Raw genomic sequence first — 144,179 nt, forward strand, 5'->3', positions numbered from 1 at the left:
AATTAAATCCATAATCTTTAGTGGAGTATCTTAATGATCCTTTTCCAAATGATCACTCCCACTGATTAAGATATTCTTCAGCGAAATTAATGATATACGTACTCATAATTGATTTGACCAACTAAATAATGAAGATATAATTTCTCATCATTAGTTGGGCATACTAAATAATCAATATTTGGTTCCAATTATAGTTCAACTAAAGGATAACTAATGAGGACATAACTCCCCACCATAGTTGGACATACTAAAAGAACAAAATACACCTTCCAAAATCAAGTTAGAATTTGCCTCAAAAGAAATATTTTATTATTGGAATCCAAAAGAAATATATCATATCACAAGCGAAATTAATGAAAGTGGTTAAATTTGGAAAGTAACTAAATACATGTTTTGTCAATGCAAACCATGAAACTTGGAATTATAATTGAACTAAATTTATAAATTCTAAGAATTTGTGATAAAATTATTATATAATAGGTTGAAGGATTTATTGACATAAAACTTGCTTGTGACTAAAGTTTTAATTCTATTGAATCTAATTAAACACATATGATAATATTTTATCTCCATTATCAAATAGCCAGAAGAATCTAGTGACATAAAACTTGTCTGTGGACTAAAGTTTTACTCGATTAGATCCAACTGAAATTTTATGATGAAACAATTATCAAATGAGTTAGAGAATCAAGTGACATAAAACTTGCATGCACGCTAAAGAGTTATTTAGTAAGATTTATTACAATCATTTAGATAAAAACTTAAGAAATCATATTCCTTTTCTTAATCCATGTGGGTAAATTAAGAAATATGATATAAAGTTTACATCATAAAATTAAACTTTATGATAGAGATGGAAATTATTTACAAATAACCATAAAGTAAAGTAAATAAAAATTGACCAGGACTATGTGGTCTAATGGTATCCGGGTTGGACTTCCAATTGGAAGATTATGAGTTCGAGCTTCAGTGGAGGCGTTATTGGTTCTTTGTGTTTCAGTAGGTTGAGAAAGTATATGAACAGATACTACAATGTAATAGAGCCAGTTGATTTATTTCTATTATCACTGATAAAACTATATTAATTATGATCGTAGTTCAGTATTTCATCCTAATTAATCATACAAATATAACGAAATTTCATATGGGCTAACATTTATGTGATTGAAACTTAACAATCTCAGCTAGTTGAATATGTTATGGCTATTCCTTAATTAACCAAAGAATATAATCACATTGGCAAGTAATAATCAATTTTAACAAACAGATTATACCAAATGATGGAAATTTCAAATATACCCCCAGAAAAATTGGTAAAAGACAAAGTCTCACTAAAGAACAATTCTTTAGATAGAGTATCAATTTAAAGGGAACTAGTGGCACGAGATGTTCTTAAGTCATGGCCATAAAACTAGTATACCCCCCAATTCATATACACTTAATGTATAACTATTTGGGATATAAACCTAAAACTATAGGGTATACACCAGAAAACTGTATGGTTCACTTATGATTAAAACTTAAATTGGTGAACTAAAGTAATAAACTAAATGTGCTTAAATAATTCAGACACTACCGCAACTAAAGTTTATGCATAAGTCCAACTTAATTAGGAACTAATATAATTCCATCTTAAATTTATGCATTGTTAAAGGCGTAATAAAAATATTGCATAATTTAAAACAAAATATTATATTTAGGACAAATATGCATAAAATTAAACATTAAACTCATATATATTCCAAACAAATTGCATAACTTAAAACAATTTACAATACCAACTTTCAAAGTATAAACTTAATATTCAAATACTAATGAGTCCAAGCCAAAATGGACCTAGCATTTTGAATAATGATGTAATGAATATGTACTTTGAAATTTTCAAACTGTAAGCCCACGACAAAATGTTTTGATGCATAAAATCAAATTTATGAGAAATAACTGAAGTTACAAATTCTAACAACATTAGGCCAAAATGATATATTGTGTCATTTGTAAATCAAAATCTCACAAACCCTAATTGCATAATTAAACTTAATATTATGCACTTAATGTGATCGAATACATAAAACAATCTAAAGAGTATGAAATTACACCAAATATTCATTTATTCATATTTAATCAAATATGGGCAATAACATTAATCATAATTCAAAGACTAAATGAATTATGGATGAATGTACAATAATGACAATAATCAGTTGCCAAAAAAAAAATATTTTATTATCTGAAGCATTGCCACATAAACATAATTGGAAGCAATTCATGATTCATAAATAAAACCATAATAATAATGTTAACATTAAAATATTAATGGTAATAAGTAACCTTATAATCACCATTAACATTTAATAACTAAAGTATGATAATGCACATTCTTAATGTTTCCATTTTTCTTAAATAATTAAAATGTGACAATTTTAAAATATAGCGATCAAACTATAAGGTAGCACTAATTATCAAAAATAATGATAAAAACTTAATGACTTACCTTAATGATGCAATCCGCATCTACCATAGTAACTTCGATGCAGCATCCAATGGGTACATAACAATAATCACCAAATGGGTAATTTTTTCAAACATAATAGATTGCCAAGAAATTATTATTATTATGAAAGGTAATAAACGATATTAGCCCATAAACTTAATAACAGTAATTAATAATGTCAATTATTAACTATAATAAAAAGACAAAACTATAATGAAGGGGATATCGAATGCCAATCTCATATTACCACATAATAATTAACCATGACTATAGTGTCGTTTTAGGGAGACTAAAATTAAGGTAATAATCAAATTATCATTGTAAAGGCAATATACCAACTATATTGCTTAGTTATAATTAAAGAATGGCACAAGTGTCAAATAGACCTATCTACTACTGCGAAGTGCTCAATTCCCACCACGAACTAAATTAAGTGTCAAATAGGCCCATCTACCAGCTAAATTTGTTCAATTGACATTTCTTACAAGTTGCTAGCAGGTTATCTATTTAATTATTATTAAAAATAAATAAATAGAATAAAAAATTAAAAAATTAAAAAAAAAATATCAGCCACCGGCGATATGGACCTCATTGTTGAGAGCCGTGGCTGTCTGCGAAAGGGAAGCCACTGGCTGTCCTCGCCTGACAGCCCGTGGCTGATATTCTTTTTTTAAAAAAAAAATAATTTTTTATTATATTTATTTATTTATTTTTAATAATTAGATAGGAAACCTGCTAGCAACCTGTAAAAAATGACAATCGAACAAATTTAACTGGTAGATGTGCTTATTTGACACTTAATTTAATTTGTGGTGGGAATTGAGCACTTCGCAATAGTAGATGGGTCTATTTGACACTTGTGCCTTAAAGAATTAATATTATTATTAAGGCCTTGAAAACTATTAATAGATCAAAAATATAATCAACTTAAATAATAGTTTGTAATTCTTAATGGCCAAAATAACAATTATAATCCTTAATTCTTAATGTCTCAAAATATGTTCAAGACAATAATTATAGCACTTAATTGCTTAAATCAGGCCCATGAACCTTAATGGCCCAAGTTAATTATAATATGAATAGAAAATGATCGCAAATTATGTTGTGCAACCGAATGCACCATGCGCATGGTGCATTCGATCCAAAACGACGTCGTTTTAGTTTAAAAAACGCGCGTCCCACTTAAAGAAGAAATCAGGTTCTATTCCCGGCAATAGCATATATATCCATAAATTCATAACTATATATCCATAAATTCATAACTATATATCCACAAATTCATAACTATATATCCACGAATGAATGAAGTAAAAATCCACAACTATATATCCATAGTGAATGAATGAAGTAAAAATCCACAATGAATGAACTAAATATCCACAATGATTGAACTAAATATCCACAATGAATGAACTAAATATCCCGAAATTCATAAATATATATCCAGAAATTCGTAACTATATATCCACGGTGAATGAATGAAGTAAATATCTACAATGAATGAACTAAATATCCACAATGAATGAACTAAATATCCAGAAATTCATAACTATATATCCAGAAATTCATAACTATATATCCACAATAATGCTATTGCCGAGAATCGAACCTGAATTTTTTTTTTTAAGTAGGACGCGCGTTTTTAGTCAAAACGACGTCGTTTTGCATCGTATGCACCATGCGCATGGTGCATTCGGTTGCACAACATAACTATTGGAAAATGATCTAGTATTACAATAGATCCAAACTTAATATCATTACCAACAATGAATACCATTAACAAAATATGGTAGTCAGTAATAATTAAGACTTAATGAACATGTTATGCATAATAACCAATATTATTACCATAATAAACATGTTATAAGTCAAATAAAATAGCTATAATTATCATTAAAATATCACTGAATAATGGTGGGATCCATACTTTAATGACCCAAGATAGGTCCCAAATAGTTTGTTCAAAATAGGTTTTAAAGCCCCAAGTGAGACATAGGACTAAAATATGTTTACTATTAAAAGGGGAAACCAAACAAGTTGTCTTAACTGGTCATAATGTCTAAAATTATCCTAAGAATTCAAAATTGAATGATATTTAATATATAAACTAAAAGTTAATAATATGCTAAATCCATCCTTAAACCATTTCTTTTTAAAGGCATAATTATAACAATAAAATGATTTATAAATAAATAAATATATATATATATATATATATATATATATATATAATGCTTCGATTATACATATTAATTTATTATTAACTCGTATATTTTACAATATTAAATTAAAATTCAAACAGCAAATTTTATACTTGTTCAAAATTGAATGATAATTTAATAATGCATTAAAGAGAAATTTAATTTAACAATTGACTAAAACAGGTCCAAATATAATGAAGGAAAACAAATTAAAGCAAGCCCAAATAACCAAAGCAGGGTTTAAAAAAACCAAAGCAGGCCCAAATTGTTTTTTAATAGTGGACTAGGTCTGGCCCAACATTATAACCCATCATCATCTTCTTTAATCAGAGCCTAAAGCCCAAAACAAACCTTACCTCATGGCTCATGGACAAATTATGTTGTGCATCCGTATGCACCATGCATGGTGCATACGGATGCAAAAACGACGCCGTTTTACTAAAAACGCGCGTCTCACTTAAAAAAAAAATATCAGTTTCGATTCCCAACAACAACATTATATTGTGCATAATTTAAACTAAAATTCCAGAATCTATGAACTAAAATTCCAGAATGAATGAACTAAAAATCCATAATGAATTAACTAAATATCCATAATGAATGAACTAAATATCCAGCATGAATGAAAAAAAAATCAGTTTTGATTCACGTCTAAATATCCATAATCAATGAACTAAAATTCCAGAATCTATGAACAATATAATGATGTTGAGAGGAATCGAAATTGGATTTTTTTTTAAGTGAGATGCGCGTTTTTAATAAAACGACGTCGTTTTTGCATCTGTATGCACCATGCCCAGCATAACGATCTTGTCCTCTTCTCCAACAACCAGCGCCTCCCAGAAAGGCTAAGTAGCAACGGCGGACTAGCTCAGTCAAACAGAGGAAGAGAGCAGTTGCGATGGCGCCGCCTGAAGCAACGATGGTTTCGCCGGGAAGCCAATCCCGCCTCCGCTGTGCTCTTCATCGCGACGCCACAACCAGCCGACGAGCGCCTCACGAATCGTTCGCTTGTCGCCGTCGCTCACTTGTCACATCGCTGCAACGCCGTAGCCCGCAACTTCAACCTGCGGACACCACCACCGAACGTCGCCGTCGTCAACGTAAAGCTCGTCGTCGTTGCTCGTCAAAACAGAGACATTAACCGGGGAAATAAATCCGGCAAACTCAGCGCAGTAGGTAAAAAAAAAAAAAAAAAAAACTGTATCGTTAACTTAATGCCGAAATTAAATTTCACCAATCCAAATTTATTCATTCAAAATATACATGCTAAATTACTCAGTTATATCCTGACTAAAAAGATATATCTTAGTATGTATATGTCAAAGAATTAATATATGAATCATATACCAAAACTTTAATGTATTATGGAAAATTAATATTCTTTTTGACAAAACAACAACCTGACAAGATTGATAAATACATACCCTCAGTCTCATTTTCTCTGTCCTACTTATTATTCATTGGTCATGTTTCACTTATTTTTAAATTTAATTTTTTGTGTTTAATAATACTTTTAGGGGTCGTTTGGTTCACGAAATGTCAGATTACCTTAGGGAATGTTAGATTGCTGGGAATGTTAGATTACTGGGAATGTTAGATTCCTGTGTTTGGTTAAAATTGGAGTATGTAATATAATGATGTTTGGTTTAGGGTTATCTTTTATACACATTATAATATCCTTAACATATTTTCATATATTTTAATAAATTTAAAAATTAAAATAAATAAATAAGATAACGGTATCATATATAATTACATGATTTTAAAATATTAACTAAAATCTTGAACTTGAGAAACAAAATTATTTTATATGCTAACATAACATAATAAAAATAAAAAATATATATAATTACAAAAATAATTATATATATATATATATATATATATATATAAAATAAATTAACATAATCAAGGTTATCTTACATTACCTAAGATTTTGAAGGGAATCACATTCCCTTCAAAATCCTATGTGGAGGGAATGTGACATTCCTTGGGAATGTTAGATTCCCTAAGATAATATGAACCAAACACCGGAATGTGAGCTTTGGAATGTCACATTCCCTTGGTTATGTTATATAACCTGAACCAAACGCCCCCTTAAGGGAAAATGGCACTTTTTCCCCTATGTTATATACTTATAGCACTTTTTCCCCCTCAATTATTTATGTAAGCACATTAGCCCCCTCAATTATTTTAAAAGTGGTGATTTCCCCCCCTAATATATTAAATTGACATTTCTACCCTTAAAGTAAACATTTTATTTATTTTACTTCTCCAACAAATTATTGCGTATATGTAGCTATTACCACGGTTCGGTTCGAACTGAACCAGACACTATAGCAATTGAATTAAAAGTTTTCAGTTATGATTCAGATCTAGAACCCAATATTTGGATTTCAATTTATTAAATTTAAGAATAAAAAAAATTGGATCATGAACCGGCGGTTCCGGATCCCGTTCGCGATTTTGAACTGTCTATATTTTAAAATTTTGTTTTTTATTTTAAAATAGTTTAAATTCAACAATAAATGTATTTTATTTTTTCAGTTCGGAACATGAACCGGCCATTCCAGTTCGCGATTTTAATAAACTCTAAATATCGCGTTTTGATTATAAATTGTAATTGGAATATTTTGGTTTGGTTACTATAGTATCTGGTTTGAACCAAATTATAGTAATAATTTATTGGAGAATAAAAATAAATGAAATATTTATTTTAAGGGTAAATATGTCCATTTAACATTTCAGGGGGAAAAAGAGCCACTTAAATAATTGAGGGGAAAAAAATGCTATAAGTATATAACATAGGGGGAAAAAGTGCCATTTTCCCTACTTTTAATATAGTTTTTAAATATATTAATTTTGTATATTGATACTAAACTTAATATTATGAAAAATTAAATTAAAAATAACTTCAATCAAGTATCGTTAACCGAATCAGACACCTAAAATGAGACGGGTAGTATAATCTAACTATGCCAATCTTACTTGAATCAAATATAATTAAGCCTAACCAACACACATCCCAACCAAATTATAGAAAGGACATGCGGTTGGTTGTTAACATTTGATTCGTTGAATATGAAACAAAATGAAAAAATATTTTACGATCCCAAAATTATGCTCCCAATTTTTATTTTCATTTATGTTCACAAATATCATGACTATCTATTAATCGGAATTGAGAATACATATAGAATTACTCGAAACAAAATATTTTTTAGGAGTTAAGAAATTGCTTTAATTTATTAGTAATCCATACGGAATAGACTTTGAGTTGACCAAATTGGTTAAAGACCTTTTAGGTGTACGTTTTGCTAAGTTGTAAGCCAGTTTAGACCAGTTCGTAGTTCGTACGTAGATCCAACATCGATGAAGTTTTTCATTTGCATTTTGCTTCTCGTTAATGGTCACAAATTCATACTTTCATCGTTTTTCTCGTGTTGGGTTATGCAGACTTTAGACAATGTACATTGCCAAATTTTAGTTATTAATAAAAAGAAACGGTTAGGACGTTCAATTGATTTTATGTCTACGACGTGTTTAGAATTAAATAAAATTATAGTGTGTATAAAATGAAATCGAATAGCATATCTCATATATTGAGTGTATATTGTCAAATGAAATTGTAGTTGAATTAAAATAATAATTTAGTTGTGCTGTAATGAAACTACAATGATCATGTTTAATAAATAGTTGTTAGCTGTCAATTGATTGGGTTAGAATGTATGACTAGTTGATAACATTAACTGATTGTAGAAATGTGTTTGGTAAATTAGATATTAGATGCTAGTTGTTTGGTATAATTTCTTTTCTTAAAAAGCTAATTGAAAAAAGTTGTATTAAGCAGTTTTTTGAATTTTAGTATTTTGGAGTTACAAAAAGCTAATTAATCAAACACTTATATTTATTTTTTAACCAAGTCAAACAACTAATAGTGGTCAAATAAGCTAAAATTGACTGATGAGCTAACTATTTTACCCAACAGTACCAATGTGTATAAAATGAAACTGAATAACAGGTCTCACATATTGAGTGTATATTGTCAAATGAAACTGTAGTTAAATTAGAATGATACTTTAGTTGTGTTGTAATGAAACTACAATGTGAATAAAATGAAATTGAATAACATATCTCATATATTTTGAGTGTATATTGTCAAATAAAATTGTAGTTGAGTTAGAATGAAATTGAATGATCCACACAGTTATTGAACTCCGCCATAAGACTAATCCCTTGTCCCTACTGTCAGGGCACTAAGTGGTAGGGAACTGGCCAAATGGTTTGCTCCATTCACATGGGTGGAGATCAAACCTCCAACCTCATGCTTAAGGGACGAGAGGCTGAACCACCACGCCAACCATGATCAATGGTCGCTAAAGCTATGAGAATACACTCGACAAAACATGGCCGATTTTAGGCTGTGCAAGCTGGGCTACCGCACAGGGCCCCCAATTTTAGAGGGGCCCCAAATTTTAGAGGTCTAATATTTAATATTTACCTAGCTAGTTTAGAAATAAAAATTAAAAGTGTAAACTTTAAAGGTTCTATGAAAAGATGGTAGCAATGTGTATTTATTATACTTTTACTTGGAGGTCAAAGGTTCGAAACTCGCATATGTTAGTTTTAAAAATTATGATTTTGGAGAGCCTCAATTATTTACCAGAACAGGGCCATAAAAACCTAAAATCCGGCCCCGCGACAAAATGAATATGGGAGAGGTTGAGAAGAAAAACAAAGAAGAGAAAAGTGGATGAGAGGAGAGAGGCTACTGCATATACTTTATTAGAATTTATCGTCGACTATTGTTAATGGTAACGGTTTTTTTTCCTAAAATTATTCAAACTACGTTGTACCACTTCCTGGTCCACGTTGCTATGTGGATCATGATCCTTCATAAAATTTGCCAATATATACACCTAATTACAATATTAATGACGATCATTTTCAAATACAACAAATAATAATATTAATTTTTAAAATAATTGATTGAACTAAATAATTCACAATTCACATAACAACTAAAGAACCACATATGAGAAATTAATTGCAGAAATAAAATAGACCGTTTTTAAAATTTAGATAAAAATAGACAAAACTACTTGGTAAGGTTGTACGACAACCCAATTAGCCTAATAACCAAAAGAGTTAATTCCAGCAATGGTCCTCCGACTATTGTAATTTTCCAAAATTAGTCTTCATTTTTTAATTTGGACAAAATAGACCCTTGACTATCAAATTTGTTCCATCATTGATCGTTCCGTTAAAAATCAGTTAGTTAGGTGTTAGTGTAGGGGCTAAAAGAGTCTTTTCCTTAGTTATTGCTTTCTTCTTCCCTCAGCCTTATTCTCCTTCGTTTTTCTCCGATCTTACCACCGCCCGCATTTGTTCTCTCTACGATCTTACAAATCTGAATTACTACAAATCTTATTTTACCGCATGCATTCTCTCTACGTTAGTGTACAGTCTACAAATCTGATTTTACTCCAACATTTGTTCTTCCTGCTTTTGGCTTTTATCTGTTTCAGTTTGTTGGCGGTGATAACAAAGATGGCCGGACGTGGAAAGACTCTCGGTTTCGGTGCCGCAAAGAAGGCTCAGTCCCGGAGCAGCAAGGCCGGTCTCCAGTTCGCCGCGGTCGTATCGCTCGGTTCCTCAAGGCCGGAAAATACGCCGAGCGTGTTGGTGCCGGAGCTTCGGTATATCTCCTCGTTGTGCTTGAATACCTTGTTGCTGAGGTATTTTGATGTCTATTAAACTCGCCCCGTCGTATTTCCTTCATTTTCCCCAATTCAGTTTCTAGGCTTCCTCAAATTGCCTCAATTTTCCAATTGGCCGTGAGGAACGACGAGGAGCTGAGCAGTGAGCAAGCTGCTCGGAGATGTGACGATTGCTAACTACGGTGTCATGCCCAACATTCACAACCTTCTGCTTCCCAAGAAGACTGGCGGCTCGTCCAAGCCCTCCGCCGATGAAGATTAGATGCAGAGAAGAAACTTCCTGTGGCGATCAAGCATTGATATGTGGTTTTTATTTTGGTTCCAGAATAGCAATTTCCTCCCTTGGGTAGATAGAATTTAGTGCTAAGTTCTACTGTTTCTTGTTGTTATTAGTACCATGAATGTTCTCAGCCTGTGTGAATATACATTTGAGGAATGATATGAAACTACATTCTTCCAGGCCTCCAAAGCTCTCAGCTTTAAATTAAATTAAGATATATTGAATTTTTTTCCTCATTTTTTCATAATGAATTGAAAACTCATTTGCATACCTATATAGGCAACTAAGAAGTAAGAAGCCTTCATAATCAAAGAGGTCAGAACTGTGTGAATGTGATAGAGTTGTCCCTTTGTGGCAAATGTTAATGAATGTCTCTCTTCCTATAGATGATGAAGATGTCATCACTTGGCTGCTTCATCTATTATTGCATGGTGATGAGATGACAAAACTCATAATTGCTGCTTTATGTTGGAGTATTTGGCATGGAAGAAATGATGCAGTATGGAACAATAAACATTGGAATCCTACTAATGTTCTGCATGAGGCGCAACATCTTTGGGAAACCTGGCAACATATGGCAGTGTCCATTCCTATTGGTAATATTTTGTCTCCTCCTTCGCATGCAGTTAACAACATCCCAGTGGATGCGATTAAAGTTTTGTAGTAATTCAAATTTGTAAGATCGTAGAGAGAACAAATGCGGGCAGTGGTAAGATCGGAGAAGAACGAAGGAGAACAAGGCATATGGGAGAAGAAAGCAATAGCTAAGGAAAAGACAATTTTAGCCCTTATACTAACACCTAACTAACTGATCTCTAACGAAAGGACCATGCTGGAACAAATATGATAGTCAAGGGTTTATTTTGTCCAAATTAAAAGACAAGGACTAATTTTGGAAAATCGCAATAGTCAGAGGACCATTGCTGGAATTAACTCTAACCAAAACAATAAGTCAGAGGAATCATTATTTCAGAGTATCCAACGGACCATTTATTTACTAATACAAAACAGCTAATTCGTGACCCTTGTAAAGGGCTTTTCGCGACTTTGTACAAGGGTCACAGATATTAAAATCGCGAAAAGTCTTGAACTTTTCGCAACTGATGTGAAACAGTCGTAAAATGTTGAGAATCCCACAATCGTTCTTAGAAAAGAATGATCACGGATTATATATATATTTTTAAATCTTCACTTTTCGCGGTCATTCTTAGTGAAGATGGTCGTGGAAACTCATTAAAAAAAATCTGTCAAAACTTCAATTTTCACATTGCAAATTTAAAACAAACAAATGGGTTGATACTATCCTCTTCAGATCAAACTTCATCAAAACAAACAAATGGGTTGTTGTACAAAGAGTGGTGTCATTTTTTACAAATAAACCTAAAAAATAAAAAAAAATAAAAAAAAAATTGAGAAGAATTGAAGACGAAAGCTTTGAGCAGCGGTTCTAAAAAAAAAAAAAAAGAGAGAAACGAAGGGTAAATGGTGAAATGAAGAGAAGATCCTGAGAGAGAAAGACCAGAGCATGGAGTGAGGAAAATAAAGATCATTAGAGAGAAAATTTGTTGTTGGTGAAATGAAGAGTACTATTGCAAGAGAAACGAATATTATATTTATTTGTACTTTGTAGTGTAAATAATATAGCTATCATTCTAAGTAGAATTGTGGTGGAAATTATATTTTAGGGAGTAATTGTTTTTCACTTTAATTCTATAGTTTTCGTGGCCGTTCTAAGTGAGTGGAACGATCACGGAAACTATTCATAATTTTTCATATCGCAACTGTTTTACTTAGAAATAGTCGCAAATTCTTGTTTAAATATTTACAATTTTATCACCGTGAATTTTTATTTTTTGTAACAATATCTTACCCTTTAAAAAAAAAAAAAAAAAAAACAGTAGTGAAACATCAATTTCCTATATTCTTTTTTTTTTTTACTAGTGATAGTCTGAGATTCTAACTAACAGGTCCAATTGTATTTAACAACTTACGTCAACTTATACATGTCATGCTGTGGACTTGCTTGTCTCATGCTCTTTACAAACTTACAATGACATCTAACCTTTACTCACAGTTTAATTTAATTCATCACTACTTCTTTAACTAATGGATCAAACTTTTCACTCAAAAAATTAAACATTTGCTAAATGTGTTTCATTAAAGTTTGTTGAGTGAACAAAATAGTGAGGCCTATAATCTAGCTAATGAAACTTGTGTCCATAGTCCGTAGTCGAAATCTTTGAACTGACAGCACAAGAAGACATCGTATTAACAACCCTGAAAACGAAAATGCGGAGGCAGAGAGAAAGACATTTAACTACAACTCTGGAAGTCAAGATGCATGTAATGTTGGTCGTACGTTATAGGTATTCTTGGTGTGTTTACAACGTTTTCACATTAAATGCGAGTAAACACTTATTTTTTGGTCAATGTTCATTGGTACGAATTGAAGTAAAGTGTCTCACTTTATGTGTCTGGTTCAATTGATAAGACTTAAATCAATTTTTTTTATCACATGTAGTTAGAGTTAGTATACGTTCTGTAAAATTTAAGAAAAGTGATCTATACTATCTATAAATCTCAATGACTCATTCACTTGGTACAAACTCCAAAACTTTTTAAATTTACTTTTGGTTGTACCTAGTGTCAAAAGCATCAAGTTATACTTTAGAATATATATATATATATATATATATATATATATATATATATATATATATGTGTGTGTGTGTGTGTGTGTGTGTGTGTGTGTGTGTGTGTGTGTGTGTTTATAAACTACATTAAAAAAATACGATTAAACACAAAAGATCATACCAAAATTAAAAATTAAAAGAAAATGTTAAAGAAAATAAATGAAGAAAAAAAAATTGGATTAATTAATGAATAGTAAACATAATAAGTAAATGAGATATTAAATTTACTGACTAATTAATCGAAAAAAAACCAGTTCAATTATTTCGATAATATAAATTTTGATAGTTTAGAAATTTCGATTAATTCGATTCGATTAACCAACCGATTAACTGAATGAACACCCTTATAAATGTGTTCTAACTAGGATGTACACATTTTGTTAAAGGGAATCAAAATTTGCTTACTTAAGTATTTATTTTCGATTATGTTTGGTATGTATATTTTCGATTTTGTTTGGTATGAATATTCGCCGATCGGAAGAAAACACGCAGATCAGAACACGGGTCGCGGAGTATGTAGTTCGAAAAAAATCGAACAAAAAAACTGTGTATTTCAATTTTTCAAAAAAAAAAAAAATGTTTTTTTTTTAGTATAAAACATAAAACATATACATATAAGTATATAAAAAAAATTACCAATATTATAGATTGTTTTGTTTGGAAAGGTATGTCGTATAACAGTTTGTATAAAATATATATATATTGGCTCTGTTGACAGGAGCTTACAGGGCGTTTGGTTGGAGGGGAAATTATGTGGAAAATGAATTGTAATTCTGTGGGAGTTGAATTACTGGGAATAAAGTAGAAATTTAAATTCCAGTGTTTGGTTGACAGGAATAGAATTATTGAGAATTTCAATTCCAATGTTTGGTATACATGGGAATTGAAAGGTAATAAATAGTATAAAGTCAAAAATGTTCATTATTGTTGTTAGACATTAATTTTAAGTTAAAAAATAAATAGGTAATTTTGACTCATCACTATCATTTTTTCCCAGGAATTAAAATTCCAGAGGGGGACATGGGATTTTAATTCCATAAAAATGGGAGAATTGCAATTCCATTGAATTGCAATTTCCTCCAACCAAACTACGGAATTTAATGGCCTTTGGAATTAGGTGGGAATTAAGTGGGAAGGGAATTTAAAATCCCTCCAACCAAACGGCCTGTTATAGTTTATTTTAAACTACTAATAAGTTATAAGCTATGTTTGGTAATGTTCTCAAAATAAGCTCATAGCTTAAAATAAAAGCTTATTTTGGAGCTACCTAAGGTAGCGTTTCAAAATAAGCTACTAGCTTTTAACTTTTTTTTTTTTTCATCTTTGTCCTTATTATTTTAAAGAAATGAATCATTTACCATTCCCAATTAAAATCCTTTTATCTTATCCTTTACCAACTTTCACGGCAATTATTATTATTATTATTATTATTATTATTATTATTATTATTATTATTATTATTATTATTATTATTATGGGATGAAGGAGATTTGTAACAATATTGTTACTTCATTATGGGATGCTAGATCATGATTATGCTAAAAGTTTTGTTTCAAAATGTTTTTTTTACAAAATGTTAAATTTTAATATGTAAACAAACTACTTTAAATTTTTTGAACTTTTTAATATTTTTACATTTATCAGCTTATCAAAAAGTTAATTTTACCGAACAATTTCATTTGTAACAGTTAGCTTAACAGCTCTTCAATTTTCAGCTCATAGCTTATAACTTTTCAGCTTTAAACTCTGAGCTTATAGCTTTTCAGCTAGATTTGCCAAACAGAGCCAAGGAAAAAAAAAATTATGATTATGCATACTAAAAAAATATATATCATGCATTCATACCAAATAATTGTCTAAAAAGCATATAATCAAAAAATATATCCACAGAGCACAAAAATAATAGTCTTTTTAATTTTTATTCTCGACGTAACATTATTGTATAAATTTTTGTTAATTTTAAATACTTAATTATTACATGAATCTTTGTGACATTTAACTCATGCTAAAGTGGTTCAATTCACTAAATCTATGAAGTAAGTGTTTTTAATTGCATTGGTATTATCTAGAAATAAAGAAATAAACATTATTGGGGAAATAAGAAATAAAAATTATCACTTATTCACTTAGATTAGAGTATAAATTTTGATAACAATTGCGAATTTTTTGTAAATAAAAAAATAAATTTTTATGAGAAAAAAACAGTAATCCAATTAATAACTAGGCATAAGAGTGAATTTAAGTATATAACTATACAAGTGGGAACTGATAAGGCTACTCCCACCAACCATCCGTAATTAATCATTGTATTATTTCCAGAAAGAAAACAAAACAAATAAATAAATTAATTAAACCCAAAAACTCAAAAAGTGGAGGAACCAATGAAGCTCTTGACCATATCTCATATGTATATATATCCTCCAACATGGGATATTCCACCAATCCTACCATGGTTTCACTCCACTTTCAAATTTCATGCCATTAATCCTAAATTTTTGCCTTTTTTTTATATCATAAAAGAATGTTAGTTCTCCACTATTCCGAGTGACGTGTGTCGAATGCTCTGAGAGTCCTCAATAGAAATCTCCGATCGAACTGCATTTTCATTCACAGAGGAAAGAATGAGTCTTGCAAATCCCAGCACAACTTGGGCAAAGACCCATTCTTTTTGCGGTAGATTCAGATCCGGGTCTCTCATAAAAAACAATGAGTTCCGCATAAATCTCTCATTCCCAAGCTCAATCAAGAAACCGCTGTTTCATTCTTGTTCGGCGATTCTCACCAAGGAGCAGACCGATGTTCCCCAGGAAGAGAGCGAGAACAAGAAGCCGGGCAAGCTTGATTTCAAGGCGTACGTGTTGGGGAAGGCGAATTCGGTGAACAAGGCGCTGGAAGCGGCGGTGTTGCTCAAGGAGCCGCGGAGGATTCACGAATCCATGAGGTACTCTCTCCTCGCCGGCGGGAAGAGGATCCGGCCAATGCTATGTATCGCCGCCTGCGAGCTCGTCGGCGGGGACGAGGCCACCGCCATGCCGGCGGCCTGCGCGGTGGAGATGATTCACACCATGTCTCTGATGCACGACGACCTTCCGTGTATGGACAACGACGATTTGCGGCGAGGGAAGCCCACGAACCACAAGGTTTACGGCGAAGACGTGGCGGTTCTCGCCGGGGATGCCTTGCTGGCATTTGCCTTTGAGCATATAGCCGCCGCCACAAAAGGGGTTTCCTCAGAGAAGATAGTGAGGGTTATTGGTGAATTGGCTAAGTCCATTGGCGCTGAGGGGCTGGTGGCTGGGCAGGTGGTGGATATATGCTCAGAGGGAATCTCCGATGTGGGATTAGAGCATTTGGAGTTCATTCATCTCCACAAAACCGCAGCTTTGCTGGAGGGGTCTGTGGTTCTGGGAGCGATTCTGGGTGGGGGAACTGAGGATGAGGTTGCTAAATTAAGGAAATTCGCCCGGAACATCGGGCTGTTGTTTCAGGTTGTTGATGACATTCTTGATGTCACCAAATCCTCCAAGGAATTGGGGAAGACAGCTGGGAAGGATTTGGTTGCTGACAAGGTCACTTATCCTAAGCTGCTTGGGATTCAGAAGTCCAGAGAGTTTGCTGAGCAGCTGAACAAAGAGGCTCAGGCTCAGCTCTCTGGCTTTGATCAAGACAAGGCTGCCCCGTTGATCGCCTTGGCCAATTACATTGCTTACCGGGAGAACTGATTCGATTCCCAGTGAGTGAGTCGATTCTCGTACTAGAACAAGTGAAGAACTGCCATTTGATATATGATGATGATGATGCCTGTGGATGGCCCTCTCTTGTTTGTGCATTACAAAATCGATAGAGTTAGTCTTAAGATTTGACTGTGTAATGAAATATTGCTGAAAAACTGCCATTGTTCAATGATTATCCTTCACTTTTCAAGATTCGCTATTTCCTTATTTCGTTTTGATGCTCAATTAGTCCCCGGTCAAGTGTTTTCTGCTCGCCTAGTAGACGATAAATCATTCAAGAACTTTAGACTATTTGGGTAGTTCCAGAGTCAGTGTTTTGCATTGTTTGTGCAACTTTTGTAGTGGAATCGTAACTTATTTCGTGTAGGTACCTTGTATGCATACGTCTATTCCATTTCTTTTTACAGGTTCAAATAATGCTGGTAGGTCATATGTCACCTTCTATTGTTGTTTGGATACTTGGTCCATCCTGTTTGAATTGCTTGTACAATATAATATAGTTGCTTGTTGCCTTGTTGTGTTAGCAGGTCATATTATTCGGTGTCTAAGATAAATTACTATGTAGACTATGATGTGTTAATCCAATCTTAGACACTAGCGTGTGGAAATTTGTTGGTTTTTTACTTCAGATAAGTGGGGCGGGATGGGCAAGAACCGCAAGATGCAGATTGGAAGTAAGGTAATATCTTACACTCTTACACTTACGAGAGATTGTTAGTATCTGTGGTTTTACAAGTCAATAAAACGATTCTTGTGTAGAGTGTTGCAACTTGCAGGCATGTTCTACGGTACTTACTGCATGAACTAGTATTCTAGTAATGAGTGTTTCTTGTGAAATTTTGTACTGCTGATACTTGGAAACAGTAAAATTATATGTCACCGAACAATATGTAGAAGTTCGTTCATTCTTTTAGCACAGGTTACCTTCGTAGCTCTGTAGAGATGTCCTCTTGAAATCCCAACTCAGCCCGGGAAGTGTAGTTTTGGGATAGGATTCCTCCAAAGAGAAACGAGGCATGGTATGGAGGAGATGATGCCCCTAGATGAAATTGAATAGCGGGTGAAGCTAGGTAGTTTAAGAACGGGTCGTTTGGAAGGTTCCATAAGTTGAAACGCCCCTCACAGACGGGTGCATAGAGTAGAAGCTAGCTGAACTTGAGCCATAAAACGAAGTTTTGGAAACAGAAAAACACTCTCGGAGATATCAGTGGTTTTGCAGTGTTATTAGGTATGATTAAGATGAAATAGTGGTTGAAGTTTCTTATGCTTTTACTAGGTTTCAGATTCTCAGACATAAAAACAATGTTTTGGGTTGTGGATGACAATGTTTAGCTCTAGCCTGCGGTAAGAACAACATCAGGAACGAATACAAAAAGTATAGACGCCGTTGCCGGGGATCGAACCCGGGTCACCCGCGTGACAGGCGGGAATACTCACCACTATACTACAACGACTTGTTGCTTTCTTAGACTGTTAGATTTAATTTGTTTAAAAAGTATTTTGCTTTTTGTTTTTAATGACAAAGCAAACCCACTATGGATCTATAACTAAACGAACTTGTTCCCCTCAGGTCCCATACAAGGCTACCATAGGTTAGATTCATCAATAGACGCACGTTTATCATTTGGGATAGGTTGTATATGCAACGAGATTCATGTTTTCTATATTTCATTTCTTTGCATATTAAACACAATATTAATATGAAACAAAAGTTAATCTTACGAGATTCATGTTTTGTATATTCATTTTCTTTGCACATTAAACACAATATTAATATGTGGAGTGGAACAAAAGTTAATTTTATATATGGAGTTTTTGAAATCTAATCCTAATTTTGTATTTTTTGTCATATTAAAATGTCAATAAATCAAGTAGTCCATGCATTCGCTAAGGCTTCTGGTTCGCACTACGATTTCAAATTTTGGTTTTCTTGTCCTCCTGTTTGTATTTTGGATTTCTTTGTTCATTCTTAATATATTTAGTCCTTTATTTTCAAAAAAAAAAAAAAAAAAAAAAAAAACATCATCAACAATATTAATAGCCAGTCACTAAACATTGTTAATTTCAAAAAGTCAATATAAAAAAATATATATTTTGTCTTTTTTGTCCGCAGAAGTGTATGATTTGTTGTTGAATCTTGAAATTATATTTACTTGATTTATCTTCAATTGTTATACCATAGACTAGGATTTATATTGCATTGTGAACCTTAGTCCTAAAATTATGTGTCTACGGTTGAAACATTATGTACCTATAGTTAATAATTTTTGTACATGTAAACAAATGAAGGCACATAATATGGTAATTACATACACATAACATGATAACTACATACACATCAATTGTTAACTACAGATACATAAGATGTTGGTTAACATGTTATGTATCTGCAGCTAATATATTTTGTTCCAACAATTAACAGTTTATGTGTCTGTAGTTATCATGTTATGTGTCTGTAATTACAATGTGATGTGCCTTCAATTTGTTTACAGGTGAAAAATGGTTAACTACAAGATGTGTCAACTGTAAGTACAAAATCTGAAATTTATTTTTGGACCAGGGTCCACAATGCAAGGTAGACCCTAGTCCATTGTATAATTTGCAATTTATATTCTTGTGGGCCAAAGATGAATTTATAGGGTCTAGTATATAATCTGACGGAGCCATATATCTGGGTTATTAATAGATGGCGACATGGGACTCCGGGGGCCATTTTTATTAAGAAAGTATTGGTTGAAGGGATGGTGAAGGATTAAGCCCAAGTATTGGCCTAAGGGGGCGCAATGGTGAAGGTAGTAGCACACTAGTACCATGGATGGAGGGGGAAGTGATTAGCCCCTGCCACCCTGCACATGGCCAGCGAGGTTAGCCCATCGAGCTCCGTAGGATATGGCGTGTCCAGCGGGGGTGGTGCTCCCCCAGGCACAGTAACGGCGCCCCCACTTGAAGTGGGCGTAGTATTAAAGGTATGTACATGGAAAGGGTGGTGATCGGTCCTTGGTTGTGGGCGCATGGTCGGCGAGGTTAGCCTATCGGACTCCCCATGACGTGGTGTGCTAGCGAGGTCCAAGCAACCCCCCCCCCCCCCACACCCTCCTGGCACACCATCAGCACCCCCACCAGCAGAGCCATGGAATTCGCCCCAATTAGCAGAGCCATGGAATTAGGTTGGGATGAAGGGATGTGGCTGAGAAGCAAGGGGGTAGAGAAGGTGGGTGAGAAGTTGGAGATGTGGGTGAAGACATGGGGCATGACATTGACACGTGGAGGGTGAATAGGGTAGGCAAGTTATGACCGTCCACTTGGCAAACCGCGAGAGGTTATTGAACACTATAAAAGGGGTGGTCTTTCTTCCTTGGTACCATTACAAGCCCCCCTAGTTCAGTGGTATGAGTTCTTAAATAGATTATGCATAAAAAGATGCCACACCACACCTTGCACAAGATGGCAAACATGTGAGGTTCCCCCTTTCTTTCCCTTGATAATATTTCAAAGCTTCCAAAAAAGTTGGTATTTAAAAGGAGGGAAAATTTCTCCTTGGAAAGCAATGTGAGACAAGAGCTGTTAAGAAACTACACCTATTTTGAATGTTATATCCAACAGTTTGATTCCCCACGACTACAATATTATTCTTAGTCCTTTACTTGGGCTATATAGCTTGTATTATTTATTTATTATTTGTGCTGTCATTTTGCAATCGTTATGCTATGGACCTGTGTTCAGCATGCATTGTGGAGACAGTAATGGTGCCGTTAGTGGCACCGTTATCTTCCACTTTAAAAAAAAAAAAAAAAAAAAAAAATCAGATCGCTTCGTTATAGGAGTATATGTTCATAATTTTATCACTATATGTTCATAATTGTAAGTTCATAATATCAGAGCTCTGTGTTCATAATTCCATAAATGTACATTCATACTTCCATAACTGTACATTCATAATTCCGTAACTGTACATTCATAATTCAATAACTGTAAATTCATAATTTTTGAAGCTCTATGTTCACAATTTTAGAGCTCTATGTTCATAATTTTATCACAATATGTTCATATTGTAAATTCATAATGTCAGAGCTCTGTGTTCATAATTCCATAACTGTACATTCATAATTCTATAACCGTACATTCATAATTCCCTAACTGTACATTCATAATTCCATAACTGTACATTCATAATTTTCGAAGCTCTATGTTCATAATTTTAGAGCTCTATGTTCATAATTTTATCACTATATATTCATAATTGTAAGTTCATAATGTCAAAGCTCTGTGTTCATAATTCCATAACTTACATTCATAATTCCATAACTGTACATTCATAATTTCATAACTGTACATTCATAATGCCACAAACGAATAACGCTGTTAACGCCGTTAACTGCGAGACAAAATCAAATTTTTTTTTAACTAGAATACCGCGTTTTCCCTGAAAACGACGTCATTTTAGACTCGTGTCCACAATGCATTGTGGACACGAGTACATAGCATAATTTGCAGTCATTTTGAGTCAATATCTTGGACTTTGTACAAAGTATTTTGGGCCATAATACTACTCTTTTTTTACTCACGTTCTGTACTTCTATACCGGATTTATGATGCACCTGATAAGACAAAACCATAATTAATAAAAATGCCGGCCTTCACAAAAAGTGCACTTGCACAATCAGATTGGAGTAGGACAGTGGAAGACCGCGATTCTTTAGTCACGAAAGACACAGAAGCATGTCATACTTAATTCTAAGATTGTTTAGAGTGTATAATTATGTGATAACTACTAAGTCCTAAAATTCTTCTTGTTCTATTGTAACAAGCCTTCAGTTGTTTATTATTTCTTATGTGGTGAGTTGATGTTTTCATTAATGCTCCCCAGCTACCATCTTAAATGCAAGTGTATATATCCTGCAGGCTGCAGCTCACCGGCCTTATGGTTTCCAGTAGCAAGAAACCCATTGACCTTGAGGATCAATATGCTTCCCTGTCACTACATGAAGAGGAGGAGGAGAATGAGGGCCAAACGCTGGTACGGTGGAATATAATTGAACATGCTTTCAAATACTATTACTGGTAAGTGCAGTGAATTGAAACGCCCATATATAGCGTACAAATGAAGCTAGCTAGCTGATCTTGAGACATAAAAAGAAGTTTTGGAAACAGAAAAACACTCCCAGATAGATATCGGTGGTTTTGCAGACATAAAAACAATGTTTAGCAGTGCCCTGCTGTAAGAACAACATCAGAAAGACAGAAACGAATGCAAAAAGTGTAGACACCGTTGCCGGGGATCGAACCCCGGGTCACCCGCGTGACAGGCGGGAATACTTACCACTATACTACAACGACTTGTTGCTTTCTCATACTGTTTGTTTAAATTTGTTTAATACATATTTTGCTTTTTGTTTTTAATGACAAAGCAAACCCAGTATAAATCTATGATTAGCCATCCACAATTTCCAAGTCAAAGAGCGCTAAAATTCTATCCAAAAGCAAATAATTCAAACTTGTGATCACGAGTTCAATTCTTGTCAATAATTTTTTAATTTAGTATTTGCACATGATCTTTCTAATGTGATTTACCTCTATTGTGTTTTTTTATTTACCTCTATTGTGTAGTTTACAAATTATTATGTATTTTTATGGAGCGAAGTTTACCTATATGCACTTCCGGATAATACTATGAATTTCTCTCGTCGCTAAAAAGAAAACTTGTGTTTCCAATAATATTTTTGGATGAGACATTTTTATATGTCTGGTTAATACTTGTGTCCTCAATTGGACATGTCTTATTTGTAAAAAGTTGAAAACAAGTACAGTATTAAAAAAAAAAAAAAAAAAAAAAAAAAATTGCCTTGCCGGACATCATATTAATTCTTCTCCCGCAATAATGAAGTCTTAAAACATATATATTTGTATTGTTCGACCGACATTTTATAACTACATAAATTATATCATAGACCAAGATCACGCCTGGTCTACAATGCTATATATATAACTAAAGGAACTACAATGCTACCGCAGATTAGATTCCTAAAGTTTATTTCTTTAGTAAATCAAATAATAGAATATAATTCTTAATTTTATTCCGTATATATTTCATTCTCTATGTAATAAAATTCCTATTCTCTCAAAATTCATTCCTTGAATCAAACATACTATAATGCATTCTTCGGACGTTTTAATTTAAAAGAGAGTCTCAATAATCAACCAATAGATTAGTTCATACTTCTAAAAAAATACTAATATAAATTATGAAATCTTGCGATCTCATGAGTATACAATTTTTTTTTTGAAACCATGACTATACAATTGCTTTGGGCATTTATTTGTTGTGGACAATGAGGTCCTAGCGAAATTTAAAGGTTTAAGAACCATTTATTCATTGATTGATTTCCTTGATTTTGCTTTTGATTTTCATTGCTTGTCTTGGTATTGATTAGCCTTCAATTTTGTTTTCTCGTCATACATTTGTAGTTAGATTATAAAGTAGTAGTAAGTTTTAGTACTTGTTTACGACACTCTTTACAAAATTATCTATATTAAAAAAATAATGTGTGCACTTGTCTAGACGATTTGTACAGTTTTTAAATCGGTTATTAGATGACAAGACAAATTTACTATATATTTTTGAGATGTTTGTACATGTACATATAGAGAACTCATACTATGAATATTCTTGTAAAATGTACGTCTATGCCAGAAAGAAGAGAGTGTTTGAAGTATTTTTATTGGGTCCATTGTTGTGTTGACCCTTGATCGTGAGGCTTTTTATATTACGAAAGAATAATGGTGCTTTCGACTAGTGCTTTTATAGTATTCCTGACTTGTTATGGTAATTATTGTGTGATAATTGTAGAATTGATTATGCTAATTTTTTGTAAGATGATGACTAATGGCATGATTGGTGGTTGGAGTGGTGGAATTACGTGGGAAAGAAATTGTAATTCTATGGGAGATGAATTATTGGGAGTAAAGTGAGAATTTAAATTTCAGTGTTTAGTTTATAAGAATAGAATTACTGGGAATTTCAATTCCAATGTTTGGTATACATGAAAATTGAAAGGGAATAAATAAATAGTATAAAATTAAAAATGTCCATTGTTGTTGTTAGGCATTAATTTTAGGTTAAAAAATGAATGGGTAATTTTGACTTATTACTATCTTTTTTTCTTCCTCAAATCCCAGGAATTAAAATCACATGGGGAACATGGGATTTTAATTCCATGAAAATGGGGGGATTGCAATTCCTTCAACCAAACAAGAGAATTTTGTGACCTTTGAAATTAGGTAGAAATTAAGTGGGAAGAGAATTTAAATTCTCTCAACCAAACGTCCTGTTAATGATTTAATTTAATTTGTAACAATGCTCTAACGATTATTTTGATCGAGTTAATTCTATGATTAGACGACTAATATGTTTTATGGGCCATCGTTATCATTAGACCTATTGAACAGTTGGGCCTATGATAAGAGCAACCACGCCAGTGGTTTTGCTTAATTTTTTAGGAGGAAAAATAACATGTGATTTTTTTACTAATGGGAGAGGTGATTTTTGTGGGGGTTTTTATTCCTACAATTCAATTTTTTTTTTTTTTTTTTTTTTGTGTGTGGGCCCTTGCTAGCAGCTTATTAAATCTAGAGAGAAAAAATTAAGCTGGCAAGTGCAACGCGCACCTGCTGTGTCTAACTGGCGTGTGCAATGGACGCGTCACTAGGCGCGTAAATAAGTATCTTTTTATTTATTTATGAGTTAATTCCAGCAATGGTCCTCCGACTATAGTGATTTTTCAAAATTAGTCCCCGACTTTTAATTTGGACACTTTAGGTCCCTTGACTTTCAATTTCTTTCCAATTGAGGTCCTTTCGTTAGAATACGGTTCATTAGACTTTAAATGAAGGGGTAAACTCGTCCTTTCACCTGCCTATGTATTATTCTTCGTATTTCTCCCTTCGTATTTCGCTGTTATACCTTGTAAACATCTCAATAATAGAGGAACGCACACACACGTAGTCAGCAAACGGGGAACGACGAGGAACATTTTAGGGTTTCGACTAAGATTATCTTCATATATATCGCGTATACAATGGAGAAATACTAAGAATAATACATAGGCAGGTGAAATGATGAGTTTACCCCTTCATTTAAAATTCAATTAACCGTATTCTGACGAAAGGACCTCAATTGGAAAGAAATTGAAAGTCAAGGGACCTAAAGTGTCCAAATTAAAAGTCAAGGACTAATTTTGAAAAATCAATATAGTCAGAGGACCATTACTGGAATTAACTCTTTATTTATTTATTCCTTTTTTATTGTCAATTTTTTTTTCTTGCTTTCCTCTCTCTTTCTTATATGTGTATGACAAAAACCAAATAAAATCTTCAATTGGCATAGTTGCTCTAAGAGTTTGTACAAATATAGACAATTTAGACATTAGCAATTTTTAGTATAATATGCATGCTTACGTTATTCCTATGTTCATATCTATAAGCAGTACATGTAAAGGTTTCGGGTCCGTTTGGAAAGCAGGAAAATGACTTCTGGAAAATATTTTCTGGAAAATGAGTCATTTTCCGGAAAACATTTTCCTTTCCAGTGTTTGGTTGCATTATGGAAAACTGTTTTTCTGTGTTTGGTTCATTTTCTGGAAAATGAGTAGAATTGTATAATTAAACATTTTAATTATTTTATTTAGAATATTACAACATGTATAATAATATATAATAATATAATATTAATTTTAAATATAATAAAAAATAGCTAAGTTTTTCAAAAAAAAAATAATAATATATCAAAAATATTATGGTGGTGGTGGTGGTGTAGTGGTAGTGGTGTTATTCGTTATATAATAATAATAATAATAATAATAATAATAATAATAATAATAATAATAATAATAATAATAATAATAATAATAATAATTGGTGGTGGTATGACGGTGGTGGTGTGGTGGTGGCGGCGGCGGTGTGATGGTGGTGGCGGTGGTTGCGGTGGTATGGTGGTGGTAGCGGCAACGGTGGTTGTGGTAGTATGCTAGTGGTGGCGGTGACGGCGGTAGTGGTGTTGTTGTGATGGTGGTGGTAGTATGACGGTGGTGGCAATGGTCGTGTGGTTGCGGTGGTGGTTGTGGTGGTATGGTAGTGGTGGTGGCGGCGGTGGTTGCGGTGGTATGGTGGTGGTGGTGGCGGCGGCGGTGTGATGGCGGTGGTATGGTGGCGGTGGCGGTGGCGGTGGTATGGTGGTGATGGCGGTGGCGGTGGTATAGTGGTAGTGGTGGCGGCGATGGTGGTTGTGGTGGTATGGTGGTGGTGGCGGTGGTAGCGGCGACGGTGGTTGCAGTGGTATGGTGGTGGTGGTGGCGGCGACGGTGGTTGCGGTGGTATGGTGGCGGTGGTTGCGGTGGTATGGTGGTGATGGCGGCGGCGGTGGTATGGTAGTAGTGGTGGCGGCGACGGTGGTTGCGGTGGTATGGTGGTGGTGGCGGCGGCGGCGGTGGTGTGAAGGTGGTGGTGTGGTGGTGTGGTGGTGGTGTGGTGGAGGTGGTATGGTGGTATGGCGGCGATGGTGGTTGTGGTGGTATGGTGGTGGTGGCGGTGGTAGCGGCGACGGTGGTTGTAGTGCTATGGTGGTAGTGGTGGTGGTGGCGGCGATGGTGGTTGCGGTGGTATGGTGGCTGTGGTTGCGGTGGTATGGTGGTAGTGGTGGCGGCGACAGTGGTTGCGGTGGTATGGTGGTGGTGGTGGCGGCGGCGGTGGTGTGAAGGTGGTGGTGTGGTGGCGGTGGTATGTGGTGGTGGTGGTGGCGATGGTGGCGGTGGTGGTGGCGATGGTGGCGGTGGTAGTGGTTGCGGTGTTGGTGGTGGTTGTGGTGGTGGTGTGATGGTGGCGGGGGTATAGTGGTGGTGGCGGCGGCAATAGTGGTGGTGATGGTGGTATGGTGTTGATGATGTTGGTGGTGGTGTGATGTTGGTGTAAAAGTTGGAAAATGACTTCCCCCAAAAAAAGGGGAAGTCATTTTCCTCCAAAACAAGCCTATTTTCCAAAGTCAACGGAAAATGATTTCCGTTGACTTGATTTTCCAGGCACATCCAAACACTGAAAACTTGGAAAATGATTTCCAGAACTCATTTTCCAGGTTTCCAAACACACCCTTCGTATCATTACTCACTTTCCATATTTATCTTCTTTGTTTGTTTGTTTGTAATGGAATTATAACCATCGCATATAGTTTTAGCAAATTGGAAATTATTTCTAAATTTAAAACGAGGGTTCAAAATTAGACCACCACCAACAATAATAATAATAAGATATGAATGGAAAGCCCCGCATGGGCAGCTCAACTGGTCATAGAAGTGAAATTTTGGAAGAATGACCAGGGATCGAGTCTCACCAGCGGCAGTGTGGGAGCACCCTCTCAGAGTGAGGGGGGTTCCTTGTGCGTAGTGAGCCATGATAAAATTAAAAAAAAAAAAAAAAAAAAAAAAAAAAAAAAAACGCGTGGCAATTTGATTTTTTTCATCTAGGTCAAATTTTAAGGTGCGTGGTTTTCCTTCTTAAGGTTCGTGGGTTATGTACTTAATGTGCGTCAGTTCTTTAGTTGAGAACTTAAGGTGTGCCGATTTAAAGTTTTATGTGCGTTGTTTTACTTCTTAAGGTGCGTGGTTTGTGTGTTTAAGGTGCGTGGTTTGTGTGTTTAAGGTGCGTAGTTATTGAAAACTTAAGTGCGTCGGTCTAAAGCTTTAGGTGCGTGGTTTTACTTCTTTAGGTGCGTAGTTTTCCTTCTTAAGGTACGTTATTTGTATATTTAAGGTGCGTCAGTTGTTGAAACTTAAATTGTATCGGCCTAAGCCTTTAGGTACGTGATTTTTTTTCTTAAGATGATTTGTTTTTGCGGCGATTTTGAGTACAAAAAGCACGCACCTTAACAATGCTTTTAAAAATGATAAAATTAAAAAAAAAAAAAAAAAAAAAACGCGTGGCAATTTGATTTTTTTCATCTAGGTCAAATTTTAAGGTGTGTGGTTTTCCTTCTTAAGGTTCGTGGGTTATGTACTTAATGTGCGTCAGTTCTTTAGTTGAGAACTTAAGGTGTGCCGATTTAAAGTTTTAGGTGCATTGTTTTACTTCTTAAGGTGCGTGGTTTGTGCGTTTAAGGTGCGTAGTTGTTGAAAACTTAAGTGCGTCGGTCTAAAGCTTTAGGTGCGTGATTTTACTTCTTTAGGTGCGTAGTTTTCCTTCTTAAGGTACGTTATTTGTATATTTAAGGTGCGTCAATTGTTGAAACTTAAGTTGTGTCGGCCTAAGCCTTTAGGTACGTGGTATTTCTTCTTAAGATGAGTTGTTTTTGCGACGATTTTGAGTACAAAAAGCACGCACCTTAAGAAGGAAAATCACACACCTTAAATTTAACTTAGATGTAAAAAAAACCAAATTACCATCGTGTTCTTTTAAATTTGTGTTAATCCTGAACGTTGATCTTGGCAAGATCAATGGCTCTCATCTCACCAACGTTCGCATCTGAGCACACCATCCGCATTTGATCTGTATTCTCTCTCTCTCTCTCTCTCTCTCTCTCTCTATATATATATATATATATATATATATATATATATATATATATATATATATATATATATACTAGTATTTTTTTATGTCGATGTGCAAAAATTATGTGCTCAATATTAATATTTTATATTAAAATTTTACATTTATTGAGATTTTAGATATTTAAAATAATTATAATAATAATAATGTAATTTTTTTTTATTAATTTGATATTTATATTTTAGTAAATAACTAAATATATAATTTCAATATATATAATGTGTATATATTATTATTATTATTGAAGAAAGATAAGAAAATATATGGTGGATGCATGTGCATCGTAGCAATAGTGAAAAAGATAACGAAAGTTATAACAATAGGGTTGTGTTTGTCCAAAATATTGTATAATATAACTTTTATAACATAATGTATTTTAAAAAAAAAAATTTAAAAAAAAAAACTTAACAAAAAAAGAGACATAAATGAAAAGTATAACCTTCATTCATACTTATTATATTTTTAGATTAGATTAAATTAGATAATATATATATATATATAATATATATATATATATATATATATATATATAAGTATGTTTGTATGTATGTATATTTAACAGGAAAAAAAAAAAACAAACAAACAAAAAATAGCATTAGGAAAAGATGAAAACCACATAAAGTGACGCATTACAACACTAGGCCATGTGCACATCCCACGTTGTTTGAAATAAAATAAATATGTCTAAAAGTGATGATCAAGTGAATGAAGAGTAAATCTCATATTTAAAGATCACGAGTTTATTTATTACTAAGACTCTTTTAATCGAACTCATCGCAAATGGTGTTTTAAGTATGATTTATATATTTACAGACTATTACATATAAGCGGAGTATACTCATTATACATCCTTAACTTGAGTAGTGACTACATATTTTCCTCCTATTACAAAAATAAAATAAAATAAACATGCGTGCCAACGTGAAATATATTGCTGAATTTCTTACACTGTCTTCATTTCAATTTGTGGTTGTGATTTTTATTTGTAGAGTATATATATGCTTAATAGTTGGTTCTTATTATTTATTTATTTATTTATTTATTTATTATTATTATTATTATTATTATTATTATTATTATTATTATTATTATTATTATTATTAGGGAAAATGACATCTTTAGTCCCTAAGTTATAACTAGGGGTGTTAACGAACAGAGCTTTCGGCAAACTACTCGTGTTCGTGTTTGGTAAGCGTTCGTTTATGTTCGTTTGTTAAGGTAAACGAACATTAACAAACAAAATTTAGAGCTCGGTTAATAAACGAACAGAGCTTGAACAGTTGTAAGCTCGTTTGTTAAGAGATCGTGAACAAGCTCGTTTGTGTTCGTTTACTAATGTTTGTGAACAAGCTCGTTTATGTTCGTTTAATAATGTTCGTGAACAAGTTCGTTTGTGTTCGTTTAATAATGTTCGCGAACATGTTCACAAACATATATTATATTAGTTTTGTAGTTGTGTTGTTTGTTTGATTATTGTTCGTGAACGTATATTATTTATTCTTCACGAACGAATTGTGATCATGAACATGTGCAGGTGTTTGTTTATTAAGTATTCATGAATGTAAATGAATATGTTCGTGAACGTGCTTGTTAACGAACACGTTTGCGAACGTGTTCACGAACGTTAACAAACACGTTCGCGAACATGAACACATTAACGTTAACGAACACGTTTGCGAACGTGTTCACGAACGTTAACAAACACGTTCGCGAACATGTTCATTAACGTTAACGAACACGTTCGTGAACATGTTCGCGAACGTTAACGAACGCTTAACAAACGAACACGAACAAGATTTTCAAAAACCTTAACAAACGAACACGAACACGAACACTCCAAATTCCTTAACAAACGAACACGAACAACCTCCGTTCGTTTATGTTCGGTTCGTTAACAGCCCTAGTTATAACCAAGTTCCGACTCAGTCTCTAAGTTATAGCCGTATCCGAGTTTAGTCCCTCAGTTATAAGCGAAGTGGCGAGTTTGGTCCCTATCGTTAATATCCGTCTGCAGCTAATGAAAAACTTAAAAACAATTTAATAATAGAGGGGTAAAATAGAAATTTCAAATTATAATCACCTTCTTATGTTGAAACTCATTACGCAAAAGTCATTATTTTCTTCTTGTACCTACGATGGAAGATCTTTTTCTTTTTCAAGCTCTGAAATCTCAAATTCGTCAACTTCCAAGCTGTGAAATTCACAGGTAAGTTGTTTCTCTATTTTAATGTTTAAATAAATAATCAATATTCTTCGTGTGGATGAACTAATTTAGTCATTAATTATAGGATGCCATCTATTAGTTGTGGACTTGTGGTACTCATCTTCCCTCAATTTGGGAAAAATTTTCGATGTAGATGTGATGACTTATTACCCATCAAAATGCCATGTAGTTATGCTAATCAAGAGAAAAGATATCAAGCTTGCCCATGTTATGGAGCAAATTTTGGTATTTGTCAAAAAATTGTAATTTAAGTTGTTTTTTTATAAATAGAATTGAAATATTGAAATTTGATTTTTTAGAAAAACGGGAGTAAGGTTTCTTTCGCTGATTACATAAGCAACTTAAGACTTTTGTCGATTTTGTGGGAAAATATTTTGGCTAAGTTTACGAATTTTATTAAGAAATTTACTTCTTTACGCCAGAAATTAACTTTGTCAACACAGCGTCAGGGACCAAACTCGCCACTTCTCTCATAACTGAGGGACTAAAAATGAACACAGTAATAATACAAGGACTGAGTTGTCACTACGGCTATAGCTCAGGGACCAAATTTGCCATTTATTATTATTATTATTATTATTGTTATTATTATTATTATTATTTACTTTTTTTTTTTCTCCTTGGGCACATTCACTTGACAAAAATCGAAACCTGAGTTTCAGTCATTGTAGTTACTCTAAATAGATCAGAGTCATTGATTTCAGTCATTGATGTCAGTTTATGATGCATGATAATAATAATGATATAAATATGTAAAATGTCTCATACAAGTTCTTTACCTACCTAGCTAATAAATTATTATACTCCGTAATGACTTATTTTAGCTTCTTCAAACAAAAATGAAGACTATTGACGGCACGTGTTTGGTCAGCACAGTCCACAATGAACCGCTGACCAGCCGAGTTTCACAGGTTCACCGTCCTCGCGTGTACATACATAGGACTAACAAAAAACACAAAAACATCAACAACATATTTCTGATTGTTCTCTCTATATATATACGTATATACTCTCCACTCTAAATCACTCATAGTCATAATTCATTCCTTCCACCATCAAAAGCTTAAAAGGAAACATAAAAGCTCCACTACCAACTTTCTCTTAGGCTTTTGATCAAGCACTTTTCTTTCATCAGTTTCAGCCATGGCTGCTGCTTCTGCCTCCACCAACACTCTGACTCTCAAAGCCGCCATTTCTTCCTCGGCTAAGCTCCCGTCCACCTCTCCCGCCGTGCTGAAGTTCCAGCCCTTTAAGCGCACTAACCCTTTGATCTCAAAAAGTCTCGGCCTCACCGCTTCTACCGCCGCCGCCGCCTCCAAAAGATCGGTTACTGTGAAGAGCCAGAGCGCCCCAGCTGGTAAGCTTTCCGTTTCAACCTGCGTATGATCTGTGAGTTATCGAATGTTTGTTGTTTCCGATGGGGTCTGAAATGTTGAAATTGGTGCCAGGCAAAGTTCAGGAACTGTGCGTGTACGAGATCAACGAGCGCGACCGTGGAAGTCCGGCGTATCTCCGATTGAGCCAGAAATCAGTCAACACTCTCGGCGATCTAGTGCCGTTCAGCAACAAGGTTTGTTTAATTTCATCGTGTTAGGAGAAATCATGGCTTAATGCCTGAATCCATGGATATGCTGATTTTAGGTTACTCTGGTTTTTGTTGTTAGCTGTACACTGGGGATTTGCAGAAGCGGGTGGGGATAACGGCCGGACTCTGCATTCTGATCAAGCACGAAGAGGAGAAGAAAGGCGACCGTTACGAGGCGATCTACAGCTTCTACTTCGGCGACTACGGCCACATCGCCGTTCAGGGACAATACCTCACCTACGAGGACACCTATTTGGCGGTCACCGGCGGATCTGGGATCTTCGAAGGAGTCTCCGGTCAGGTCAAGCTCCAGCAGCTCATTTTCCCGTTCAAGCTGTTCTACACTTTCTACTTGAAGGGAATCCCTGATCTGCCGGCTGAGCTGTGCGGTGCTCCGGTGCCGCCGTCGCCCGCCGTCGAGCCGTCTCCGGCGGCCAAGGCCTGTGAGCCAGGCTCCACTATTGGAAATTTCACGGATTAATTAATGTGCGACTGCGTTGAATTTAGTACTCTGGTCTTTGCTGATGAATAAATTTGTGGTTTTTATTTGGTCGCCATTGTTAATTTGTTATTGCTGTTCTAGATTCTTGAGAATATTCTCATATTAGTGAGATTAATCCAGAAGAGTTTCGGTGTAGAATGTTGCTTCAAATGTTGTATACATATAACTACGAACTTTGACTACATGTTTAAGCGAATTCTGGGGTTCAGCCTTTTGGAATAATGTTTAAGCGAATGTTTAAGTGAATTCCTTTCAAATGCGTTTTTTTGTTTTGTGCTAATAGAACCACATTTACTACCCCATAGTCGATAGTATGTCGGAGCAAATTCTTGTATTAACTCGTAAATAAATCACACATATATGGGGTAAACGATGAGTACGATCAATAATTTATAAATTATTGTAATAACTTATAAATCACACATAAGAGATAAACTATATGTTATGTATGACGAGTTCGAATGAAAAGGTATTGACAATAATTAAATTAGTAACATTTTATTCTTTTTTTTTCAAAGGTTAAGATTAGAAATGGTGAATTTTAAATATTTGAAGAAATAAAGCAGGAGAAAATTTAAATTTAAGAATTAAAAGTGGAAAATATAATAATTATTAAACGATTGAAATTGAAACAGCATATATTAGTATATTAGATTGAAAGTGACTCATTCATTTTTAAAAATGTTTTATGAATTGATCATTAACTTTGAGTATGAAACATCTTTAAATTTTCAGTTTACCTATCATACTTTCTAGAGGTGTTTATAATTTAGTGAGGAGATTAATCACTTTATCAGTTATGAATACTCTATGTTACACACACAAAAAAAGTATGCTCGCCAATTGGGTAAAACGAAATTTAAACATTAGTTAATAAGATAAGATGTGCACACAAATCTTATAGAATTTAGATATTATGAAAAAAAAAAAAGATATCAATTACAAATATAAAATAAAAATGTGAATGTCATGTTACAGCAAAATATACGTGTTAAGTGATATAGCTCCTCCAATCTTTCTTTAGAAATTAGCATTTATACTAAACAACAAGCATCCGGATATGAGCTTCTTTAATTTCATTAAAGGAAAATAGGTTAAATTGGCCCATAAGTCAATCCGATAGTACAATTACATTTCAAAAAAAAAAATTTAAGTGAAAAAGTCACATTCAATCTCCCTAAACTGAAAATTTTATTCAATTAAATTCAGAATGACTTGTTTAGCAAGTAAATTCTCTAAGCAAATCCATGGTTGAGGGCCAAGCTCTGTCCAAGATCCCTTGCAAAAAAAAAAAAAAAAAAAACTTTTTTTTTTTTTTTTTTTTTTTTTGAAAATATCAAAACAGACTTATGAAGAGTAACAACTAAGACTATACATATTAGCATTGCATATCAGAATAATGAATTAACCACGACATAGTATTTAAAGTTGAGCATCAAATATTACAAATAAAGAATCTTAAAAATTATGTGTTTTTTTTGCAATTTTTTAAAAACAAATCTAGGTTAATTTTTTTTTCTTTTTATTTTTCATTTAATTAATATTCTTTTAATTATTTAGAACAAGACTCAATATTTTAATTATGATTTTGCATTATTGGGAATGATTTAGGGGTGATTATGGTATTACTATTTTTTCTCTGTATTTCTATAATGGTACATGATACAAAATATTCCTCGAGTACACCTCCCTCTGCCTACCGTATACCTGTTCGGGTATTTGGCCTGGTCAGGCCACCGAGAGGAATCATTCACGACCTCGACCGATTGCTAGCTTGATATGCCCGACCTAAATATGAAGACCGATTTAAAGCGTGGTCCACGTTAGGCTTCACTACCTTGAGATTGACCCCGAGCTGTTTAGGTCGGAACGATCATCCAGAGCAAGGCCACTTAGAGCATCCCCATTTGTGCATTTTTTTTTTGGAGTTTTTGCAGAGGAAAATATCAAAAAGAGATTTTCAATGAATGGGAAATTAAAATTGGTTTTCGGGGTGATTTTTTCGTGCAAATTAAGTTTTTTTTTTTTGGCCCACCTTTTGAAAAAATTGATGTGCAATCCACGCGTTTAGGGAAACTCTGCGACCTACATGGCGCATGCATGTTGAGTGTGTGTTACTGATGTTTATTTTATTTTAATTTTTTTGTCATATTTTTTCACTTTTTCTTTTCCTCCCATTTTTTCTCTTCATCCTCTCTCTCACCTAGCACCTCAAAAATCTCAAAAAAAAATTAAAATTAAAAATTCACACCAAATGAGGTTGCTCTTAAAGATTGAGACCTAAATTTCTAACTTAAACCAACCAAATCACTCAGTAGAATATTAAGAATAGCACAACACGTGGCTATAGTAGCACCGTTCTCGAGCTAGCCGATTGCATGCACGACACGTGTCAGGCATGCCGAAAGCCCGACATGTGTATCTTTTCTTCCCCTATAAATACCACATTTAATGCTGGAAGAGGGGACCTTTGGGGGAGGGGTATCTTCACCTACCACATCATTGCCCGGGACCCTCTGACCTCATGTAATTACCTGAGCTTAATACTTAAACCAACAAGCAGACTATTAAAAGGATCCATCTACGATTCAACCCTACGAGTTGTGCGTATTTGGGATACTGCCGCATATTTGTCCCATCAGTTCAATTGTACATTATTTTACAAATATTGTACTATTATTTTTTTATTAGACAAAATCATTTGATGGTTTAATATTCGATAATAAGTTAGTGGAGCTCAAATTCATGACATCCAATTGTTATAAGCCGTGTAATTTTCATGTGGGTGAGGGGGGGCGGGGTTAAGGGAACAAAACACACACACACACACACATAATCACGATCAAATGTGAAATAAGTTTTTCGTGATAAGTGTGGACAAATTTGGTCCATTTATCTAAGATGATCAATGACTAAAAAACGATGGGTCAATTTTATAAATATTAGTATAAGCAAATCAACTTATGGATTCCATTCATGATGCATCTATTCCTTTAATGTAACAAAACTAATTAGACCAAATATGTTCTTTTTGTAAACTATTACCAGTAACCCAATTGCAAATGAGACATTATTAACAAATAAAAAGTGGACAAACAATGAAGACAAAGACAGTGACAACTCTATTCAAACGTGAATTAACAAAACTTAGAGTAATTCCAAGTTTCAAACTAAAGTAGTAAATACTACATTACCATACAAACTACAATAAGTATTTAGATATTTGTTTTTAGAAAACTGCAAATTAAACATTAATTTTAATGTCAACTATAATGAACTTGTCCTATATAATCTTGCATTTATATACTTTGAATTACTTAGTTAAATACAAACATTGGACATTAAATCAGTCGCGCAATGCGCGAGCCAAACTAGTAACTTTAATATGAACTATTCTCACTTTTGATTTTTCAACCATTTTTTTTTTCTTTTTCGTATTTTATTTTCAACTATTAATTTTATCACAAATAATACACCAATATGCTTTTGTTGTCACATTTGGTATTGTCAATCAAATATTCAGCAGCTACTCGTGTGAAAGTGTAATATTTTCCCTCATTAGGGTTGCTACAATGAGATCGTCCATTCAAATGTAAATACACAATATTACTAATAAAACATGTCAATCAAACATGTCAATCATTGGTGTTGCACTTTTCGTCCCTGAATTATAGAGTATTTGTAGAATTCGTCCCTGAGTGTTGGTCATGCTCACTTTTCATCCCTTTGCACTTTTCGTCTTTGAGTTATACTAAAATTATAAATTTTGTCCATAATCACTACTACATAAATGATATACTACGTCACTTAATAGACGGAGATTTTTTAAATAATCAGCGTCTAATATATTTTGTTATACTACGTCACTTAATAGACGACAGTTTTTTAAATAACCGTCGTATATACCTTAATTATTTTTTTTTTACGTCATACACTTTAAATAACCACCGACGGTTTTTTTTTACACATACACGGCGGTTTTTGAAGTGTCGCGCGTGTAAGTGACTGTCGTTGTAAATATACACTTTCTACGACGGTTTTAAAAATCGTCGTGTATGTTAACTATATACAGCGATTAAACAACTGGCGTATATGTCAACTATATACGACATTTATTTAATAATCGCCGTCTATTAAGTGACGTAGTATAACACAATATATTAGACGACGGTTATTTAAAAAATCGCCGTCTATTAAGTGACGCAATACCTCTACTATACTAATAAGAGCTCAAGAGAGTTAGGCCTATAATGGGTAGAAAAAATGGCGGTCGCAGATTTTAATCAAATGAATGACTCAGATTGATTGAAAGATTGATCAGATTTAAATTTTACACTAAAATTTCCTAAAATACCCACACACCATTACTAATTCCGTTAAAATTTTAAGAATTACCGTTAGTTCACCGTTAACTTACTCATTGATTTCAATAGAAAAAGGTCTTAGGTTCGAATCTCATCCCAATCAAAGTTGGCATAATTAGTACTCTATTTTACTCTTATTAAATTATATAAATAATAATTTAGTAGTTACAACAAAAAATAATACATATGCATTTCTTTAATTTATAATTATGTGTCCACAATGCCTTTATTCAAAAAAAAAAAAATTCATTATCAATCAATTAACTAAGAAAAATAATTTTATTAGTTATATTGTCTTTATTTTTCTTCAATATAAAAATTTTTTATATTGAAATTTATTAATTGATTATATTCGCTACATTATCCTTACAATGTCTCTATTCAGTGAAAAAAAATTATTAATTATCAATAAATTAATTAAAAGAAATATTTTCATTAGTTATATTGTCTTTATTTTTCTCAAATGTAAAAATTTTTACATTCAAATTCATCAATTGATTATATTCACTATATTATCTATTATCTTTTTTCTGCACTATTTTTCTAATTAAATATCAAAGTTATAATACAAAATAATGCTATATATTTATTTACCAAGTATTTTATTAATACCATGAAAAAATTAAAAAAATATAATTAATAAAGCCAACCATATTAACTTCTTGAGAGATTTTGTGACAAAGAGAGTATTCAAATCACACAACAAATTAAAGTGAGAACTACCTTGCAATGTCCTTGTTTGACAATCAACAGTTAGGGGTTAGCGTTAGCGGATTATACTAGCGGATTTGACCAGCGAATTTATTTAATTATTAACATTGGGTAGAAAAAATGACCTCCAAATTATTAAATCAAATGAATGGTTCATATTGTTCAGGTTTTAACTTTTTTCTTTTAAGATTTTCTAATTTATCCTTAATTATATGATTATCCATTTAATTTTTCCGTTAATTCACCGTTAGTCTAATTCTAATATTAAAGTCTAATATAGAATTATAACTACACCATTAATCTAATTCTAATATTAAAGTCTTAATAGAACTTAACCACAAATCCTAATGTCGGAATCTCCTCAAACAATATTAGTATATATTTAATATTTTATGCCCTAATTTTTATTTGTTCTCCCTTATGTCCCGTATTTGGTTTCAACCATACCTATACAATTATTTTATTGACAATTATAATCAATCTTGCATTTGTAAACTTAGAATTACCTATTTAACCTGCACCGGCTTAGCTCAATGGTTTTGAACCTCGGCGGCGGCAGTGCGGGAATTATGTCTAAAGTGGGCAGATTCCTTGTCCACAATGCTCTGTCAGGTCGGAGTGTGGGGGGCCCTTGGGGTTGGAGACTCAACCTTTTGGAGAAGAATTACCTATTTAAATGCGCAAATTCAACCTTCAATTATCTATGCATGAACAATTTCAATATAATCCTGCCTTAATATACTTTAAAGTACTTATTTAAAAAAAAAAATATTGGGCATTATCCTAATCGCGCAATGCGCGTAAAAAACTAGTACCATTTATGTAGTAGTGATTAGGGACGAAATTTGCAATTTTAAAAGTGCAACGTCAATAATGATAACTTATGGACGAAAAGTGAACATGACCAACATTTAGGGACGAATACAATTACCTTATAACTTAGGGACGAAAAGTGCAACGCTAATAATAATTTAGAGACGAAAAATGAGTATGACCAACACTTAGGGGCTGTTTGGTTCACGTAATGTTAGATTACCTTAGGGAATGTTAGATTGCTGTGAATGTGAGATTACTGGAATGTTAGATTCCTGTATTTGGTTAAAATGGCAAAATGTATAAATATCCAAGGTTATCTTACATAATCTAAGAAATGTAAGGGAATCACATTTTTTTAAAAAAAATTCTATGTGGAGGGAGTGTTAGATTCCCTAAGATAATATGAACCAAACATAAAAATGTTAGCTTTTAAATGTCACATTCTTTTGGTTATGTTATATAATTTGAACCAAACACCCACTTAAAAACGAATTCCTATTACCCTATAACTTAGAGATGAAAAGTATTATTTTCCTTTTATGAAATTGATTGGGAAAAGGAAACATGCTTAAAACGAACGACACGCGCGTCGTCAACGAATCCGGATTAGTACGAAAGTCAAAGTGTCCAACTCACATCAAACCTCCGAGGCCGAGGGTTTCAACGGCGACATAAAACCAGTTGCCAAGATTTCAAGAACACACAACCCCCGCCAAACCCATAAAACACAAATCGGGTCGTCGGATGTTGTGTTGGATCGTTTCTCCACATTCAATGGCGTCCCTAACAGCATAGGCCTAGCAACTACCAACGGCGAAAAACCTGGTTCGGAATCGTCGGAACCAAACCGGACCCGAATCCGGGGTTTGATACCCACCCACAACCACTCCCATTCATTCTTCTTCGATTCCCCGGAGATAGAATGGTAGCTGTCGTTGAAGCTCGTCAGCTCAGCTTTCCCAAGCCGCCGCCTCTTTCTCTCTCTCTCTCTTCTCCTCCTCACATCACCTCTCTCCTCTTCGACCCTACTTTTCTCTCGCTAGCGCTCTATCACTCCGATTCCTCCGTCTCTCTTTACCCGTCTTTCTCGCCCTTGTCTCCCCCTTCCCCCCATTTTGCTTTCCCGCCTCCGCAAACCCTAGTCCCGCCGCCGATCTCCTCCGCCACTTTCCTCGTCCTGCGCGACGCCACCCCCAACCCTAATTCACTCTTCGTCGCCTCCTCGCCTCTTTCCGGCGGCTCCGCCGTCCTGCTCCGGTTTTATATCCTCACCCCCGCGAGGAAAGGCTTCGCCAGAGCCAGAGTTGTGTGCAATCACAGTGATCTTAAATCGGAAGCGAGCAAATTCGGGGTTGTTTTTGGGGTTAGTCATGGGGTTTCGGTGAAATTGGCTGGATCAGTCAACGTGTTTGCAATGTACTCGATTTCGAATGCAAAGGTTTGGGTTTTTTCCGTGAAGCACCTCGGACATGAGGAGGTGAAATTGATGAAGTGTGCTGTGATTGATTGCTCTACTCCAGTTTTTTCAATGAGTCTTTCGTTCGGATTCTTGATTCTGGGGGAAGAGAATGGGGTTAGGGTTCTACCTTTACGGCCCCTGGTTAAAGGGAGAGCTAAGAACAACAAGGGCACTAGTCAAAAGAATGCTACTAATGCATTGGAACCAGATAATAAGATGGACAATAAAAGGCAGAATTTGCAAAATGGGATGATTAATGGAGTGGATTCAAAGATTTTCTTCAGCTATAGAGGCAAAATTGTGGGTAGTCAATCAGAATTGAAATTGCCTTCAAATAGTCATTTGAATGAGAAAAGTGATCAGCATTCTGAGTCTGGTGAGTAAATTACTTAACCTATTTAAGACAGCTTCTTCTGCATAAGCTGCCTTACCTGTTTGTTTGTTATGGACTCAATTAATCATGGCTCTCATAAGCAAAAGTTACACTTGGATTGTTTAAAAGAAAATGCAATATTCTTCTTCAAAACACAAGCAAATGCATTATAGTGCAGATACAATTTTGTAAAAGTAGTAATAATAAGAATAATATCTTACCATATTGGGCTTCTTACTTATGATAATAATTACTGTATAAGATCTTGTCATATACTAGAGAGATATTTGTAGCATTCTACTTTGTATTTGCAATAGCCAGTCACTTATCTTTCTTTGCATGTACCGGTTTAAGCTGAATTTGGTTATAAAATATCCGTGTTGTGCACCCATTTGACATATCAGATATCATCAACATCTGGTTCATCGAAATGATCTCATATTCATTTAGATTGCATTATATGTTCATTTGACTTGTAAAATATCTTCATATTATATGTCAAGTGAACATGCAGTATAACTAAACTGAACATGAAGGCTGTTCTTTTGGAACAAATTATGTGTTTATTTAGTGTGAATGTTTGCATCAACATTTGGTGCACCAAGTTTTGGAAGCCTAGGTGCATGATGTACTGATTACATCTTTCAAGTTCAACATAGAATGTTTGGGTACATTAACTGTTAGCATAATGTTTCCTATATAACTAAGGGTCACTTGTTTGAAGGAGCATTAGAGAATTTGGCCATTTAATAATTAACACAACATTGAGCTCTAGAGAATCAACAATTTCACAATACTATAGACTTGTTGGCCTTTTATTTTCTATTATTTTTATTTTTATCCTGAAGTTATTGTTCTATGAGACACTTTTAGCTAGATGTGATGTTAAGATATTTGAAACTCACTTTTCCATTGCCTAGAGCTGCTAATTATGTTATGTGATATTACTTGCAGTAAAGTTGAGGTCTATCAAATTGAGACAAGATTCTAGAGAATGGGGTGCAAGTTACATAGCATTCAATCACAAGGTAGACAACTTTGAATCAGTTAAAGTGCCTATAAGATCGGTCAAGGCTATAACCATCCAGGCCTTATCTTCAAGGAAGTTTCTGATATTGGACTCTGTTGGGAAGTTGCACATCTTATGCCTTGCCAATTCTGCCCCTAGTTCTGAGATCAATGGTCACATGAAGCAGTTGAATCACACCATGAGTGTCCAAAAGATGGCTGTTCTTCCTGATAATTCAACAAGTATACTTACTATCTCTCCTTTCCTTCCCAAATTCTGTGTTTTAACTTTGCTATGAAAAATTGAAACATACATCTTCCAGTTATATGAAACTGTTCTAGCAACTTATGCTAGTTAATAATGATATTTTATAACAGTAGAAGTTGTCTTCTAGCTATTTATTATAGTTGGGAACTGAAAATTTATTGAATACCAAACCTCAATTTAAAAATAGAAAAATCCCATCTTGCAGGAGTGCAAGCTGTTTGGTTGTCAGATGGGCTCCACAGTATGCATGTGATGGCAGTTACTGATATAGAAAGTTCTGTTAGTGAAACAGAAAACAAAGAGACTGATGAAAGGCTATTGCAAACTTCAGGTTAAATAATCACATCTTGCTATGTTTCTTTGATTTCAATAAGGAGTTTTCCTTTGTACATAGTGTCTGTTAAAATTCTCTATTGACTCACCTTTGGCTTTTTATGCAAATAAATATTTCCTTACCATGAGGGTTTATTGGGACTTTGGTTGTTGATGTCCTTTTTTTCCCATTTGCATTTTTTTCCTCGTTTGTCACAAATATTTCTGCATGGATCAGTTTTAATTGCCATTTATGATACTTTTGACTTGTATTAATCGGTTTAGCATTTGTTCTGCATCTACTTAAAAATATTGTAAAAATTTGTGGGGAAGACTATGAATGTCTTACTGGTGTTTGTGACTACTTAGGTCCATAGAGTATATTATTGTGTAATAATTATATGCATGAATGTGCTTGTCTCAGTTTGGTGTTTTCCTTTCTGTGTTGGTAATGCAGTTAATGGAGTTGTTTTGAGATACATTCAAATTCCCTGCTTGGCTATTGGTTTCCTGAGATTTCATAGGGGAAATTTTTATTTGCTGGTGGCCTAGTGTAATTTACTTTCATATGATCAGCATTTATCTTTACGTAATTAAACTTCTCTTAGGTTGCTTTTAACCTGTAGCCTTAAGAAATTAGTTCATACCACTATTAAGAAATGAATTTGTGATCATCAAATCACCTTATGTTTTTGCTGCATTTTGTTTTGGATGCTGAGAGGTACAGCACTTATTCTTCTTGTCCAATCATTTTTGTAGTTCCGCAAGCCATATTTTCCAGTGAAACAATCCAAGAAATAGCACCTGTGACTGCAAATTCAGTTATGCTACTTGGACAAGGTATGCTGTGGATGAATGAAACTTTCATACCCCTGCCCCATATTTCTCCCTTTTTAGGCTGGGTTGGGTAGCTGTACTGATGCATTGATGATTTGTACCAAAAACCATAAATAAGAGAAGGAACAATTACTATTTGATGTAAACATTGATAATATGTCTTTTCTCTTCAATAACTTGTGCTGTTTTATTTGCAGGAAGCATGTTTGTATATGCAATTTCTTAACTGTGCATAATTGTTCTCTCAGTGGATTTGGTGAGTTCACACACACATTACTATTTGATGTTCATGAAATTTTTTGTTGATTTCACCACAACTGCATACATAAAAAACTTTAGACGGAATAGTTGTTTGGTTTTGTTACTTATGAACGCATAACACCTGAAGTGCTCTCTTGGTAAATGCTAATCTGCTACATCTTTTAAGTCCCTTAAAAAGTTAATGTTGTTTTTGTTTTGTAGGTGATTTGTGCTTCAAAGTGGCGTTTTGGTGATTGAAAGATTTTGCTGGGCATATTTTGTTAGATGGTAAGTTTTTCAAGAATAACATCAAACAAAAGTTAGGTTATGGTACACGGCCTTCATGGTTAATTATGTTTTCTTTTCTTTCTTGTAGCCTTGAGCTTCATCTCTCTTATATATATCTAATGATGCATATGACTCCAAGGACGCTAAGCTCTTAAAGTAAGTATGATCCTGAACTCATAATGTCATCTGTGATATATAATTCTTGGTGGTCTTGGAATACACTCCACTTTTGGTAGTCTCTGACACAAACTAAAGGACAAACATGAAGCTTAAGGAGCACATGGGTACCGAAGTGGAATTTACTTAAGGTTTTGCATGGTTTTACCAAAGTGAATGCATACTAAATATTCTAAAATTGCAATAGTAAGAGTAAACTGAATCTGAAAATGGCATCTGCTTTGACTGTTTTGAGCATCCTGCATCAGCATTTCCATTTGTATCAGTCATTCTTTTCTGTATGTCCCAAAGAAGTGACCATAAACCAAATTCAGTGGATGTTTAATGCCAACATTAAACATGATTACAATGAATCAATGCAGATTAAAGATTTTGGAATGTTTTAACAAAAATAGTAGGTGCTGTGCTAACTCTACTGCTTTCCACAGTGGTTTTTATTTTTTTGTTTTTGGTAGTGACTAATAACCGTGCTTGTTTTAGATTATATTTGACCTTTTTGAGTTCAGCCAAATACATTTTTTGTTAGAGTTGCACCAATTAAAATTTATCCATCACCATAAAAGGGTGCTGAATTTGGGTTTTAAAACATCACAAAAGGTGGATAGATACATGGTCGGATGGTGATATATGGTACTTCGACCCTTTGCCATCCTAGTTAAAGAAGCCAAAATCAATTTGTTGCAAACTTTTTAAAGCGAAAAAGCGCACTAAAGCGACAAGGGCAGGCTTTGCTTTAAAGCGCAAAGCGAAGTGTCGCTTTTTCATGAAAAGCGACGTTTTAAATATATATATATATATATATATATATATATATATATATATATATAGTCAAAAACTCCAAATATTCTAATAATTATGCAAAATAACATAAAAATTAACTCTTAAAGTCACAACATCATAACAACACAATATCATAAAGTCATAACACAATCATTCAAAAGTCATTCAATCTTCTATATCAAACTCATCTTCATCACACAAATCCAAATTGTCAAATTGCATAACTCCATCATCCTCGCATGCTTCTTCCTCATCTTCATCATCTTCATCTTCATTCACTAGTCTATATTGGGAAACCTTTTCCTTTCCCTTAGACCTTGAAGTTGAACTCCCAACCTTCTCTTTTCCTTTTGAAGCATGCCTAAGAGAATAAGGAGTTCCATTTGCACCCGAAAATTTAGCAATGTCACCCCAAGTGAAGCCATCCCCATCACCAAACACCAACTCCTCATTTGCATCCTCCGGGGTACCTGTCAACCACTCATTGGCAAAATCAATTTGATCCAAACTAATTGGATCAATGGTATCCCGCATTTCCCATCGTCGCCTCGATGCCCTATTATACTTAATGAAAACCAAATCATTAAGGTGCATGTGTTCAAGGCGACTCCTCCTTTTTGAATGCAACTGGAATATTTAAAATGAATTAGTGCATAAATATGTTATAATTGCTAATTACTTCTAAATTGACTAACTTACATGCTCAAAGACACTCCAGTTCCGTTCACATCCAGACGCACTAGTCGTGAGACAAAAGCTTAATTGCGAATTCTTTCAAATGGGGAGTTGAACCACCAATCAACTCTAAAATTTGAAAATTATTCAAAGTTTGATTATAAATAAAAATTGTAAGTTAAATTGTCTAAAAAGTAAGAACCTGGAGCTATAGAACCGTGTTGCTTCTTGGCAATTGGCAAGCCAAATAAACCATGCCCAATTTTCCACAAAGATACTTCCTCGGTAATTTTGTCATGCAACTCTTGATCTCAAACCAACCTCCCTCCAAACAAGAATAAAAGCCAGCAACAACTTCTTCCAAATGAATTGTAGGAGAAACTTGTGGCTCACCCCTATACCGGAAGTAATATGGATTCAAGTAATACGTAGCTGCGTGCAATGGTTGACCGAGCTGGGTAGTTCACCTTTTGTCTATGATATCAAATACCTTCTTGTACTTGCTTGAGTTGTTGTTGAAGGCTTTTTCAATTGCTTGCTTTGTGATCGCCATCGCATGATAAATATAGCGCATTGATGGCTTAACATCCCCATCAGCTAATTGAAGGGTGCTAATCAATGGACCGCCTATTTTAAGTGCCTCTAGAATTGTATTCCAAAAGTTTGGCATTTGCACAATTCTAGAACACTATTTTCCGGCATCTTCTTTGAAGTAAGAGCTAGTGAGGAATTCTTCTGAGTTGAACAATTTCCTCAAATTGTTCTTCTGCTCGTGAAGCCTCTTGAATGTCAAGAATGCTGTAGCAAACTGAGTCTTAGCAAATTTGACCAAATCACGTTTCTCGGTATACTTCCTCAACCAATTCAAAAGCTTTGTCTTCGAATGGATATACACTGACAATTTTAAAGGCCGCTTGTACGCCATTGCAAAATGACGAATCTCAAAGATGTCTTTAAACATCAAATTGATGCAATGGGCAGCACATGGTGTCCAATACAAAGTCGGGTGCCACTCCATTAAATCCTTTCCTAAATTATGTATAGAATTAATATGACTTGCACAACTTTATCCTTCTCCACTTGATTGACAAAAGTATCAAAGTGGTCAAGCATTTTGTTAGCATCCATCGTGTCCTTGTTAACATCTACCGACTCGAGGAAATACGATCCTAGTGAACAATTAACTAGGATATTTATAAATGCACAACCTCTCCTATCTGTCCACTTGTCCATCATCAAAGAACAACCATATGCATTGCATATCTCCTCATGTGGCTTGAACAACTCCTTAACATGCTCAACCTGCTTCTTAAGATATGGCACTTTAACTTCATGATAGGAAGGTGGCTTCATTCCCTGTCCATGTTGTGCAACACACTCAATAAAGCCTTGTAAGCTTTTAGCGTATTGAACACAATTAAATGGTAGTCCGACCTCATACATCCACCATGAAAATTGCACCATAGCCCTCTCCCTCAACTCCTTGCATGCCTCCAATGTTACTTGCTCACCGCCTTTTGACCTTTTCAAACTTTGGTGCTCCTTTTTATTAAAATACAAATCCATGGAACCTTTAATTGATTTGTTAGAAAATTCCAAACTACATCCCATCCCCGGATTTCCCGCCACCTCCGGGAAATTCATACCTCCCAACGCCTTCTTCATCAAAGTTTGAAGGAACACCCATTGTCGCTGTTGAACTCACCTCCTCCTTTCTTTGCTTCTTACTTAGCATAAAGTCTCTCATTGCATCTTTAACAACTTGAGGACATTTTGTACATGCAGCAACATTTCTATTTCCTCCCACAAGATGCAATTTATGCCTATAAATACCACCCTTCGTTACTTTTTCGCAATACTTGCAACGTAAACCGGTGTACCATGATCCCATCCAAGATCTTGATTTCTTGAATTAGACATTATTATAAATGATAATATTCACCTACAAAATTTCAAAGTCTTGTAATTTTCTAAACTTATTAACTTAATCTCTTAATTTTATTATCATTTATTAAAAAAAAAAATTATCAAATGAGCTAAGTCAGCTAACAGTCTAACACTCCTCTAAGTGCCTTCAACAATCAACCATTCAATAATAAGTTATAAGCCAGTAAGTCAAGGCTTCAACTCAAATATAAGTATATAACATATGTATCTAAGTATCTTCCTTCTTTACGGAAGTGGAAATGAAAAAAAAAAAAAAAAAAGAAGTGAACGGCGAGGAGGATGACGGTAAGCTGGACGGCGAGGAGGAGGACAGCAAGTTGGGGTTCGCAGTCGGCGAGCAGCGAGCAGGGAGAGGCGGTCGGAGTCGGCTAGCTATGATGGTCCACGGTCGGAGTCGCGTAGAGAGAGGTAGAGAATAGAAGTGGCGATGAGGGTTTGTGAGTTTGTCTGCGACTCTGCTCTCTAGTCGCGATATTAGCGTAGGTTTTTTTTTTTTTTTTTAATAACTTATGACCATTGACTTTCACATGATAAAGCAGCGCCTTTTTCCGCTTCACTGCTTTCACTGAAAAAAGCGCTTAGGCGCGCGCTACCTCATGGCGGTGCGACTCGCCAAGGCTAGGCGATACGGTGTCGCTCGTGTCGCTTTTGCGCTTTGACAAGTTTGATTTGTTGTGCGTCGGCCAGGTTGGCCGAGTTCAGCCCTTGCTCGATTCGAGTTGTGGCGTTGTGACTTACTATGGAGGGATGTGGTTAAATGTTTAATATTCACCTACTTATCACCAATTGTTTTTAAGTAGGATATGACAACCAGATAGCCTAAGAACTCCGTGGTTAAGCGTGCTTAACTTACAGGGAATTAAGCATAGTGCAACGCTGAGATCCATCACAATATATGCAAGGAGCTCCTTGAAATAGACTTTGCAGATACTTACTATATCTTCCGTTTTTCTATTCTGCTTTTCTTTTATATTTTAATTTTTGTTTTAAATGTATTTACTCGGTTTTCTTTTAAGCCATTTGGCAAAATACCCTCATGCATGTAGTTTGCATTATAGCTATCTGATATGCAATGTGACTGATTGGAAACACTTTTGTACTAGACTTTGCTAGCACAACTCTCTAACATATTTTTTTTAATCTTCTTACAATCTAAGATTGGGCCAAGGTCACTCAAGTGGGCTATAATGCACATGGATCAAAACACACTAAAAGATTGAATCTAATCAATTAGCGAGTCTAACCCATGGCTTTATAAACATGTATGTTCTCTTATTTTTTTATTTTTTCAATGTGAGACTCTTAACACTCCCCTTCGAGTGGACAACTGAGTCATTTTGAATCTAACAGGTTGACCACCTGAAATTGGATTGTATCCTCCCCTGAAAGAAAGCCACCAAAGTGGACCGAAAATGCGGGCTTGGGATTGGACCCTTATCTTGAAACGAAAGCTTGGACGCCACCAATACCACGGGTAGACAACCGGGTGAACACAAAGTGGACCGAATAGATATTCTGATTCCATGATACAATCTATAAGATTGGGCCAAGGTTACCCAAATGGGCTATAATGCATATGGGCCAAACCACACTAAAATATTGAATCCAATCAATTAGTTAATCTAACCCATAAACTTATAAACTCATATGTTCTCTTTTATTTTTTTCAACGTGGACTCTTAACAAACCTCAATGTTTTGGTTCTCCAATGGAATGCTGTGAAATGGCAAATCATCCTTGTGCTTGTAGCTATCCATCTCTGTTATGTGTCTCTGATAACTAGTGCTTGTGCATTAGAGTTTGCTAGCAAAACTCTCAACATATTTGTTTAATCTCATGTTTGGATTCTTTGTAGGAATGCTGCCAAAGGATCTTAATATAGTGGAGGTCTATTCTTTCAGCAATCCATGGCAGCATGTTGCACAATCTTGTTCATTTAACTGCAGGACAAAAATGGGCGGTAATCATGTAAGCCATGCAACTATTGGTGGTTCACACATACCCATTGGAGTCCTTCACGTCAGTTCTCCAAGTTGGATGAGGGATTATTTCGGCATCCATCCATGGTGTACAAGTGGTCCTCTCTTACCATATTGTTGGATACTCTTTGATTTTGAGACTGGAGAGTGGTGGCTCCCATTCCATGTGTGTGTACTAAGCCCCGATGGTGCTGAAAACCAGGGAGGACATTGCTAGCTAGTAGACGATCATTTCTTCTTGTCTTCCTGGTATTTGTTGATCCATACAGAAGGACTAACGATAAGAATTTGGGTGAACGCTTTGTTTCCATATATTGCCCTTACATTCTCAGATAAACCTAACATAAATATCCATTTCCTATTCCATGAATATATTTTTGTTTGCATCCCATACTAATCATGTTCTGTCTATCTTGTTATCTGTACTGGATTCCTTCTGTCACATTCTCAGATTTAACTTCAAAATGTGAAATTACTTTTTGAAATTGCTGGTCTAACATTGGAGTTTCAGTTTCTTGGGTATTGCCCAGTAAAAGTTCAATTTGGTGGGGGTAGCTCTGTCCACTTTGCCTTTATTTAACAGTAGAACAACTTTTTTCACAGTAGACCAACAGTGGCCACAGATCTAGGCATCCTGAAACTGTTACTTGTGCATCCTATTTGATTTTCTTGAATTTATCTTTTTGTCTATTGATTAGGGTTGGCGATTTCGCGTTTCGTTTCTTGTTCATTCTCATGTTCCATGGGTTATAATTATTTGTGTTTCTAGTAAAGTGATAAGCATAAAAGCTTAAAGTGCAAATTCACAAATGTACTCTCCTTTTGTGTTTGGCATGATGTATATATTGTAGCATAGGACAATGAAATTGGATTGAAAAGGCCAAAGTGATTCAAAGAGACAAAAAGGTGAAAGAGCAGCAGAGTCTATCCGCTGCCATTACCACCAACTCTGCATACATACTTTGGAGGAAGATGGTCACAAACTAACAATATGTTCCCTTGAACAAGAGAGTGTAGGGGTCCCTAGGGCCATTGATCATGACTAATGACTTCTCCACATGCTGCTGCACATGCTCCCCTCTCCTAACCATTCTTTCTTTACTTCTATATTTCTACTCTAGAAAATCTCACTTTTGATTCCTTAATTATTACATGGTGGCCTGTTTAGTAACATTGTTAGCTTATCAGTCAATTTTGGCTTATTTGATCACACTATTAGTTGTTTGATTTGGTTAAACAATCAATATGAGTGTTTGATTAATTAGTTTTTTGTAACAACTTATTGTTCCGAAATGCTAAAATCAAAAAGTTGCTAAAAGTAGCTTTTTCGATAAGCTTTTTGAGAAAATTATTTTGCATGTAATCAGCTATCAATTAACAGTTAATTTATTGAACATTTTTCTACAATCAGCTAATGCTATCAACTAGTTAAACTCACTAACTCAATCAACTAACAACTATTTAGCAAACACTCCTGCTATATTGTCTACAAAGTTTTCTTTTTCCCTGTTTTTCAATTGTTCAAATTAGTTGTTTTTAATTCAACCTAAGAGCATTCACACTGGTAACTTTTTTGTGAGTTTTTGGGTGAGGTGGAGGGAAGAGAGTATAGGAGAGAATGTTGGGTATGTTGTAGTGAAAAAAAATTAACTATTGTGGTTATTCTAATCAAAGTTCAAGAACGGAAAAAGTCACTTTGCACAAAAAGTGGTGAAGGTACAATTAATTAAAGGACAAAAAATGTTATTACAAATAACATGCGTGAAATTACTATTACCCTTGTATAATTTAGTCCATTTTATATAGTGAAAATTTAGTTCCTTAATCTAAACCTTCAAATAACATGTCATTAGCATTCTATTCACTTTACCATTGAGTGAGAGATCAGATTGATAATGTTGGTAACAATCGAGGGATTAAATTTTAAAAATTAAAATGCAATTTTAGCATTAATTTCATCCACTCACTCTCTTCCCTCCCTTTCCCTTTCAATGAAATCTTTCCAGCCCACACTGAAAATAACCCAACACTGAGGAAAACTTTCATCCACTTGAAATATCCCATATCTTCACAGACGTATGATTATCTGGATTTGCTTCATTACACGTGTACTCTTCTAATTGGAAACAAATTCGAAATATTCTTATTTAGCACCATCATATCATCAATCCCCACAAATTTACCATGATTACTTTAGTTTTAAACTTGGGTTTTATGCATGCTCATTACCTTTTTATATTATTGGTTAAGGTCATACTTATTGAGGTTAAAGACAAGGTTAAAATACAAGAATTCTACTACCATGTTTGCATATTAGTAGAGATGAAACTTGTGTCTCTTGTCGTTTGTGTGTGTGTTTTTTTACTTATTTAAAATTTACCGAATTTAGTCTTTTATGGTTAACTGTACTCCATGAGAATGAGTGCTCAAATGTGAATGTACACTACCTAACCCAGTAACAGTACAAAGTGCATCTATTGATATGTAGAAATGCATTCAAACTACAACTCTAAAAATGAACCACATAAAGCTACAAAATACACTCGATTATATGTAAAAGTTCACCACGCGGTTGTGCTTTTACATATCATTGAATGCCCTTTTAGTATTGCTCAGTATACTCAAAGTTCGTAATAAGTACCAAATTACCACTGCATTCCTCCTATTTCAGAGCCATTTATTTTCCTAGATCGACAATTAAGATGAGTTCTCGGTTTTCTCGTAGGCATCGATCGATTCTCACACCAATGTGCGTCTGTATATAAGGGAGGGAAAAAAAACAACTAACAAAACAAAATGTGATTTTCTCATGGACATTATCACCTGCTAGGTTTAGCTTAATATCATTCGGTAAGTCTTTCACAAGACCTCAATTCAGGAATTAAAATGTCTTGTCATATGCGTTGTGATAGTAATCAAATATCATTAATTTTGAACTCAAAAACTATAGAAAGTAACAGTGGAAGGATGAAAAGTAATATAGAATTAATAATAAGGGATAATAATAATAGTGGTTGATATTGGTGAATCAACATCAAATTCCAAGCTATATATGAAGGACCATTGTGTTATAAGACATTGGAGGGGCCATGAGTAAACTGGAGAATGAAACAAGAAAACAAAGCCCCACTGCTCTGCTGGACCAGTCATAATAACTTCACAGAATCACAGGCCAATTATTAAAGCATTTTTTGTTAGGTACTATGCCATATTTTTATGCCCATAAATGGTACTACATTCACCTCAACACGTCATTACTAACTAATCTTTTTTCATGAAAACCCACTCATCACACTAGACCTCACACTGCTCATCCTACTTGCAAAAATGCTCCAATGCCCACTTCAACATATTAGGGTGTGTTTAAGTTTACACATTAAAAATGAGAATCAAAATCATATTTAGTATTTGATTGATAACTTTTTTATTTAAAGAGTAAATACTCAAAATGGTCCCTCGACTATAGCTAAATTCACAAATTGGTCATCAACTTTCAATTTTACCCAATTAAGTCCTTAACTTTGTAATTTTAACACAATTTGGTCCTCTGTCTATTTAACCGTTTGTTGACTGTGATTTTTGAGGATATATATGTAATTTCATGGTCCATCGTCGGTTTTTTAAGGTTCCGGTTGCATTTCCAGACCGCACTGTTACATTTGAATCCACTGTCGAAAGCAATCTACCAAACCCGGTCACCTTCTTCATCCTCCCTTTGGATTCAATGTAGTTGAATTCGTACCAGAGCGAAGAAGACGACATGTTTCCGAACCGGTGCAACGTCATCCTGGAGGCCTCCACGTGCTCCGACGAGAGCTGAAGGTTCTTCTGGAGATCGTCGGTCACGGTCAACAAACGGTCAATTAGATGGAGGACCAAATCGTGTCAAAATTGCAAAGTTAAGGACTTAATTGGGTGAAATTGAAAGTTGAGGACCAATTTTTGAATTTAGCTATAGTCGATGGACCATTTTGGGTATTTACTCTTATTTAAAATATAATTATGGAGTTTGATTACCCCATCAACTAAAAACCTCAATCTCTAATTAAAAATGGGTATCATTCCATCTTATTGGTAATATGATTGATCAATTGCCTTGATTTTTTGTATTTTTGTATTTTTAAAGCCTTTATTAATTAGTTTATTTCCATTATAAGGTCATAAATAACCAAACATATTGGTAATCATTCCAATTCTATCCTACTACCAACATGCAAAATACTTTCACCAAAACTCATTATCATTACCAAGTATTTGATTCTCATTTATTCTAATTCTCATACGTGAACCAAACACATCCTTATACTTTTTGTTTTCATGGTTTGCGTCCCAGACTCAAAGATTCTCATTTACCCTAGAATTAGAATTTTGGTAGAGAAATAAATCACAGGAATCACTCAAGTTATCATAACAAGACAAATTCATACCATCTTTAATAGGATTTGAACCCACACATTGCAACTCATAGTAGGCTATATATTAATCCTTTCCTTCGATTTGGTAATCAACTTAACTATACGGAGCGTTATGCTATGCATCCATGTGCACCATGCATGGCGCACACAAATGCAAAAACGACGTCGTTTTGATGTCGACTTAAAAATAAATTCATAACTTCAATTATACATCCAGAATTGCATAACTATACATGCATAACTTCATAACTATACATCCAGAATTGCATAACTATACATCCATAACGTACTTCATAACTATAAATCCAGAATTGCATGCATAACTACACATCCATAACTTCATAACTATAAATCCAGAATTGCATAACTACACATCCATAACTTCATAACTATAAATCCAGAATTGCATAACTACACATCCATAACTTCATAACTATACATCCAGAATTGCATAACTATACATCCATAACTTCATAACTATAAATCCAGAATTGCATAACTACATATCCATAATTTCATAACTAAAAACCCAGAATGAATGAACAACATAATGTTGTTGGGAATCGAAACTGAATTTTTTTAAGTGGGACGCACGTTTTTAGTCAAAACGACGCCGTTTTTGCATCCGTGTGCACCATGCATGGTGCACAGGGATGCACAACATAATTTGCCTAACTATACTCTAACAACCTTAATCGAAAAACTATAACGATATGTCATGTGAAATGTGTTGCAGCCTACTCAAGGATGTGTACGGGTAAATCTCACCGTGTGACTAAAGATAAATATTTTAGATTGTTCATAACTGACCGATTTAAACTAAGAAGGTCAATAAACTGCTCATTTCTTGAAAATTAAACTTATAATCCTGTGTTTATTACCAAATTAACTGCATGACCAATTTGGATGTGGTTATCCCTACTCATAAATTATTTGGTTGTACCAAGAATTGATTATGTAAACTCGGGTCAAATGGTAAATAATAACAACAACAACAACAACAACAATAATAATAATAATAATAATAATAATAATAAAAAAAAAAAAAATAAAATCCCTCTATAGTGGATGAGGTGACACCAACCTAAACAGTGGCCCAGCCTATTGCTAGGTGGCCGGCCTAATATGAGGTTGGACATCGTCGTGGTTATAATAATGTTACATGAATTAATAATAATAATAATAATAATAATAATAATAATAATAATATTATTATTATTATTATTATTATTATTATTGTTATTATTATTATTATTATTTTGTGGGAGGTGGTGGAGTTGTGAGAGAGGAGGGGAAGGGTGGAGCCTGGAGGAATTTAAATTTGAATTTTTTGAATTCTGAGTGTAATTTTGGCAGTTTTTGGGCACAGCCCACAGGTGCAGTTGAGAGAGAGCATCTTTTTGTGGATACTGTAACCGGACACTCTTCTTTTTAACCATTCAAAATGACAAGTCTATGAGAGACTACTTACGTTTGAAACAAAAGTTTTGATTTAAACTAAGATCAGATCGAATCATCCATTTTCCCATTTCTATTTTTGTAGCTTAGCATGCATGAGTACTAGAATCATGAAACAACCTTCTTTGGGTTCCAGACGCCACCAACAAGATGAAGAACAACCTGAGTTCAACTTCTCAGATTGGGGTCTCAAGGCCAAAATCACCCGCGAAAACACCAATTCCAGAAGGTTTTCTGCTTCTTACATCACAAGTTTCAGGGAAGAATATGCCAATAAGTCTTTCAGATCAAACCTCACCATTTCCAGCACTGCTTCGTCTCCGGGATACAACTTGAAAGGTACATATATATATATGTACGTCATTCTTTAATTATATATATTGTTTTTAATTTGCCAGGGATTCACTGTTTTTTGTGGTGTTTAATTTTTCGCAGAGGAAATTGACCCTTCAACGTATTCTTTCACCACTGCCCTTAAAGGTAGGTAATTCAAGAATGGGGTTTGTTTTTCTAGTCACTAAAAAAATGCAGTTTTTGAGAGATTTTGTGATTTTTTTTTTTGAATGCAGCTTTGCAGGCTAAGACGGTGTATAGCTGGGAATATATGTCGCCGGAGGGATTGGCTTTGAACTCGAAGTGGGATGAAGCTGAGAAATATATATGCAACCCCTTATCCGGTGAAGTGCCAATGGAATGCCTGTCTGCAAAAACGCTCAGCGGCAGATCATTCCGGCAGCTTACCAGCCGGATTACAATGTCTGCGCCGCTCATTTTTCCGGCCAGACCGGCGGCTCCGGCCAAGCCACCCATGCCGCCTCCTCTTGAAATCAATCAACCCCACTCTCCCATTCCCACCCAAGGTATATATATATGTTCTTAGCTTGTTTCATGACTGCAAGTTTGAATTTGATTTTTAATTTCTAACAGATCAGATCTTTTTTCCGCCATGTTTTAATTTGTTTGGATTTGTGGTTGTAGAGAAGAAGATTGGCGTGACTAGAGATGTGGGAACTCAAAGCACTCCACCACCACCTGACCTTGGTTCAAGCAGCAGTCCAAGCCCTGCACCCACTCCCTCCATTGAAGAAAGGTCCATCAACCGCCATGCCAGTGAATCACCTTCCTCCTGTGCAAAACCAAAATCTGAGGAAGAACAAGAAGAAGAAGAAGAAGAGGTAAGCTTCTTTCAACTTTTTTTTTTTTTTTTTTATTGCTTTTAAATCACTATGAAACTAATTCAGATTCGATCTTAATCCATCAGTTTATTGCATTCAGCATATGATATCTCAGTCTGTAAGGTCAAGGTTGATTATGGAATTTTTGACCACCTGAAAGTAATCTTTTAAATCAAGTCGAAAGTCTTGTTCCGACCACTTTTGGTATTCGGAAAAACGTTTGTTGCTATTTCCAACCACTTTTTGCTTTCAACTTGATTTAAGATCACTTTCAGGTGGTCGAAAATTTCATAATTTTCAGCAGTCTGATATCTCCACCACTATGAAACCAATTCAGATTCGATCTCCATCCATCAGTTCATTGCATTCAACATATAAATAATATCTCTACAACTATGAGACTAGTTTAGATTTGATCTTAGTCCGTAAGGTCTAGATTCAATTTGCATGCATGCAAATCATGCGAAAATTACATGGTTTAATCCATAAATTTAAAGAGAATCAAATTTATGAGTTTAAAGCATTGAGGAAGATATAGATGAATGGGATGTTCCATGGGAAACTGAACTTTCAAGACAGGTTGATTGAGTGGAGGATTGCAAGGTGGATGGGCTTCATAGCCTAGCTAGCAGGTGGGGACTCATGATTGGTCCCTGCACATGCATATGACTTGCTCTAGTGGGCATGCATGTTTGTCATTCCTGATTTTTCTGTGAAAGTGGTTTATTATTTACTCAAAAGTTTATATAAATATATATTTGTTTGCAATAATTGAACCCATTTTCAAGAAAGGGGGGTTGATTTTTCCCTTTTAGGTGAGTCCAAGACAAAAAAACGATGTAACATGTTTCCTAAGGAGATGTCTTTTTCTTGTGCATGCACTTCATTTGATATCAAATTTGTATACAGAGACAAAATCCCAAACATAATCTCATCTACTTAGCTAATTAATTATTATTGTTCTTTATGTTACATATTTCCATATGAGACAATTATATTAGTGCATAATAATGAGTGAAACATGATATGTGTTTATCGTTTAATATGTATAGACGACAGAAGAACTGAAAAGCGGGACGAGAGAGGAAGAAGAGGTCACGGGTAGAGATGAGTTGGAAGAGAAAGCGAAAGCCGAGAAGGAGAAGGAGAAGGTTAGGAGCAGCAGGCAAGGAGGGTGTTTGTCATGGAGGAGCTTTCTATGGATGAGAAAAAGGCAAAGGCGTAGAGAGAAACATAGGCCAAGGAAGAAGAACAATATCTTTCTTTGCCCTATTCATGAATGCTAGAAAAAGTTTTCAACCAAAAAAAAAAAAGTATTTTGCTGGGAAAAATGTACACATAAAAAAGATTCTCATCATTTTCCACCTATTATTGTTGTCTCTCTTGTTTCTCGAGCATAATCAATGATGCAAAGGTCGATCGAGTTAGGTAATTAAGTCTTAGCAAGGTTAGGGTGGATTTGTTAATTTCTTGCTGATAACACGATTTGGAGTTGGATCCCTTGCGAGTACAAGTGTAGCAAGTTCTAGGTCACGTCCCTGATGACTCGCTAAAACATATTCGGGTATCATCTCATACTATACAAGACCCTAGGAAGGGGGCCCAACCCTAACTAACATCTCGTTCACTAAAACATCTCTAACAATTTACCTCGTTCGCAAGATCTTAAGAACGAAGTAGTAGGGGACCTGGGATTAAACCTTTCTCTGTCCGCGTGTCTCTGTCCATCTATATATATATATATATATATATATCTTTCTCCCTGTGTGTATGTAAGCCATGGGTATCTATCTATCTAGTACGTAGTGGATATAGGAGGGGCTGGAGGAAAGTGATAGAGGGAGAATTGATGAGTGCAATAATGGAATGATACATTTGAAGAAAGGGTCCCTCTACGGTTGTAGTTGTTGGTTTAATGACGCACCATGCACTCATACATACATGTATATATCATGTTGCCTCCCCCCACCCCTCTCTTATTTTTGTAGTGTTTAAGGAAAAAATAAATTCTATATTCTTGCTCTCCTTTAATTTTCTGTCTATGTTAGTTATCATTGCTATAAGTGCAAAAAAACTCTATAATGTTACGCTGTTGTGTTTGATGGGAGCTATAGCTTGAACACCTTGTCAATATAATCATGAACATTAGACAATGATTCCTAATCTTAAATCAGATTAGGTGATTGGATATAATTGTTGTGATAGATTGAATTCATGAAGGTTGTCCCTTATTAACGAAAGGTAATGATATTTAATCTAAGATAAGGTGATCGAATTGGGTAAATGGTGGAGTAGATTGAATGCATTATTAATATAATCTTATCACTTATTGATGAAAGACAATAATTTCTAAGCTAAGATAAGGTGATTGGGTAAATGGTACGTGTGGTAAAATGAATGCATGATGTGAACAATATAGAGATAATAAATAAAAATGTAATGGTAAGATTTTAAAAAAATTCACCAAACTAGAAGAGCCAATGGTCAATTCAAGACTGGACCATCCTACGTTGGCCTATGGTAATGAGCCTGGAATTTCTTATTTCAATCATTATTGTATGGACCATATCAAATAATGTACATTTCAGTACATAAATGATATATTTTTAATATATTAAAAATGTGTATTGTATTAAAAATATATATATTATTTGAGTACTAAAAATACATTATTTTATATAATGTATATTCAGTACACAAATAATATACTTTTAATGTATTAACATGTACTTTTTATTATGATCAACGTAACATGGACCATATATAATTCACATAATAATTTGCCTAAGGTTGGTCCCCGGTCCACCTCTATGGAAACCCGAAGCCTAGGATGAGGACTCTATTGTAATATACGGAGTACTAATTAATATTATTAGTATTATATGTAGAACTCATTCCATTTTGTTTAAACCTCATTAACCCAAAGTACTTTGAATCTTTTTTTTTTTTTTTTAACCAAAAGCAAGCTTCATTAATGAAAAATAATATCACGAATTCAAGGGGTCGTGAATTACACAATTCTTTTTTACCAGATTGAGAGCATGTAGTCTTAACTATGGTATGGGCTAACAGGTTCATTATATTGCCTTAAATTAGTAGTTTAAACAATTCCTTTTACATTGAAATTTAGGAATGAGCTTAATTAATGATAGTTTGAATAGGAAAGCATCTCCCTTTATAGCACGAGTAATACTACATGTAATTCATTTTTTACTCTCAGCTGAGGTGTCCTACTTTGATTGATCTAGAAAAAAATACGTACCATATTTTTATTCTTAAAATTTTCTTTACTAAATAAAATATGTACGCATGGCGAGAATAATACTCCATAAGAATGTATAATTATCATTTTCCTTATAGCATTGTGCTTGTAAGTGAATTATTATACATTCATCGGTGCAGTAGACTACAAATTTTCAAGATGTTAATTAGGGTGCTTTTTGAATTTGGATTAAAGCCTTCTACTTACCTTACTGCCATGAAATCATACCATTGCAGAAATCTAGATATTCAAGATTTCCAAGGTTAAAAATTTGATCTTTTATGGTAGTTATCTATCGATTTTCTTAGTTTAAATTAGTTAGTTATGACAATCTAAATTGATTGTGAAGGGCATGGGCAGCTCAACTGATCATAAGGTGAAGTTTGGGAAAAATGACCAAGGATTGAATCTTACCAACCACAGTGTGGGAGCAACCTCTCAAAGTGAGGACCTCTCTAGTTCAGTTGAGTTACCATAATTTACATCTTACCTAAACTGATTTACTTTCTTAGTAATTTTTTATCGGTTAGAATCACAACATAGTACTTAAAATTTGCTAGCGAATTTTTCGATAATTTTTTTTTTTAAAATGTAAGATTTCTACTGTCTTTCATGTGAATTGAATTTTCTATGTATACACTTGAACAGGAATCATTCTTAAAGGGTTTTGTGTCAGGACTCAGGACGAAGACCAATTACTTTATGGTGAAAGATCTGGTGTTGGACTAGATGGAACATATGAGAGCTGAGGAAAAGGTAACGAGACACGACAGCACCCAAAAAAAAAAAAAAATCAAAACATGTTTTTATACATTTTTATAAATTTTCGGAAAAGAAATGTGTTGGAAATGTGGAAACAGTTTTTGCTTTTCTGCATGATATTGAGGCAAATACATTGTAGACTTGGTTTCATATTACAAGATGAATTCTAATATAAATTTATTATTAACATATATAGTGTAGATTCATTATATTTTGATACTAATTTATTTTTAATATATGCATGTTCAAAAATAATTAATCTTGTGTTACATTAAAAATAGATATGTAGGATACTAAAAATGAATCTATATCAATGTCTATTGAGTTAATACCCAAAATCGTCCTCGACTATAGTGGTTTTTCTCAATTCCGTCCTAAACGACTTTGGTGACCTAATATCGTCCCAGACTTTTGTGTTTCGCTCAATTTAGTCCCAGACTTTTGTGTTTTTGCTCAATTTAGTCCCTCATTTGTTATTCTGTCCATTTGGTGTTAAATAAATAGACAATTCAGTAATTTTAATATTGGCATCTCTTTACTCATAGACATGTGAAACGCGAAATCCTTTTTTTTTTACGAATTACCCCCAGAATTACTCCTAAAACTGCGAATATAAAATTTGATTTGCAGGTTCGGGAGTAATTCTGGGTGTAATTCGTACAAAAAAGAGGAATTTCGCACTTCACAAGTTGAAAGTAAAGAGAGATCAATATTGACATTATTGAATTGTCCCTTTATTTAACACCAATTTGACGGAATAACAAATGGAGGACTAAATTGAGCGAAACACAAAAGTCTGGGACGATATTAGGTCACCAAAGTCGTTTAGGACGAAATTGAGAAAAACCACTATAGTCGAGGACGATTTTGGGTATTAACTCAATGTCTATTTTATAAGATGACTTTTGTTCACAACAATATTTATATTGTAGATCAAGGTGTACGTGACAAGATGGATCCTAGTATAAACTCATTTTTACTATACAGTAAGGTCTTGTTCATCCTTAATCAAAGGTTAATGGTCGAATTCTTGGCTTTGGGACAACAATATTTATATTGTGGACCAAGGTGTACATGACAAGATGGATCATAGTATAAGTTCATTTTTACTATACAACAAGGTCATGTCCATCCTTAACCAAAGGTCAATGGTCCAATTCTTGACTTTAGGTATAGTCGTATGGAGCATCTTTAAATCTCCATATTAACTATCCCACTCAAAAAAGGTACCTACAATCCAGCGAGGGGATTAGCCACTGTGTTTGACGGTAAAAACCTGAAATATACCCAAAAAAAAGGTCATTTTTATCTGCAATACACTAAAACTGAACATGCAGTCAAATATAATAGTCATACTAAAAATGAAGTTGTAATGCATTAAAAATAAACCAACAATATACTAAAAATTAATATGCATCAAGGTTAATGGTTGACATTGTAAAGTGGACCTAAGGTGCACGATATAATTTGCCGGTCCAGAATATAACGATTGCAATCGTTAAAACATGAGCCATGGTTCATCTTGCAAAGTGAGCTCAGATTTAAAATATAAAATGTGTATACTGAATATTTACAATTTACATACTTAATGTTCACAATTTACTTTTTACAAAATTGTGACATGGTTCCACAGAATCATTTGCCATAACGATTGTGATATTGGATCTCATGCTTTTGTTTCGAAATTTTGGACAATTTAGTGGGGAGTTGGATCATCTTCAATGTCCAAGAATTAAAAATCTCTGGCCCAATTCATAATTTAGCCGAAGCCCAAAAAAATTGAAAAATAAACAATAATTTAATTAAAGAATAAGAGAAGAAGAAACAAGCCACGTCATCACCATCATCTCTAAGATTTGGCGGTTGATATTCCCATTCCCTCCACGTCCACGAACTGCCGTGCCCTCGTAAAACCTCTTCTTCTCCCTCAACGGAATTATCACCGGAGAGAGATGAAAGCAGCTGTGGCCATGTCGGGAGGAAGCGGCGGAACCATCCTCTGTTCGCCGCCGCGTTTTGCGGTTTGTAACCGCGCGCATTTACTCTCTCTGAGTCGAAACCAATCTCTGTCCTCCACGCGCAAGTTCAGGTCGGCGGCTTCCATTGCTCGACGATCGCTTTTGGCGAATCCGCGCCGGCTTAAAATAGTCTGCGGAGCTGCTGATTCAACTCAGACTCAGCCTTCCTCCGTTACTTCTTCCGACAAGTCCGTCGTTAACGATGATGGATTTTCCCTTTCCAAGGTGCTTATTTTCGTATTTCGTTATTGAGTTCGTTTAAAACTTTACCATATTGTGTAACTGAATAGAAATTTCTGAGTTCATGATAACCTTTCCTTTTTTGGCAGTGTTCCAGAATAGGCAATCACAACTTTAATAGATACTCCGTAATTCTTTAGTAGAAAACTGTGGTGTAATGTGGATATTCTGGATGAGAAGACTTTATTATAGTATAATCTCAGAAAATCATTGATACTGTCTTAATGATTTACTAGGTTTTCCCGAGATATTTGATTTTACTTAATGATTGATCAATCTGTGGAATGACGTTGTATTTGATATCCTAATGCCTGCAGATTTCATTTGGTGTTGTTGGACTTGGTGTGGGGGTTTCACTTCTCTCGTAAGTACATTTTGCTGTTACTTTAGATGGTTCTATGTTCTTGTAGTTCTCAAATACCGGTGGAAACAACAACAAAGGGGATGGGGGAGGGAAAAGCAGGAGAATATTATTAAAATGCACTGTTTCCTTCAATTATTGTGCTGTAATCGTAAAAGGAAAACTTGATTTGCAAATGCAAAGACACGCAATCACTCAACACTTTTGTTGCCATTCGCTTTTCGTTTATCATGTTTCTTTGTCAAACTTAAAGTTAGGCTTGATGGTGACCAACGTGCCATTAGTTCATTTGTTAGTACCCTGGAAATAGCTTCTCTAAATATTGAGGTAATGTTGCATGCGTCTTCATTTCCAATTCTACTATACATAATGGGGGAGCATTGTTCACTGAATCCATTCTTCTTTCACAAAATTAAATAAGAAACTTGAGGCTCTAACCTTTGATTTATGGTTCTTTCTATTTCTAGGTATAAAAATGCTACAATTTATCATGACTTTTACCAATTTGGCTGTATACATTGTATAGGTATGGTTTTGGAGCATACTTTAATATCATTCCTGGATCTGAGTGGTCTGCATTGATGCTTACATATGGCTTTCCTCTTGCTATAATTGGCATGGCCCTCAAGGTGAATTAAGCTTTATCTTACAACTATTTATGGCATTAGCGCATCTAATTTCACAATATGTCTTTGTTAATGCTTGATTGACATGCATGAGAATCAGGATTTTACTGATTTATGGGACTCATCATTATTCTTTTCTTAGTTGATCTGGATTAGCAAGGAATAAAATTGCCTTATTCATCATTTTTAGCCACATTACTGTTTTGCAGTATGCAGAGCTTAAACCAGTACCATGTGTGACCTATTCAGATGCTCAAATGTTAAGGGAAAAGTGTGCTACTCCAATCCTTAAACAGGTAAATCCACAATGTCAACCATTTTTCTATAGAACATGCATTTAAAGGAAAAATCTTATATTTTAGGTCAAGAGTGATGTGACAAGGTTCCGTTATGGAGATGAGCAACATTTGGATGAGGCATTGAAACGTATTTTCCAATATGGCCAGGTATTCCAATTCTGTTTTCTGCAAAAGAAGTCTGACAATAAATTAGTAATTTATGAAATTCAATTGCAATTTAATAATTTGCTATTACTCCGGTATAATATACCACATATAATGTCTTTATATTACTCTAGTATGGAGGAAAGAAGTTTCTAGAAGGATTTATCTATAAACAACCAGTGCAATCTTAAGGCTTGTAACAGGCTAACAGCTATTGCACATAAAGGAACTTCAAAATATTGAGACACTATGGTATCAGGTCATAATATCAGGTCATAATGTCTAACTTTGGCAGAAAACCATTGACCATAGAACCTCTAAAATATATAACAAAGTAGTTCTACCAAAGTATAATGATGAATCTAGTGTGCCTAATTGTTTGTCTAACCTTTATTAGACAATGCTTTTTAACTGTTCTAACTCTTTCCCCTCTATAAACTAGGGTGGAGGAATTGCACGGAGGAGTGCTCCCATTTTGCAAATGATCCGCGAAGAGGTATGGTCCTTGAACTTGCTTAAGTTTTTAGACTGGTGATGTACTTCCTATTATGCTCTGAATTGTGCCTGTAATTTTAGGTTATATGAAAGATCTTCTAACTTACACTATTGCAATACATTACTAATTGTGGATTAGTCAAATTTTAATTTCTTAGAAAAGATTCTGTTCCTTTTTAAACATGAATGTCTCTCACTTTTCTTTATCACTTGTTCATGCTTCATAGTTGTAGATGGCTAGAGTATTCATGTTTCATTTGTTGTGGTTTTTCAAACAGTTGTGTTGCTTTGTGTTTTAGGTTACGGAAGATGGTAAATACTGTCTAGTGTTGGTGTTCGAGGCCAAAGCTTTGGAGCTCTCAGATTTTGAAAAAAGACGGGTGAGATTAAACCTCCCAAGTATAATCTTAGTAAAGTTCCTGATTGTTATAGATTTATTCCTTGAACAATCCCTCAGACTAGACATCCTTTGAATCAAGTAGTTTTTCTCAAATATTTATGGCTAATTATTAATCTCCTGTTTCATTTTGATTTGATAGGAAAAATTTGCTTCCTTCTTTGGTCCAGGAATTTCATCTGAAATTGGTAAGTTTTGAATGCTCAACTCTAGTTGGGTTAAACTTACAAAATGTTAACCTGATAATGAGTTTTCTTGGCATATTTGTCATCACATTCTTCATTTATGGGTGCAGTTAAGGGAGACAAAGACTACTTGTATGAAGTCCGACTAATTTCCAACACAACATTGTAAGTAGCATGAACATCCTCAACAATGGAAGAGCTCATGTAGTATAGTAAACTGTTGTTTAGCCATGTATAGCAAAAGGAAGCTTGTAAAAAATTTTCAACAGAGAATCAACGAAAAGGATTAATTTTAAGGCATTCATATAATCTGGGTCTGCCTTGATACAACAGATTTACAGACCTGCTTTTTACAAGGTTCACTGCCTACATTCAATTCAATGGCAAAAACATTGAATGTATATGTTTGCAAAAATGCTAATGAAGCTATGCTACATAAGTTCTACACTTGTGCTCCTTGAGGCTCTGTATCACAGCACTAATCTTGATGAATTACTACTGCTCAGCTTTCATTGCTCTGCAATGGAGGTTTCCCTGGAACCCTGATCCTTTTGTGCCTGAGTTCAAATGGATACAAAGAATGAGAGATAAGAGAATTAAGCAAATTTTTTTAAAAAAAAAAAAAGGGAAAAGTCAATTAGGCCCTTACACTTTTTAAAGGTGCAATTAAACCCATCAACAATTCATTTAAGTGCAATGGAGCCCAAAAACAAATTAATGACCTGCTATCACAGGTCATTAGGGTTCAGGCCACCTTTCGGTGAATTTTCCGGCAAAAAAAAAAAAAGCGACCGGCGAAATTTTTGACAAAAGAAGTGATTGCCGAAATTTTCGACAGGCAAATCTGGGTCGGTTGCTAGTCACTTTTTTTTTGTTAGAAAATTCGTCGGAAGGTGGCCAGAACCCTAATAACCTGTGATAGCAGGTCATTAAATTGTTTTTGGGCTTTATTGCACCTAAAAGAATTGTTGATGGGTGTAATTGAACCTTTAAAAAGTTTAAGGGCCTAATTGACTTTTAAGCTAAAGTTCGATGGCCTATTTGACCCTTTTTCCAAAAAAAAAAAAGAGAGAGAGAATTAAGCAAAGCAAAATGCACAGAAATATTTACCTCAAAGAGTCAATCCGCTTCTCAACTATTTCTTTCTGTTCCACATCAAAAGTAGACCATTTTTCATGTGATGCATCATCCCCAGTTCCAACCTCTGCATTGGATGAATGGAGAAAGCATGGGTTAATATGTCACTGCATCCATTTACCAAAAACAAAGCACACTTAGAACTGAACTGACCTTGAAGTAGTATTTCAGATTTCTCAGAGTAGCTTTTCAATCTCCACAGCACCTGACCATTGGTGTCCACATAGATGGGCTCTGTTCTAACAGCATCAGCGTTTTGATTACCTATGGAGCAAAAACAAAAGTCCTCAGCAACATATGGCCATGTCTAAGGCAGACCATTCAAAATAGTAACTTTCGACATACATTTTAACCATAAGCCTTTGGACTCCAGCAATGCAGCATGAGCTTCTGCTGTCTCAAGCTTAACTTTAGCAACAATGGCATCATGCTCCGATACTGTAATGGGAGCACCATTCTTTGAAATGACTGCTTCAGCAATGTTATCCTGTAGTTTCTGCTTCAAACGCTTTTCCTAAACAAATTACAAAAAATTAATTTTTCAAGATAGTAGCTTTAGCTTTCTCAATTGTTTCAGTTTTGTTTTGATAGTTCATACCTCCTCTTTCGCAGCTGAAACTTTTACTTTTGCTTCCTTGGCCTTTTCAGCATATCTTGCATTCTCATCATCTATCCAATTCCTTATCTTTCTGTAAATGCAGCCCTTGACAAGTTTATCAAATGGTGAAAAAGGAAATAAATTGCTGCAATAAAAATGGGAGACTTACGCAGTTAGAAGAACTTCATCACAGACAAAGTTCAATAGCTTCAGTTTTATTGAGGGGCTTAAGCTATCAAATCCATCAGCTGCATCATTTAAGGAATCCAAGCCCATATTCTTTGCAACAGTTAGGGATTCAGAAACGACCTCTTTAAGAAAATTGAACCATGCATCTGTTCCATCTGTACAAGTTAATGTTGAAGACCTGGAATAGATCACAAAAAGATGTTCAAATAACTATTTAAAGGGAACAAATAGTGAAAGTTGCAGTGCTTAGTCTTTTATAGTATGTGGATATACCCTTCCCCCATATCCTCTTCAATGACCGTTAGCATGTTAACAAGAAACTGGGCAGTCACAGTAGTTTTTCCTCGCCTTGTAGCTCGACCTTGTACCAAATCTCTAAGTACAGCTTCACCCTGCCCTTTCTTTAAATCAAGAACCTATTGAATATAAGTATACAGTCAGAACTCAGAATATCACTGGCAACAATGATTGAAGGGATGAGCACTTTTGTTCTTAGGAAACTAGAAAGTTAGGGTTCAATGAAACAAGAACAAAAATATCATGTTTAGCAGTTTTACCTTTCCAAATGCAGCACAAAACTCTAAAAATTGCAAGGCATCCCCAATATCTTCTTGAGGTAAATCAGTACCAGCTACAGCTGTAAGTCGAATTCCCTCAGGCAGGGGAATAACAGGATTTAAATTTTCATTTTTGATATCAAGATCAGTGGCATCCCCAATATCTTTACCAGTGGCTTCATCAGGCATCTTGCTTGACACTTGTTTCTTCATGTCCTCTGATTTCCTTTTTCTTTTACATTCACCATGTATTTCATTCTTCTTGGAACCCTCTTCCTTGGGATTTTTTGCCTTTGGTAAGCCCTCTTCCTTCATTTTATTAATTTTTTTCTTTTTTGGGGAAGTATCAATAGCTGTTGATGAAACACCATCATTTCCACTAATGCAGTGTCCCTTCTGAGTCTTCTCATACTCTTGTCTTTTCATTTTTCTAGATTCCTGTTTAGGAGGAATATTTGATGAAATAAGTGGTTGAGTATTTGAATCTATACTCCCATTAAATATGTTTTCCTTCCCCCTCTTGGTTGGGGAAACAACTTCTGCCCCCTATCAAAATTTAAACTTAGGGTATGAGAACTATCAGACTGCCAAATAATTCTATAAAATTGAATCATCAAGCCATCAAGGTGACTAGGCCAAAAATGGCCATGAGAAGTCATTACATCCCTACCTTGTCTGAAGCGTCGGTCTCTTTAGTTGGAGCATCCTTCTTGGTTTCTTTAGTTGGAGCATCCTTCTTGGTCTCTTTAGTTGGAGCATCCTTCTTATTGAGAGCTTTTTCATGATCAATGTTCTCTGGTCCTTTAACCAGTAGCATTTCTGACACAGAAGTAAATCCAGTCGCCTTGGCTGTGTGCACAAGAATACCAGTAGGCTGGAAACCTCGCTTTTTCCTGAGCATTACATTGATTGATGAGTACACTACTGGCAACCAGCAATGCCTTTACAAAGAAATCAGAGAAGAAAATACTACAAACAAAAGGGGGCAAGAGAATGTTTACATGCACAAACTACAGTTGCAAATGCCTCTGCATTTTGGACAGTTCCAGTTCTCGAGAGTTGAAACTTCTTCTGCCTTCTCCCCATATCTGGTGTGGAAACACACTAGAGAAACTTAGTATCTCTCCAAGAACAAAAGTAACTAATAACTAATATAACAGGGAAATGAAAGGGGCTGGCACAGGCAACTAAGGTAACTCAGTTGGTTCTTGAATGATAAATTGTGAGCAATAGGGAAATGAAAGGAGAAGGCACGTACCTATTCAAGAGGCATTTGTGGCAAAATCGAATGACACACGGCTTATTATTCTTTTCATTCTTGCATCCTGACATATAGTCCATGGTTTTTTGACGGCACTTCAAAATATCAAATCCAAATATTAGATGTATACCAAATTGAAATTTTGATATATTACAAATTGAAAAACCAAGACATCTGCAAAGACAGAAACCTGTATGGATGGCATGATCAAGTCCTAAGGAAAGATAATAAATTCTAATCTACATAAGAAAAGGAAAAAAATAATAACTTCCAAACTATATTATTATACTATGAGCTTAATTTACACCCCTAAAATTGATATCTCCATATATAAGCATGAACTTCTCTAAGAGCCACACCGATACTATCCCAAATCTGAAAATAGACATTTAACCAGGCCATGGCTACTCTACCACTTGTAGGTTGGTTCAGATTGGATGCTCAAAAGGTTGCTTAACAACATTAACGAGTTTCACAGCCAAACTTCTGTACACTTCTCAGAGATGCAAGCACATTGTTAGCTAATTTCCATCCAAGTTGACAAACTTAACAATGCAAATGACATCATGGGCAACAAAAGTAATAAACACCAGACCTAGTACCATTATGATAAGATACTCAAAATAGGCTAGTTATCACCTTTGATTCAGAACTGAAGTAAAGAACTCAATTACAAACCCCAAGCAGCAAAAGAAGGTAATTCACCTTATGCCATTGAGTTTGATAACAAGTAGACTTGTTTAATCCAGTACAAACCCTCAGGTAGTGGCTAGGTTAGGTTTAATCCAAGTACACATACTCGGACAAGTAGACAGGTTTAATCTAATCCAAATCATTATGAACCCTAACTAAGAATAACCCATTTCGGAATGTTTATTTATCAATCAACAAATCAAACAACACTGCACCAATTCACAACTTTTCCCCTTTACCCATTCCACTGTCAGACGATTTACCTTCTCGAACAAACAACCGCGACACAACACTTGGAAATTCCACATTTCACGACACATCAAAACACAAACACAAAAAAAACGCAGCTGTAAATCATACGAGGGTTAAGTCATCTGGGAAAGCGTTGTTACCTGGTGGCACGTCTTGCCATTTCTGGAATCATAGATCCGGCCGCCCACAACCCGCACGCCTGGGCAATTATTCCGCTGTTTCGTCTTGGTTCCCTGGTTGCCCTGCGCCTGCTCCGCCACGGAATCGCCTGAAACAACCGCCATTGATGTCGCCAACAGCAAGCAAGCAAGCAAGCAAAGCCTACTACGATCTCAGTCTCACTGTGCTGCACTGTAAAGGAAGTAGAAATGCAAGAGAGTATATATACGTTTGACCCCCGAATTTGCGGACTGCATTTTCGGATTCATGTTACAAAGCGGGAATTTCATTTTGGGAATTTTTTAAAGTCCGAACCCGAAAATGCCTTTGGAGGGATTTTTCATTTCTTTCCTCTAATTTACCCGCCATTTTTGGCAAGCTACACAAGATTTTACCTTGTTTATATTATTCTTTAATTTGAATTTTGAACACCATATGTCCATATTAGATTACTAGTGGACCGTTGTGAGAAGTATTTTCCATATTAAGCTATTGAAAAAAAAACATAATATTCATAATGAAAAGTATTATTATATTGTAATATGTACATTGAATGTTATATTAAATTAATGTTTTACTAATTTAAGTTGGAATATTAGATATGCTTATTTGGTAAAAAAACGAATAAATTGTCTTTTATGGAAATAACTTATTAATTTTATGTGTATTATTCCATATACAATTAATCATGATTAAATATTGCAAACAGTTTAAAGATATTAATCATCTTGTGTAGTGTTTCTCATGTCTCTCTTTATTTTACTAATTTAAGTTGGAATATTAGATACATTTTTTATAATTTGTTAGATATGTTTATTTGGTAAACAAAAACGAATAAATTGTCTTTTATGGGAATATAACTTACTAATCATATGTGTATTATCCCATATACAATTAATCATGATTGAATATTGCAAACAATTCAAAGATATTAATCATCTCGTGTAGTGTTTCTCATGTGTCTCTTTGTTTTTCCAAAACATTTATATTTATTGTCTCATATTTTCAATATCTTGATGGCACTATATATGTCGTGCTTGTATTGAGATTCACACGTAATACACAACACATCAATTTTTCTCTTCTTCTTGTTTGTTTGTATTCTACATGATATTAGTTGATAAGGTTTATACATGCGCATAAACTCATCAATCGGCGGCGATGAGCAGCCGCGGGTGACGATGAGGCGTGTTTAGAGTTCTCCGCCTAGCCGCGTCCAAGGCAAAGAGGCACCCAGTCGGGCACGTTTAGAGTTCTTTTTATTTATTTTTTTCTTTTATGTTTTGCTTGACATTTTGTTTTTGTTTTGGCTTTTTTTTTTTTTTTTTTTTACTCCTCTCCCATTTTCTTTTTTCCTAATCACACCTACAAAAGCTCATCAAAAATCACACAAAAAAAACCCCACTATTGAGAATGTCTGTATGATGATCAATTGAATGGTAAGTTTGATATTGGGGCCTCTCATCACATTACTGGTGCAATGGGACATCTCGTCACATTACTGGTGATTACACTAAGATGACTAATGCAAAAGATATGGAGTATTTTACTGCCCTAAACAGTGGTTACAACTCAAGAAGGCTCGGCTCGATTAACGGACAAAAGTATTCTTAATCATGTCCTTTATTTCCGTCTTTAAGTTGCAATCCTATAATGTTATGCAGTACAATGTCCACTTTTAACTCCTATATATGTACTATACCGACCAATCGCTATCGCTAAATGTGAGCAGTCTAAAAATATGTTTGTGCTCACATATTTTGGCCACTTAATACCCTAAGTCCTTAACATCTTGATTTTCTCTATTAATATAATTCTTCTTTATCTTCTTCCTCTCTTTTCTTATGTCGTGCATCTCTCTTACAACACGTTTGGTTCACGGAGTGAATTTTGAGGTAATAAGAATGCTATTCCATAAGGAATGAAATAGGCAAGGAATTAGGAATGCTATTCCATAAGGAATAGAATATGCCGGGAATATAATAAAAATTGCATTATATTGTTTGGTCCGCGAAAAGAATAGACTTTAGGATTACATGTTGGGTTGATTTAAGGAATAGAAATGGAATATGTTTTAAAAGACATAAATACCATTATAAAAATATGTGATGGTGGCGTTGGTGGTGGCGACGGTGGTGGTGGTGGCGACCGTGGGGGTAGTGGTGACGACGATGGCGATGGTAGCGGTGGCGGTGGTGATGGTGGTAAAATAAGAAATAAATTTAATTGGAAGGTAAAATAAGAAATAGAAACTTTAGGCTATTCCCGAGAACTCAAGAATACCCTAATACTAAGCCCCCCTTCCCCCGCAAGAATCTCTATTCCCTTGCAAAGGGGAATAGATCATTCCAGGTTCCTGGGAATACAAGTAGTTACCAAACAGAGGAATATGCCCATTACTGAGAATGTTATGTCATTCCAGACATATTCCGTGAACTAAACAGCCCATTATTGCTTCAGTGTTACTCTCTCTCTATTTCCTCTATATTTTTATGAGTTTAAGTTATCAAGTAATAATAAGTTGATTTCAAAGGAGTCATTAAAGTGAATAGATTGGAGTCTCATTTCTTTTATTATTTTCTTTTTCGTTGGAGGATATATATAATGACCAAAGTATTAGGTGCCCCAAAAATCAATACCAAAGCCCAATACCTGAAGCCCATTATATAGCTTGTTCAGAAAACCCGACTTAAGGGCTCTTTCGACTCATCAGCAATTGTTATGTCGTGGAACCGTGTCCATCTTACAAGGCGAACACGATTCTATGTTCATAATTATAAAACTTAAAACTCTCCATGTTCACAATTAGAGAACTCTATGTTCACAATTATGACAGATTTGAAATTGTGTCTACCTTGCACGATTCCACAACATAATTTGCCTCTCATCTGGAGTCGGGATCAAGAAACCAAAATAACACCTAAAACCCGAGGGCCCCTCATCAATTTGTCTTGGGTTGGACGGGAGGAGATAAACCTCAAAATGTATTTTCGTTTTTAATGTTTTATTATTTGTTATTTTTATATTCCTAGGGTCTCACTATCCTCAATCTATTGGAAATTTGAACACGAATATTTGATGGGACATTATTCCTACACTCAACATTTCAACCTCTAAACTAGGGGTGTAAACGAGCCGAGCCGAGCTCGAACCTGGGTAGGCTCAAGCTCGAGCTCGTTAATGAAGGCTCGGCTCGAGTTCGAGCTCGAGCTCGGTCGAGCTTGAGATATGATGCTCGAGCTCGAGCTCGAGCTCGGTAACTTTCGGGCTGCTCAAGCTCGGCTCGAGCAGCTCGATTGTTCGAGTTCGAACTCGAGCTCGATCTTGAACTCGAGTTCGAGCTCGATTTTGACATTGAATTTGACCTATTTAATACTTTTGATTTAAAATTCAAACTACTTTGTTTTGTCCATACATAAATAATAGAAATCTTTTAGGGATTTTAAGTTTAAAATTTTAATTTTTAATTGTTATTTTTATATATTATTATATTATATTATATTATGTATTATATATATTATATATTATATATTATATGGCTCGCGAGCGGCTCGACGAGCCACGAGCCTAGAATATATAGGCTCGGCTCGAGCTCGATTACTAAACGAGCAGCTCGAGCTCGACTCGAGCTCGATTTTGACCGAGCTCGAGCCGAGCGTTGACCGAGCCGCTCGCAAGCTGCTCGTGAGCTGCTCGGCTCATTTACACCCCTACTCTAAACTATGTCCAATAGCTTATTAGTTGTATATAACCTTTCTTTGATCTTGTTATATATTTAATTACCTCCGATGATACAGAGAAATATAGGCTACACATATCGCAAATTACACATGAAAAAAAATTGTGGTAAAAAGATCCAGGCTAGTGATCTATCTTTGACAATATAATTGTACGCACTGTCAAATTAAGTTTCACTTATGTAATTCTGGGCAGTCTAGAAATATGACTGTATTGCCTTTTTTCACATGGGAATCATGTTAGACAGAAACATAATAAAACAAAGCATGTAAACAAAAATAATCTAACCTTATAGGGAAAACAATCATAATTGAGCATATCTTCGGCCATAATTGATGTTCTATAGTTATTGTAGTAACCTGAGCTGTGGTAGAGAGTTTATGTTTTGTCTCACAGTTTTACTCATGTGTATATATATATTACTATAAACTAGTAGTGAAAAGTCTGGTAAACTTATATATAACATAAGTGCCATTGTAGGTATTTAATTATAAATCAAATACCTCAGAAACCTAACTTGAACAAACTCCTACTTTATAGTCCAGTCAAACTTGCACACTTTCACTAGATAAACTTAATTTAACAAAAAATAAGTTATGTTTTACTGCATCTATATGGAAGACTTAATTTATTTCATGATAATTGTTACTGACTCATCTATGAAAATTGTATTTTTCATCCCTAAGTTATAAGATAATTGTAGTATTTGTCTTTACTTGTTGGTTGTGCTCACTTCTTGTCTCTAAATTATAACTGACGTTACGAATTTTGTTTTATTTTTTCCCCTAACAAGTGCTCATTTATTGCCCCTAAGCTATAACTGTCGTTGTTACAAATTTCTCCCTTAATGTTCTGTTAAAAGAAGACGAAAATTGCCATGCTAGTTAGTTATAGCTTAGGGACGAAAAATGAGCATGACCAACAAGTATAGACGAATCATACAATTACCTTATACATAGGGACGAAAAGTGTAATTTTTTAAAAATTAAAAATACTCATTTTAATTATATTGAAATTAATCATTTAATCATTTTTATTTTATATTTATTAACTTTCATATTTAAAAAGTATATTAATTTTCGTGATGGAAATTAATTTAATTACTCCGTAGTATACATGTGTGTATATGATACAGAAAATGTTACAAATAATTCAAGTTAAGCTACACAAAACGTGATCATATATATAAAATTCTCACCCTAGCTTGTTTACATGTGTTTCTAATGGTGATTGTAATTATATTGCAACCCAGCAGTGGCCTGTGGATCTTCTTCTTGTGGTCAAAATCTGTGCTCCTTTAGACTCTAGGAATTAAGGAAGTATTAGTATATATAGGTAATAGCGGCTGAATTGATGAAGTATGCATTATCATTTTTGGGATAGAAAGAAACGCAAAATCACTATATGGTGTATGTATACATGATAATAAATCTTACATTGTGATTCTAGTTAGTTGTTAAAGGACTACAATATAAGTCTCTATTAAAAAAAAATTATTATTCAGCTTTCTGCGACACCCTTTACAGGTGTCTTGGAAAGCTAAACACTTTCAGTCACTGGAATCCGAGGCACTTGTACAGGTGACTCGGAAAGTGTTTTATAGGTGACTCGAAAAGTGTTTTTTGTACTAGTGTTAATTAGGTTATTCATATGAGGATGTGTGCGTACATGAGTAAACCCCGGCCACCTTATAACCCTAGCCCGCGAAAATTACAATGAAGTAAATCAGCTAGGTTACCATTCCAAGGGAGTATGCACTAATTAAGTCCGTCTTAGAGTCTGTAACTGGTAAAGGATTACAAGAATGTAAATCATTTTAGGTTGTTCATATATAATTGATCGACTCAAATAAAAAGGACTAATAGTGGGATCTCATGATCGAGTTGACCCCGAGAATGAATTATATATATCCGATAGTGGGAAGGCGGATGCCGTACGTGGTTGCAAATTGGGAAAAGTTGGTATAAATTAAAGCAGTGCGTGATATCAGATAGATCACGTAACGCTGGGCTAGAGAGATCTGAGAACATTATATTGTGGCTGCGGGATTTGAATTGAAATGGTCAAAAAGGAGCAGATCAGATATATAAAAAGATGATACGAATTCTTGAAGAGAATATATGAAAGATGGATATTAAGACAAGTTGAAGGCTGCAGGGAAGGAATTGAAGGAATGAGGTGGTAGCAGGTAGGAGTGGTCCAAGTGATGAAGAAACCATGCATGCATTCAATGCTTGGAATTTGGATGCATTGATGGCAGGGGAGACTGGACAAGAATCTGATCGACTCCATATCTGTCTATCTTTTTTTTTTTTTTTTTTTTCGGAGTTGAGGTGTTCACAGAATAAATCCTGTGGTCACAAATAATGAAAAAATCAGTTTAAATTGTCCATAAATGATCGATTCAAAGTAATAAAGCCAATATATAGTCTGCTCCCACTAAGAGACGAACTTGTAATATTGCGATTACAAAGGCAATAATTTGACTATAATTGTGTAGGGTCATAGTAGCTAGCCAGGGCATACATGGGTAGTCAAATAGTGCATGTGTGGATTGTGGAAAGCCATTCCATGACAAGGTTGCCATCCGTGCAGCAATATAATGCCGCAGTGGACTTCCGAATCTTTGTGATTTCAATTCGGTCCATCTTTAATTTGCTCTTAGATCTTCCGAATAAGATCTTCTCCCCGGGACCTGCAAATACGGTGTCTTGTACTTTAGTCATTATCTGATCGGGTGCTTTGGCTTCTTTAGAGCAATTCCAACGTCAAGTAAATCCCGTATTTTGACCCTAGTTGATAAAGAATGATAAAGATATAAACTAATATACATTGTTCACACTTGACCCACTCAAACTAAGAAAGTTAATAGATCTTTTTTGTTAGGAGTCGAACTTATAACTTATATGACTAATTTAGTTTGTGTTGTTCTCTTTTTTGTTAGGTTTTTTCTTGCCAAGTGATAGATAGCGAAATGAGAAAGAATGAAAAGAAAAAAATGTCCGCATGGACAACTCAACTGGTCATAGAGGTAAAAATTTTGAAGAGTGACCAATGATCGAGTCTCACTAGCGACAGTGTGGGAGCAACCTCTCAAAGTGAGAGGGTGGCTAGCTCTTTGTGCGCAGTAAGCAAAGGTCTAGCCTCTGGTTCATGTTCAGTTGAGTTACTATGATTTACATCCTCCCATAGGGGCCCCTTGTGCACAACCATGATATAAAGGTCTAGCCTTTGTAATTCATGGTTACTATGAATGCTCTGTGGGGGCCCTTACAATTAGTTCATGGTTACTATGAATGCTTTGTGGGGACCCTTACGATTGGGGTTCAACTTTTTGGAAGAATGAAAAGAAAAAAATCCATAAAAGACTAAAAAGTCTCTAAACGTATCCAACAGAGGTGTTCAACCTTTTGGAAGAATGAAAAGAAAAAAATCCATAAAAGGCTAAAAAGTCTCTTAAACGTATCCAACAGGGGTGTGTTACGTTGTACACATGCACCATCACGATTTATTATTATTATTATTATTATTATTATTATTATAATGTCAAGCCGACGAAAAAAAAAAAAAAAAAAACTCATGTAGGGCACACTCTAGTATTCTCTCTCATCTCTTTTTTCTTTGCCACACACAAAAATCCAAGAAAAATAACTATTGGGATTGGCCTTATGTATTGTAATTTTCTCTTTCTTTCAAGATTCTTTTGTCACTTTGATCCAAAATAGGAAGGAAATTGAAGAATTATAATATATTGTTATATCAATACTATATACCCATTACGTTGTTACAAATTATGATTCTATATGTTGTTATCTTTAAATTTGAGTATGTACAAGAGTACAATTATTAATATTTGAGTGATATTTTTAACATGTTAATAATAATAATAACAACAACAACAATAATAATAATAATAATAATAATGAAGATGCTTTATTTGGTGGCCATATATATGGACTGTATCTTTCAATATAAATATATAATTCATGCATTTGTTATGAGAAAAAGTAATAATCCACTTGTGGTCTAGCATGCAGAATTGATGAAGATCACTAGATCAGGGTTCCATATTTTGCTTTCAATTGATTTGTATATAACAGTGTTCACATTTTCCTTACTGTTTGTTTGTGCTATGAATTAGATTCCCATATAATTATTCTTGGGGTATATAATATAATTTGATAAGCTTCGACAATCAATTGAAGATGGAATTGAAGTCCCAATGCAATCCAAAGTTTTGATAGACACGGCCACCCTTATCTAGAAATAACACACCATAATACAAAATTTTATCACATTTCATATATATATATATGCATGCGTACATACAACAAGATACCAACAGGACTTAGACCCTCCAACTATTCCAAATACGAGACTACGAGAGCCAGACTGAGAGCACTATTCAGTTCTCTGATCTTCTAATTTATAACAATAGACTACGGTATCGAATGTTAATATTAATTTAGAGCAATGATTAAAAATGTGGCCCATATATGACATATCAAATGACTTTTTTGACAAACGGGTGATGATCACGCCCATGCAGTCTGAGTCTAGGCGAACCTTTGTGATCCCACGTTCTTTTTGTCACAAGAGAGTCTCTTGACATGCCAAAACCTTGGCCATGAACAGGTCATGTGGCAAATCAAGATGCCATTAGCTGTTGCAACAAAATTTCCATGGCTCGCACAAGTAGGGGATCTAGAAAATTATGTGAGGGGGCGTACTTAAAATTACTTTAGAATTGTCAATGATAAAATATCAAACACATATAATATGGTTCAAATACATTATAAATATATTTGGGTAGGGTGAAATTTTAAAACACTTTGAAACATCATAAAAATATTTATGGCAAAATATAAAACATAGTCAATTACATAAAATAGTTTAAATAGAAAAGACATTATATTCATAACTACTTTAATTTTAATTTTCTTTTAATTAGATCAACTTTAAATTTTTCTAAATTAATTTGAATACGATGAAATATAATATAAACTTCTTGACTACATTAATTAAATGATTCACAAAAAAGTAGACTTAAAAAAAACATTTAATTTATTGAAATGTGAGAAGAGCTAAAATTAAGAAAAGAAGTTAAAATATACACAAAAAAAGAGTATTAAACATATTTAATTTATTGAAGAGTGGGTAGAGCTAAAATAATAATAATAAAAGAAGCTAAAATATACAAAAAAAAATTTGTAGGTGGGCTTCAAACACATGACATTTCATGTCATATCCAAGGTTTAACCAACTGAGCTACTAAATTCTTTAGTGATTTGTATATATACATATATTTCGTGTCATATCCAAGGTTAGTTCAGCCAAATGTGCTACTGAATTCTTTAGTGATTTGTACATATACATATAGATTAAAGGTTGGATAAGGGTGGGGTAGCTCCCCCAATGCGCACAAGGGATCCAATTCACGGTTTCCATCATCCTGTGTTTTTTTTCCATTCATGTTTTCAATTAGATACGAACTTGCACATTGCTGCCTTCAATTGCGACATCGAATCAAGCGACGAACCCCTATGCTAAGTTCCGAAAGCAACTGCTAATACATTTGCAACATCATATCATCTGGAAGTGAGGCCATATCTGGCCATGAAAAGTCTTAGTTACCATATCCCTTGCACATTGTGAAAAGATGTGAAACGGCAACCTGTATGTTATGCCTTGGAAACAAAGTGTCATTTGATTCGTTCAAAATCGAAATCAACAAAACGGCGCGCGGGGTGATAATATTCGGAAGGTTGGATGAGGGATGCTTATCTCTTTTTCTTAATTCTTTGGATTTAGTAATCCCCAGACTGGCACTATAGAGAATATGTATTTTTACTCATACAGTTTAATGGTTCAGTATGTAATATTTGAAAAAAGAGATCAATATTCAAATATTGAAGGTGATAGTGTGGGAATTATATCTAAAGTAGATAAATCTCTTGTGTGCACAAACATTTGGTCATATTTGTTGAGCAATTAAGTCACTGTAATTTACATTCTCTCAAATGTTCTATCAGGCCAAGATGTGAAGGACTTTTGAAGTTAGAGATTCAACATTTAAGGAAAAGAAAATAGGTGTTTTTTCATGTAACTATATATTCCTTTTCACAAAGAAACGGTTGATCACTTTCTCTTTTTTCAGGCAAATTATACGGATGCAAAAACGACGTCGTTTTGACTAAAAACGCGCGTCCCACTAAAAAAACAAACCAGTTTCGCGCGATTCCCAGCAACAGCACTATGTTGTTCATTCATTCTAGATTTTTAGTTCATTCATTCTGGATTTTTAGTTATGAAGTTATGGATGTATAGTTATGCAATTCTGGATGTATAATTATAAAGCTATGGATGTGTAGTTATGAAGTTATGGATGTGTAGTTATGCAATTATGGATTTATAGTTATGAAGTTATGAATGTGTAGGTATGCAATTCTGGATGTATAGTTATGAAGTTATAGATATGTAGTTATGCATGCAATTCTAGATTTATAGTTATGAAGTTGTGAATGTATAGTTATGCAATTCTAAATGTATAGTTATGAAGTTATGAATGTGTAATGCAATTCTGGATGTATAGTTATAAAGTTATGAATTTATTTTTTTTCAAATCAACGTCAAAACGATGTCGTTTTTACATCTGTGTGTACCATGCATGATGCACTCGGATGCAGAGCATAACGCTCCCTTTTTCCACATGCAATTAATTAAGCACTTACCATGCACATATATATATTAATATATGCCTTACCAAAATCCTAACAGTCAGGGAGAAAGAGAACACCCACCCAAAAAAAAGTACTAGCATTTATAATAAGATAACGGTGGTTGGACCGCCCGTGAGATTCCCATCTCACAATTATTATTATTATTATTATTATTATTATTTTCTTTTCAAACGAGAGGGAGATACTTTCTCTTTCTTAAAATAGCCCAGTTCCAATGGGATTTGACTCCAATCTTATCGTTTGAAGCTAAGCAAGCCACTAACACTATTCATACTCTTAAATTGTATTTATACTAATGTAAATCTTCATACACTCATAATCTGAGACAAAAATTATTGGTGATAAATAAGTTGATACACAAAATAAAATTTAATTTAGAAAATTAATTATAATCAAATTTTTGGTACGAAATATATATATATATATATATATATATATATATATATATATCAATGTTGCAAAAAACGTTAGGCGCCTCCTAGGCGCCGATTTTTTATTTTTATTTTTATTTATTTTTATATTTTTATTTTTTAATTAAAAATAAAATTAAAAATTTTCAAAATTTAGTAATAAAACATAAGGTTTTCATAATTATTTCTTAGAAACTATTTACGAAAGTGATTGTAAAATTGTTCAAAAGATTGTTTAAACCATCTAAATACATAAAAAACTAAAATTAAGAGCTAAAGAAGTATTTTTTTGAGAAATTAGTGGACCAAATCGCCTTTGGCGTTTGCGGTGTATAAATCTCGAAAAAATAAGCGATTTGAAAAAAAATTTGTCCACATCGGACAACCGAGTCAAAAGTTATGCCTTCCGTAAGTTTTTCCACATTTTCAACAAAAAAAAAAAAAAAATTCCATGAACCGGCTGGTTAGGCGGTCTAGGCGGGGCTAGGCGGCCGCGGAGGAGGCCGCCGAGGCCATTCCTCGCGGCGGCCTCCCACCGCCTAGCGCCTAGGCACCGATTAATCGGCGACTAAGCGCGATTTTTGCAACATTGATATATATATATATATATATATATATATATATATTTCATGTTCTTATACGACCGTGCAGTCACGCACCATTAACAATGTATAAATGTGCCACAAAATATATAAAAATGCACCATTATGTGTGCTGCATTTTTTGGTGTATGGTGTATTTTGTGGTTCATTTGTGCATTTCATTTTGGTGCGCTTTCAAAAACTATGTGGTACATTTATATATACCTAATGATGCAACCTGCATCTACCACACAGGAAGCCATGTCCTCATTTGAACATATATATATATATATATATATTTTAGAATATAAACCCACCAGAGAAGAAGGAGAAAATCCGACGAACTAGAATAATAGGTGAGCACTTCGTCTTTTTACGGAAGTGTTGGTAGGATTTTATATTAGGAAAACAATTTTGAGGGAGGAAGAGAGAAAACAAAGATTTTGAAAGTTCAAAATCAGCAGCAAAAACATTCTGCCCAACACGTTTTTGTTGGAGAATGAGAATTTATTTGCATTAAACACTGACACTGATTTCTAAAATAAATTCAGATACATAACCCCCACAAAAATTAAATTAGAATTAGTTCAAAATTAATTCCTAAGTATTAGAATTAATACTGCCAGAACAGTAATCAAAATAGTACTTCGAGCAGTACCCACGAATAGTTGCCTGAAGGTTACGAATGATCAACTATTCGGTCAAACAGAATAGTCAAATAGTCAATAGTTTGAATATAATGGTGACTACTCGTTCAATGTTCCAAATGGTAAAACAGAGTTACTCCAATAATTTGGAGTAACCTAACACGCCCATGCTCATTTTTGGATTTTTTTTGCACCCCACGCGCGAGAGAGCTTCTATGCTATACAATTCAACATGCCTCTAAAAGACTCGTGTATATATAGTGATGCAAACCTACTTCCCATCAATGTGGGACAAGTGCTTTTAGTCTTTCCACCTTCATTTTCCAACTCAAATGCATGTACTTTGAAAATTAATTTATCATTCATCCATTATCCGTTTTGAGCATACAATATATGAATTTCTTAGTCTTACTACTAAGAAATCGAATCTACTTTGACTAGACCCAAACTGAAAGCGGACGACCCACATATATATGTACCACAAAATAGCCACTTTCTATGTCATTTTATGCTAAAATTCTAATAAAAGCTAATTACAACGGTTTATAACTTTATTTTTCTTAAATCATCGATATGAACACTTTGAGAATCATTTCCTTATACACCTATCATACATTTCTAGCGTATACTATATCAAATTAAACATTTCAAGGGAACCTGACATGATATATATAATTTGAAAATATAATGTACCATACTCAAAACATTGACTCAAAATGGTCATTTTAACTTCCATTTAGATAATTTTCAAAGATATACTACATCATTCCCTAAATTTGTTTCCTTATTTTTGTGTGGGTAGGTGTTTAATAAGTAGAATCGTTTTTTTTTTTTTTTTTTTTTTTTTTTTTTTTTTTTGATGAGAAATTTGTAGTCATTACTTGATGCATGGTGTGCATAGAATAATCTCACTCTTTTGTAATAGACTGCAAGTCAAATTATATATGAAGACAATGTGCGACGGGTCCAACCAAAAAGATGTTGACAAGAATTAAAAATGTAATTAACCTTTAAATATGAGAATTATACTACATCCCCTTATAGTGAAGTTGGCCAATTATTGTGTAATGTATATATAATTTTATTGTCACATTGAAAATAGAAACATTAATAGAGGAAAACTGCCTTTTTTATTTTATTTTATTTTTTTTTAACATACAGAAATAGAGATTCCTCTTAACCGACTAATTATTCGAAGATTATATTTACATGTGGTGCACATAATATAAAAAAAATAAATTCCATGAACTTTATAATCAGCAATATAATTCCTCTGAAATGCCATTTACGGAAGTTTTGCACGTTAGTCATCTTCTTTATGCTATATTCTCACTTAACAATAAGCTCATAAAGGCTAATAGATAGTATGATTCCAGATTATATTCCATCTATATATGCACACAAAAGGGTATCCACCCACCCTACCACTCAATAATAGTACAAAAACATGAAGTGACATTGTAAACGATTAATGATGACAAATCTTAATTTTTGGAATTTTTATTAAGAAGGAGAAAGTCCGACGAACTAGAACAATAGGCGAGCACTTCATCTTTTTACGAAAGTGTTGGTAGGATTTTATAGTAGGAAAACAATTTTGAGAGAGGAAAAGAGAAATCAAAGATTTTGAAAGTTCAAAATCAGCAGCAAAAACATTCTGCCCAACACGTTTTTATTGGAGAATGAGAATTTATTTGCATTAAACACTGACACTAATTTCTAAAATAAATTCAGATACATAAGCCCCACAAAAATTAAATTCGAATTAGTTCGAAATTAATTCCTAAGGATCAGAATTAATACTGTCAGAGTACTTCGAGCAGTACCACGAACATGGTAAAACAGAGTTACTCCTCGGACAGTGACTCTGAATTGGAAGGAATATACGAAAATAATTTGGCATAACCTAACACGCCCATGCTCATTTTCAAATTTTATTTGCACCCCGCACGTGAGAGAGCCTCTATGCTATACAATTCAACATGCCTCTAAAAGACTCGTATATATATATATATATATATATATATATATATATATATATATATATATATATATATATATATATATATATATATATATATAGTGGTGCAAACCCACTTCCCATCAATGTGGGACAAGTGCTTTTAGTCTTTCCCCCTTTATTTTCCAACTCAAATGGATGTACTTTGAAAATTAATTTATCATTCATCCATTATCCGTTTTGAGCATACAATATCTGAATTTCTTAGTCTTACTATTAAGAAACCGAATCTACTTTGACCAGACCTAAACTAAAAGCTGATCTGACCCACATATATATGTACCACAAAATAGCCGCTTTCTATGTCAATTTATGTTAAAATTCTAACAAAAGCTAATTACACCGGTTTATAACTTTATTTTTCTTAAATCATCGATATGAACACTTTGAGAATCATTTAATTTCCTTATACACCTATCATACATTTCTAGCGCATACTATATTAAATTAAACATTTAAATTAAACATTTCGAGAGAACCTGACATGACATATATAATTTGAAAATATAATGTACCATACTCAAAAGATTGACTCAAAATGGTCATTTTAACTTCCATTTAGATAATTTTCAAAGATATACTACATCATTCCCTAAATTTGTTTCCTTATTATAATTTGAAAATATAATGTACCATACTCAAAACATTGACTCAAAATGGTCATTTTAACTTCCATTTAGATAATTTTCAAAGATATACTACATCATTCCCTAAATTTGTTTCCTTATTTTTGTGTGGGTAGGTGTTTAATAAGTAGAATCGTATTTTTTTTTTATGAGAAAAATTTGTAGTCATTACTTGATGCATGGTGTGCACAGAATAATCTCACTCTTTTGTAATAGACTGCAAATCAAATTATATATGAAGACAATGTGCGGCGGGTTCAACCAAAAAAATGTTAACAAGAATTGAAAATGTAATTAACTTTTAAATACGAGAATCATACTACATCCCCTTATAGTGAAGTTGTCCAATTATTGTGTAATGTATATATAATTTTAGAGTTAATACCCAAAATCGTCCTAGACTATAGTGGTTTTTCTCAATTTCGTCCTAAACGACTTTGGTGACCTAATATCGTCCCAGACTTTTGTGTTTCGCTCAATTTAGTCCTCCATTTGTTATTCCGTCAAATTGGTGTTAAATAAAGGGACAATTCAGTAATGCCAATATTGATCTCTCTTTACTTTCAACTCGTGAAGTGCGAAATTCCTCTTTCTTGTACGAATTACACCCAGAATTACTCCCGGACCTACAAATCAAATTTTATATTCACAGTTTTTGGAGTAATTCTGGGAGTAATTCGTAAAAAAAAAAAAAAAAAAAAAAAAAATTACTGAATTGTCTATTTATTTAACACCAAATGGACAGCATAACAAATGAGGGACTAAATTGAGCAAAAATACAAAAGTCTGGGACTAAATTGAGCGAAACACAAAAGTCTGGGACGATATTAGGTCACCAAAGTCGTTTAGGACGAAATTGAGAAAAATCACTATAGTCGAGGACGATTTTGGGTATTAACTCTATAATTTTATTGTGACATTGAAAATAGAAACATTAATAGAGGAAAACTGCCTTTTACTTTCTTTGTTTTTTTTTTGTTTTTTTTTTTAACATACAGAAATAGAGATTCCTCTTAACCGACTAATTATTCGAAGATTATATTTACATGTGGTGCACATAATATAAAAAAAATAAATTCCATGAACTTTATAATCTGCAATATAATTCCTCTGAAATGCCATTTACAGAAGTTTTGCACGTTAGTCATCTTCTTTATGCTATATTCTCACTTAACAATAAGCTCATAAAGGCTAATAGATAGTATGATTCCAGATTATATTCCATCTATATATGCACACAAAAGGGTATCCACCCACCCTACCACTCAATAATAGTACAAAAACATGAAGTGATGACATTGTTATTGTAAACGATTAATGATGACAAATCTTAATTTTTGGAATTTTTATTAAAATAACAAAAAATAAAAGATTGTTTGCCCAAAAAAAATCACAACTTATGAAATCTGGTCATGTTAATTTACAATTATTGGGTAGATCGAGGCAAGGATTGAGTCTAATATCTTACTATTGAAATATGATATGACTGTTGTGCAAATATAAAGAAATAACATTACAAATTTGCTATTAATTATAACTTTTGGTGTAGACGTGTAGTTGAGCATTTATCGTTACAATTGGTATGCTGGAAAGAAAGCATGCTAGGATTGCTAGCTACTTGGTAACCACACGTTTGATCCTCTCTACGATCTCTCACACAAAATGAATTTAACATGTTTATCATAATTATTTGTTATATTAATCTTGAAAATGATGCTCTTGCTTACATTGCTAAAAAAAGCGAAATTTCTAGCTTGTACACTTGGTGGCTTGACAGAAAGTTAATCACGCTAATTCAGAGAAGGATTATTAATGTCTGGTGTTCACAATGAGTCACTTTCACAAGAAGGTAAAATTCTTAGGCGACCAATTAAGTCTCAATCCCACATCTTTGTCCATAATCTGTCACAACCCGAGAATCATTAACTCACTTTCGAATGCAGGCATGTTAGCATATATGATGTGACATTTATATACATTCTTAATTCTCTAAAAAGATATTGGCAAAAATTAAATTTATAATATTTAAACTTGCTTAGCTGATTAAGATAGAAGGAAACTTCCTTTCATTCATTCCTATTCACACATTCAATACCTCCATAAAAATTCCATTTTTTTTTTCTTCACTTTTTAGTTTCATAAACCTCTATAAAAGGACACTCAATTCCTCCCAACTTCCCAAGCAACCACACACACAAACACAAAAGGAGACAAGAAACCATTTCCATTCACTGTACTCCTAAAGTCTCACCAAAACAAGAAAACATCAAACCTAGTAAAAACCTACAAACCTTAAAAATGGTGACTGCAGTTTCCACCTATGATCCGAGGGCAAATCTCCAGATAGGGAAGAACACCCACCACCCGAATGGAGGAATCATGGCTGAAATCGAAGGTCTGATCACGGTTTACAACGATGGACGTGTGGAAAGATCCTCAATCGTTCCGAACGTCGCCGCTAGTAGTCTTCCTCAACATCTGGGAATTACATGCGGGGACGTCGCCATTTTCGACCCTTCCAGATTATGGGCACGCGTTTATGTCCCTAGCGGCTTTCCGGCGGGGAGGTTACCGGTTCTTGTTTACTTTCATGGAGGTGGGTTTTGCGTCGGATCCGCTGCATGGAAGTGTTACCATGAATTCTTGGCGAATCTTTCGTCGCAGATTCCGTGCGTGACAGTGTCCGTGAATTATCGCCTGGCGCCGGAGCACCGCCTCCCGGCCGCCTACGACGACGGCGTCCGGGCTGTGGCGTGGGTGAAGCAACAGGCCAGCAAAAGTTATTCCGGCGCCGGCCGTGATAGTCTAAGCTGGTGGACGGACAAGTGCGATTTTTCTAGGATTTTCCTCGCCGGCGACAGCGCCGGCGCCAACATAGCGTACAACGTTGCGTCGAGGCTTATTAATAATAACACGACAAGCGCCGCCGCCGCCGCCAATGGCGGCGGCGGCGTCAAGGGTTTGGTTCTGATCCAGCCGTTTTTCGGAGGCGAGGCGCGTACGAACTCGGAGAAACATGCGGCTCAGCCGCCGTTCTCCGCCCTGACTTTGGCGGCCTCCGACGCGTACTGGGCGCTGGCGCTGCCGGAGGGCTGCAGCCGCGACCACCCATGGTGCAATCCTTTGGCGGCGGCGACGAGAATGAACAATTTGAAACTACTTCCGCCCACAATGGTGTGCATATCAGAAATGGATATTCTTAAAGACAGGAACATAGGATTTTGCGCCGCCATGGGGACGGCGGTTGAAAAGGTGGTGTATAAAGGAGTCGGCCATGCATTTCAGATTCTTCACAACTCTCCTCTTTCTCACCCCAGAACTCATGAAATGATGTCTCATCTCAGGTCCTTTGTTGTCCATCATCACTGAATTGATGAACATGCATGCATGTTCTAGCTAGGGTTTCCTCATACTGCACTGTACTGTATTCGCATTTAGCGGGATGAGATTAATCCAATTGAGTATCGTGTTTGCTCGGATGGGTTGTTTTGTTTAAGTTTTAAATGCATGTATGGAAAACAAAATTGTACTCCTTAGTATTAAGACTCTACCAGTCCATGTTCTATTGTACTCTTCCTATGTATATAATTGTTGTATCTCGTGACTATTTATGATTATTCCAGAAAATACAGTTTTCATATGGTATCAGTAATCTAGGATTTCTACGACTACTCAGTATTTAGCCAATGATGATTTTATCGGTTCTTCCGAATAGACGGTCTCAGACATGGTTGCGTCCTCGTTGCATGTGGCGACAAACTCGTTGTCCAAAGCTCATCATTTTGTTAATATAAAATTGACTACAAGAAATTTAATTTTTTGTTCTTATGGACGAAATTGGTTCTGTTTTTACGTGGCCAAAATTACAGAAATACACATTAAGGGGAGTGACATTTTTTGTTTTCTTGGTTGGTCAAACATTACATCATGTACTCTTGTATTGGTATATGAATTGAATTGCCTTGTCGGTAGCTGATTCAATTTAAAGCATTGCACGTGTAAATTCAGACATAGATATATATAGGTTTGCTCCAAAATGTACAATGCTATAATTAATGTTCTTTACGTTCAATTTTATATGTCTGATAAGGTATTTATGCTTAACTTTTCATAATATTTAACTCAATATATATTAGTATATATAAGATTTACATATATATTTAGAAACGGTATTAAAAGTATTGTTAATTAAACGCAAATCTTATAAATTACATTTTATAAGGAAACATAAAATAAAATAAGAAATAATAATTTTTTTGATGAATGAATACTAAACATAACAAGTAAATTAAATTAAATGCAACGACAAATATAGTATCGGATAAGAGGTGGTGGGTGGTATAAGTAGAAATAAATTGAAATTTTTGTACTACTAAATGTGATCTGATTTTCAGAAGTATTACAAAATTTTTTATGTGAGTAATTACATATGTACAGGGATATAATTATTTGATTTGATACTATTACAAGTTTGAATCCATATTCCATGTAGAATGACAAAAGTAGATCAACAAACAAGAGAGTCAAAATAAAATTCAATAGCTCCAAAAGGGTGGTCAGATTATGATTTTCGTATCTAAAAGTTACGAATTCATTCTTGTCAATATCTTTTTGGTCAAGCCCGTTACATGCTGGGGTCTTCCTAACTAGTGCAATTTACTTCTTTCGTATGATTTATGAGTTATATATTACAAAAAAATATAATTTACCTAATTCGCACGTTTAAGTAACTTCTGCTATTTTTACTCTTCACTCCAAAAAAAAAATCTGATATAAAAAATGTCAAATCATACACTACCATAGTGATTTACCATTGTGGTAAAGACCAATATTAAGGTCAGGTTGTAACAAATTAAATAAACCAAAAAAGTGCGGACAACTATTTTGGCAACAAGACCCTACTAACGGCCAATATATACGGAGTACTCTTTTTGCTTTTGTTTTCTTCCAACGTGTACCATACTAGACATGACTCCACCAAATTAATTGATATACTCCGTATTATTAAATTAGAATATATCTTTTAATTAGACAATCGAGTAATCATAACATGCTATACTAAGGGACATTTTTATCCATCAACTCATCTTAAAATACGGAAAACGCTTAGTATCTTTCTAAAAAAGTAGTACTATCGTCATTGTTGTTGTTGAATGACAAAATAGAAAAAGAAAAATGCTAAGAATCACTTCAATAAGTAATACTCTAGCTAGACATGATTCACTAGTTAACCACTTTCTAGCATTAAGAGTAAATTTTTTTGGATGATTTATTCAGTGCCAAGGGAAAAAGAGAGTGAAGAGAGGAGAAAAAAGAAGGGAAAAAAATTTCCTTAAAAAGTAAAAAAAAAATGTAACATTTACGTAAGGGAAAAAGAGAGTGAAGAGAGGAGAAAAAAGAAGGGAAAAAAATTTCCTTAAAAAGTAAAAAAAAAATGTAACATTTACGTGTCCAGCGATGTGTCAATGCACCCAATGAGAGTAATTGGTGTGACATTTCTTCCTTTTCTTTCTTACAAATAGACCCTGAAAAAATTTGATTTTGCAAGATTACAAATTTCTCTCTCATTTTACATAGTTACATCCACCTAACAAAATTTACAAAGATGGAGTTGCTCTAAAGAGCATTGTTTGATAAAGAGAAATCACAATTCCTTTCACACTTGATTTCAAGTAGAAAATTTCACTATTTGATAAAAAAGAATTACAATTTCATGAAAGAATTAAATTTCACTTTTAATCCCTTGGCTATTGTACATGTATCAAATTTGGTCATTAATTATTAATATTTTCAAATTAAGTATTTTATGTAATTTGTATCACATTTGATTCTACTGTCCAATTTTCTGGCCAACTTTGTCAAAATTTCAACGAAAAAGTAAATTTTCTGGCTACTAGTTGACCAAAAATACTTTTTTATTAGAACATATTACTTTTTGTTGAAATTCTAACAATAGTTGGCAATATACTTGTCAGAAAATTGGACAACAGGACCAACTGTGATACAAATTACATAGTCATGCACTTAATTTAAAAATATTAATAGTCAATAACCAAATTTAATACACACACAATAATCATGAAACAAAAAATAAAAATTTTTCTTCATGAAATTACGATTCTTCAAATTTGAGAAATTGCAAATCTCACATCTCGCTTAAGAATTGCATGATAATTGGTAATAAAATTTCACAAATATCCATATAATCCCATCAGCTCACCCTATCGAAGTGTCCACGCACAAGTACACCAAAAGTAAGTGCTAATATTGGGTGGAGTGGACAAGAAGAGCTTCCTTTCACGTGAAGCCCAGTGGGGTGGCTAATGGCTTGGACCACATTCACACACATCATCTCAATTCTCAACGACGAGCCTTTTGTACGTCATTTATGTGATTAGACCACCCACTCTCCCTAAACTACAGGCAACGCCATATACTGATTTCAATATTTCGTTCATTACATTGTAATACTCCCCAACTCCAAGGGAAGTCAATCCTTCACCTTATGTCTCGTTTGGCAGTATTTAGCATCTTTTTTTTTGTTTTTTTCAACAGTGCTGGGGGCCAGGGAAAAAATATTCTTTCAAAATTTACTTAGCATATAGTCCAGGTAATAGAAAAGTGTCATAACTGCTATTCATGAATTATAAGCTACGTAGTAAAATTTAATCTACCTGGCAAAGTGAGAAAAAGTTGAATAGGTTTCAAAACTGAGAAGTTGAAGGTATAAGAGAAAAGAGTGCTTCTGTACGTGATTGCTAATCATCAAACTCATGCATGTGATCTAAAAGATAGTTAGCTGCCTGCTCCTCATTTTTGTTGCATGCAAAAAACACTTGCAATACCAAAGCTTGATCAAAACCCATAGCTTCAAGCTGCCAAAATCAGATCAATAAATCACTAATAATACTAATAAGTGGACTGACAGATAGACATTGAAAGAATGAAGGAATCATAAATTTTGCAAAGCCACAGTGTACAAATCTGTGGCCTAACATTCTTGTATAATACATCATAATGTAGGAAAAAAAAAACATAAGCTACAAAGAGAGATACTTACGCGCTCAATTGACTCACGCTCTTCAGGAGTGACAGTGACAGCTTGTGGCAGTCCTCCAGCCATCTGACCAAATATGTTCCTATGAAGTGTCATAGCAGAGAATAACTGAGATATGGATCCAACATAAGAGAACAAATATCTTAGGACTACTAGAAGCTAATGACTAATGAGAGTTAAAATCAGATGCATCCATCTTGATGTAGACAAATGGTAGCAAATCTGCTCACCCCCCCTCTCCTTCAACAGGTTCATTGACGAGGCGTAGGAAATCAGCCCGATGTTCTTGAATAAGCTGCAGAAGCTGAGGGTTTTGCTTTCCCAGCTCCTGAAGCATAGCCTACACACGAAATAATCCATTTTTCAAAAGCTTGATTGAAAACACTCCAAAGCATAAACAATTAAATACGTAGATAGTATGAAACTAATACCGGCAAGATTTGAGGATTGGCTTGCACCATGGCTCTGAGGGTCTGGAACTGTTCAGGAGAAAGAGTAATCACCAACTATTCTTCTCACTTGTTGCTAAGTTTTTTTTTTTTGTTTGTTTGATGGGTATATCAGTTATGGGCAACTATTTCCAAGAAAAAGTATGTAAATACCTGTTGACTATTGCGTAGGAAATCCAAATTGCCAGCACTTGCATTGGAACCCACATTTGGAAGGCCCTGATTAAGCAACAGAAAATTTTCAATCAAATAAGAGGTGAGGTCTAATGAATTAGTTCTATAATGAAATAGCTGTTAGAATATACTATACCTGTGGGAATAAATTCAAAGGATTGGCATTTGGGCCACTGGAAGGTACTGTTTGTTGAGAAGGCACAGTTGAGGAGTTCACAGTTTGCCCACCGGGAGTTGTGGTAGCTTGTGTAACAGCTTCGGCTTGCTCAGGAATACCCTGAAGCAGAATGTTTCTCGGGTTAAGGATAAGAGACTAGGATAGAAAAGCATAATACTGAATTGGTGAGTAAAACAGCCTGAGCTAATTCCAATATAAAAGTATGTGCTCTTCTGTAAAAAAATATTTTTCAGTGTAAAAGAAAAAGGTAAGAATTCCACTATAAAAGTCTATAAAACTTCTACAAATAAAATAAAATAAAAACCCACAGTTGAAGCTTCCATAAACACAAAAAGAGGGAGAGTACTGGAAGAAAGAACTACACAAAAAAGGCTTACATAATTTGCTGAGCACTTGTATCAAAATAATCAGCATATTTATGAGCCAAAGTACAGTTACACAATGAAATATGGATGTGGGACCCATCCTGTAAGTTCTTTTTTATTTATTTATTTTTTATACTATTATATGCTTTGGATTGGTATCTCAAAAACTGTACATACCGAATACAAGTAATCAACAGCTCTCTCGGGATTGTTATAGGCAGCACGCAAAGCACGGACGACTCTATCCCGGTCCCAACTGCCCCCACCCATATCAAGAATTTGTTGAATTGTGGCCTCTAAGTTACTTCCAGCTACAAGATTTGATGCTGCTTGACCATAGATATCTGTCACAGAACTAAACAAAAAATAAAAAAATAAAATAGTTTCCTTACAAAGGTTACAGATCAAATTAGCTAAAAAGAACATGTTTATCAAAATAAATGTATGATAAGTTCTCACGCAGTAGACACTGGAGTTGCAGCAGGAGTAGGGGCAGATTCAGGAGCAGACTGTGGACTGCACATGAAAGCAGGCAAAAATTATACCCAGAAGAAATACACAACTAATCATGACAAAAAAATGTGATGAATGGGAGCTTACGGTGCCACAATAGAGGCAATAGCTGGAGGCGCTGTCACCGTCTGGGTTGATTGCCCTGTGGAGGTTGCAGGTGTGGCCTAGATAGAAAAAAATTGCCCATCAACTAATGCGTTTGTGGTGAATACAACCAGAGTTTGCACAAAATACAGATCATTTTGGTCATTAAAGAGGAAAACACTGAAGGTAAAGGAAACGAAGAAAAGTAGATTCATTCTCACCGCAACAGAAGGTTTTGATGAGGCTTCACCTGATGAGGCCTTATTCTACAATGGTGGACAATGTGAAACGGTCATTACTACAGTAAGTACTCAGATATAACTTTTAAATGTAAAGGACATTGAATGAATCTAGTTTCAACAGTATACTAGACATGCAAACAAAGTTTTTTAGTTTAAAACAGAGTGTACTCATAGCCCTCTATCCAAATGTAATTCACCCCAAACACTGTCAAGGTGAACTTAGAAATGTGTTCGTTCAAAAAGATGCTTGAAATTCTTATGAAATGGTACCTTAGTCAGCATAACAACAACATAATTATTTTCAGCAACTTTATTTTCTTCCAATGTTGTTGTGTCCTTGAGAACTTTACCCTGATGGATAAGCATCAGCTGTGCAGCAGGGTAGACATCTGAGCCCTGAACTGTTTCTATAGTTTTCTTCACATCAGCAATCTGAATTAACCATCAACTATGTCAGCCAACACAATAATTTTTTATTTTTTATTTTAAGTATAGGGTGTGTTTGGTTCGCACATGGGAATAGGAATCAAATACTTGGTAATGGTAATGAGTTTTGGTCAAAGTATTTTGCATGTTTGGTAGTAGGGTGGAATTGGAATGATTATAAATATTGATGTTTGGTTGTGTATAACCCTGTAATGGGAATAAATGTTTTAAAAATACAAAAACAAAAAATCAAGACAATTGATCCTAATATAATGACATCCAAATCATCAATATGAACAAAAAAAAAAAAAATCAAATCAAAAATCTAAAAGTACTAATTCAAACTTAAAAATTAGATCACCAATAAGATGGAATGATACCACTTTTTAATTAGGGAATGAGATTTTTAATTGAAGGGGTAATCAAATCCCATAGTTGTATTTTAAAAAGTTGTCAACCAAACACTAACTATGATTTTGATTCCCATTCCTAGTGTGTAAACCCATGAACCAAAAACCCCATATTTTTAACAGATGTTTGCACAGTTATTGTAGTTGAAATAGAAGTGTGTGAATGATTCACTGCTTTTAGAAAGCTAGAATTAATACCCCTGGCAAGACAAGCAATTTGGACCTGGACAGACAAAGTGTCAAATCTGAGAAATCATTTTCAGTTATAACTTATCTTGCATTCAAGTGTCAGACATAGGGGAGTAAAACATAGTTACATATCAACTGAAATGCTGAATCAATAAACCACTTTAAGGAAAGAGCGGAAAACAACTAATGATGAAATCCAAGCAAGCTAGAATTAAGTAGCCTGATCTGCCATCACAAGGCATTATAGATTGGGTGGTTGTGCAAAGACATTCTTGAAAATACACTGTAGATGTCTCCAAACTTCAGCAGTTAAGCACCTGATAAGTGCAGCACTCCAATAATTGCACAACTTACTGCTAAGGCTGTAAGAGTGTAAGACAATACACCACCCAATTCGGTTATTAAGAACTGCCTGAACTACGAATAAGTTTGCAGTATTTCTTCACTTTACAGGTATATATAAATATAATACTCCTTGTAATGGAATTATATGGCAAAATGTGATCAGTGAAGGAAGATCGACATTCATACTGGCGCAACTAAACTTGATTTTATGCATTATATTTTAGTGCGGACGGAACAACAATGCATAGTATTCGTAACACCTCATTGAGACCTAGAATTAGAAACTAAACAACGGCTCATAACCCTAACATCATCCAATTGACCGATCAATGATTCAATTCAACAAAATTTACACAACTCTGGAAGCGTTAACAGACGCAAATGCACACACACATCGATACATACACGTAAACATATACAGAGGTAGAGCGGAAGGAATACGTACGGTATCGTCAGGTTTAACTTCGATCGGGAAGTGAGAACCTTTCAAAGTCTTTATCAAAACCTTCATCCTTCGGCAACTCGCTTTCGCACAGTTAAAACTGCCGCCTGAAACCTCAAGAAGTCGCCGCGCCGGCGATTCCTGAATTTTCTTACGCACAAAAAAGAAAAAGAAGAAAAAAAAATAGTGTGTAGAAGTCACAGTGAAATCGTGAAAGCGGTAACTGGGTCCATGTCGCGCTTTATATAGTAATATATAAAGAGTGGGCAATTATTCGCTGACGGTACGGTACCTGACAGCCTTTAGCTACCGCCAATAGTCTCTCGCCACGCTGACAAATAATATCTACGTGGTGCTGACTGTTGAGGTGGGCTTGCGGAACTTCCGGGTTTACAGTTAGGTGAATCCTGATATATACTACGTATTTTATTTTTTTTTTTGGGAAGAAAAGATATATTTTTTGAAAACCAAAATATTACTAATTCATATCTCAAAAGTAAAGCATTACAGATGAAAGGAGGAGGTGATAAACTCACTCTATGCAACCAGACAAATAAATAAATTCCCAGTTTAACATAGGAACAATTTCATTTGTTAATCGTCTAATAAAAGATATAAACACATTACTAAAAATATGAACTGTATCTTTAACATTAAGCAAGACAAGATTAAAAAAAAAAAATTGAATCTCCAAGAACCACTTGCAAAGTTTCAATTTCCACAAGAATATTGTCAAAATTCTAGGATTTCAGCCAGCTTAAAGCTTCACAAATAGCAATGGCCTTAAGCGTAAAGACTCCATTCCAGACAACACAGTGTGCTGCTCTAAAATTGCTTGAACTGTCTCTTAGAACCCATCCCAATCCCATTCTTCTTCTTCCCACATTAATTACAGCATCCACATTAAGTTTCAACCACTTCTCTACGAAAGCAGGGATGATATGATCTTCTCCTCTTTTAACCTCCCACCATCCATTGAGACGAACTCTTGCTCTCTCCAATACCAACTTAGCAGAGGTCGGTACTTCTATTATGGCCAGCGGATAATCGTTCGTTAGTAGACAAATTAAAACTGATATTTGCTAAGGTTTTGCATATTTGCACAAAGCCACTCAGCAAAATATCAAGTCGTTAATTAATATCTACTAACTATATAATACATGATAATCTTTTTTTTTTTTTTTTAAATAAAAAACGAAGCTATTATTAATTCGAAATGGGGAGTAACGAAATAATACAACCAGGGGGAACAGATTCCCCAATACCAAAGTCAAACTGAGAACCAGCCGCCCTAACAAGCTAAGCCTATGGACCAACAGGTCCAGTGATATCTTAATTAAACCACAAACTAAATGTTCAAAATTAGCCATAATATATACTAACACAAAGACTGGCAATGTATCCCGTGTAAGATAGGTCTATGCATTTTTGTGTTAAGGGCACAATCTGATTCCAACTTCACCGTAGTGGTGGTACCGCAATTCCTTAACCACGAAAGGATCTCTTTGCATGCCATTACTTCTGCCATGTGAGGATCAAATGCTCCATGAAGTTTTCCATTCGTAGTTGCCACAAAGGTCCCATTATTTGTGAGTAATACCGCTCTGTATGAGGCCGCATCTGCCGAGGTCCAGGCCGCGTTGACCTGACAAATGAGAGGGAAAAAGGTCCGAATCAAATCTCTGCAAGTTTCCTGCAGGTTGGGGCTCTAGTTTACCAGCATTTAATTGCCATGCATTATATTGCGCTGTGCGTCCGCTTCTCTCTGAATGTCATGAGGGGTCGTAGCTTTAATTTTTTGTTCTACAACATCTCGTTCCTGGCATGCCAGACAGCAGCAAGTAGGAAATCAACGTCAACTATTTGGTTACTTTATTGGCAGTCTCCATTAGTGCCGGCATCCACTTCCGAAATGAGTCGAGTTAAAGTGGATTCGGATTTTTCGTAATGAGACGAAGAGAGAAGAGATTGATATATTGTATGCCCAAAACGGATAATGGGTGAATGAGATATTGATTCTCAAAGTAAACCTATTTGAGTTGAAAAATAAGGGAAAAAGTGAACTTTTGTCCCACATTGGTTTGAAAGAAGATTTGCCCCACTATTTATATAAGAGCTCTTTTAAAACTTATTGAATTGTATATCATAGATTCTATCTCAATTTTGTGAATGGTTTAGTGTTTAGGCCGGGACCGGGCAAGTAGCCGAAACAGCAAGGGGCACTTAATTCATTAGTTGTTACTAGAGTTACTTTTTAATTAGTTCGAGTTTTAATTTTTTGAATTAAGACACATGTTAATGGTTGCTGTTACAGGAATGTGTAGGGGTGCCCTTAAGTGCCATAATAAAGGCTATTCATTCCTTAAGACCTTAATCCCTATATAAGAATGAGTTAGGTAGTAGCAGATTTACACACAAGAAATTATTTTTCTGGCCTCCAAACTCTCTGTCTCTAGTCTCTACTCCTTTCTTAAGCCAAACTGTGTTCATAATCTTGATCTAGTTCGCCGGATTCCTTGTTTGGGTGCTCAAACATTGAATCCTATCAAGTTTTATCCTGGGAAGCATATGCTACAACGCTCCTAGCACTTGTAGGAGGTAGCAAATAAGCTTTTAAGGAAAAAGTGATCGCTTGACTCTTGCTAAAAACCCAACACCAAATACAAGCCAATCTCTTCATCTTTCCTTCCATATTTCTACAAGAAATAATAATCCATATTTTGTAGGATTATTATTGGGTTTTACCAACGGGTTACCCAACAATATATTATCCAAAGAATAATTTTTGTACTCGAATATTTTTCATAAATTGATTGTAATTAGATAGATTTCATATCTAATATATATAAACTTAGATTTTTTTTTTTTAATTTTTTTTTATTTTGGGTTAATATAGTTGTGCACGCATGGGCTATGTTCCCATTTTTATTAATATTATTTGTAATATGATTACTTTTAATTAATTGGTGCATTTTTGTATTTTATATTCACAATTATTAACAAATTTAGTTCTTTTTTTTTTTTTTGGTGTATCCAAGGTTTTTACTGTCGAACAGTGACTAATCTCATAACCATGGACCTTTGATTAAGGATAGATGAGTCCCTTCCACTCAATCACAGGTTAACAAAACAAATTTAGTTCTGTTTTGTTGTCTTTTGATTTAACAATAATATAGTTTTGGATTTTTAAAAAAAATATTTAATAGTAATATCAATTATTAACAAATTTAGTTCTTTTTTTTTTTTTTGTTAGTTGGGTGTACCCAATGTTTTCACTGTCGAACACAGTGACTAACCCCATAACCCTTGACCTTTAGTTAAGGATAGATAAGTCCCTTCCACTCAATCACCCCAGGTTAACAAAACAAATTTAGTTCTGTTTTAATTTGTTGTCTTTTGATTTAACAATAATATAGTTTTTGGATTTTTAAAAAATATTTAATAGTAATATCAATTACAATGGAGATGGTAATGATATTGTAAAGTTTGGTAACCATAAAGTTCTAAGGTCAACTTTTTGTGTGAATTGTCTATTAGTCTTTTTAGTTAGAAACCGTCAACGGGGTTGTTTCATTAAAAATAAGGCAAATTATTATGTGGATCATGGTCCATATAGTGCTGTGTGGATCATAACAAAAAATATATTTTTATTGTGCTAAAAGTACATCATTCGTATATTGAATGTACATTATACAAAATAACATATTTTCAGTACTCAAATAATGTACTTTCAATTGAATACAATGTACATTTTTAATATACTAAAAGTACATTATTTGTGTATTGAATGTACATTATTTGATAGTATGGTCCACACAGCTGTGTGGACTATACGGCTATATCTAATAGTTTAATTTGGATCTTCATCATTTTTGATCAGATATGTAATTTAAATATAATAGAGTAAAATTGTAATAATAGAGAGACGAGAACATAAGGAGATATTTGTTTTAACAATATAGTAGTCCAATTAAAGCATATCTTACGTTTACCTCCTCTATTAATCCAAGAGCAGAAACAATGGTGAATGCTTAATTAAGTTTGAGGTTCAAACTTATGAAAGAAATTTGATGATAAATTGACTGTTTTACCCTTCAATAGAATGGTCAACACTCCAAATCGATGATGTCTCATTCATGTTTGTCTTTAACTCCTGCTGGAGACTTGGGGTTATGGGAAACAGCACACTCCAACTCTCCAAGGCCCAAAAGAGGATATTTTCCCCAGCCCACAATGTGGGACGAAAGCGACAATGGCCTTGTTTGGTAAAATAGGGCAAATTATACCGTGCACAGGACGTGTAATGTATTGTGTGTTATGGCAAAAAATGATATCGTTTTGTATTTTTTTGTGTGTCTACTGTTAACTCTTAAAAAAAAAAACCATGTTTTGAATGTACAAAATTGTATAATAGAATACACAGAATTTTATACCTGAAAACATAGAAATTTTATAACTAAATACACATAATCTTTTTTGAAAGGATAATACACATAATTTAACATAATACATAATATACATAAACTCTTAACTCTTTAAAAAAAAAATCCATGTTTCGAATGTACAGAATTATATAATAGAATGCACAGAATTTTATACCTGAAAACACAGAATTTTATACTTGGAAACACAAAATTTTATAACTGAAAATTTCCATACAGAATTATATAATAGAATGCACAGAATTTTATACCTGGAATTAACAAAACGATGTCATTTTGGGAGGCACGGGGTGTACATTGCTATGTGCGCCCTGGTGCACGGTATAACGATTGGGTAAAATAGTTAGTCTATCAGTCAATTTTGACTTATTTAACTACTATTAATTTAATTGTTTGACTTTGTTAAAAAATCAATATAATTGTTTGGTTAATTAATTTTTTTGTAACTCCAAAATGCTAATATTCAAAAAATTGCTCAAAATAACTTTTTCAATTAGCTTTTTGATAAAAGATATTATATCAAACAGTTATCAACTAACAACTAATTTACCAAACACCTTTCTACAATCAACTAATGTTATCAACTAGTTATACTCTCTAATTAACACAATCACCTAACAGCTAACAGCTAACAGCCATTTACCAAACATGGCCAATATGAAATGTATAAACAAGTTATCTAAAAAAGTCTTAACAGTTGCAGCGAAAGCATTTCATGTAATATAATAGATTCCTAAGTCATTATAATTTATTCATTCACTAGATCGGGTGTGGGGCCAGTGGCAAAGATTTTTGTGTGTGTGTGTGGGGGATTGGAGTGTTTGAAGAGAGACTTATAGACGGGAATCTCATATGCCAGTTTGCATACAATGAGATACACCCACTAAGCTATACTTCGAACTCCGTCGAAAAACGCATGTGCTTTGTAACTACAAAGACACAAAATTACTTTTATTATTTTATACACAAGATAGTTAAAAAAAAGTTCTCGTTTCACGTCTATTAAGTCACTTCTTTTTGCACATTTTGTCTTATTCTTCGCATTATCACACATATAGTTGAGAAATGGTGAGGTATATATGTATCTCACCCCTTTAGCACAACGTACTGTAGATTAAGTGTTGATGTTATGACAAGTGTGAATTTAAGGGGGTGTAGGGGAATTAACACAATTGGTGCCAACATGAAAGGGACAAAGATAATCAAACATTTCATTCTATGGTCCAGCGGCTTAGTTGAGGTCTTTTTCCACTTTAATTTCGGTCTTACATAGTCATTACCATTTAATGCTGTGTTCATTAGTCAGCAATTTGCATATTATAATACAGCTTGTGTGAGGTGGACACACTGTTGGAAAAAAAAATCCCATTAATTAAAATATTTCTTACCTATGAGCTTCACATGTGAACTCACATTTATTCCTTTTATTGAGCAAGATGAAAATAATGATTTGACTTTTAGGTAGTTATATATATATAGCCAAATTCCGATACGACCAGGTCTTGACGTGCGGTTAGTGCGACTGCACCATTAGGTATGCAAACACGCACCAATAGTACATGCTGAACCCTCTGATCTGCTATAGTGATAGTTGTTGGATGCCTTCACAAGATGGGAACTTAAGCAAGCTATAAGGTTAGTTGTTTGTTCATTAACTTCCTATTTATTTGCTTTTAGATGATCTTTTAAAACTGCAATTATTTCCAACCACCCGGCCTGTTAACTAGCTAGCCACCCTAAAAGAAGTGAGGCAGCAAATGGCTAAGTCACAGTAGATTGGGTATTTCATGTTTTGGGTTGTACTACTGGAATAGGGCCATGTTTTAGAAAGGTTACGTTATTGGCATCCATGGGCAGGTCAAGTAAGGTGAGTGGATAATTTGACCATTTTGTTTGAGCCCGTTGGCTATAAGCTAAATAATCTTAGTGATTTTTTGCTAGCTAGAATTACAAGACAGGTTTCACCCAAAGGCCAACAACAACAAGCTCTCCCGTAAATAAAAAATAGCAAGCACATGATCATGCCAATCATGTGAAGTAGTTGGGGCTTGATAGATGCAACTGTGCAGCCTCCACTGGCTTCATGTTCTTGTTCTTGATCAATATGCAACACCACATTTACACGTGATATATATATATATATATATATATATATATATATATATATATATATAGGTATGATCAAATTAAAATATGGTTTTCCTATAAAAAATAAATATTGATCTCAACTATTCATCAGGGTTCATCAATAATTGAGGATTTTGGTAGAAAAAGAAAAAAAAAAGAGAGTCAGTTTTATAATTATTGAAAACTTTTAAAAGCAGGATTTATTTTATAATTATTATAAATTTGAAAGTTTAATGATGGTAAGATCATAAATTTAAATTTGAACCAGGACTATGTGGTCTAATGGTATCCGGATTGGACTTCCATTTGGAAGGTTGTAAGTTCGAGCCTCAGTGGAGGCGTTATTAGCTCTCTGTGTTTCAGTAGGTTGAGAAAGTATACGAACAGATACTACAATGTAATAGAGCTAGTAGCATTCAAAAAAAAAAAATAAATTTAAATTTGAAAGTTTAATGATGTCAATTTTAGCTTATTTGATCACTATTAATTGTTTAATTTGGTTAAAAAAATTAATATAAATGTTTGGTTAATTAGCTTTTTGTAACTCCAAAATGCTAAAATTCAAAAAACTGGTCAAAACAATTTTTTCAATTAATTTTTTGAGAAAAGAAATTATATCAAATAGCTATCAGCTAACAGCTAATTTACCAAATATCTTTCTGCTACAATCAGCTAATGTTATCAACTAGTTATACTATTTAATTAATCTAATCAGCTAACAACCATTTACCAAAAAGGGTCATTGTGTATATGTTATTCTTGCTATGTCCTGATGTATATATTATTGTTGCAGAAGTATAAGCTAGAGTTGAACTTAGCTGACAAAAATCTGGAAAAAAAAAGGGGATATTACTGCAGAAAATGATGAAGAAAATTGGTGCATTTAGCTTAGGTTGGAAATTAACTTGGAATTAAAGAAGTGAAAGAACTTTTATAGCAGTAGTTGAGACTTTATTGTCATCATGTGTGAAAAGGTTAGAAGGACCATGCATGCTACTTAGACAAAATTTAATGTATATATCTTTTGACATGATAATGATTTGATATGTAACAAGATTTTTATCATTTTATCTCAACACAATAGTGACTTATTATGATTTTTTTTTTTTTTTTGCTATGCAAAGAAAAATTAAAGTAATCCAATCACCATATAGCAACTATAATTGAGATGTATATTTATTTTTATATATTATATGCTTAACATGTCATTCACATTTGCAGACTGGTTTACTTTTTGATGAGTTCCAAATAATACCTACGTGTATTGGTTTATTTTTTGATCAAGTTTTCAATTCTCACCCTATAATGGTACCTAGTTGATTCATGTGTGACAAATTATTGATAAAAATTTAGAATATATCATCGTGATTCACCCATTTATTATCTTGTCCTGTCAAAGTGTGAGAGCCGAATATTTAAAAAAAGGAAAAAAAAATACTTTTTGTGGGCAAGGTTACCAATTTCGGAATAATTGATCTTGGCTTATTAAATGAAACTTAATTAATTTATGGGTATTTTTTTTTTATTTTTTTTTATGGGTATAATTACACAATGATTTATTAAAAGGTGGCCTGGCCACACGCAACTTTAATTAGCCACTTAAGTAGAGTAATACTACGTGGCCATGTGACTGAAGTCGGCAGCTGAACAGCTTCTATTTGATTTGGACTATAATACTCATAAATTATTACCGCACGAAAAGAAAACTCCCATCTCCTAAAATCACAAGAAATTAAAGTCTCTGGCGCTAAACTAATTTGACTTTTTTACTTGCCTAATTACGTTATTTTACTATCTTATCTATGAAGGGTATGGTGAAAACTACTTCACCTTAATTAGTAATTACTAATTACACTGACTAAACGATTGATTCCAGCGTGTATGGTAATCATCAATACAACCTTTGACTAAACGACTGAACTACGTTGTGTTTTCTTTTGCTGATTAATTAAATTGTGAAGAAAAAAAAAACGTAAATCAAAATCTAGATAAGTATTTAATTATTATATGGGTTTCATATGTGAAATTAAGACCAAACCTGTTTTCGTTAACAAGTGTAACAATCATTATATTGTAGATTATAGTTTATATCACAATGTGAACCACTAACATATATATTTTTATTTTTAATGTATTACATATTTATTTTTTTAAAGATTTATTTTTAATAATATACTGAAAATTAACATATATATATATATAATACATTAAAAATGAACATTCATTATATTATAATAAAAAATAATATTACTCAATGGTTTCACTTGTAATATAAAGCATAGTGTACAACTGTACATAGTATAATTTGTCGAAATGTAAATCCTGGGCCATATATATGAATCAATAATCTGTTATTACATTTTTTTTGTGAGTACTACTGACTCTGTTACAATGTAGTATTTATTCATAACTATTTTTTCAAAATTACAAAAAGTTAAATACCATCTCCTGAGACTCAAACTCATTAATCTATCTCTCATTTGAGAAAGTCACTTTGTGCCACTAGACCATATTGTCATCCTTATTACCTTTCTAATTCAATTTGCATTGTGTCTTTTTAGGAAATCAAGGCCGGTCTTCACAATTTGGTTAACCACTAATAGGAAAAGTTATAATAATAATAATAATAATAATAATAACAACAACAATAATAATAATAATAATATTATTATTATTATTATTATTATTATTATTATTGTTGTTGTTGTTGTTGTTGAACACTAAGATCCGCATAAGCAATCAAAATGTCACATATTAGTCATGTTAGCAGTGGCCAATTAAATAATTACGTTGCTTTAGCTAGGATGCAACTGTAATTGTTTAAAACTTATTTAAGGGTTTGAATGAATTTTTTTCCACTTAGGGGATTTGGTTATACTAATGAGTGATTTAAGGAGTCTTTTTTTTTTTTTTTGAAATATATGTGGTACTTCATTAGAAATAAGTCGAAATAATGTCAGGCGGGAGAAGGTCCCAGTACATAGCAGCAGGTTGTTGGTAAGCCGTAGTAGCTAAAGCATGAGCTAAATAATTTTCTAATCTAGAAATAAAATTAAACGAACAAGACTGAAATAAAGACGCAGCTTGTCTGCAGCTGTCAATGGCATAGCCAACGTAAGAGCGAAACACAGCGGATGGCGTAGTAAGATAGCGTTGTAGTGCCAAACAATCTGTATATACCTCGATATTCTGTTCTCCCCGATCCTTTAACCATGATAAAGCTTTCTTGCATGCCAACGCCTCGGCCATAAGCGGTGAGAAGCAATTTGGGAGTGGTGCACTGTAGGCCGAGACGTAACCTCCATTCACATCGAGCAAAATTGCCCTAAATGTGGCCTTGCCCGTTTCGTGTAAATATCCGGCGTCGACTCGACAAATCTTTAGCGTCGGTGCATGTGGTTCGGCAGTATGAGTGTCGGCCTCTTCTTGCAACTGTGATGTTGCGGCTGGCAGAGGAAAAATTCGGGCAGCAGGACTCGGATGCGTCTGTCTCCATGCATGCTTGGCAGCGGCGGCGGCTTTGAGCAAGGATATTGGTCGTGGTAGACATGCGTCCCAAACCGCCCCATTTCGTGCTCTCCAAGTATTGTATAGAATTGACGCTGCATATAATACCCCATCAGAGTCTAAAACATTTAGGAGTTCACCAAACCAAACATGAAAAACATTTGTCACAATATTGGGAATTGTAAGGTTGGATTGTTCCCATATGTTCTTTGCAAATTCACACAACACTGAGGCCTGCATTGTATCCTCTTGTGATATTCCACACATGACACAACATGGATCCACATCCACTCTCTTTATAAGTAAATTAGTAGTGGTAGGCAAGATATCACAAATGGCTCTCCAAAGAAACATTCTCCATTTTTGGGGATTTTGAGTTTCCATAGGGTCAACCATTTTGTAAAAGTCCCATTAACACTCTCATAATCTCCAACTATTAGCCTGTATCCACCCTTCACAGAATACATTCCTCTCGGGTCTCCATGCCAATACCAGGTATCATTATAATCCGGGGAAACAGGTATTTTTAGAATATTTACCACATCAATAGGTTGAAATAAATCCGTTAGAATTAAATGATCCCATGTACCAGTTTGTTGATCAATAAATCCCACCACTTTGGCTCCCTATAACTGTATTGGCATTTCTGTTTGTACCATGGGGTCCTGATCATCCTGTAACCAGGGATGAGTTCATATGAGCGTAGACTCCCCGTTTCCAATTCTGCGCCTTACCCCGCTACAAACTATACTCTTGGCTGCCATAATACTCCGCCAACAGAAACTAGGATTATTCCCTATCTATGCATCAAAAAATGACCCCTTGGCAAAATAGTGGGCCTTACAAACACGAGCCACTAGGGATTCAGGTTTAGTAAGCATTCGCCATACCTGTTTCCCTAATATAGCTAGATTAAAAGCACGCAAATCCTTAAAATTCAATCCTCCATATTTTTTAGGGACACACAACTTATCCCATGCCTTCCAATGTATTCGTCTGTCAGTTCTAGAGTCCCACCAGTATCGATTCATAGTTCTCTCAATTGCTGTGCACACTGATATTGGCAGTAGAAAGACACTCATTGAAAAGGTAGGCATAGATTGTGCTACACTTTTCAATAAAATCTCCTTACCCGCTTGTGACAGCAACCTCTTGTTCCACGATCCAATCCTTTGACGAATTTTATCCTCAATATATGCGAAAGCTGCCTTCTTGTTCCTTCCAACAAAAGAGGGAAGTCCCAAGTATTTGTCAAAATTCGGAGCCTGCACCACTCCCAAAACCTGAGCCACACTTTCCCTGTCTGCGTTACTTGTATTTCTGCTATAACATATGCTTGACTTGTGGTAGTTAACCACTTGCCCAGATAGATCCTCATAAACTGATAGGCATCTCTTTATCTCATTTGCCTCCTCCACATTAGCCTTAAAAAACAAAAGACTATCATCCGCAAAAAATAAATGAGAGATTGAGGGAGCACCTCTTGCTACCCTGCATCCATGAATTGACCCCGCACTGTGTGCATGTTGCAATAATAGGGAAAGACCCTCTGCACTAATAATAAATAGATATGGGGACAAGGGATCTCCCTGCCTTAAACCACGCATGGGTATAATAGGGTCACTTTGAGAGTCATTCACCAAAACATTGTAAGAAACTGTGGTTACACACTTCATTATCAATTCCACCCATCTACCATTAAAACCCAGAGCCAACATCATGTTACGAAGGAAAGACCACTCCATATGGTCATATGCTTTTGCCATGTCCAGCTTGAGAGCACTCCATCCCCCCGTTCCACACTGTTTCCTGTTCAAAAAATACCCCACTTCCGCAGCTAATAAAATATTATCAGTTATCAGCCTATCTGGGATAAAGGCACTCTGTGACTCCGATATTATTTTCTCAATTAGCGGCTTCATTCTATTAGATATCACTTTAGCCATAATTCTATAAACCACATTACTGAGAGCTATAGGGCGCAAGTCAGTCACCAATTCAGGGGTATTTTTCTTAGGGATCAAAACAACATCTGTATTATTCAAACCAGACAGAAAATTACGAGATTCAAGGCAGCCTACTACAAATTAAAACTCGCAACATCTCCCCTACCACATCCCAAAAATGCTGATAGAAACCCGGATTCATTCCATTCGGGCCCGGTGCTTTGTCATGAAACATTGCAAACAGTGCAGCTTTAACTTCCTCTAAAACAAAAGGCCGGAGTAATGATTCATTCTGTGCCTGAGAGACCCGCGGTATTATCCCCTCAAAGAAATCCTCCCCAGGTCCCGGATTTTCAGAGCAGAAAATATGATTGAAATAATCCAAAATAACATTTTTCATAGGCTCCCCTCCCACCCAATCCCCATTAGCATTCATTAGTTTAGATATAGTATTCTTCTTCTTACGATGAGAGGCATACCTATGAAAGAATTTTGTATTGGCATCGGCCTCCTTGAGCCAGTGTTGCTTGGCTCTCTGTCTCTAATAGGCATCCTCCTGGGCCTCAGTGTGGCTTAGTAGCTATTCTAAGCGCTGAAACTCTGCAAGCGAGGCCGGGTCAGTACACCCCCTCAAACGTTGTTGATCCTTTCTCAGATCCATAATCTGCTTCCCATACTTGTGGTACCGATCTCCACCCCATCGTGTTAATCGGTTCCCACAGTACTCAATACAACTCTGCAATCCTTGTCCCCTTCCCTCCTGCCACGACTGCTCCACCACACCTCTACATCCCTCATCATATAACCACGCCATCTCAAACCGAAATCCCCTCCTCCCAGTTCCACTTGTCCCTAGGGATTCATGGATTCCCAGAAAAAGAGCCGAATGATCGGACTTTCAGGTTCTCAAATTCGTGACCCTGGCTCTCGGCACCATGTTGCGCCACTCATCCGTTACTAGGACCTTGTCGAGTCTCTCCTCAATCCAATGGACTGTTCTCTTCCCCTTCTCCCAAGTATACGGATATCCATCCATTGGCATTTGGGCCATACCACAATCCTCAATAACATCCCCAAACCTGCGAAGGAGGCTATTCGGATGCGGATTTCCCCCTCTCTTCTCATACTGAAACAGCAAGTCATTGAAATCCCCCACAACAATCCATGGGAGATTTGATCTGGCCGCTAAGGTCCTCAAGAGCTCCCAAGACTCAGTACGCCTGGTACGCTCCGGGAAACCATAATAACACGTCATTCGCCAGCCTGGAAAATCGGTTATAGTTACTTCAATATCAACATAATTCTTTGAGTAACTGAGGAGTCTCGTGGTATTATTCCTTCTCCAAAACAACGCTAAACCACCACTCAAACCACTGTTATCAACATAGAATAATCCTTCAAAACCAATCTTAACACGAATTCGCTCAGCGTGAACTCGTCCCACTTTAGTCTCCATTAGAAATACAAAGTCGGGTTGCTTACGGGACACCATGTCCACAACTTCACGAACTGTCCGTGGATTTAAGGAGTCTATTTCACCTATAGTTATTAATATTTGACATATATAAATAAGAGAAAGTCTATACTATGTTGATCGACACTGATACTACTTGTATTGAGTACAAGTTACCAAATATTATGGGGACATCATGTACAAATTGAAAATCTTCTCAATTCACTTTGTGATTGTACTGTATACAAGAGGTGTGTGTGTGGGGCAATTATGGTCCATCAATGATAAGAGTTTTAGTAAAAAAAAAATAATTCCGAAATTGATTTTATAATATAATTATTTTAAATTTTCTTATATTTATAAAATCTACCAATCTCTTTTCTCCTAATTTTTATTTTAATCAAGCATCAATTGAGTTTGTGCAGTGTCACAGCTAGCGTACCTAATTCCCAGATGAGGGTAGACGATCGAGTACGTATGTGTCACATTAAAAAACTTCACACTCGAAGGAAGAAGAAAGCTAGGAATCAATAAGAGCATTGAAAGCGTGCTGTACATGCTGGCCGCAAATTTTAATGCCTATTTAAACACTGCAGCAAGTTTGGAAGCTTTTGTAACTCAGCCAGGTGAGGTATAGGTAGGAGCTACCTCATCAATTCAATTTTATATTTTTTAGCCGAAAGGATGATTAAGTGGGTGGAGCATGACTCTACTTTATATCTAATTCTTGCAACATTTATCATTTCAGTCGAGTCTGTCGCACAACATTATTATACAGGAGCTGTGCACAGCCTTACGTTGTGACTGTGGATTCCCTTCGTTATAAATTTATAGTTAGGTGGTAGTCCACTTGTAGTCATTCTTTTTCAAACATCCTCATTTGGTCCTAGTATATCATTTTTTTTGTCTTCTGTCAACAAAATTGTTGAAATATCATTATTAAATACGATGACATTTTGATCTTTTCTAATACAAAGTAGTTTGACTGACTATATTTTATTTTTATTTTTTATTTTTTAAAAAAAATCATAATTGAAAACCTAAATACCCTTGTATTTACGGAATTTAAGCGATTTTGTTGATGAAGGACAAAAAATGGTCATGCCACAATAATACTAGCTAAGACCAAATGTGATATTATGAAAAAGACTAAAAGTAAACTGTCACCTATAAATATATAGCAAAAATAGAATTAACTCTTTTTTAAATGTATTTTAATATTTATTTAGTAGCTACTTGAAGTAATAACTTATCGACTACCAAAAAAAAAAAAAAAACAATTGTCATCGAACTATTCTCAAGATGATCTTGCTACTTTCATTTTTTTAAAAAAATTTATTTTTCAATATACTTTCTATTTCCAAAATTATTAGTTTTATTAGAATTTGGCACACACTCTAAAAAATCTATAAATAAATTTTCATCCCTTTTCATTTTGTCTACCACTTTGAGAATGACAAATTATATTCTAAATACATCAGAAGAAAACAAAACCAAAAAAGTACTATACATAATCAAATCACATCACTATAGTACAAAGTCTACAATTCGAGATGATCTTCAAATAAGGGCGTTTGGTTGGAAGGAAGAAATTAGGGGGGAAATGAATTGTAATTCAGTGGAAAAAGAATAATGTTGGAATAAAGTAGGAATTCAAATTACATTGTTTGGTAGGGATGAAGAATTATTAAGAATGAGAAGGAAAGAAGTGGTTTAAAGACTAAAATGTCCTTGTGTAATAATAATGCTAATAATAATCAAGGCTAAAAATGTCATTTTCCTCCCTTTTCCCTTTCTTTTTTCATTGAATTACAATTCATATGGGGAGGATATGAATTGTAAATCAACTAAATGAGGAATTACAATTCCCTCCAACCAAACATTGTAATTCAGAGCTTCAACGAATTTCAATTCAATTACAAGCAATTCAATTAGTTTGATAAAAATTTACTTCTTTAGGAATGTATGTGTGGAATGGATCATCTTCTGTGGCAACTACAAGCTCCTACCATATATGCTATTTAAATGGACAGTACAAATAAAAGAATAAGAAAATAAGATAAAGAGAAGTTATAAACCACTTAATAATTTGCGAGGAGTTGAGGGCAGGAGATGTTTTTCTTTTTTTTTTTTTTTTTAGGCAATGTCAACAAAATTTCTCCTGGTCTTCAAAGCTTTATTATTATTATTATTATTTTTTATAAGTAAGGGGAATACCTTATATACACACTACTTGCCTCAAGTGAGATTTGAATATTTCACCTCCCACTTAGGGGTTCAAAGCCGCTTTATTTTTTACTTATGGTAGGTGACGGCAAATTATGTTATGCGCACGTGTGCACCTTGCAAGGTGCACACGTCTCTAAAACGTCGTCGTTTTCAGGGAAAACGCCGCTGTCCTAACTAAAAAAAAAAATTGTTTGAAAGGCCGTTAACGGCGTTAACAGCGTATTCGTTATGAAATTATGAATGTACAGTTATAGAATTATGAATGTACAGTTATGAAATTATGAACTTACAATTATGAACATAGAGCTTCGAAAATTATGAATGTACAGTATAGAATTATGAATATACAGTATGGAATTATGAATGTACAGTTATGGAATGAATGTACAATTATGAAATTATGAATGTACAGTTATGGAATTATGAATGTACAGTTATGAAATTATGAACACAGAACTCTGACATTATGAACTTACAATTATGAACATAGAGCTTCGAAAATTATTAATTTACAGTTATTGAATTATGAATGTACAGTTACGGAATTATGAATGTACAGTTATAGAATTATGAATGTACAGTTATGAAATTATGAACACAGAGCTGTGAATATATGCTCCTATAACGAAGCGGTCTAAAATTAAAAAAAAATAATAATAACGGTGCCACTAACGACACTGTTATCATGCCTATAATGCACATTGGACACGAGTCCACAGCATAACGATTGGTAAGTGACACCCAAATCTATTTATCCTGTTAATAAAATAAATAAAAGATTTGTTTATAAAGAATTACCCACGAATGGGGTTAAGGTGCAGTGCTAGGATAGTTTTATTGGTCATATACTTTAACTTACAACCACCCCAACGGCCCAACCATCGTCTATGCCACGGCCACCCTACCCGCTGATATAATAATTGATTTAATAATTACAATATTTCAAGTTCAATTTTTTTATAAAAATTGTATTTAATCTTTTCGATTTAAGTTGATCAGTTACATATAAAAACGGACTTTTATTATAATACATCCATAAAGTTTTACAATATATTATTTACAATATCATTGTACTTAATTAAGTTTAAAATAACAAATTGAATCAAATTAATCACTAAAATAACAAATGGAACATATAAATTGTGTCGTATAAAATATATTTTATTCCCTTAAAAATTTATTTATGCCGGGAAGCCATTATATATAACTAGTAATTCACCCGCGCGATGCACGGAAAAAAATTATGTTATTATAAATATAAATAAAAAATAGAAAAATTAAAATATTTTAAATTATTTAATATAATAATATTTTTGAGCTTCCATTGGTCAAGTATTTATTATTTTTATAGAATACAAAATTACAATTAAAATTAAAATTAAAATTAAAATTAAAATTTTGTATGGTTAATATAATCTCTAATTATGTGCATATTCAAATAAACTTATAGAGAGAATTTACATAATTACATTGATTTATTCTTAATTGTATTACATTTGTAAAGCAATTTTAAATTTTGTAGGTGTAAATTTAAACTCTAATTGAACACATTTTTTATATGATTATATAATATATAGCTATTTTATTTTTCAAAAGTATATTTTTTATATGATTATATAATATATAGCTATTTTAGTTTTTAAATGTTGTGTTTTTTTTATATATAATAAAGGATGTTGTGGCATTAATTGTGACATTAATTATTTCTCAAACCATATAGCTTTATTATATAAAGGATACAGCAACAGTTGCAGCTGCCAACATGTGCACGTCTGGTGTTCTAGAATGACATTATTTTGACACGTCTATGATAAAAAGTTATTGTTATATGCCCATTGCACGCCGAATAAATATCACTCTTCACACATATAATAAATATAGATACACCCTAAGTAGTGGTTGTGATTTTCTTGGTTATGCAAAAAATTCTCTTCAAAAGAGGTAGCCGAGTGGTCCAGTGGATGGAACAAGATCATGTGCTCAGGTAGTGACTATAAATTTTTCTTGTCACCTAAAAATAAAGGAATATTGCTAATAAATTTGTCAAAATCTTTATGAGTAAATTTTACTTTTAGCCATCGACTATTACAGGATTGACACATTTATTCATATTCTTTTAATATTGTCTTATTACAAATTGTTACAATTGGTTTTTTCGTTTAATTTTTATCATTTTATTATTTAATAAATAAAATTAACATATAATTTTATGATTTAAGTATCTTGCTCCGATGAATGTAATCGAAACTGTAATTCAATAATCCTGAACAGTTACAGAGATAGAGACTAATACTAGAGAGATTTGTTACATGTAAAAGTCTCCTAACAAATAGACTTGTAATCTGACTATTCCTATGCCACATATAATAACTTATTACAATAGGAAATAATAATATTCTAATTATATTATTCACAGCTCCAACATGTAATTTCTGTCTTTGCTATTATAAATTCTTTTAATTGGTAGAAAAGATTCAACTGGCTTGGTTATTAAAAATTGTGTGAATTTATTACAATATAGTATTAGAATTGGGGGTTTGGTCTTTGTCACTGCCCTCACGCTATTCGTGATTTCTTTTATATGCTATTTATATTTTGTTTTGGTGGTCAACAAAAAATATAATATGGTATAATTTTTTTTTTTTTTAAATGGTGGTGTTATTTTTGAAAATAGGATAATAGTTATTAAAAAAAAAGTTATTATTATCCTTTTTATTTATAAAATAGTAGAAATAGTGTGGTTTTTGTGGCATGATAAAACTTTCTTCGTCTTTAATACTTCTACAATTATTATTATTCTTCCAAAAGGCTGAACCCCAACCCTAAGGGCCCCCCACACCCCGGCCCGACAGAGCATTTGGGAGGATGTAAATCATGGTGACTCAACTGAACATAAACCATAGAGACTAGACCGGTGCTCACTGCGCACAAGGAGCCCCCTTCACTTTGAGAGGTACAATTATTATTATTATTATAATAATAATAATACTTCTACAATTATTATTATTATTATTATTACTAGCATTTTCATCCGTGCGATGCACAGAATGGAATTATTGTAATATATTAAGAATATTTAAATCGATATATAATTATTTAAGAGTTAATTTCACCCGAGGTCGTTTATCTTTCCTGACAATTCCAAATTAAATCCTAGACTATAGTTATTAATTATTACGATTTATTCTATGTTATAATTCTTAAGTTAATATTCTTACTATTATTATTAACACTTAATTACTTTTAGATATTATTATTACCACTTATATTATTAATAATATTATTATTAATATTTTTATTATTATTATTATTATTATTATTATTATATTATTATTAATTTCTTTTCAAGTTCTGTTAGTATATAATGGCCGTGAGGCACAATAATAATATAACCATAATTAAATATTCTTGTACTGTATTCCGTGAGTCACAATAATAATATAACAATAATTACATATTCTTCAATTCTATATTCTTCTAGTATTTCTATTACCATCATTAATTATTCTCTAATTTACCATAATTAAATCATTTGACCAATTATAAAGAAAGATTATTAAATAATGCACCGGACAATTTTTTAATAAAAAACTTTTAAAATTCATTAATAAAATATAATGTTCTCATAGTTTTTTCTTAAAAATTATTTAATAAAGCATTTTTTTTTTAGAAATTGGTGGGCCAAACCGCCTAGGCAGTTTGCGGTGGATAGATCTCGAAAAAATACACAATTTCAAAAAAACATATGTCCAAAACGGACAACCGAGTCAAAAGTTATGCCGTGCCAAAGTTTTGACACATTACAACTTAAAAAAAAAATTAATCGCCGGATCACCCTGCGAGGTGGTCGCGGATGAGGCCGATTCCGCCCTTCATCGCAGCAGCCAGCGACGCGATTTTTGCAACACTGATATATAGTATAGATATAGATTAGAATAGGAATTCTATTACACAATTTTATAATATTAGAATAGTTTTTAACGCAGAATTATTGTACGAATGAAAAAGTAGAAATCAATATATTTTATTAGGAAGAAAGATTTTTTAGGAATTGGGCGGGAAGTTAAAATTTCAGGATTTTGTTATTATATATAGCATAGATATAGATTGATTGATTAGAATAGAAATTGTATTACACAATTTTATAATATTAGAATAGAATTTTAACGCTTGAATTATTGTACGAATAGGAAAGTAGAAATCAATATATTTTATTAGGAAGAGAGATTTTTTAGGAATTGGGCGAGAAGTTAAAATTTCAGGATTTTGTTATTATATATAGTATAGATATAGATTGATTGATTACAATATGAATTGTATTACACAAGTTTATAATATTAGAATATAATTTTAACGCAGAATTATTGTACGAATGGGAAAGTAGAAATCAATATATTTTATTAGGAAGAGAGATTTTTTAGGAATTGGGCGGGAAGTTAAAATTTCAGGATTTTGTTATTATATATAGCATAGATATATAGCATAGATATAGATTGATTGATTAGAATAGGAATTGTATTACACAATTTTATAATATTAGAATAGAATTTTAACGCAGAATTATTGTACGAATGGGAAAGTAGAAATCAATATATTTTATTAGGAATAGAGATTTTTTAGGAATTGGGCGAGAAGTTAAAATTTCAGAATTTTGTTATTATATATAGTATAGATAGATATAGATTGATTGATTACAATAGGAATTGTATTACACAAATTTATAATATTAGAATAGAATTTTAACGCAGAATTATTGTACGAATGGGAAAGTAGAAATCAAAGGAAGTTAAAATTTCAGGATTTTGTTATTATATATAGCATAGATATAGATAGATTGATTAAAATAGGAATTGTATTACACAATTTTTTAATATTAGAATAGAATTTTAACGCAGAATTATTGTACGAATGGAAAGTAGAAATCAATATATTTTATTAGGAAGAGAGATTTTTTAAGAATTGGGCGGGAAGTTAAAATTTTAGGATTTTGTTATTATATATAGTATATAGTATAGATAGATATAGATTAATTGATTATAATAGGAATTGTATTATACAATTTTATAATATTATAATAGAATTTTAAAACACAAAATTATTTTACGAATGGGAAAGTAGAAATCAAGGAAAGTTAAAATTTCAGGAACTTGTTATTATATATAGCATAGATATAGATTTGTTGATTAAAATAGGAATTGTATTACACAATTTTTTAAATATTAGAATAGAATTTTAACGCAGAATTATTGTTCGAATGTGAAAGTAGAAATCAATATATTTTATTAGGATGAGAGATTTTTTAAGAATTGGGCGGAAAGTTAAAATTTTAGGATTTTGTTATTATATATAGTATAGATAGATATAGATTGATTGATTAGAATAGGAATTGTATTACACAATTTTATAATATTAGAACAGAATTTTAACGCAGAATTATTGTACGAATGGGAAAGTAGAAATCAAGGGAAGTTAAAATTTCAGGATTTTGTTATTATATATAGCATAGATATAGATTGATTGATTACAATAGAAATCGTATTACACAATTTTTTAATATTATAATAGAATTTTAACGCAGTATTATTGTACGAATGAGAAAGTAGAAATCAATACATTTTATTGGAAAGAGAGATTTTTTAGGAATTGGGCGGGAAGTTAAAATTTATGGATTTTGTTTTTATATATAGTATAGAGTATAGATGATGTGCAAAGGGAATTGTATTACACTATTTTATAATTTTAGAATATAATTTTTACCCAGAATTATTGTACGAATGGAAAGGTTGAAATCAATATATTTTATTGGGAAGAGAGATTTTTAGGAATTAGGTGGGAAGTTAAAATTTCAGAATTTTGTTTTTATATATAGTATAGATGTGCAAAGAGAATTGTATTACACTATTTTATAATTTTAGAATAGACTTTTTATCCAGAATTATTGTACGAATGGGAAGGTAGAAATCAATATATTTTATTGGGAAGAGATATTTTTTTGGAATTGGGCGGGAAGTTAAAATTTCAGGATTTTGTTTTTATATATAGTATAGAAGTATAGATGTGCAAAGGGAATTGTATTACACTATTTTATAATTTTAGAATAGAATTTTAACTCAGAAATCCAAAATTATTTTACGAATGGGAAGGTAGAAATCAATATATTTTATTGGGAAGAGATATTTTTTAGGTATTGGGCGGGAAGTTAAAATTTCAGGATTTTATTTTTATATATAGTATAGATGTGCAAAGGGAATTGTATTACACTATTTTATAATTTTACCATAGAATTTTTACCTAGAATTATTGTACGAATGAGAATGTAGAAATCAATATATTTTATTGGGAAGAGAGATTTTTTAGGAATTGGGCGGGAAGTTAAAATTTCAGGATTTTGTTTTTATATATAGTATAAATTGATGTGCAAAGGGAATTGTATTACACTATTTTATAATTTTAGAATAGAATTTTTACCCAGAATTATTGTACGAATGGAAAGGTAGAAATCAATATATTTTATTGGGAAGAGAGACTTTTTTCGAATTGGGCGAAAAATTAAAATTTCAGGATTTTGTTTTTATATATAGTATAGATTTGCAAAGGGAATTGTATTAAACTATTTTATAATTTTAGAATAGACTTTTTACCAAGAATTATTGTACGAATGGGAAGGTAGAAATCAATATATTTTATTGGGAAGAGAGATTTTTTAGGAATTGGGCGAGTAGTTAAAATTTCAGGATTTTGTTTTTATATATAGTATATATGTGCAAAGGGAATTGTATTACACTATTTTATAATTTTAGAATAGAATTTTTACCTAGAATTATTGTACGAATGGGAAGGTTGAAATCAATATATTTTATTGGGAAGAGAGCTTTTTTTTGAATTAGGCGGGAAGTTAAAATTTCAGGATTTTATTTTTATATATATATATAGTATAGATAGTATAGATTGATGTGCAAAGGGAATTGTATTAAACTATTAATTTTAGAATAAACTTTTTACCCAGAATTATTGTACGATGGGAAGGTAGAAATCAATATATTTTATTGGGAAGAGAGATTTTCTAAGAATTGGGTGGGAAGTTAAAATTTCAGAATTTTGTTTTTATATCTACATCTACATACAAATACAAATCTAATAAGAGCTAATAATGTTAGACCCTTAACTGGAACAAAAAAACGTCGGTACGCTTGTTTCAGAGCCAATAATGTTAGACCCTTAACTGGAACAAAAAAATGTCGGTACGCTTGTTTCTTAAAATGAATGGTTCATATTATTTTGATTTTAGAATTATTTAATGATTTTCCTTATTTACCCTCTATTATATTATTTTCTTCCCTTAAATAACTCTAAATTCCGTTAGTATAAACTTTAGTAACGGAATATTCCGTTAACTATTTATTATTCTTCTCCCAAACTATTTATTATTCTTAACATACTCATTAATTTCTATAAAAAGGTCTTAGGTTCGAACCTCATCCCAATTAGAGTTAGCATAATTGTTAAACATATACTACGAATATGTTAAAACGTATTAAAAATAAATATATAATATAAAACTTAACATAAATTTTGGTCAAATAATTAGCACGACTAAATACATAGCATTCAAAGTTGAGCATCAATGATTATAAATCAAGAACTTTAAAAATCATTTGATTTTCTTGCATTTAAAAAAAAAGTAGGTTACGTTTTTTTTTTCTTTTTCAATTATGCTTTTCCATTAATGGAATGATTTAGGTTATTATGGTATTAATATTTTTTGTATGTATTTTTATAATGGTACAATTATACATTACTTTACAAATATTATACTACGGAGTATTATTTTTTTTATCGGACAAAATTGTTCTTACATCATTGTCAGACCTGCGCGACCTAACTACAAAGTTGTTGATCATAAATACAATTACACCCGGACTCTAAAACGGTACGATCATTTTTCAAAGAATTGACAATGTTGACATCACACTGGCCCCAATTGAATAAGTTTACACATCAAAATATTATCAATGAATAAAAACTTATAAAGAAATTTGTAAGTTAATTTAATTTTTACTATATCATTATAATAATATCTATTGTGACCATATATTTTGAATTATTTATTAGCAATTGAAAGCAATTGTCATTGACACACTCTGGGAAAATGACACTTTTTCCCCCTGAGTTATATATGTATAACACATTTTCCCCCTGAATTATTTATGTAAGCACATTAACCCCCTCAATTATTTTAAAAGTGGCGGTTTTTCCCCTTGATATATTAAATTGACATTTATACCCTTAAAATAAACATTTTATTTATTTTTCTTCTCCAACAAATTATTGCGTATACGTAGGGATGACCACGGTTCGATTCGAATTGAACCGGACACTATAGCAATCAAATTAAAAGTTTCCGGTTATGATTCAGATTCAGAACCCAATATTTGAATTTCAGTTTATTAAAATTATGAATCGAAAAAATTGGATTCTGAACCGTGAACCGTCGGTTCCAAATCCGGTTCGCGATTTTGAATCGTCTTTATTTTAAAATTTTATTTTTTATTTTAAAATAGTCTAAATTCAAGAATAAATGTATTTTATTTTTTTCAGTTCGGAACATGAACCGGTCGTCCCGGTTCGCGATTTGAATAAACTCTAAAAGTCGGATTTCGATTCTAAATTGTAATTAGAATATTTCGGTTGGTTGCTGTAGTGTATATTTGGTTTGAACCAAATTGTGACCATAATTTGTTGGAGAAGAAAAATAAATGAATATTTATTTTAAGGGTAAATATGTACATTTAACATTTCAGGGGGAAAAATAGCCACTTGAATAATTTAGGGGGAAAAAGTGCTATAAGTATATAACTTAGGGGGAAAAATGTCATTTTCCCACATACTCTCAAAACAATTTGTCTCAACAACGAATGAAAATTAAAAAAAAAATCAATGATTTCATTGTTGTTGAACAAAATTAGTACAACAAAAAAATAATACATATGCATTTAATTAATTTAGAATTAGATGTCTATAATGTCTTTATTTTTAAAAAATATTCATTATAAAAAATTTAAAAAGAGATATAATTTCATTAGTTATATTATATGTACTTCCTACAATTCAAAGATTACTTACCTTTAAATTAATTAATTTATTATATTCATTACATTGTCTATTGTCTTCTTTTTACATTATCTTGTAATTAAATATCAAAGTTATAATACAAAATATGTTATATATATTTATTTACCAAGTATTTTATACAAATATAATAAATATTAATATTTTATTCAATACTTTCACATGATAACCTACGATACACATCTCACAACACATGAAACATGTAGGGGAAAAACTACCACTACCAAATATCAATAGGTTCTTGTAAGATAAAGAGCTCATAGTACAACTAAAATCACAGTCATATGCACAGCAAGACAAATCTAAATCTTCCTACACTATAATCTTATTGCACGATGTATATGTTGTGCAAATTATGTTGTGGAACCGTGTCCACCTTGCAAGGTGGACACGGTTCCAAAACTGTTCATAATTATGAACATATAGTTCTATAATTATGAACATATAGTTCTGTAATTATGAATATAGAGATTGAATAATTGTGAATATGAAGTTCAAAAATTATGAATATATAACTTTATAATTATGAACATATAATTCAGTAATTATGAACATAGAGTTCCGTAATTGTAAATATAGAGCTCAATAATTATGAATATGAAGTTAAAAAAATTATAAATACATAACTTTATAATTATGAACATAGAACCGTGTCCACATTGCAAGGTGAACACAGTTCCACAACATAATGATTGTTTGTGCTACCACCAGTAACCCTATTGCGCATGACACACTACCAATAAAAAAACACAAAAATAAAAAAGAGGACATGTATTGAAGATGACGATAATGATAATGCTACCCAAAAGAGAATTAAGAAGAATTAGAGAAATTTAAATCAAAAGTAGCACTCCGTATTTATTTAGACTAGCGTTATTACAAAGTTGCAAACATTTATTTTACTGACAATTATAATCAATCTCTCATATATTATCTTGCATTTATATACTTTAAATTACCGATTTAAATAAACAAATTCAACATTTATTTACCTATGCATGAAATCTCATATATAATATTGCATTGATATACTTTTTTTTTTGAACAGCATTGATATACTTTGAAATACTTATTTAAAAATAATTATTGGGCATTATCCCATTCGCGCAAAGCGCGTAAAAAACTAGTATAATATAGATGTGCAAAGGGAATTGTATTACTCTATTTTATAATTTTAGAATAGAATTTTTACCCAGAATTATTGTATGAATGTGAAGGTAGAAATCAATATATTTTATTGGGAAGAGAGATTTTTTAGGAATTGGGCGGGAAGTTAAAATTTCAGGATTTTGTTATTATATATAGTATAATAATTAGGAATTGGGCGAGAAGTTAAAATTTCATGATTTTGTTATTATATATATAGTATAGATAGATTATTATTATTATTATTATTATTATTATTATTATTATTATTATTATTGACAACTAATTGTACACAAGTAGCTAGGTTTTTCATTGACAAAGTAAACACCTTCATATCATATAAATAAATAAATGGATCTTTCAATGTGTACCCGTAAACGAAAACAAAAAAAAAAAAAAAAAAAACAAAAAAAAACAAAAAAAACAAAAAAACAAAAAAAAACAAAAAAGTTGAAACAAAAATTAATCAAACGTTTAATTATGATAACTTGTACTCCTTGGCTAATATATAGTATAAATAGATTTTTTTTAAAAGGTTCTTACACTTATCACAAAAAAAAAAAAAAAAAAAAAAAAAAAAAAAAATTCAAAGTCTTTGACCATAAAATAAAAATTGTCATGTTTGCGTAGACATATTTAAGAGAATATGTTTCATATACATTGATTCGGCAATATATTTCTCAATTTTGTCCACACTAAATGTATATGAAATAAATATTTTATTTGTTGTATGTGAAACTGATCAGAAATATCCTTGCGTAAAAATCAGAATATACAATAAAGTAGAGAGAGACGAGAATACAGAGAGAAACATCAATCTTTTATTAATCTGTATATACTTATATATATAGTCCGATTCAAGTGAGAACCATCTCTTATATAAGAACCTATGAATTAATTTAAACCATTAAGATTAGAGATTGGACAGCCGAGACGTACCCATGTATTCGCTAAATTAAAATTAACAAACAAATCCATGTTGTAAAGGCAAGAATAAATCAGGAAAGACAATTTGGTCAGTCAACGGGGTCCCCAATGAGTTCAATAGACCTGTTGAACAGAATCGTTGGTTCAATGAAATTACTTAACTGGCGGAGAACCAAATTGGATACGAATTCAATATTTGATGACTTAATTGGGTAAAATTGATAATCAACGACTACTTTGAGAATTATAACATACTCGAGGGACCAAATTGGTCATTTACTCTTTCTAAAGTTATCATCTTCCCTTTTTACTTTTCCATTTATATACAAACGGTAATAATGGAATATTTCGTTAAATATTTATTATTTTTAATAGTAATAATAATAACAACAACAACAACAATAACAACAACAACAATTAAGTTATATTGTACATAAAATGGAACTCGTTTCATTTTTCTCTTCTTTATGGTAATTAAAATATAACTAGTAATTCACCCGCGCGATGCACGGGGGAAAATTATGTTATTATAAATATAAATAAAAAAATAGAAAAAATAAAAATATTTTAAATTGTTTAATATAATAATATTTTTGAGGCTTCCATTGGTCAAGTATTTATTATTTTTATAGAATACAAAATTATAATTAAAATTTTGTATGGTTAATATAATCTCTAATTATGTACATATTCAAATAAACTTATAGAGAGAATTTACATAATTACATTGATTTATTCTTAATTGTATTTCATCTATATTATAATTTTCACAATACGAATAATAACTAAGATAATTACATTTAGAAAGCAAATTTCAAATTTTGTATGAGTAAATTTATACTCTAATTGAACATATTTTTTTATATGATTATATAATATATTCTTTATGCACATGGCATTCAATAAACTAAAATGTCATTTTATAAGTCCAAGACCACTTTTTGTGGAGATAATTCAAATGTATTTTTTTTTCTTTTAAAAGTCCTAAGTTTAGACATCCCAAAAAACATTAAAGACCCATACGATATATACATTTATATATATTTAAATTTTTATTTATGGCTTACATGATTTTTTTTTTTTTTTTAATTCTGAAGTCCAATAATTGACCCACGGCCCGCAACATGTGCTTTCTTCATCCCTTCTCGCTTCTGCCATTCCTTTGAAGCATTTGAGATGGAGAAAAATTATATGTAGAGGCTTGCATTAATTGCACTGTTTCAAATGTTGAATAGACTTTCATCGAAAATTTAATTAATATTGTAATCCCAAGAACCACCATAAATAACAAAAGCATATCAAATAGACTTTCATTGTAAAGCCAGAGATTTAACTAATATTGCATCGTTTCATATTTTCTATTAATCGGGAATCGGAATCCTTAATCCTAATATCATAACATTTAATAATTCCATTAATTCAATAAATGTAATCATTTGTTATGGGCGAGAAAAAAAACAGCTATTTTATTTTTCAAATATTGTGCTTTTTTTTTTTTTTTTTTTTTTAGTAAAAGATGTTGTGGCTATTTTATATTTATAGCTAGTAATAATAATAATGTTGGTAATTAATTATACCATTAATTATTTCCCAACCATATAGCTTTATTATATGTAAGATAATATTTACTTAATTTAACTGTTTCTTTCAACTATTAAAAAAGTAAAACTATTATAATTTGAATCTTTATCCTAAAAGAATATGAATGTCATACTATAACTATTCTAAGTTTTACTAACTCGTCAATATTACATTAAAAAAGCTTAATTTATTTTAATATAAAAAATTTTAGGACATAATTTTTATTCTCGATTATAATTATATACAACAGTACTCATCTTTTTTTTTTTTTTCTTTTTTTGGATCAATCGGAGGGGTATACCCAAGAATATTAGTTCACAAGTGTTACTGACACTCCCCTAGGCGATAGCAACCCTATCTTTACAAATAACGCCGGATGAAGGTACGACGGAGGGATGGTTCATTCCATTGGATCCTGTTTAGGTATGAATGCCTAAGCACTTTCTGCTTTTGTTGCGGTATACTAGGGCACTCTGATAAGTTCTGTAGGAAAGCTTATGCAGAAGGTCTCACTCCAAAGGATTACCCTTATGGTGGGTAGTTGAGGGCAGGAGGGCGGCGACAGGCGTTATCGGTGGGTGCGTCATGGCTCTTAGCTGATCTCCCGGCGGAGCCTGCTTTTGTTGGGGCTGCCTCGTTGTCGGCTATGAGTCATCCCGAACAAATTAAAGCTGGGGTGGTGCTGCATGGGGAAAACAAGCGTAGGCGTGAGGATACCAGCGAAGGTGTAGAGGGGTTTGTGGACACTACTATGGCAGAAGCCTCAAAAAACCTGGTGACGGCGGGTCCGGATGTCCCGGCCCGCCCCTCGACATGAGTGTCCTAAGCTGGAACTGTCGGGGTTTGGGGAGCCCCCGAACAGTTCGGGAACTAATGGACCTTATGTCTAAACAGCAACCCAGTCTGGTTTTTGTCATGGAAACCAGATCTTGTAGCAGGAAGATGGAAGAGGTACGTGTTCGTATGGGCTGGGAGGGGATGCTGGCTGTAGACAGACAGGGTTTGGGAGGTGGTTTGGTTATCTTTTGGAAGGATAAGGATATGGCGGAAGTATTAGATTATTTTGTTAACCATATTGATATGTTAGTAACGATACCGGGAAAGATACCTTGGTGCCTCATGTGCTTTTACGGTTTCCCTGAGAGAGCACGTAGGTAAGCATCATGGGACCTCTTGCGCAGGTTGAAGCCACGTTCCAACCTTCCATGGGTTGTGTTTGGGGATTTTAACGACATGGCAAGTCCTACTGAAAAGAGAGGTTTGATACTACATCCGGATGCGCTGATCTGGGGCTTCAACGACACTTTGTCACAGTGCGAGCTGTTTGATTTGGGGATGGTATGATACCAGTTCACGTGGGAAAAGGGCCGTGGCACAGAGCAATGGGTGGAGGAACGGCTCAATAGGGCCGTGGGCAATTTAGAATGGTGTGAAGCCTTCGCGGATGTTATTGTCTGTGATGTAATGACTCTCACTTCGGACCACAGTGCACTTGTGTTAGACCCTGACGGCCGACCGCTTCGACGAGAGGGGGTTGGGGGGTGGGGGTGGGGAGGCAATATAAGTTTGAGGCCGTATGGCTTCTGGATGAAGAGTGTAAGCGCATTGTGGAGCAGACATGGGTTTTCTCACGGGGCCTGGGCTTCCAGGCGAAGATTAGCAAGTGTGGCAAAGAATTATGGCGGTTGGGGGGTATGTATTTCAGTAAGTTCGGGAGGAGGCTGCAGAGGCTGCGGGGTATTCTGGAGAGGTTGCGGGGTAGTAGGCTAAATGTTGATGTTGCCAGGTTTAGGGAGGTGGAGGGTGAGGTAAACAGGTTGCAGGTTCAGGAAGAAATATTCTGGAGACAACTGTCAAAAAATTTGAGGTTGAAGGAGGGCGATCTAAACACCAAATTCTTCCACAAGTGTGCAACCGCCCGCAAGAAAAACAATGATTTATTAAGGCTACAAAACCAGCAAGTTGAGTGGGTGGACGGAGCTGCCTTGAATGCAGAAATCTTGAGGTATTATACTGAAATTTTCCGTTCTAGTGGTTGTTCAGGGGATTTTTACGGGGCTATTTCGGGGCGTGTAAGCCCAGAATGCAATGATATGTTGCTAAGGCCGGTAGAGCCGAATGAGGTGAAAGAGGCCTTGTTGTCGATGGCGCCTGATAAGGCTCCGGGACCGGACGGTATGACACCGTCTTTCTATCAGTCGTTCTGGACAGTTGTTGGTTGGGACTTAATTGATTTTGTTAAAGCATGTTTTGAGAATTGCAGGTTGCCCCCGGGTATGAACGATACTAATGTAGTCTTAATACCGAAGAAGAAGGTTCCTGTTAAAGTTTTTGACTTACGGCCCATTGCTCTATGCAATGTAGCCTATAAGGTGTTCGCCAAGGTTGTGGCGAACCGCATGAAATTTGTTCTTGACTCTATTATTTCGTCGACGTAGATCGCATTTGTCCCTAATCGGCTCATAACTGACAATACTGTAGTAGCAGGGGAAGTGGGGCATTAGTTAAGGAGAAAGAAGGATGGGATTGTGGGTTGGGGAAACACTGAAATTGGACATGGCGAAGGCTTACGATAGGATGGAATGGGGGTTCTTAGAGGGTATGTTACTAGCGCTTGGATTCACCCGTGGGTGGGTTGATCTGGTGTTGGTATGTGTGTCCTCTGTTAGGTACAACGTCATGGTTAACGGGGAGGCTGCAGGTACGGTATGTCCTACAATGGGTATCCGACAAGGTAACCCCTTGTCGCCTTATTTATTTATAATATGTGTAGAAGGCTTATCTCTTTTGTTGCAGCGTAAGGAGAGCCAAGGGTTGTTACACGGTGTGAAGGTGGCCCGAGGTGCACCCCCGGTGTCACATTTGTTTTTCGCTAACGATAGCCTCCTTTTCTTTAAGGCGACTGACGTTGAGGCTCAAGCTGTGCGGGAATGTCTTGACCGGTACGGGCAAGCCTTGGGGCAATTAGTCAATTTTGACAAGTCAAGCATAATGTATAGCACAAATACCATGTCTGGGGTGAGGGATCGTGTGGGCGCGTCCTTTGGGGTTCAGGAGGTAGAAGGTTTCGGCAGGTATTTGGGTTTACCATCATTTCTTGGTAGGAATAGAACATCAGTTTTTCGTTATATTGAACAGAAGGTGAGGGAGAGGGTCAGTTCTTGGCAGAAAAAATTACTTTCCCGTGTTGGGAAAGAGGTTCTGCTCAAGAGTGTTGCGCAGGCAATGCCAATTTTATCTATGTCTGTGTTTCTACTTCCTACAGTTATATGTGCTTCAATTGAGAATATGATGAACAGGTTTTGGTGGCAGCATGGTGGGGCTACGAGACGTGGACTCCATTGGTTGAGTTGGAGGTGTATGGCTTTACCAAAATCCTGTGGTAGTATGGGTTTTAAGCGTCTGCGTGAGTTTAATGTGGCACTATTGGCGAAACAAGTTTGGCGCATTCTTACCGCACCTGAATCTTTGACGACTAGAGTGTTAAAAGCCAGGTACTTCTTCCCTAATGACTGTTTTTTAAAAGCTAGGCTTGGTTCCAATCCTAGTTATATTTGGCGTAGCATCCTAGCGGGGCAAGATTTGCTTCGCAAAGGGGTTGTGCGCAGGGTTGGTGATGGTGCTGATACTTTGATTTAGGAATGGCCTTGGTTAGTGGATGCTGCGGATTCAAGCCTAGAAACTGGCTATATAGATGAGCTGCGGGAAGCCCGTGTAAGCAATCTCATAAATGCGGATGGCGAGTGGGATGTGGATGTGGTAAATGACTTATTTACGGCCAATGATGTTGCACGTATTCTGCGTACGCCAGTCTTGGTTCACTGCTGAGATAGCTGGTGTTGGAAGGGCGACATAAAAGGTCAGTATACGGTAAAAAATGGGTACTATTTGTTGACAAAGCATGGTGCAATTTAAGAGCCTATGTTGGATTTTACCGAGTGGAACCGGTTATGGAGTTTACCAATACCGCCAAAACTAAAGAACTTTCTGTGGCGTTGTCTACGTGATATTCTGCCGGTGCGTGATGTGTTACGTACCAAGCATGTGTTCATTGGGCCAGGGGTGGCTGCCCGTTGTGTTCGTCGTCCAATGAGACGATCACTCACTTATTAACTCTTTGTAATGTGGCCAAGCAGGTTTTCAGGTGTGGTGATGTCTTGCAAGGGTAGTCTTTTGTGCACTACATTGAGACCACCTTGCGTTTGGCGGATAAGGAAGCGCCTGTGCGTATGGCAGCCAGATTTTGGGTGATTTGGAGGGTACGAAATGATCTAGTGTGGCATGCGAAGGTGTGGACTGTGGAAGCCATGCACTGTGCGGTTAACTCGTTGTTGGAAGATTGGCGCGGGTTGAGAACTACATTCATGGCAGTGACGAGCCAATGTCCAGGCACGCACCAATGGACTCGGCCAACGCCTGGAGTGCTCTCATGTACAGTTGGCGCTGCGTTAAGGGCTGGTGTGGCATCATATGGTGCCATAATCCGGGACCATGATGGCTCCTTCGTGGCGTCACGGAGCGGACTGCTTCTGTGTGGCAATGACCCGTACTTGGCGGAAGCATTAGCAGTGAAGGAAGCTTTGAATTGGATTAAACATCGTCCCACATCTACTTACGTTTTAGAGTCTGATTGTTTAAACTTTTGCACTAGTTTCAATTCTGTAAAACATGATTTCTCTTATGTTGGTTTAGTGGTTAAGCAGTGTCGTATGACTGCTAGTGTCATGGGGAACGTTTTGGTTCGCCATGTCAGAAGGTCAACGAATCAGGTCGCTCACACGCTTGCGGTAGCGGCTGGTTCATCGTCTGTCCTTGGAGGGTGGCATCTGGCCCCTCCTGATTGTATTGCGGAGTTGCTTTAATGTATCAGTTTGGCTTTTGGTTTAAAAAAAAAACTACTTTTATTATAAGTTGAAAATAATCATTTTGATTACATTGAAAAAATCATTTTTATTTTATATTACTTAACTTTTATATTTAAACTTGTACTAAATATTTAATTATTTTAATTTTCGTATTGGACATTAATTTAATCGCACAATGCACGCATTATAACTAGTTAGTTTAATAAGAAGCCAATTTAGCTACCACAATCTATTAAATTCATTTTTGACAACCCATCAGAGGTGATAGAAAATACAAACCATTACTAATCGTACTTGAAAAAGGTCTCGATCAAGTCTATTACACACGGTCTTCCTAGTGCAATTTTTCTTTACTGTGTGATTTACGGGCTACAATGTAAAAACGGAGTTTACCTATGCACACCATCACATAGGGAATCTCTTTCCTTTTTTGAGTGGTTGGAAAATGTTGGCGGTCGAGAATGGGTGTTTTTTTAGCAATATAAATCGGTAGAGCTCCCACTCATCCTTAAATTAATTAAGAATCCAATATAGGTAAGTCTACTTAACTGGTTTTAATTATTAGTGTACATCATCAAGACATATATAGTATTATATAATCACAAACAAAGACCCACATGGAAAAACAAAATAACAAGAAATTAAGGAAGTTGAAGGTAGAACATCTAACTCAGAAATTAGGAACAGTTTGATGTCCCATCCACCTCGGACTGCACTCTTATCTTGTGGTTGAAACTACACAGCGCCATAATTGGAAAATAATGCATGGTAGCTCTGACTAATTCTCATACTCATCACCAAGTCTGCATTCTAATTTTGTTAATTATTTCGTTAATAAAAATAAAAAAAAAAAAAAAAAAAGCAAGAAGCAATCTAAGATAGTGGTCTAGTGGATAAGCAACTGCATTTTGTTTGTGTAGTATTGATTTTGTTACAATGTAATATCTGTTCATATCTATTTTCTCAACTTATTGAAGCTCTCACTAGGGCTCAAAACCCATGACCTCCAACTTAAGAAAGTCACTTACTTCATTTCACTAGACTACAGGGTCATTGGCAATAAACAACTGCATTTAAAATTTTATTTTTGGCGATAAGATGGAGGTTTGAACCCTGTCACAAACAAGCTTTTTGTGCGTGGAAGGGTACAATAATTTGGTGTTTACCTCTTCATAGACATAGGGACAAGTTCATGGGGTTCATGATATAGTCTGGCGAAAAAAAAAAAAAAAAAAAAAAAAAAACAAGTAGCGGTGTAGGGTGCTTTTCACTTCATTTAAGTGCTTTAAAATCCTGCTAAATTACAACTATGTCTTGAAAAAAGATTGTGGATCCATCAATATAATGGTTAGGTATTAGTAGGACTCATCACTCCTCTAACCATATATAGCTACATGACCCAAGTGGGTAAAGTGGCCATAGTTTGATTTACAATAAGTTATTAACTAGTTAATTACAAACTGTTATTTATATATGTTTAATTTTTAAGAGTTGCGTCAAGTAGTGAATTAATCCATTAATCTGTTTAGGGTTTTAAATGCTGAATTAGTGAGTACTGCTAATGGTGGATTGGTGGGGACGTGGGGTTATTAGTTGGAAAGTTAGTTTTTTTTTTTTTTTTTTTAATTGAAAAAAAAAGAGGTTCTAAGCAAGATTTTCAAATAACCAATTCAATAAGGTCAAGTTATGTTGGTTTTTTATCAGACATTATAGTTAGATGATCAATATTAAATTATTAAAATGTAAATTTTTAGATATGAGTAATGATATTCACCCCTCTAAAATTTTCTTAGATGTTTAATATTAAATTATCAAAATGTAAAATTTTAGATATGAGTAACTCGATATTAATCCCTCCAAAATTTTTTTAAATACTGTCATGTTAAAATGATAAATTTAGAATGAATATGGTTTTTATTTTTTGGATGCTACTGGCTCTACTACATTGTAGTATGTGTTCATATACTTTCTCAAGCTACACCTACTGAAATACAAAGAACCAATAACGCTTTCACTGAGGCACGAATTCACAACCTTCCAAATGGAAGTCCAACTCGAGTATCATTAGACCACATAGTCCTGGAAAGAAACCACCAGAAGAAATAAAAAAGATTTGAAAGAAAAGAAAGAAAATCCAGCTAAGAGAGCGTTGTGTGACATGAAACAAACTTGTTCATTTAATACTCCCATCTGCCTTTCATTAAATTGTTTATCAAACTTCTCACTTTTTTTTATGACTCACAAGCTAAACTTATAGCTTAGAGAGTATGCACCACATAAATTCGTCTTATGACCCAACAAAAAATAAGATTAAATAATCTAAATTATTTGATCAATTAAATTAAGAAGACCAATAAATCACTTTCACTAAAAATCAAACTTAAAATCTTCTATTACCCAGCTAACAGTATGATCAACTTGGCTAGAGTTGCTATGTCTTCTCTCTTTTACTCTTTATATAATCTCTTCCCCAGCTCCCACGTACTATCCTATACACTCCCTTTCTCTCTTCTATATCTGATCTTCTTCCTCTCTGTATGTACTTTCCATCTTCACAACCGCACCAGTACAGTGAGAGAGTGAAAGAAGAGTAATTAATGGCGGAAGAAAGCTCGCCGGGGTTCAATAACAGATCATCGGTGAAGTTGAAGTACGTGAAGTTGGGGTACCAGTACCTGGTAAACCACATTCTAACGTTGTTGCTAGTCCCTGTAATGGCGGGAGTGACGATCGAGGTTTTAAGGTTTGGTCCGGAGGAGATTGTGATGAGGATTAAGGATTCTGTGATGAGCTTGGAGCTTATCCATGTTCTGTTTTCCTCCTTGTTCCTCGTCTTCGTCGCCACTCTCTACTTGATGTCCAAGCCGCGCTCCATCTACCTGGTGGATTACGCCTGCTACAAGCCGCCGGTGACCTGCCGAGTCCCGTTCTCGACTTTCATGGAGCATTCGAGGTTGAATTTGAAGGATAATCCGAAGAGCGTGGAGTTTCAAATGCGGATCCTGGAGCGCTCCGGCCTCGGCGAGGAAACCTGTCTGCCGGCGGCGATTCATTACATCCCTCCCAAGCCGACAATGGACGCCGCCAGAGGGGAAGCGGAGGAGGTTATCTTCTCCGCCATTGATGCTCTGATGAAGAAGACGGAGCTGAAGGCGAAAGACATCGATATTCTGATCGTGAACTGTAGCTTGTTCTCGCCGACGCCGTCTTTGTCGGCGATGGTGGTTAATAAGTACAAGCTGAGGAGTAATATCAAAAGCTATAATCTCTCCGGCATGGGGTGCAGCGCCGGCCTGATCTCGATCGATCTCGCACGTGACCTCCTGCACGTGCACCCCAATTCTAACGCGCTGGTGGTTAGCACAGAGATTATTACGCCCAACTATTACAAAGGATCGGAGAGAGCTATGCTCCTCCCTAACTGCCTCTTCAGAATGGGCGGCGCCGCCATTCTCGTGTCCAACAAGAGGCGCGATTCGGGTCGGGCCAAGTACCGGCTCATGCACGTGGTCCGCACGCACAAGGGCTCCGACGACAAAGCCTACCGTTGCGTTTATGAGCAGGAAGATCCGCAAGGGAAAGTCGGAATCAACCTCTCCAAAGACCTAATGGTGATCGCTGGCGAGGCGCTCAAATCCAACATAACTACAATCGGTCCGCTCGTTCTCCCGGCGTCGGAGCAGCTCCTCTTCCTCTTCACCCTAATCGGTCGGAAAATCTTCAATCCCAAATGGAAACCCTACATTCCCGACTTCAAACAGGCCTTTGAACACTTCTGCATCCACGCCGGCGGCCGCGCCGTCATCGACGAGCTCCAGAAGAACCTGCAGCTCTCGTCGGAGCACGTGGAGGCCTCGAGGATGACGCTGCACCGATTCGGAAACACGTCGTCTTCTTCTCTCTGGTACGAACTCAACTACATCGAATCCAAAGGGAGGATGAAGAAAGGCGACAGGATTTGGCAGATCGCTTTCGGGAGTGGATTCAAATGTAACAGTGCGGTCTGGAAATGCAACCGCAACCTTAAAAAACCTGCCGATGGACCATGGCTAGATTGCATCGATAGGTACCCAGTGCACATCCCCGAAGTAGTTAAGCTTTAATTTTTATATATTCTATCTCATCTTTTATATATTTTCATGTATTGGTGCAATATATATACATTATCTGTTTCATTTTCCATTTTTACATGTTATGTTTACTGTGTATTGATCAAATATACACTACTCTTTCTTTGTTTATCATCTTTAAATTCAATCTTTAAATTGTTTATCATCTTTAAATGTATAAATTTTAAAGAAATTCTAAAATGTTAATCCAAACTAATACCAATTTGCACGGTGTATAACTCCGTATGAGTTGTATGTATCAGATACTGTCCATATATGTCTTTTATGGTACTTGATGCAGTTAGGCCTACATACCATTGGGTGGCCTGGTTGCATTGTACTCCATACAAAATTAAACTTAACGATACTTGATGCATGCAATTAAACATACTATGAGAGGTTGTACTTGATATAAAAGATGTTGGTGTGCACCGTACCAAGTATTTAGGAACAATAAGGTGCATGTGGCAACCTCAGCTTTAGCTAAGTTGGTCAGACAATTGGTTTTATAACTACAATGTTCCAAGTTTGATTACTTGTGAGAATTGTCTATTAATTTTCTTGATTTGAACCCCGATCATATATAGACAACCTAAGATGATTTATTACTGTCTTTATTACTTACTAGCTAGAGTCACAATGTGAGTTTTACCCAAAGTGCATATTCGAACCATGATGTGTAAGTAAATAAAAATAAAAAAATAAAAAAGTTGCACGTCATCAGGAACATATTCCTACCAACATAGTGGTCCTAGTACTGCAATCACCAACCAATTGGGAGATTTGGTGGTGAGTTATAAGTGGCGAATGATTTGTTGATTGAGTTAGGTGGCATTTAAGTTTTCAATTGAGAATTCAGATACGGTTTTTACTAAAAGTAATTATATGTTTGACATTTTGTTTTGTTTTTTCTTTTTATTTTTATTTGTAAGTTGTTAGTCGTATGTATAAAACAAATATTAAAAAAAAAATCTTTTGAAAATAACCCGACCAACAGGATAGTAAATGAGTAAATTACGATGAGTCAATGATTCATTAGGTGGGATGACCATGTATAACTCTCACATTACAATTGTTAATACTCGATCATATGTCCTTACTCACAATTTATCACTTAATTAAGAACTAATTGAGCTTAGCATCCATAATAGACGAGGTTTTGTAGGTTTTTATGTGCCAAGAAGCAAAGACGAGAGAGTGGAAGAGGAGAATTTTATTTTATTTTATTTTATTTTATTTTTTAAAAAACAAGGCTGACAAATCTGTCAGTCGAAAAAAAAATGACAAAAGATAATTTTACGCGCCCAGTACTACACGCGGTGCATATTTGTGCCGTCAACGCGCGCCGACAGTTCTTTTCTCTCACTATGTAAGGGGGTCTACAGTTCCTTTCTCTCTCCATGTAGGGCTCACAATTCTGATAAAAATCAACTCTTTACATGAAGTCCCAAAGCACTCTCTTCTCCATAAGCTTAGATCTTCTAGAAAACCACTCAAAATCCCTATTATATTGTGGATGCCCTAATTCTTATTACATACATTCGCTATTCATTTACTTCTGGTATTAAGTCAATTAATGATTACTCATATATACCTGTAGGCGGCAGCTCAGTAATAAATTGTGGTCAATACAGGACCATTTTTTATTACCTTTTCGTTGCGAGCAGTCGTAAATCGTAATCATGTGCTTCTTAAGTTCTTATACCTGCACAATAATTTTTTTTTTCATTTTCTTTTGATTTACGTTCGTTGCTACTTAGGAATGTGGGTAAAATTTATTTTATGACCCTAGCTAGTCAATAAAGTCACAAAAGCACACAAGTATGTAAATTAGTCTAAATTATCTTAATTGGTCCAAATCAAAAAAATCAATAAACAACGTTTACAATGAAGTCAAATTTAAAACTTTGTTTCCGAATTAAATGTTTGAGCGTATACCAACTAAATACACAAAATAATAAGATAATTATGACGTCGTACTATATAATTATTGGTGTGGGTACATAACGCCGAAAGTTAAACAAGAATTTGGAAGGGAATTAATGGTAATGGGGGTGGGGACGTACGAAGCAGCGGTGAGTCATTAAGAAGTTGAAAGGAGATGGTGGTGGAGACTGGAGAGGAGAGTGTAAATGAAAATTAGCTGTCAAAGCTTAGGCGGCTATACTATAGACAGAGTGTAGCATTAACGGGAAATGACAGATGTAAACCACTCATTTGCGTGGGTGGGAATACAAACTTAATTTTGTATGACCAAGGTTGTTTTTTTGAAACCTAGGGGTCAGACAAGGTATAGTGTAAAGATGTTCAACTGTTATATCTTGGACTAGATTATTCAGGACCTGGGCCTTGGTTAGAACAGATCGAGACCGGTCCAAATTATGCAGTGTCGGTTCGGTCCCAAGCTAGGCCCGAAACTTTTTATTTTTTATTTTAAATATATAAACTATTATAAATAAATTTATTTTGTTTAAAATAAGATTTGAACACTTAATTACATGTTAATAATTTAAGTTGTTCCCAGTTAAATTACTTCAACCTGTTGATACACTAATAATAATTAATATTGATTGGGACATGGAACCACGGGTCCTATTTTATTAGATAAGTCTTGGCCCAATTGGAGGTGTTGAAGGAAAGAGTTGGCTCAAGTCTTATTAGGCTAGGAAAGGAAGGAGGGGTGCAAGGCAGGGAAGGAGGGCAAACGCAAATTATGTTGTGCAACCGTGTGCACCATGTATGGTGCACACGGTTGCAAAATCGACGTCGTTTTGACTAAAAACGCACGTCCCACTCAAAAAAAAAATTAAGGTTCGATTCCCGGCAATAGCATTTTTTGTGTGCATAATTTGAATTATATATCCACAAATTCATAACTATATATCCACAGTGAATGAATAACACAAAATCCAGAATGAATGAACTAAATATCCACAGTGAATGAACTAAATATCCACAATTAATGAACTAAATATCCACAATGAATTAACCAAATATCCACAATGTATGAACTAAATATCCACAAATTCATAACTATATATCCACAAATTCATAACTATATATCCACAATAATTCATAACTATATATCCACAATAATGCTCTTAAGAGGAATCGAAACTGATTTTTTTTTTTAAATGGTCCACACAATAATAATTGGGGAAGGAGGGGTGCAAGGCCTAGAGGAGGAGGGTACAAGGTGGAAGACAAAGCAGTGCGAGGTGGGAGACGGGGGGCGCCGGCCGGCGCACTGGACGCCCGGGGCCGAGGCGCCCCAAGGGCGTTGGTTGTGCCCCTCGGCGTCATGTCCAGTTACTTAGGGTGGCAGATGGTAGCCCCGCCACCTGGGCGGCCTGGGGGTCGAACGCGCGCATTAGGGGGCGCCTGGTGAGGCGCGTGGCGTGATAGTGTGCGCCCCCTTGGCACCTCGCTCGCGTGTCTTTCGCAGTACTCCTCGGGTTGCTCGGGGGAAGTTCGGGCACGTGGCGGTAGGAGGCTGGATCGAGAGGTTGATGCGGTTGAAGGACAAGACAACGTGGGATGCGTGGTCGTAAACGTGGAGGGTGTAGGGGGGTTCTCGAATAATATAAGGGGGGTGGGGGGGGGGGGGGTCTGGTCCGGTAAAGACAACCCTCAGGACAGGATCTCCTCTCTGGTCATGTGGTGGTTTTCTCTTCCCTACTGGTATGTCCGGGTTCGAGTCGTGGCGGTAACATATTTGGGTTATTTTATTCTATTTATTTATTAGTCCCCTAGCTTATTTATTTATTTATTATTCGGGTCGCCATTTGGTTTGGTATTTTGGGCTTTGAACATATTCTTTTGGGCTTCACGCCCTGAGTAATAATATTTCTATTTTCCTACTCCTCGTTCTATATTTTTTATACCCGATTTATGGTGGACTCGGTTTCAACAAAATTACCACACACACACACACACACACAAACTTACTTTTCCAAAATTAATATTTTTGTTAAAAATAATATTTTAACCATTAATCTCAAAATTAAAAATTAATATTTTTTTTTTGAAAGTTACTGTCCTATTACATTGTAGTATCTGTTCATATACTTTCTCAACCTGCTGAAACACAAAGAACCAATAACGCCTCCACTAAGGCTCGAACTCATAATCTTCCAAATGGAAGTCCAACCCGTGTATCAAATTAAAAATTAATATGATTTTCTACTAAATTAAAATTTCTAAAAGACTTTAATATTATTTGAACTTGTAGTCTTGTACTATTAAAAATTTATATAAGACTTAATATTATTTGATAACTTATAAATATTATAAAATGTATTATAATTTATAAAGTTCATTTGATTTTTAGCCACTCAATTATTTTAGATTGATAAATTAAAAATTTATAAAAGACTTCTAAATTGGGTTTGTCTTAATCTTGAGAAACATTAATATGCCTACGTATCCTTAATAATTTATAAGAATCAAAACCCACGTAGTTCTTGGTTTTTATAATCATTTAGAAAAATAATTAGGCTTACTCTTAATATTGTAAAAAATTAAGATGCATATGTATCCTCAATAATTTAGAGGAATTAAAGCCCACGTGGTTCTTGGTGGAGCGTTATGCTGTGCAACCGTGTGCACCATGCATGGTGTGCAAAAACGACTGACGTCCGTTTTAAAAATAAAAAATAAAAATTCAGAATTGCATAACTACACATCCATAACTTCATAACTATACATTCAGAATTGCATAACTACACATCCATAATTTCATAACTATAAATCCAGAATTGCATAACTACACATCCATAACTTCATAACTATAAATCCAAAATTGCATAACTACACATCCATAACTTCATAATTATGCATTCAGAATTGCATGCATAACTACAAATCCATAACTTCATAACTATACATTCAGAATCGCATGCATAATTACACATCCATAACTTCATAACTATAAATCCAGAATTGCATAACTGCACATCCATAATTTCATAACTATAAATCCAGAATTGCATAACTACACATCCATAATTTCATAACTATAAATCATGAAATAATAAAATTATGAATATACGTTTACGTAACTAACGACAATCGAAAATATTTTTTTTTTATTTAAGTAAAACGACACCGTTTTTGCATCCGTGTGCACCATGCATGGTGCACACGGATGCACAGCATAATTTGCCGTTCTTGGTTGCAATTTATATCATGGACCAGGTCCACATAACATTATGGACCCTAGATCAAAATGACAATGTACAAAATTCATACTTGTAAGATACAGAAATTCATAACACAAGACACAAAAAATCATGACACAAGACACTACACATGTTATATATTTACTTATTTTTCAAATCTTATTTAGGTACATAATTTGTGTTCATAAGTACAGAATTTTACAACACAAGACACATAAATTCATAACATAAGACACAATTACTAAATTGTTCCAGGTACAAAACTCATACTCTTAAGGTATAGAATTTCATAACGCAAGACACAAAAGTCACAACACAACACATACACATGAACCAGGGTTCACAGTGCAGTGTGAACCCAAGTCCATGGTATAAGGTTTGGTTCTTGGTACGTACCTCATTGGATTAGCTCATTTTCATTATTGATCATAAGTATCGGCGAAGGTTGCATAGAACTAGCAATAGGCGTAGCTTCAGATGATGTATCCATGGCTAACTATTCATCTATGCCCATCGTCTTCAATTAGTGCAAGTTGATCTTGAGTGCGTTCTTCGACAGCTAGCGTCCCAATCCTTCTTCATGACACAAATTTTGATTGAATTCGGTGTCAAACTTGATCTTTTATCATCTAATACTCTCTTGCCGACACTAAAAGTAGACTCGGATGCAACTGTTGAAGCATGACATGCAAAAATATCCTTTGCAATTTTTGACAAAATAGGAAATTTTATTTCGTTTCCTTTCCAAAATGTTAGTTTATGAAAATCATCATTTATTTCAAAACTAAAAGATAAATATGTATCTATTTCAGAAGAATTACCACTACCACAACCTTTTGATTTTTTATTTTTTTAATATTGTTGAAACAATAGGATTATGCCACTTACTCTTACGGACAATAACGGGATCAACAGATTGTGGTGCATAAATAGAAGAATATTCTTCATATAAATTTTTTAATAAATAAGAACAATCATCAATGTACTTTTGAACACGTTGAATATAGTTTGGAAAATGCAAAGCACTATAATAAAAATCTAATAAATCATTTAATCCATTTATACACACATTTGGATCAAGAATAACAGCTAAACCATAAATATAAGGAATATCACTAAAATATGATATAAATTATCTATCATATTTTGAACTAAACCAGACAGAATAGGATCTTCAATAAAAGAAGAGCACTAACAATTGTAATGCATTCAGTTACAACTAAATGAACATTAGGCTCATAAACTAAATAAAATAATTTTATAGCACTATCAAATGATTGAAGAATTGCACAAACATTACTAGCTACTTCTCATTGTTGAGTTGTAATTACTCAAGTATCACTAGTTTGATTACTACCCCGTATTATATAAAATAGTTATTACCTCATGATATGGAGTAGTTTCACATAACAATTTATATGTAGAATATTTTAAATTCACTTTTGTTGTGCACACAATATTTTAAATTCACTTTTTTTTTTTTTAATTGTATCTAAGCCATTTAACACATTTTCTAATTGGTTCAACTAAATCACTCAAACTATGTAGTCCTTCTTGAACACAAATTTAAAACATGAGCACATCTAATATGCAATAATTGATCATTAACAGGTAAAGGTAAGTTTTCAAGTAAAAAAATCTATAGATCTAGTATTGAAAGAAGCATTATACAATGTAAATTTCCTGTTTTGCCCTTTAATATAACGACAAGTTCACACCCAACTAACGAGGGATCGATTTGGCTTAAAATCTAATAGTTGGAGGACCAGTTTGGGTTCAATTAGAAGTCATAGGACCAATTTGAGAAAGAGCCATAGTCGGTGGACCATTTTGGAAATTTCCTCATATAAAATATGTGTCTTGTATTATGCGTTTATGCGTCTCATGTTATGTAATTTTGTACCTTAAGTGTATGAATCTTGTACCTAAAATAGATTAGTAATTGTGTAACACACAACATATTGTGTGTCTTATTTTACGAATTTATGTCGTGTATTATGAAATTATGTGCCTATAGGACATATATTATCTACATAAATAAAATTTGAGAATAAGTAAATATATAACATGTGTATGTATCTTGTATTATGAGTTTTTGTGTCTCATGTTATGAAATTATGTACCTTAAGAGTATTGATTATATACCTAGAATAAATTAAAATTTGTGTTGAAACATAAGAAAGGGAAACTATAGAATCTGTTATAGGTCGTTTTGATCTAGGGTCCACAATGCTATGTGGACCCTGACCCACGATATATATTGCCAAAGTGTTAGAGTGGGCTAACACTGAATAAGTTACTGAGACGATTGACTTAGTAATTATGAAGTTACAAGTTTAATAGACAGCAAAAATAATCTATAAAAAGAATCCAAATTAGTGTCACGAAGAAAGTAATGTTAGGGAAAACGTACATCGTTAACTTTGCTTGGGTGTGAACAACTTATCCCTCCGATCCCTAGCAATGGGTTGAACCTAAGTGGGCTAACCCTGCACTCTATATTCCATCTCATGCATTTCCTTCAAATCTTCAAATTTTCTCTCTAATTTTTCATTCTTTGTTTTCAAATTGAAAAATATACAAACATACGCATTTTTTGTTTTCATTTTTCAAGTTCTTCATTTCTCTAGGAAAAAAAAAAAAAAAAACAGTTCCCCCGGCTACTAAACGCACCTTGATATGCTGCAAAGTCTAGGTGGTAACCATGACAAAGGGGAGTAAGAGGAAAGCAAAAAGAACTGAAATAATATAGAACATCAGTGAACATGTTGATAGCCCTGCCCCAGTACTGAAGCATTTAAAGAGCAGAGCTCTAGTTAAGACTTAAGACACTCCTCCCTCCACCTTAATCCCATTCAGGGCCGGTTAGGACTTAGGAAAATGACCATCTACAACATCCCTATATCTCATAGAACAATTATGGCACAATCAAGGACAGGTTATGGTACAAAAATGGCATAATCATCAGTAATCAGTGTGGGCGGCAACCTACTATCTGATATCAAAATTGGTAGAACCTTGTGCGCTTGTGTTTGGATATGATGGTAGTTGCGCCTGGATGCTTTGGTGAGGAGCTTCATAGGCGTGGGCGTTAACGTTTTGGTAGTGCATTTCTGAAGGGTTGTACTGAGAGTAGGCTCCTTGCTGGACAGTATAACTTTGGTGGTACGCACCTTGCTGAGGATTACTGCTTTGACCAGAAGAAGAAACCAATCCTTGATAATTATTCCGTGGAGGGCTCCAATGCTCCATAGGTCTGTGAATCTCGGCAAAATGTTCAGGACCACCAAGCTGAGGATCACGAAGTTTCATCCTTGATGCAGCAAGCTGGAATGAGGAACAAATTTTACAATTACAAACATAACAAGAAGAAAGAAAAAAAAAAAAAAAAAAAAACAGTTTAATCCTCTAAAAGAGAAATCAAAACAAAATCCAAATTTTTATTATAAGAAAACAGCCATCAGCATGGGGATGGTATCACATTTTTACTCTATTTTCAGTATTATATTACAAACAAGTTTTCTAGACATTACCTAATGATACAATCTGGACTATGGCAAGAGAAATTTGTGTGGATGTGCGTAAAAGAGAGAGAGAGAGTGGTAGGTGAAAAGATAACTATACTTTCTCTTGATTCTCTCATACATACAAGTATATTGTAGATCAAGATCCTTATTGATAAGGAGAGGACTTAGAATATGGAGGGCATCACCTGAAAAAGAATGCTGAAGTATGATGATTTTAACTATTAACTCATTTGATCAACTTTACACTGCATATTCTAGGTTCAAGCAATGGCCTATTGGAGAAAATATTAATCCCTCACACATTTACAATGAAATTTACCTCAGTTATATTGCCCCCTCCTGTACCAATTACAGAACTCATGGCACTGTTTGGAATCTTCAGATCTGTAGGACTACTGATATTCGGATATCTGCTTCAGAATAACCAAAAGTTATCCTCTCAACTTAAACACAAATGAACCAGATACAACACATTAAAGTAAAAAACAATACCTCATGGAGTTTGGAAGACCTGGATAATTAGGAAGGTCATATTCACGAACATCACCCTTCAAATTGGACATGTATTTTGTTATTCAAACACATTTAACAAATCCTCCAACTTTGAGGAACTTTGTAATGCAGCAATGCAACACACCCAGAAAAAAAAAAAAATTGTACCAAAAAGAATCCCAAGCCCTCTAAAGCTTAAAGATTACAAGAGAATGCTTCTTGTCCCAAAAATCTTTCCCAGTTTGGCACATTTCTTAAAGGTACTTGACTACTTGAGAATATGATAATGACAACTTAGGGTTATCAATGTTTGATTACTTCAGCAATCCTAAGTATTTTTAACACCATTCTTTTTCCACATAAATGAGTAAATGACAAAATAACCTAATCTCTATATTCTCATATTTTCAACAGTAACAATATTTGGGTCTCAAGTAGGATTATTCTTGGGAACCAGTTGAGTCATCTAACCTTGAATGAATTTAATACAAAGTGAGGGAAGCTAGACACAGTGTTTATGCGCTAGTGGCTAGCATTATCTAAGACACATATAATGCATAAGCATACACTAATGCCTGACCAATATATTACCATCCAGGCTATTTACCTTCAAGTAGTCAAATCTACTAGAGCTGCCTGTACCTAAGCCACCATGTGGAGGAGGTAGGTTGACACCAGGGAAGTCTCCAGGAGGACCAAACACTGGGGCCATCCTTAAGGGAGCAGGTTCTACTTTAGCATTTGAATCTCGAAGGCATCTTGTTCTAAGTCTTGATGCAATCTCAGTCAAGGCATCTTTAGCAACACCAAAAGTACCCGAAATCTGAATTATTAGGAACCCAAATCAGCTTCACAATGGAATCTTTTCTTAGCATATAGAACATGTCAGAACCCAACACACTTAGGAAATGGGATCAAAGCTTCAATATATTAAGTATTAACAATGACAGAGAACCAGTCAAATTTGGCCATACAAATAATTTACCTGCACAAGTTCTTCATCCTTGGAAGCACATTTGGGCTTCTCTTCCTTTGAGAAAACACGAATGTCTGCCTTAGTCCTCCTCCTCATCTCATTTATAACGTGACCTCCTTGTCCAAGAATGCAGCCAACCTTACTAGAGGGGACAAGAAGCCTAGTAGTGATAATTCCCTTATCAGAAAATTCACTAGTTTGACTCTGAAGCTGAAGGATTGCTTTGATAGTTTGTGATATGGGGTCCCAAAGAGCCTGGAAAAAGAATATTGACCTCAGTGATGTTACACACAAGTAATAAAATATCATGTTCATTTGGGAAATCTAACCTCAATAGAGGAGACACGAATAACTCTTTCATCAGAATCAGCCGATACATCCTCGACATGAATACTAGCCCCCGTCTCTTGCTGCAGTTGTCTCACATTAAGGCCTCCCTTGCCAATAACTCCACCAATCTTTGAAGCCAAGCATAAAATTTTCATAGTGAATTCAGTTGGAGGTTCTCCACCATGTGGGGGAGGAACAATATCAAAATTCTCAACTCCATATCTAGAAGGCTGGTTCTCATATCCTCCCACCTCTGGCAGATGTGACATACCATTTAAATTATGGTTACGCCTAGGCCAAACTGAATTTCCAGGGGGGAGCATACCTCCCATGGGAAAATCAGAAGATCTAAAACCTTGTACACCATGAGCCACGGGATAACTCATGGGAGGTGGTTTATCTTTGCGTGGATTTTCATGCAACAATGTTGATATTTCATACAGAGCTCTTTTTACCAGAGAAGGTGTCCCTGATACCTGCGAAATCCTATCAATATGAAAAATACATTTGACCTGATGTGATCCAAAACATATACTCAAATAATTTAGCAATGAATGATTTAAAATACACATAACAAAGAATAGGAAAGGTAGATGTCAAATATGATGACCATAAATCCAGTTGAGTGTATGATC

The 144,179-nt window shown here is 34.3% G+C and overlaps 11 protein-coding genes, 2 non-coding genes and 1 pseudogene across 23 annotated transcripts in view; 9 read left to right on the forward strand and 5 right to left on the reverse strand.

Annotated features, from left to right (window-relative positions):
* The first annotated feature begins 10,072 nt into the window (after positions 1 to 10,072).
* LOC109168466 lies at positions 10,073 to 10,839 on the forward strand (annotated as a pseudogene).
* A 4,928-nt stretch (positions 10,840 to 15,767) lies between these two features.
* Positions 15,768 to 17,329, forward strand: LOC109168569 (geranylgeranyl pyrophosphate synthase, chloroplastic-like). The gene has a single exon (XM_019317629.1). The coding sequence runs from the start codon at positions 16,010 to 16,012 to the stop codon at positions 17,108 to 17,110; it is 1,101 nt and encodes a 366-aa protein (XP_019173174.1). The 5' UTR covers positions 15,768 to 16,009; the 3' UTR covers positions 17,111 to 17,329.
* Positions 17,330 to 18,504: 1,175 nt separating this feature from the next.
* Positions 18,505 to 18,576, reverse strand: TRNAD-GUC. The gene has a single exon. It is a non-coding gene; the product is annotated as a tRNA-Asp (tRNA).
* A 3,810-nt stretch (positions 18,577 to 22,386) lies between these two features.
* TRNAD-GUC lies at positions 22,387 to 22,459 on the reverse strand. The gene has a single exon. It is a non-coding gene; the product is annotated as a tRNA-Asp (tRNA).
* A 9,475-nt stretch (positions 22,460 to 31,934) lies between these two features.
* LOC109168506 (allene oxide cyclase, chloroplastic-like) lies at positions 31,935 to 33,209 on the forward strand. The gene is made up of 3 exons (XM_019317543.1): positions 31,935 to 32,295; positions 32,387 to 32,508; positions 32,603 to 33,209. The coding sequence occupies exons 1-3, from the start codon at positions 32,082 to 32,084 to the stop codon at positions 33,002 to 33,004; spliced, it is 738 nt and encodes a 245-aa protein (XP_019173088.1). The 5' UTR covers positions 31,935 to 32,081; the 3' UTR covers positions 33,005 to 33,209.
* Positions 33,210 to 39,536: 6,327 nt separating this feature from the next.
* On the forward strand, positions 39,537 to 49,769 carry LOC109168504. Of its 2 annotated transcripts, none has more exons than XM_019317540.1 (8): positions 39,537 to 40,751; positions 41,703 to 41,999; positions 42,230 to 42,355; positions 43,096 to 43,176; positions 43,371 to 43,429; positions 43,636 to 43,701; positions 43,790 to 43,861; positions 49,136 to 49,769. In XM_019317540.1, exons 1-5 carry the CDS (start codon positions 39,839 to 39,841, stop codon positions 43,397 to 43,399), a joined length of 1,446 nt encoding a protein of 481 aa, XP_019173085.1. In that variant the 5' UTR covers positions 39,537 to 39,838; the 3' UTR covers positions 43,400 to 43,429; positions 43,636 to 43,701; positions 43,790 to 43,861; positions 49,136 to 49,769. The 2 variants fall into 2 exon arrangements, with proteins under 2 accessions (XP_019173085.1, XP_019173084.1); XM_019317539.1 differs by having other exon boundaries at positions 43,790 to 43,857.
* Positions 49,770 to 54,943: 5,174 nt separating this feature from the next.
* Positions 54,944 to 57,807, forward strand: LOC109168505 (junctional sarcoplasmic reticulum protein 1-like). The gene is made up of 5 exons (XM_019317542.1): positions 54,944 to 55,471; positions 55,568 to 55,612; positions 55,702 to 55,992; positions 56,111 to 56,307; positions 57,360 to 57,807. Exons 1-5 carry the CDS (start codon positions 55,228 to 55,230, stop codon positions 57,591 to 57,593), a joined length of 1,011 nt encoding a protein of 336 aa, XP_019173087.1. The 5' UTR covers positions 54,944 to 55,227; the 3' UTR covers positions 57,594 to 57,807.
* A 4,370-nt stretch (positions 57,808 to 62,177) lies between these two features.
* Positions 62,178 to 67,761, forward strand: LOC109168562 (thylakoid membrane protein slr0575). Of its 3 annotated transcripts, none has more exons than XR_002052099.1 (10): positions 62,178 to 62,574; positions 62,907 to 62,953; positions 63,477 to 63,579; positions 63,786 to 63,872; positions 63,939 to 64,022; positions 64,462 to 64,515; positions 64,814 to 64,894; positions 65,054 to 65,099; positions 65,207 to 65,318; positions 67,751 to 67,761. XR_002052099.1 is itself a non-coding variant. In XM_019317621.1 (10 exons), the coding sequence occupies exons 1-9, from the start codon at positions 62,284 to 62,286 to the stop codon at positions 65,263 to 65,265; spliced, it is 852 nt and encodes a 283-aa protein (XP_019173166.1). In that variant the 5' UTR covers positions 62,178 to 62,283; the 3' UTR covers positions 65,266 to 65,300; positions 65,698 to 65,708. The 3 variants fall into 3 exon arrangements, 2 of the variants coding, with proteins under 2 accessions (XP_019173166.1, XP_019173165.1); XM_019317621.1 differs by lacking the exon at positions 67,751 to 67,761 and adding an exon at positions 65,698 to 65,708 and having other exon boundaries at positions 65,207 to 65,300; XM_019317620.1 differs by lacking the exon at positions 67,751 to 67,761 and having other exon boundaries at positions 65,207 to 65,402.
* LOC109168561 lies at positions 65,370 to 70,289 on the reverse strand. 4 transcript variants are annotated; one of them, XM_019317619.1, is made up of 13 exons: positions 69,924 to 70,289; positions 68,836 to 68,933; positions 68,579 to 68,665; positions 68,338 to 68,470; positions 68,248 to 68,283; positions 67,578 to 68,015; positions 67,294 to 67,436; positions 67,001 to 67,198; positions 66,832 to 66,922; positions 66,579 to 66,747; positions 66,387 to 66,497; positions 66,207 to 66,300; positions 65,370 to 65,653 (listed from the first exon to the last, which is right to left on the reverse strand). In XM_019317619.1, exons 1-13 carry the CDS (start codon positions 70,065 to 70,067, stop codon positions 65,599 to 65,601), a joined length of 1,797 nt encoding a protein of 598 aa, XP_019173164.1. In that variant the 5' UTR covers positions 70,068 to 70,289; the 3' UTR covers positions 65,370 to 65,598. The 4 variants fall into 4 exon arrangements, with proteins under 4 accessions (XP_019173164.1, XP_019173162.1, XP_019173163.1 ...); XM_019317617.1 differs by having other exon boundaries at positions 67,578 to 68,123; XM_019317618.1 differs by having other exon boundaries at positions 68,248 to 68,470.
* A 16,532-nt stretch (positions 70,290 to 86,821) lies between these two features.
* LOC109168462 (probable carboxylesterase 17) lies at positions 86,822 to 88,300 on the forward strand. 2 transcript variants are annotated; one of them, XM_019317488.1, is made up of 2 exons: positions 86,822 to 87,601; positions 87,635 to 88,300. In XM_019317488.1, exons 1-2 carry the CDS (start codon positions 87,003 to 87,005, stop codon positions 88,071 to 88,073), a joined length of 1,038 nt encoding a protein of 345 aa, XP_019173033.1. In that variant the 5' UTR covers positions 86,822 to 87,002; the 3' UTR covers positions 88,074 to 88,300. The 2 variants fall into 2 exon arrangements, with proteins under 2 accessions (XP_019173033.1, XP_019173032.1); XM_019317487.1 differs by having other exon boundaries at positions 86,822 to 88,300.
* A 2,978-nt stretch (positions 88,301 to 91,278) lies between these two features.
* Positions 91,279 to 95,787, reverse strand: LOC109168399 (ubiquitin receptor RAD23d-like). Its single transcript, XM_019317411.1, has 12 exons — positions 95,582 to 95,787; positions 94,037 to 94,198; positions 93,746 to 93,790; positions 93,528 to 93,604; positions 93,387 to 93,443; positions 93,105 to 93,282; positions 92,521 to 92,661; positions 92,364 to 92,429; positions 92,193 to 92,240; positions 91,992 to 92,101; positions 91,765 to 91,843; positions 91,279 to 91,579 (listed from the first exon to the last, which is right to left on the reverse strand). Exons 1-12 carry the CDS (start codon positions 95,645 to 95,647, stop codon positions 91,463 to 91,465), a joined length of 1,146 nt encoding a protein of 381 aa, XP_019172956.1. The 5' UTR covers positions 95,648 to 95,787; the 3' UTR covers positions 91,279 to 91,462.
* Positions 95,788 to 126,621: 30,834 nt separating this feature from the next.
* LOC109168431 lies at positions 126,622 to 127,704 on the forward strand. Its single transcript, XM_019317455.1, has 2 exons — positions 126,622 to 126,771; positions 126,862 to 127,704. Exons 1-2 carry the CDS (start codon positions 126,622 to 126,624, stop codon positions 127,702 to 127,704), a joined length of 993 nt encoding a protein of 330 aa, XP_019173000.1.
* Positions 127,705 to 131,370: 3,666 nt separating this feature from the next.
* LOC109168519 (3-ketoacyl-CoA synthase 5-like) lies at positions 131,371 to 133,202 on the forward strand. The gene has a single exon (XM_019317564.1). The coding sequence runs from the start codon at positions 131,528 to 131,530 to the stop codon at positions 133,031 to 133,033; it is 1,506 nt and encodes a 501-aa protein (XP_019173109.1). The 5' UTR covers positions 131,371 to 131,527; the 3' UTR covers positions 133,034 to 133,202.
* Positions 133,203 to 140,937: 7,735 nt separating this feature from the next.
* The window catches only part of LOC109168518 (KH domain-containing protein HEN4-like), a 5,245-nt gene continuing 2,003 nt past the window's right edge, over positions 140,938 to 144,179 (reverse strand). For 3 of the 4 annotated variants that reach the window (XM_019317561.1, XM_019317559.1, XM_019317560.1), the window contains 6 exons: positions 143,544 to 144,020; positions 143,224 to 143,469; positions 142,846 to 143,061; positions 142,239 to 142,294; positions 142,066 to 142,156; positions 140,938 to 141,546 (listed from right to left, as the gene is read on the reverse strand). In XM_019317561.1, the coding sequence (XP_019173106.1) occupies positions 141,211 to 141,546; positions 142,066 to 142,156; positions 142,239 to 142,294; positions 142,846 to 143,061; positions 143,224 to 143,469; positions 143,544 to 144,020 (1,422 nt within the window). In that variant the 3' untranslated portion in view covers positions 140,938 to 141,210. The remainder of the gene's footprint in view (positions 141,547 to 142,065; positions 142,157 to 142,238; positions 142,295 to 142,845; positions 143,062 to 143,223; positions 143,470 to 143,543; positions 144,021 to 144,179) is intronic. The other variant, XM_019317563.1, reaches the window with a different exon arrangement.

Source organism: Ipomoea nil, unplaced genomic scaffold (genome assembly GCF_001879475.1).
Source record: "Ipomoea nil cultivar Tokyo-kokei standard unplaced genomic scaffold, Asagao_1.1 scaffold3199, whole genome shotgun sequence".
Classification (NCBI taxonomy): Eukaryota; Viridiplantae; Streptophyta; class Magnoliopsida; order Solanales; family Convolvulaceae; genus Ipomoea; species Ipomoea nil.

Excerpts from the sequence above, each read along its gene's own strand:
- LOC109168569 (XM_019317629.1), top strand. The coding sequence starts at position 16,010 with ATGAGTCTTGCAAATCCCAGCACAACTTGGGCAAAGACCCATTCTTTT.
- LOC109168506 (XM_019317543.1), top strand. The coding sequence starts at position 32,082 with ATGGCTGCTGCTTCTGCCTCCACCAACACTCTGACTCTCAAAGCCGCC. Across the intron at positions 32,296-32,386 it reads GAGCCAGAGCGCCCCAGCTG|GCAAAGTTCAGGAACTGTGC; the intron begins GTAAGCTTTCCG and ends AATTGGTGCCAG. Across the intron at positions 32,509-32,602 it reads TAGTGCCGTTCAGCAACAAG|CTGTACACTGGGGATTTGCA; the intron begins GTTTGTTTAATT and ends TTTTGTTGTTAG.
- LOC109168504 (XM_019317540.1), top strand. The coding sequence starts at position 39,839 with ATGGTAGCTGTCGTTGAAGCTCGTCAGCTCAGCTTTCCCAAGCCGCCG. Across the intron at positions 42,000-42,229 it reads TCTTCCTGATAATTCAACAA|GAGTGCAAGCTGTTTGGTTG; the intron begins GTATACTTACTA and ends CCCATCTTGCAG. Across the intron at positions 43,177-43,370 it reads AGTTATGCTACTTGGACAAG|GAAGCATGTTTGTATATGCA; the intron begins GTATGCTGTGGA and ends TTTTATTTGCAG.
- LOC109168505 (XM_019317542.1), top strand. The coding sequence starts at position 55,228 with ATGAGTACTAGAATCATGAAACAACCTTCTTTGGGTTCCAGACGCCAC. Across the intron at positions 55,613-55,701 it reads TTTCACCACTGCCCTTAAAG|CTTTGCAGGCTAAGACGGTG; the intron begins GTAGGTAATTCA and ends TTTTGAATGCAG. Across the intron at positions 56,308-57,359 it reads AAGAAGAAGAAGAAGAAGAG|ACGACAGAAGAACTGAAAAG; the intron begins GTAAGCTTCTTT and ends TAATATGTATAG.
- LOC109168562 (XM_019317621.1), top strand. The coding sequence starts at position 62,284 with ATGAAAGCAGCTGTGGCCATGTCGGGAGGAAGCGGCGGAACCATCCTC. Across the intron at positions 62,954-63,476 it reads GTGGGGGTTTCACTTCTCTC|GTATGGTTTTGGAGCATACT; the intron begins GTAAGTACATTT and ends TACATTGTATAG. Across the intron at positions 64,023-64,461 it reads GTATTTTCCAATATGGCCAG|GGTGGAGGAATTGCACGGAG; the intron begins GTATTCCAATTC and ends TCTATAAACTAG.
- LOC109168561 (XM_019317616.1), bottom strand. The coding sequence starts at position 70,067 with ATGGCGGTTGTTTCAGGCGATTCCGTGGCGGAGCAGGCGCAGGGCAAC. Across the intron at positions 67,199-67,293 it reads GAAGAGGATATGGGGGAAGG|GTCTTCAACATTAACTTGTA; the intron begins GTATATCCACAT and ends GATCTATTCCAG. Across the intron at positions 66,498-66,578 it reads CAAAGGCTTATGGTTAAAAT|GTAATCAAAACGCTGATGCT; the intron begins GTATGTCGAAAG and ends TTTGCTCCATAG.
- LOC109168462 (XM_019317487.1), top strand. The coding sequence starts at position 87,003 with ATGGTGACTGCAGTTTCCACCTATGATCCGAGGGCAAATCTCCAGATA.
- LOC109168399 (XM_019317411.1), bottom strand. The coding sequence starts at position 95,647 with ATGAAGGTTTTGATAAAGACTTTGAAAGGTTCTCACTTCCCGATCGAA. Across the intron at positions 94,199-95,581 it reads AAGTTAAACCTGACGATACC|ATTGCTGATGTGAAGAAAAC; the intron begins GTACGTATTCCT and ends TGGTTAATTCAG. Across the intron at positions 91,844-91,991 it reads CCTGTTGAAGGAGAGGGGGG|GAACATATTTGGTCAGATGG; the intron begins GTGAGCAGATTT and ends GACACTTCATAG.
- LOC109168431 (XM_019317455.1), top strand. The coding sequence starts at position 126,622 with ATGGCGAAGGCTTACGATAGGATGGAATGGGGGTTCTTAGAGGGTATG. Across the intron at positions 126,772-126,861 it reads ACGGGGAGGCTGCAGGTACG|CGTAAGGAGAGCCAAGGGTT; the intron begins GTATGTCCTACA and ends CTTTTGTTGCAG.
- LOC109168519 (XM_019317564.1), top strand. The coding sequence starts at position 131,528 with ATGGCGGAAGAAAGCTCGCCGGGGTTCAATAACAGATCATCGGTGAAG.